The 144,179-nt window shown below is 32.1% G+C and overlaps 3 protein-coding genes and 2 non-coding genes across 5 annotated transcripts; 3 read left to right on the top strand and 2 right to left on the bottom strand.

The window, feature by feature from the left end:
- The first annotated feature begins 44,262 nt into the window (after positions 1–44,262).
- On the top strand, positions 44,263–66,491 carry LOC126769944 (nitric oxide synthase-like protein). The gene is made up of 22 exons (XM_050488975.1): positions 44,263–44,653; positions 50,390–50,526; positions 51,508–51,670; positions 55,614–55,705; positions 55,788–55,929; positions 56,033–56,172; positions 57,149–57,323; positions 57,609–57,790; positions 58,961–59,075; positions 59,470–59,709; positions 60,161–60,265; positions 61,165–61,226; positions 61,730–61,842; positions 62,166–62,395; positions 63,072–63,320; positions 63,401–63,554; positions 63,729–63,898; positions 63,980–64,190; positions 64,420–64,507; positions 64,632–64,902; positions 64,982–65,173; positions 65,350–66,491. Exons 1-22 carry the CDS (start codon positions 44,348–44,350, stop codon positions 65,458–65,460), a joined length of 3,648 nt encoding a protein of 1,215 aa, XP_050344932.1. The 5' UTR covers positions 44,263–44,347; the 3' UTR covers positions 65,461–66,491.
- A 9,441-nt stretch (positions 66,492–75,932) lies between these two features.
- LOC126769943 (nitric oxide synthase-like) lies at positions 75,933–117,183 on the top strand. The gene is made up of 22 exons (XM_050488974.1): positions 75,933–76,385; positions 104,973–105,109; positions 105,975–106,137; positions 106,290–106,381; positions 107,345–107,486; positions 108,465–108,604; positions 109,093–109,267; positions 109,684–109,865; positions 110,358–110,472; positions 110,917–111,147; positions 111,846–111,950; positions 113,010–113,080; positions 113,300–113,457; positions 114,098–114,324; positions 114,398–114,643; positions 114,770–114,923; positions 115,002–115,171; positions 115,442–115,652; positions 115,992–116,079; positions 116,282–116,552; positions 116,722–116,913; positions 116,995–117,183. The coding sequence occupies exons 1-22, from the start codon at positions 76,053–76,055 to the stop codon at positions 117,103–117,105; spliced, it is 3,714 nt and encodes a 1,237-aa protein (XP_050344931.1). The 5' UTR covers positions 75,933–76,052; the 3' UTR covers positions 117,106–117,183.
- Positions 117,184–117,581: 398 nt separating this feature from the next.
- LOC126770084 (cilia- and flagella-associated protein 299-like) lies at positions 117,582–126,867 on the bottom strand. The gene is made up of 4 exons (XM_050489241.1): positions 126,610–126,867; positions 125,376–125,553; positions 122,268–122,465; positions 117,582–117,857 (listed from the first exon to the last, which is right to left on the bottom strand). Exons 1-4 carry the CDS (start codon positions 126,777–126,779, stop codon positions 117,687–117,689), a joined length of 717 nt encoding a protein of 238 aa, XP_050345198.1. The 5' UTR covers positions 126,780–126,867; the 3' UTR covers positions 117,582–117,686.
- Positions 126,868–134,309: 7,442 nt separating this feature from the next.
- Positions 134,310–134,381, top strand: Trnad-guc (transfer RNA aspartic acid (anticodon GUC)). The gene has a single exon. It is a non-coding gene; the product is annotated as a tRNA-Asp (tRNA).
- Positions 134,382–134,863: 482 nt separating this feature from the next.
- On the bottom strand, positions 134,864–134,935 carry Trnad-guc (transfer RNA aspartic acid (anticodon GUC)). The gene has a single exon. It is a non-coding gene; the product is annotated as a tRNA-Asp (tRNA).
- Between the last annotated feature and the right edge of the window lie 9,244 nt (positions 134,936–144,179).

The raw sequence follows: 144,179 nt of genomic DNA, 5'->3' as shown, positions 1-144,179 counted from the left end.
ATTGTAAAAATATTCTAAATATATCATTATCATACATGCGGATAATTGAATCATGAACGGTGATATCAGGTACCTTATTGGTCGTTTGTCGACGAATATGTATCTTTATACGGAAAAATATACCTAGAGGTGTACAGCACGCATATCCGAGACTTTTACAAAGATAACTAAACTAAACTAAATTGTATTTAAATTAAACTGTATTTAAACACGATTTTCAAATATTTATATCATATCAGTGTACTCAGAAAAAATGTCGAAGATCTTTATTTGTTTTATTTATTGAAGAAAAGAATAAGTTTTGTGAAAGATATAATTAATACAAATTATTTATAAGATTTAATAAAACTTGAACACATAAACAAAATAAAACAATAGCCGTTAAGATGCATAGGCAGTCTACCTGAAGAAGAAACTTTGTTTATGATGTTAAAAAAATATTTATTAGTTTTGCATTCAACTTTGAAACAGCCCCTACTTTGTACTTGAAAAATTAGGGTTTCAACTATAAATCCGAGTATGACTACAATAAATTTATACAAGTAGTTCAAGATACAAAGCCGATAATATTAGACAAAGGATTTCTAGTTTTTGTAGATGAGTGCAAATTATTTAAAAATATTAAGTACGTACTTACTATCGTTTATTTATTTAAAATTATTTTTAAGACATATAATAATTTTCTAGTACATTGTTTCGATGTATCTCTTAAGGTTTAGCCATCATTTGCCATGTAAGCGTAGGAAAACTATTTTGGACAAAACAATATCATATTTCAGCTATTTTGTACAAAATATTTACAAATGATATACAAAAATCTTTTACATTTATCGCTCATTCTGTTAGTAAAACCTGTGTCAAAATCCGTTGCGTGGTTTAGAAAAAGTAGTCGGAGATACTAGAGTAACAGACAGAGGCAGGCAGCGACTTTGATATATACTATATAAAAATGCTATACATTCAACTTTTATCCTAAAAATTTCGCTTGTTATCGCTATTGAAGCGTCCCGTTATATTTAGGCCAGTTCAACGAGTTTTAGCCATTATCTTAACTGGCGAATTTGACGTATAATGTTTTAGATTAGGTCAACCACGATACATTGGATGTCCATAATCACGGGGACACACGTTCAACAATTTTCAAACCCGCAAAACATTTTGTGAACCGCAATTATTAAAGGTCGACAGACCGCGAAATAAGGTTCGTATTCATTAAGGGATTTGCGGATATACCATTGTTTGTACAAGTAATTGTTGTTTGGGATATGTGTTTGTTCTTGATTAAGTCACTACTTTAAAGACAATACAACAAAGATGAGCTTAGAAGTTATTTGTTTGTAATTGTTTTACAAAGGGCTTAAAAATATTCGTGATGTATCTTATTATGATTTCAGTGATTTTAAGTTTTGCTTATAGTAAATTATAAAATTACATGGTGTATTTACATCTAAGTGGTCCATCAACTCACATTCGAGCAGCGTGGTGGAATAACCTTTATTTAAAAAAAAAGAGGCTTAGCCCAACTGTGAGGACAATTAGAGGATTATTATTTCACTCTGAACCACCTAAAGAATTACAAAACATGCCAATTTGTAGCGGACCCATATGATTATATTTGGACAAATATAGCAACGATGCAAATAAATGTCTAACAGAGCACAAAAAATAATAACTTCTAACTACATATATATGGCGCTGTATGGGCACTCGACGTCGTTGACTGTTTGGCTATTTTCGTTTAACGCCTGAACTGAACACATTATCGTAGACAAAGGGACGGTCACGTAAGTTTTCTGAACTGCTGTTTAACGGACGTTGGTCGATAGCCATCACCCAACAGACAAAAGCTGAGGATAAATCTAGAAACGGTATTATTTTCGCTCATATTATTTCTTAGACCCAAAGTTCATCTACTAACTAAAAAGAATAAGGGAAGGATTAGAATTTTGAAATAATGGTATATACATAATAAACATATGTATAAATTAAAAATTACTATTAGTTATGTTCGTATGTAAAAATAAATAAGAAAGAAGTAATGCAATAAAAACCTTTTAACACGATCTCTCTCTTACAACGATGTTTCGCGGGTTCAAACCCGATTATGTAACAATAAAGGAAAATTTCGTCAAGTACCCTTTATATATCATATATTTGCCTATGTGTATTTCCTGACGTGTTAATAATAAATAACAATATAATAATAATAAATACAAAAAAAAACAACAGGTCCTAGGGTGGCGCCCAATGTGGGACCGAACCTTCTACTTTAAAGAATAAGAGGCCCTTACCCAGCAGCGAGACATTTAGAGACTTTTTACTTTAGCGAAATCAGACTATGCTTAGCAGTGAAAAATTTATGGTTTCTTATCTTCCTGGTATTCGATAACGTGCAGCGAGAAAAAAGACACCTTCAATATATATAAGGGATTAAATTGCCATTTGTGTATAAAACGTAAGAATTAAATTTCATAAGCCCAAAGCAACTAAAACAATGGATTATTACACATAGTCCCAAGATCATGCCAACGTTTGTCGAACGAATTTCAATTGGTTTTAAGCCGGATTTTAGCATCGGCTAATTGCTTGTCTAATATATCACTTCCTAATTAAGCTACAACATGAAAATGGTCAAATTAATTAGTATTAATTATCATAAATATTAGATGATATAATACTAGATTTGCAATGCCGCAAATATTAATAATAATAATAATAGGTAATAAGTTAAATTTTGTTGCATTCATAGAAGAAAGTTGTTAAAATTGCGTCGTTAATTGTCGATTATAATATAAAAAAATATTATTTTATAATAATAAGATAATATCCTCCGGACCGAATTCCACTTATGGCGAACAATTTCAAAAACTTGCCAACTGCAAAAGGTATATTATAGTTCACAAGTGTGCACAATCCGACAAGATAGGAGAGGGACAAGATAAACGGTTTCACATTCCTTTTAAGGCACGAGAGTGTAACACTGCAATCTTCCTGACTACGAGCTACTTAGATTTTTTTCGAATATTCCCAAAATTTTGAGACATCTGACCAAAGCCTCGCTATCTGCAGTTATAATTATTGCCGACGCATATTAAATCGACAAAAAAATTAATTAATTGCTTTATATATAATAATGTGCGTGTAAAAATGACAAGGTAGTAAGTACAGCCGTATATGAAATATGAAACATTGCTTTTTGGTAAACGGGACAGGTCGGCCACTGAGTCATACCTCCGACTTGCTACGAGACTTGTATTAATATATATTTTTATATGTAAAGACGTACCACTCCAGTTCGTATTTAATTATTTATTTGTTGTTGTATACTTTCACGCACCTTATTATTATTATTATATTTGTTCTACGGTCGTAATCTTTCACTTAACGCGTATTATTAATTAAAATTATAATAATTAATACTTCGTATTTTTTTACTTTTAATAAATCTAATATAATTTATAGTATACAATGCTAATTTAATAACCAAAACCAAAATGCAAACAAACAACAGATAAGTATTACATATGTCACGGCATCAAAAATTTACGATCGACAAGCGTTATAAATGGCTTCGAATCGAGTCGAATGTATTCGTTTAAGCTCGCTGATATTAACATCTTGTCTTGTTCTTGGCAGCACATAAAAATAGCGAATATTGAAGATGAATTTAATAATTTGAGAAAAGAAAATATTATAATTTATTTATTCAACTATTCACTATGAAGCAACAAATTATTTATGGTGTATAAACGATAATAAGAAATACTTTATTAAAAAATAACAGCGCTTTAGGTTAATTTAGTTTATTATTTAAAATATGCTGCTCACATAATACCTTCACTGGATTATTATTAGTTGGTGAAGCTAAGTACATGGTAATTGGTAACATGGGCCACCGCGCTCCTACCATGATGCGATTTAGGTCGTGTCCAGCTGACTGGACGAATCGATTACGCTCAAACTTGCTAATATTAAAATTTGTCTACGTGTAGTTAGTAAAATCTTCTTTAATGTGTTATTTTTTAATAAGGAAATACACCTTGAAATCTGTTTTTAAATTTAATACTACTGGTGTTAGCTTCGTATATAATGATGAATCATGAATCTCGTCAATTTTACTCTTTTTCATTACAATAGAACAAGCGTGGATTTTACTTTATTTATTTGTTTTAAGCAGGTAGGCAGACTGATAAATGTTCATTTGCCTATCTGATAATAATTAAACATCCTTTACATCGTCAATGCGCCAATAACCTTTCTAACTTAATATTACTAGCTCACTCACCTTTCAAACTGGGACATAACAATACTATTTTGCTATTTGGATGAGGAGTGGTACCGACCACTATGATGGTGGTGGTGGGTTGGCACAAGGCCTTACATCCAAGTAAAGCACTCCTACATTATTCTAATGCTGAACTGATATACGAAGGATTTCGTATGATGATAATGATGATGTCATGTAAGAGTCAAAATATCTGAACTATTGTTCTGTGGAATGAGCTGTTAATACAAAGACGCAAAATAATTATAATATAGTATTTGTGAAAGTTAATGTTAATATTAGATGGCATATGTTAATAGGTACATATATAATTTATTGGATATTCAATACAGAATCAATGGAGCGGACCGATACGAAAAGTGACACGTATACATAAGTCTGTCGAGAAATTAATAATGATAGGAAAAACATCATAGTTACCAAGGTTTATGGCAAACCAATGTTTGTGGGTGATAGTTGTATTATAATAAAATTAAATATAATAATTGTTAATTAATTACACATGGTGACCAATTAACACTAACGTTGTTTTTCCTGAACTAAAAAAAATCCCATTTTCCAATGCTATTTAAACGATTATTGTATGAGGATAAAATGATATAATAATGTCCTCCAAACCGATTTCAGCCACGGCGGTAAATCTCAAGAGAGATTAGCCCACTATGCAGGAGATATTATAGTGCACAAGTGTGTGCGTAAACACAAGTGCACTCTCATTTCCCTAGCTCTCATAATCCGATGGGACGGCAATCCGACACGACTGGAAAGAGTTCAAGCGCGGGACTAACGGCTTTACGTGCTTTCCGAGGCACGGGAGTGTACACACTTCCAACTTCCAGACTCCGGGCTGCTACTGAGAATTTTCTGACAGAAAAACCCAATAACTTTTTATTGGCCCGACCTGGGAATTGAACCCAGGACCTCCGGGTCTGTGGCCTTACGTCAAGTCAAAAGATCAACGAGGCAATCAAACTATTGACGATATAATCGTGGAAACCAAAACATCATTTCATTTAATACATATAGTTAATCCTTTGAATTACAGAGTCCCATTCGTCATTTTCGACATCACTAATATTAATTACAGAAACAAATAATAACTAAGGGTCAAGTCATTTTGTCGGAGTGTCCCCAAAAGATGTTATCGTAAGTTCGGAACAACATTCAATATTCGGTGACAGTTAAGGGTGATGAGTTACTTGGGCGGTAATCGATTAAATATAATAGTTCGGTTAATGAAATATTGATGGGTATGAAGTAATAAAAGCAAAATATACACGTGCTCCTTTAAGGGAAAATGACCAGATGGTAGGTTTGGTTGAACAGTTGCGACTTAAGTATATTTCTTACGCTGTCTATTTATGAAATCTGTTTAATTTTACTGTTTAAATATTTAAAATTGTTGTTACTAGCATATATTTTATAGTAAAAATCAAATTTCGAAAAACCACATTTTTTTCAATACTATTCAAATGGATTGCCATTTTAATGGCTGCCATTGTCCTTCAATACGTTGATTTTATTAAATCAGTCAGTGCGCACGTCCGGCGCTGGCGCTGTCCTAAGAGCAAGAGACCAAGGGGGTCGCTAGACAAACGATCACATGCGCTACTGACAGCTACACCATTATATTTTATATTTTCATAATTCGGCTGTACAATAAAATCGGTACACGTCTTATATTTTCACAACTTGAGGTCTGCCAACCGACCAGTAACCTATAAGATGTCAATGACCTTGTGTGGTGTCGCTATTCTAATAAAATAAGTGACGTCATTTACCCGCTTCAATTTATTATCTCTGACATATATATTTTTTAATTTGTTTGAATAAAATTTTATTATAATGTTATTATAACATGTTTGGTAAGCCTGTTTTGAACCGGAAACATAGCAGACATAATTAATATGTAACACGAAAAGGTCGTAAGATTAAAATATATAACATTTATATTTTTCCAAGCAAGACATTTTATAAGATTCAGGTTTTTTGTTTATAGAATAGGTAGGTGGACGAGCATATGGGCCAGTTGAAATGTTAACCATCGCTTACATCGCCAATGCGCAACCAACCTCGGGAACTAAGATGCTATGTCCCTTGTGCCTATAAAAGTACTGCTGTTTTGTTGTAGAATATCTGATGAGTGGGTGGTACCCAGACGAGCTTGTATAAACCCCTATCACCAGTAAATATTTAGCTATTTCAGTTAATGTATATTTTTTATATATTGTTGCACATTCGGAACTTGATTCTTAAGCTATATTATGTTAAGTGTCTAGCTTCAAATAAAGGCGGATTACAATTGCAAGCTATTAATTAATTCACAAAGCTATCTCTTCAATTGACTGAATCATTGCAACTGAAGTACCTTGTTATATGCATGTTAATTAATAGTATTTGCATTGTTCAACGATGCTATAGAAATGATTTATGTATATAGCATTTTATAATTTTATCGCATATATAGATATTGTAGCTTCAGCCCGCGACTTCGTCCGCTTGCGACGGTTGGTTGTTTGGTACGTCCTATGAGGTAACATAAGAAAAAAAAAGGTACTTAACCTTTTTTAATTGCTTCATTATCGACATGTCTATGCATACATTATCATTAATAGCCTGAACTGAATGCATCCGTTATGTTAAGTGTGTGTGTGAATCAAACGTCAAACGGAATATCCGTTGACATTTGAAAATCTGACAGCGGATTATTGCTACTGCGTTGTCAGTTCTATGTTGCGGTTTATCTTTGATGAATAAACGTAATTTGCTGTTCCGAAACTGTCAATTACTTTTAATAATTAACGTAATTATTGATATAAAGGGATACTTAGTATACGTTAGTGTAATAATGGTAAGTGATTATCAGGATTATGAATAATTGTTATATCAGGGGATTATTATGTGATTGGTATGGTATGATACCACATTGTCATCATAACGATGGATGATTCTCATTCTCGAGGGAGGTTAGGAAAGTGCGTCGTGAATATTGTCGTGCTTAAGTGTGTGCGCATGTGTGTGTCCCTCATTTTAATAATTCACTAAAGCGGCAACTCTGACACCGGGCGGAACGAGTACAGGCGTTGCACTAATTGCTTAACGTGGTTGCCGAGGCAAACACTGCCAACTTCCGGATTCTAGTCTTGAGAATCCTCGATGCAAAAACACAATAACCTTATATTTACAGCCATTTAAACTAGGCAGTTTTTTCGCTGTGGAATCCTTCAGAAAGGTACCCGCCCCCTAGTGGAAGCCGTGTCACGTGGAATTCTTACCATTTACACGCGTAAATTTTATTGAAAATTTTTATTGTGTGGTAAGGGTTATAGTAACTTCTTCGATCAATTTGCCCTCTAATATACTTCATATACTGTGTTTTAAAGATATTTCCGATTCTTGTGTGATAATACATTAAATATATACTCATTAAATAAAGCTGAGGAGTTCCTTTTTTTTCAAATAGAAAAAAAACCATTTGATAGCCCAATTCTTGAGTTTGGTTATAGGCTATCTACCATCGCTCTATGGCCCACGGGTACCGTTAGACGTGAGTGAAACCGCGCTAAACAGCAATGTAAATAAAATAATATAGCTTATGTAGAATACGATTGTATTTTTTGTATATAATGTTCTAAAAACATAATAAACTTTTATATTCTATACAAAATTAGTTGCTATTTAAAATTCCCTACCAGATGTTCTTTAGTTTTTGCGAGTCTGCAATGTTTAGGAATCGAAAACATAGTTAATGAATATTCAAAGTTTATTTGTTTGGGTAGTATCGGCTTTTGTTAATTCGTAGCAATTTACGATACGCTTTTAATTATTTTAACTATAAGCTGTTAAACGCCCACTTTGATACCAGCGTAAATTAAATTCTTAACCGACTTAAACAAAAATGTTTATGCAGATGTACGTTGGGCAGTTATGTTTTTCTTTACTCACTCATAAAGATTAAGGCAGAATGCCATCTAGTAGGATACGATTAACTTTTTTATTCTTAATTATTGCATTAATATATGTACCAATGTACTGCACATATAATGATGTTAAGCAACCGTTAATTGTTTTCACTCTACTAAGAGCATCATATAGTTGTTAAAAAAATGTGGCCGTCATAAGAAGCACGACAGATGTAAAACATTGAAATAGTTAATAAAAGAATTTATAATTAAATAAAACCAAGAAACAAATATGGAGTAAAGTAAATAAAATCATTGAATTTCGTAAATAAAATAATTATATTTTTGTGGCGTGATGGTATATATGGTACACGCACCATGCTCACACAAGTATATATAGAGCTGGCAGTCATGGCATGACGGCATAGAGAGCTCGTGTCGCCTAACATCACGGTATACAATTCCAAACCTCGAATAAGATCTAATATCTTATGTAATAAGATTATTATTTTAACAAGATATATATAAAATAATAAATAATCCCGCAAATGAACGAGCGATCGCTTAATATAATATCTCCGAATTGTAGTAAATTGTCGCAAAACCGTACCCAAATCGGATTATTTACCTTTCATGCCTTCTTAGAGCAAAGTAGTTGCTTTGTGTTGTTCTTCAAGATCAAATCGGTGATCACTTTGGTTTGTGAATGAAAAATAAATGTTATCCCACTATGCTTCTACGAAAATTTTAAATATGATAATATTGCATTATATTTAGATTAAATAAATTATATAATTATGTACTTTTTTTTCGCTACCCAGATGGCCCAGTGGGTAGAACGCGTGAATCTTAATCGATGATCGTGGGTTCAAACCCGGGCAAGCCCTACTGAATTTTCATGTGCTTAATTTGTGCTTATAATTCATATCGTGCTTGACGGTGAAGGAAAACATCGTGAGGAAACCTGCATTTGTCAAATTTCACTGTTATTCTGCCACATGGCTATTCCGTTAACCCGCGTTGGCTCATCGGAGCAGCGTGGTAGAATGAGCTCCAAAAATTCTCCTTAAAAGAAAAAAAAGGAGGCCTTAGCCCAGAAGTGGGACATTCAAAGGCTGTTACTGTGTCTGTACTTTTTTTAGATTTAATATCAGTTGGTCGAGAAAATGGCCGGTCCTGTCTTAGATGATACCTTACGTAAACACTGGTACTGTAAAAAATATTAAAGATCGATAATAGGTTATTAATTTAGTGACTCTTAAAAATATATAGTATATTTGGGGAAATATATCAAGTGTTATATGATGTGAAAACACGATTACTACAAATTGTACTCTATTGCGTCGCTTGCGCATACGCATATTTTATACGTACTCGTACTGATTTTGTAAGTAATAATGCAAGTTCTCTTAATGGGAAATGACCGCAATAAAAAAAACGTAATTGGAGAAAAGAAAGATATTGTATGTTGATACAATTTACTGTTATTAATTATCTTACCCGCCATTTGCATTTGTAATTCTTTTGGGGCAGCGGTACTACTTATGGGTATGGTAAATGGGTAAAGATTAACGACAATTTTTTGATTAATGGATTATTCTTAGTTCTCTGCTTAAATAATGCCCGACTCTGACCCACCGCATTCATTCATGTACATTAAATATAAATTGAAAAAAAACAAAATAAAATAAGAACAATTAATAATAAATGTTTGTACCATAAAAATATTGTTTATTATGTTTTGATTAAGAAATAGGTTTTATACTCTACTTCGACTGCCTCGTTGGTCTAGTGGCTTGATGTAAGGCCGCAAAACCCGGAGGTCTCGGGCTCAATTGCCAGGTCGGGCCAGTAAAAAGTTATTGGGTTTTTCTGTCAGAAAATTCTCAAAAGTAGCCCGGAGTCTGGAAGATGGAAGTCTGTACACTCCCGTGCCATGGAAAGCACGTAAAGCCTTGATCCTGCGCCTGAACTCTTACCGGACATGTTGGATGGCTATCCATCGAATTATGAGAGTTAGGAAATAGACTGCACCTCTGTTTGCTCACACACTTGTGCACTACAATATCTCTTGCGTACTGGGCTAATCTCCCTTGAGATTGGCTGCCGTGGCCGAAATCGGTCTGGAGGACATTATTATTATTACTATTAGGTTTTATAAAATATATATTTTCGATACAAAATAATTCACATTATAAATTGCATTATACGGTTTTAATAATTAATTCAAGTAGCAAAAATAATATGTGATTACCGGAATACATAATATATTTCCCTCATTAACAAAATAATCATCATTTACTTGACTTGTAAGCGTTACAATTAATTTGTGACTTTACATTCCGCGATATAATCTCGTTTACTGTAATTGTCATGTTCTCGTTAACATACAAGACAGACATTAAGATGATAATGATAGAAATAAAACAGATCCCTTGACAGAGTAATGAAGTTAAGAGCGTTATTTTATGTAAGTACGAGTAGATTACGTAGCTAAGATTTGGTACTTGCTCTAAAATATTCCTATAATATATAAAAAACAAACTGATTTGACTTTTATTTAGCGGCCATTTTGAACAAATTACGATATTTAGTACGATGAGATCGTCTTGACCGATTTCTACTATAATGGCAATTTTTTTTAAATGGTATTTCGTATACCCGATGTTAAGTGGTTATCACTTCTTAAATAGACACTATAAGAAATATTTACCATCCATTGCATCGCCAATGCGGTACCAACCGTGGGAACTAAAAGAATGTTTATATCTAAAGACATAATGTGTGTAATATTACCCCCGACAACGTGTTTGCGTTTTATGATGATTAGTTGAATAGTTAAGAAGTGAAAGCGTAACAAACGAACAAATAAAAAAAACTCATATTCGCCTTTATAATATTATTTAGAAATAGATGTGCATTTGTTTAATTGAACTATAAATTTTAAAATAATTTATCTAACATAATAATGAATTATCTAACATAGATAAAAATCACTTAATTAAATCTTATTCAAATACCAACATCCGCGAATCATTTGCGTTAGTAAAATGTTTATTCAAACATCTTAAATGCCGCATGTATGTTTATCATAAAATGCAAATATTGTTTAAGAACTTCAAACATATATACCAGTTTGTGTTGCTTCGTCGATCAATGACGTAATTGGTTTTAGGCTTTAATCCACTGCGTTGAAACCATTGTGCCAATCTTAAGTTGCAAGTTACTGGTTTAATTGTTTTGTGAAACATGTGGATTGAGCTACATTTAGGATTTCATTGTTTATAAATTTTTTTTAATTTTTATTAATTTTGTTGGATTTTTGTTATTTTCAATTAAAATATGATTTAACATTTTTGTAACTATATCCATCACCACCACTATATATTGGAACACCGTAGAGGAATAAGCTGAAAGCTTCTTCTCCTTGAAAGTAATATCATATTAATTTTTATATATATAAATATAGTATTTAACTGTCGTTGTATATTATTTATTTATTTGGCACACAAGAAATATGACGAATTGTTTGTTGAAAACGAAAAAACAATGAACTCCTTTATGAATTTTGAAAAATGCTTTCTTAATGCTCACCTACGTTCTATAAGGATTTTTTGTGCAAAGAAGCCGCCCAAGGGAGCCTGGTACCTTTTACGGGATCGCTTACGCAGGTTGCCGTACCACCCCGACGGTTGGCCCACCTATGCAGGCCTCAAATAGCTAAGGGCAACCAGGACTGCGAAAATCTCCACCATCAATTTTAATGTAGTTTCACTTTTAACTCTCGCCTCTTCACTTTTATCTCTAGTGGATGCGAAAGTATTACGTTTTAATTCTTTATTCCACATTGAATATGTGACGCATATGTTGTGTTAATAATTGTTTATGGAGATATTTTTGTCTGTGTTGTGTCTATCTAAAGGTTTTTGTGTTTGTATTTACATCAGCATTAAATATCATATTATTATTATGATAATTTTGGATGCAAATACTTGCGTTCTCATATTGTATAGCATCAATAGTTTATTTTCACGCTAAGGCTAATAACAACTTTATTTTTGGTTATAACGTTTATCGGCAGCCATTATCAATGATTTTTATTTGATTACATCTAGGTAGTGATCACCCAGATGGGTTTCATAACTTATTCTAATGCTAAACAGTATGTTAAATGCATATAAAATAGACACGGGATTAATTGCATTTGTGAAATAAATGGTTACATTTAGTAAAATATTACAACGGTTGCCGCGTCTTTGAACACGAAAACAACTTAGCCCGCGACCGAGCGCGTATCTACATTCGATGACGACTTTTCTCGGAATGGCCAACAGCGGGGTGAAGGGAGGTGCTTTCCCCTCGCGTCCTTTAGTTCTCTTTAGACGTTAATGCGTTATGATTGTTTTAAAATAATGACAACTAAATGATTGAATGTCCGGTTTGTAGATGAATTTTCTTTCATTTAAATCGTAGGTTAATTAAACAAAAAATGTGTCATTTAAAAAAAATAACTGAGAAAATCTTTTAGGTAGCGCTTTGTTCAGACTCGTCTAGGTTAATTTTATTACATGTTTAAGTATTTTACGAAACATTTATTAAAAATCATTATAGTTGGCCGGGAAAAGTTGGTCTAGTTTTGGTTGTTGCTTGTTTGGTTCACAGGTTACTTTAATTACACATTATCATTTATGAAATAAAATGATCTCCACCATGACTGGAAATCCACAACAGGACGGCATTTATGGGCATTTCCCATTACGGTTTTTCCGAACTGAATTTTCTTTGGCACCTTCAAGAAAAGAGCCTACTCATTCTTTAAATGCAGGCACCGCTTCTGCAAGTCCTCCGGTATTGCAGATGTCCATGGGAGGTGGTATTCCACGGTAGTATGCGCAAGCGATCCCGTGACGTCCCCCGAAAAGACGGAGTGGGTACCGCTGGTTTTTTAGTGGGTATTCCGGCGCCTTATGCGCCGGCGACTCCCACATACCCCCCCACCTCATGTGAGGGAAACACATAAATGTGTTTTTCCAGCGAGAAAAAAAAATGGGAGGTGGTAGTCACTTTCCGTCAGGTCTAGGCCTCCTGGCTATTTGTTCCCTATTGCATAAAAAAGGAAAAAATATAACGACAAGCACTTAATTTCTACGCCAATAAAAGAGGTTAATTTAAAAGTTGTGTGTCTGCGATTACGAACAACTTTCGCTCTATGTATTTTACCGATCTATTTATTAGTTAACTGAATTTATAAAGTGATATGAGAAAACAACAGAGATGCTCAGTTGAGTCAGATCTGTGTCTCAAAATATTTTTCCTTTTCCTTTTATGAAACAATAGCTTTTTTGCTAGATTACAATAATAATAGCACACGTATTCATTAGCGAGGCATATGTCGTAGGTACGAATGCGGTGCACAGCTTAAGGTAATTTCCGCACCGCAAAGTGGTTGCGGTGCAGTTACGCGCTGCAATCAGCTGGAACAAATGAGATATTCCGTTAGACCTCGAAGGTAAATTTGATTCAATACATATCTATTTGGGTTACATTTTAAATATATACTTAAATCAATATTGACAATCATAATTTGCAAATGTCTATGGGCGTTGGTGACCACTTACATCAGGTGGCCTGGCCTATATGCCCGTCCGTCTACCTATATCATAATAATATAAAAAAACAATCAACAGTATATTACCGATAGTGAAATACCAAAGAAAATTTGACAAAGTACATCATATATGCTATCTTAAAATAATGTGTGACAGATTCCAATTTTCCTCTATGATAAAGAATCTTTACAATTGAACAAAACCGCTATTTATAATTAACAAATTTAAAACGTTGCATAAACCAATATAATTGTACTTGTCGACTCGTATCGCGAATTCAATCTAATCAAATGTAGCATTTTTCTCTCGTAAGTCAGATGCGTGTCTTATCTACGATCCTGGCGGAGACCGAAATTGCTTATTAATCGAACAATGGCAGATGGCGATTACGAGGACCCTCGAGCGATAATGGATGTTGAATTTATTTACTAGCTTATAAATTATTTATTAACCGGCGCTTCGTCGATATTTGCATGCGACGTTTATTGGGCTTATGAATATTGCTTCATGTGATGTATCATTTATCGAAAATTTGCGGCACGCTTTCTTAATGTATGGCACGTGTGTATGTGTTTTTTTGTGACTAATTGCGCCCAATAGTTTCGCTAGTGTTAAATTTGGATTATACACGTATTATATGTCTATTATTACTTTATTTATTAAAATTATATCCTTGTCATTTACAGCCACATTGAAAGTCAGTGCTGAATGTCATCTAAGTAATACCGAGTCAGTCTATCTATTTGTCTATTTGGGTTTTTTTTCAACGCTGGAAAAACGTGTTACGCGTTTCCCCCACGGAAAAAGTGTGGGGGAAACGCGTAACGGGTATGTGGGGCTCGCCGGTGTCCAAGGCGTCGAGTGCGCCCCGAACATCGGAATACCTACTAAAAAACCATCGGTACCCGTTCCGTCTTAACGTGGAGCGCCACGGGATCGCTTTCGCATGCGCTCGTGACGATCTATTTGGGTCCTGCTTATGTTCCAGACACTATTAATTTTAAATATTAAATGAAATTTCGTTCTTAAGTAATTTTTGTTTTTAGCTTACCGTTATTTTTTTAATTTATCACATTATATCTTATCTGCAGTGTGGGCTGATGCAAATACGGTTTTTTTTCTCTTTTCTATGATGATTACAATACTCGATTGAATCTACACTCCAGAATAATGCTTAATATTCAATTTAATTCTGCATCCTAAAGATTTAAAGTGATTATAACAGCCTACTTGATAAAATAATATTTTGATTATTAATGTCATTTACCAATAATAAACGATTTATTTAACACTAATAAAATAATTCGAATCGAATTCCTGATAATACTACGTTCAGTTATACAAGCTCTCCGGTTCGAAATATAAATTTATTGTTAACTAAATTTTTGGAAGTAATGACAGAATCCGAATTATTGAAAGTGTATTATAATAGACGAATTATCGTGATACTTCGTTATCGTATCGTGGATTCGATACCGATTGTGCTACGACTGTCGATACGATTGCATTGCGACGTCATTCTCATATAAGTAGATACGGGCCCATGTGAATATAATTAAAGCCTTGTGAAATAAATGGTACAATCAATCGAATCGGATAATCCAACCAGTAAATTCTTTTTGTTATTACTTAAAAGATTTATTTTTTTGAAAATGGAAAAACTAAAAAGTTAGCGTTGCTAAAGCGATGTTCGTTTTGAAAAATAATGTGTTGTCTATGTGTGTTGTCTGTGCTGTCTGATATTATTCTCGGAGTCACTGTTACATTCAAAGGAATTAAAAAGAACTGGCTATTAACTGAAATAGTGTTGGAAATCTGACGAGATATAGCGCAAGTGATGTTATTTATTTATTAGTTATTTTGTTCACTTCAAATGTATTTATTTATTAAGATTGATATATTTTTTTAATTATTTCTATTTGTTGTTTGTCTACAAAAGCGTTTCAAAATGAATATGCCTGAAAATAATACTGGTGGCTGTCACCATTTTTCACCGCTTCATCTGTCACTCAACTGATTTTGATTACCAATTAATTACTTTCTAGTTACTGATTTAATAATTTTCGTTTCAAGATCTATAAATTCCTTTTTTTTAATTAGTAAAAGCGTTTTTTAAGAAATTACTGATATTGCTATTTATTCCTAAATTTATACATCGCTAGGCCACCCGTAATACATTGCGCTATTGACGCTTCAAACTTGTATTAAATATCGAATTTCTGTAGTTCCTCCTACTCCTATTCAAATATATGACATATATATCTCGATTTATTATATTTGCTTGAAATAATGTTTATTTTTATTCATTGTGTGTAAATGATTCAATAAGATTTATGTATTTCGTTCAAAATAAATAATTTTATCAAACGCCACATGCCATTGCAAAGTCTTTCGAGCTAGGGTCACTGTCCCCGGCTTACTCTGCTATTTTCTTAAACATTATTTCGAACACTTTAGATCTCATAACTATTGTATTTTCATGAATCATTCAATTTTATCTTAATGTTTTGTTTCTTTAAGAATGTATGCTGTTTTGATTATGATAAGGTAACGTAGACATGACGTCGCTAGAATATCTGAAAATATTTTAGGAAGTAAAAAATATCATACAAAGCTTAGTATTTTTTTGGTTTTTCCAGAACTCACCAGAAAGCGAATACAAAGAGAAAACATACTTTTTAAATCGTTTACTCTACTCCTTCTTAAGATGATGATGTCCTGACCGATTTCGGCCACGCCGTCCAAAATCTCAAGGGCGACCAGTCAATTGCGTAGGACAAATTATAGTGCACAAGTATGTACGAAAACACAGATGCACTCTCTATTCCCTCACTCTCATAATCCGATGGGACGGCAATTCGACATGTCCAGAAAGGTTTCAGGTTTTACGTGCTTTCTGAGGCACAGGAGATTCTTCGACAGAAAAACCCGATAACAATTTTACTGGCCCGACTCGGGGTTGGAACCTAGGACTTCGGGATCCGTGGCTTTATATCTAGTCACTTTTTTTTCACGCAGTGGAAACCTTCAGAAAGGTACCTAGCTCCCATGGGGGGGAAATGGGTTATGTGGGATTCTTATCCACTAAAACCACTGCGATGGCCATCCTCGGCACAGATCGGAGAAGCTGCGGGATCGTGTTGATACAACGATTTCGCGGCCTCTCCCGTGCTTTGCTCCGCTCGTGACTCTGCGGAGCTCTCTTCAGGGGGCGAAGGTAATCTTGCACTCCTCGCTAGTGCGTATGGCAACGCGAGACCATCCCGGCTGCCGTCCTCCTCAGGGCCGCCTGAAATAAGATACGCGAGGCCCCCACCTAATGCATCCACGGCCCCAGGGTTACGCAATATCTTTTAACCCCCGGGGGTTAAAAGATATTGCGTCGGGGCAGTGAGAGGGCTGAGACGATGCCGACGTCGTCTCCGCCGAGCAAGATCGGCCTTTTCCCGTTCCGCTCCGCCGTCTCCTTCTAAACCATGACGGTCTCACAGAAGGATCACGTCGATGTTCATGTTACAGGGGGTAATAACGACGTTGGGGGGAATAATTAACTAGCGCAAGTCTTTCTGGGCAAGTACCGCATACACTCAAGTTGTTCTATAACAGCCAAACATTATTTTTTATTGCTGTATTCTACTTTAAATTATTTATTTATTTATTTATTTTATACTCGTCGGGAGGGCAAATGACTCTACTCCACCTGATGGTAAGTGGTAGTAGAGTCCAAACGCGACGACGGCCAGTATAGACGGAAAAAACGTTCTGCACTAGCCGCCTTCGCCTTGCCGGCCCGCAAGATGCCTCTTCACGCTTCGTTTGAAGGAACCCGGGTTATGAGTAGCCTGTGGTTATACTAACTTACTGACCCTTATAAACACAATACTACTAAGTAAAACAGCAATGTTTGACGTTAAAATATGCGATGAGTGGGTGGTTCGTACCCAGACGGGCTTGCACAATTTTAAACTTCCTCGTAAACTGTCGACATTATACCGCACATACCCACAACACCGCCAAAGCTGCATTCGCAATACTTTTTAAATTAGCGGTAAAATATAAAGAAATAAATTTAGATACATATAAAGAGCCTAATATTTTCGTAATTTAATACAAAGCCTATTTCAAGTAAATTTACTAGAATGATTTATTATTATCTACCCTCATACGCCGAATACAAAAAAACGAAACGATAAACTAATTTCTGACGTCTACAATGTTACCAAGTTATCGACAGCGTTCGTTTTTTTGTAAGGAAACGTTTTATCCGATTTGGGTACTGGGATTGGAAGGATTTAACGACTTTGCGTGATTATTCGATATTTGTATTCGAATTTATTTATGGAGTATTGTATGAAGTTATTGAAATAAATCTAAATCGTTTAATCGACTGTTCGAATAAGGTTTTATTTATTTATTATTGATGTTTTATGAATGAATATTTAATATATAATATTTTTACGACATACGATTATGTTTACTGGCCGTAATGTTTTAGTGCAAGAGCGAACGAGGTAACACAAACTTTATAATTGAATGTAGTGCTAATTATGAATACATTGTATTGATAATTTCCGCTTTGTATTAAATTTTGCTCACACGAGTCCGTGTCTATTTACATAAGGATGGCGTCAGTGATATTATCGTATCGCGTTCCCACTAGTCGCCATAGTGTGCTGTTTGCTGCGTACTATATTTATAGAGCGTTATCGTATCGTGTATTAAATACGTTTACGACACGAATTCGTTAGTTTTTCGTACTCGTGCTAACAGACCAACCAATCTAGGGTTAGCCAATATAATAACAGGCACAATAATTTGGTGGTTATGCTTTGTGCAAGCCCGTCTGTGTGAATACAGGTACAAGGTTTACTGGTGGTAGGGCTTTGTGCAAGCTCGTCTGGGTAGGTACCACCCACTCATCGGATATTCTACCGCAAAACAGCAATACTTGATATTGTTGTGTTCCGGTTTGAAGGGTGAGTGAGCCAGTGTAATTACAGGCACAAGGGACATAAAATCTTAGTTCCCAAGGTTGGTGGCGCATTGGCTATAAGCGATGGTTGACATTTCTTACAATACCAATGTCTAAGGGCGTTTGGTGACCACTTACCATCAAGTGGCCCATATGCTCGTCCGCCTTCCTATTCAATAAAAAATGGGACATAATATCTTAGTTCTTAAGGTTACTGGCGCATTAGTGATGTACTAAATGGTTAATATATCCTACATCACCAATGGGGTGGTGTGGGCGGTGGTGATCACATACTCATAGCTCATTTGTCCGTCTGCCTATTTTAACATAAAAAGCACAATTTCAAGTGTGTTTACCAGCCTTTGAAAGACCTCTTATTAAAATTCTATCAATTGAGTCATCTTGGCGTTTACCTGTTCAAGATATCACTAAACCTTGTCATCTGTCATTTTATCAAATCGGTTGTGGGTGAATATTTCTCATATTCATAATATTTATGTGAATTTAGTGTCCAAAAATGTATTTATATTTTCATTTTGTGCTCCACGGCGGTAAAACGTAAAGAAACTTACATTATTTGAACGTATATTTTTGAAAAATATATACATATTTTACTTGTTCATATAATTATACAAATATAATTGCATATGATTGTTACATGTATATTTTTTGATCGTTAAAAAGAGAAATTACTGAGTTTCTTGTCGGTTTTTCTCGATAGAATCCACATTCCGAACCGGTGATAGCTTTATTAAAATTAAAATTGTAAGGTCGTCACCTTACAATTTTAATTTTATTTTATTGCGATAGTGTTAGTGGGAACCTATTCGACTAAAGTATATTTTGACTTTGATTATGACTTTGTCTCTATATAGAGTATAATATAAGAGTAAATATTAAATAACAATATTTACATACAACTTCCTTTGTTACTTGTAAATAGTTGTAAATCAAGTAGTCTATGATGCGCAACTTAGTTACTTGCCGACGTTTTAATTAAATTAATCGTCATTTGTCACGGACACGTGATACTTGAAAATTTATATAATATAAATACATATATATATATATATATTTATATAATGTTATATAATATTAATGGTCATATTAGCATGAACGTTATCAAAAGCAATTGTTAGACCATCGGGTCTCTTGCTATGGTTTTTAGGTATTGTAATATTTAAAAAAAACCAAACCTTGTTTTACTTAGGTAACTGATAGGACTTTGTGAAAGCCGTCTAGGAAGAATTCGTTATATTTTCTTATAACTGGGTAAAAATATTTTTTTTCTGGGTAGCAGGGCTTCCGGTAATTACGTCACTTACTCTCATCACATATTCTAACACCAAACAGCAATACTTCGTATTGTTGTGTTCCGCTTTGAAAGGTGAGTGAGTCAGTGTAACCACATGAACAAGTAACATAATATCTCAATTCCCTAAGTTGGTGGCTTATTGACAATGTAGGCAATGGTTAATATGTATTGCAGGGACAATGTCATTTACCATCACCATATACCATCAGGATGCCCATCTGCTAGTCTGCCTGCCTATAGTAAATTATATAAAAAATGGTGCAAAGCGAAGCAGGAGATAAAGGGAATCCACCGTAAAAGTGTAGTCACGACCAAAACGTTAACTAACTGATGGCATCGGCCACAAAATTTGATCGCTAAAGCTACAAACACACCTAAGAGATATATATATATATATATATATATATATATATATATATATATATATATATATATATATACACGGCCTGCTTCTTGTAGTATACACGTGGAGGAAAGATAATTTGATCCGAACCACTTTCGTCACTTACGACATGAAACTTCATTCTAGTTATCTTTTTTTTATAGAACAGGCGGACGAGAGTTTGGGTAAGTGATCATTAACGCCCACAGACATTGGCATTGTAAGAAATGTTAACCATCACAATGCGACACCAACCTTGAGAACTAAGATGTAATGTCCCTTGTGCCTATAATTACACTGGCTCACTCACCCTTCAAGCCGGAACACAACAATACCAAGAACTGCTGTTTTTTGGTAGAATATCTGACTCGTCTGGATAGGACGGTACCTATCCAGACGAGCTTGCACAAAGCCCTACCACCAGTGTCTCGCTTCCAGAGGTGAGACCGCAGCCTTAAAAATAATTCGATTCTAAAGCAATGGTTATGCAGCGACTAAGACGGTTGCCAAGTGCCTTTGGTTTTACTTTGCCAATTATGTTTGCCTTTTTTAAATTGTGTAGCCTTACCAATTAATTTCTATTATTTAGTTATATATGGTATGTAGATCATTTTATGTTACATATATATTACGTTGTTTATTTATCTACTTATTCCGATTTCACTTTTTAACCGATCATTATGAAATTTGCATACACGTTGTTAGTTTAAATTTCATTTAAAAATGAAGTATAAATAATATCGCATCCATGCACGTGCGCGTTCATGTATTTACACATTTGAAAAAGTATGCAAAAGAATTATATTTTATTTTTACTGGACAAATTTAGAACAGCGTGAAATAGCAATTTTATTTTTATGAACATATGTGTGACTTTTTCATCGTGATAACTTTAAAATAAGCTACCTTTTTTTTAAACTTCTTTTATTATTTTTAAGTCAGTGCACAGAGAATCAGAGACAATTATGGGAATTTAAAAAATGTCTGCTAAAAGACATTGAATAAAAAGCACCAGTTTTCGCCCGCGTTATTATGGAGGGAAGTTTTAGGTATAAATAGTAACCTATGTTCTTGGGGCTTCAATCTTGCTTCGTACCACTTTTTATCAAAATCGGTTCAGTGGTTTTGTCAAGAAAGTGTGGCTGACAGACTGAGTTACTTCCGCATTTATACTATTAGTAGAGATTAACAAAAATTATATGTAACGTGACATAAGGAAGTCAAAATGTTGATACAAAATCATGTTAATCGTAAAATGTCATTCAAAGTTTTAATTTTTCTGCTCAATTGTGAAATAGATTAAATATAAATATAAATAGAGTAGGCAATATAAAAGTCGTAAGACACTTCGACGAAGGGATGAAAATGTTGGACGTTTATTAAACAATTCTGGTTCACAGACTGGATATCTTACACCAAAAATGTTGTCCCGGAATGTTTAGGACAAGCATTATCGTTGTCAGTTTTAAATTAAAAACACGATATGCGTTGAATCCTTGAAGCGTCGACTTCGTTATACTGGATTTTGGCTATAATTGAAATATAAAGAGAGCTTATAACGCTCTAATGTAGACTGAAGATCTGTACGAGAGTCATTTTATTTACAGTAATATTATATCATGCTTAATTATACAAATAAAGTTTGCTTAAGCACATAGGTTTTAATAGCCTTTGAAGGAGTAGTTCATTCACCAATGAATATATTGCTTAGCGGCTGTTTAGTTAAATTGTTTTTTCTCTTTTTGTCATTATTGATTTGACATTCGAAAGAAGAAGTCACAGAATTTTATCAATCAACCGCTCAACAACCTTTATAAGGCCGATTTTTATATATAATTTTATATATAAAAATCGATTATTATGAAATTTGTGCATATATATATATATATATATATACATATCATATACATATATCATATCCACGAAATTATATATATATATATTTATAGTATTCACATTGCTGCAACTCGTCGCCAAATGGTGTTGCTGCATATCAACTTACATACCGACCGCGATGAAGATTTATATAAATCCAGACAGGGCAATCTCTGACTGATTTTCTTAGTTAATATGTACCGACTTAGAAATGACATGTTAAAAATTGTTCTATGTTAATTTTTTCGGATATGTTATTTTTGTCAAACATAATAGTTAAACTGGCGTACTCACACTGCAAACTGAAATATTACAATTCTAAATATTCCTGCTTGGCGGTATAATATGGCGGACTTGCAAAAAGCCCTGCAATTAATAACACTGTTTGCATATTTTGTTATTTTTTAAATTATTTCTATCAACCTCCAATTAAAAAAAGTTTTATCTTCATGGTATGTTTCAAGCAGACTTATGATATTATTTTTATTTCAAGCAAAATACATCACAGTATCTGCTTAAGGACAAACTTTACAAAAGGTTGGAAGCTTGATCACTGTGTTTGACATTTAATTCTATCCAAGGTGAAAGCTGCAGTTAATGACTTATTGAAGAAATATAATATGTAAGGAGATATTATAAGCAATATCTAGTTTACATTTGTATTGTTATTATAGCTAATAGAGTAGACATGGCCCAGTGGTTCAAACCCGGGTAAGCACCACTGAATTTTCATGTGCTTAATTTATGATTACAATTCATCTCGTGCTATACGGTAAAGGAAAACATCGTAAGGAAACCTACATGTGTCTAATTTCACTGAAATTCTGTCACATGTGTATTCCACCAACCCGCATTGGAGCAGCGTGGTGGAATAAGCTCCATACCTTCTCCTCAAAAAGGAAGAGGAGGCGTTAGCCCAGCAGTGGGACATTCACAGGCTGTTACTGTACTGTTATTGTATTATAGCTAATTATTATTGTAGTCGATAATGACGTTTTATACGCTTTATAGTTTGTGCTTTATAGTTTTTTTAATAGTTTGATAGAATCAGGGGTGTCAAAAAGTCAGCTCGACATGCCCTCGAGGATTTCCTTATGTACGCACATTAGAAGAAGAGCGCTCGCTAACATTCTATAAAAAATATTTAGTTTTATAAAATCATAACATTAAATACATTTTTAATCAAAATCAGTCACTATATAATCTGAAAGTAAAAGCTATTGTTCTAAATCCACTTTATTATATAAACCTTATTTAATTTCGAGAATTCCGCACCTGTGTTCTTTTACCATTTGTATTAATTGGCCCATCTTTCAATTGAGTTTTATACTCTCGTCTATGTGGGTTACGGCCTTACTTTATAAGCTTTATCAGCGGATGTTTATCTAAACACTGATTTCGGTCTTTCTTTCATTATTTATTTGACAATCGGAAGAAAAAGACGGCATTGCTTAAATATCACTCACGAACAACGTTTATTTGTAATTCAATTAATTTCCAATGTATTATTATTGTTATTATTTCAATTATCTTACAAAAAATAATTATGTAATTCTGAATTTTTTTAGGTAAATTGAGATTTTCAAGGTCAAATTTAAAATGAATATTTCTAGACATATCGTTTCAAATTAAACTTTTCTGACGCATAAAGATTTTACTTCTGTATCCTATGTACATATTTGACTAGTGTGCTATGTGTGTAAATTGTTTTTTTTAAATGTGTACTAAAAAACTCTTTCTTAAGGTTCAATAAAGGGACATGTCTAAAAGAATGCAGTTTCTGATTTTTTTTAATTCTAAGAGATTTATGTTATGTTAACTGTTTACATTGACAATTGGTGTAGGTTTAGGGCTATAGACCACCAAGTCCTGGGTAGAAATCCTGTTTGGGACAAATACAAAGTTATTGATATTTATTCCATAAATTTGGAATAGCGTTCTAGAGTTAGGAAGTTGTTTTTTTAATAATATTATGGTAAGTGGTCACCATCGCCAATGCGCCACCTGCTCCTAGACGGGCTTGTACGAGGACCAAAGGCGAGCAAAGTCTAGATAGACATAACACACATATTTGTTTTATAGACACCTATTCTCTCAAAATGTTTGCGATATGACTGAGTAACATCTTTATATATATATATATATATATATATATCTCTACGTCTGTATGCTAATGAACTCCTAAACGGCCCAGCAGATTTTTGATGAAATTTGTCAATTTTTAAGGTCCTTGCATAGTTTAGATTGAACCCGTTAGTTGGCGCAGTGATCGATATCCAGGATTATTAATAAAAAAACTTATTTACCAGTACGAAGTCTCCCGACTTACGGACGGCTAATAAATAAAGACACACTCAGCAAACATTGACATAAATAAATTTATATGATTGGACAGATTGTATGAGTGGAAAATATTTGTATGAGCGAAGATAAAATCTGCAACAGTTATGCCGAAATTAGTTACAAACAGCTGCGCTGCGCAGTCGTAAAAGGTCCAAAGCCCTCAAGACACTGCTGCTGAAACAACAAATATATATTATATAATAACGCTTATCTTTACATACGGCACATACGATTTTGGTAACGAGACAAAATACATCAAATTATATGTTAATGTTATTTTTGATATTATAAATGTTAACATGATTTTTTAAAGCGATGTAATTCGTTGTATAGAGCGATGTAAGCGTTATTCTAACGCAGTATTAATTTAATTGTATATGTGATTTGATGAATAAAAAAGAGCCTACTACTGAATTTCTTGCCAGTTCTTCTGAATATAATCTACATATTTGGGGCTAGTCAGAAGTCATTTGAATTTTGGTTTGGTCTTAGTAAAATCTCCTGGAAAAAAAAGTTAATCTTTATTTTCGAATTTATTAACTCAATTATTAGGTTTGATTAAGAGAGAGTTTTTATTATTAATATTATTTTATTTTTATTATTAATATTATTAAATATGTAGGTAGTCTGGAAAATGGACTATCTATAGTAAGTGGTCACCATCGCTAATAGATTGGCACCGTTAGAAATATTAATCATCCCTTACATCGTATTACCACAATAATAGTCGAGATGGCCCAGTGGTAAGAATGCGTGAATCTTAACCGATGAACGTGGGTTCAAACCCGGGCAAGCACCTCTGAATTTTCATGTGCTTAATTTCTGTTATAATTCATCTCGTGCTTTTCGGTGAAGGAAAACATCGTGAGGAAACCTGCATGTGTCTAATTTCATCGAAATTCTGCCACATGTGTATTCCGCCAACCCGCATTGGAGCAGCGTGGTGGAATAAGCTCCAAACCTTCTCCTCAAAAAGGGAGAGGAGGCCATAGCCCAGCAGTGGGACATTTACAGGCTGTTACTGTTACTGTTACTGAAATAAAATTATTGCATAATTCGATGGAACGATAAATATTTATCTTAAAATAAGTTTATGTTGGACGAACGATCTTATCACTTCCCCGTCCCTAGCGGCGTAGTCCATTATTTCTGGTAATTGAACCCTAGTTTATAATAAATCACGGAACCTAAATTATAACAACGTTAATCATCGAAAAATACTGCTAAATATAATAATAATTACTTCTTACCAAAGAACTTGAAACCTGAAATTGAAAATAATAATGAATAATAATGTCCTTCCAGACCGACTTCGGCCACGGCAGCCAATCTCAAGAGAGATTAGCAAACTGCGCAGGAGATATTATAGTGCACAAGTGTGTGAGGAAACACAGGTGCACTCTCAATTCCCTAACTCTCATAATCCGATGGGACGGCAATCCGACACGACCGGAGTTCAAGCGCAGGACCAACGGCTTTACGTGCTTTCCAAGGCAAGGGAGTGTACACACTTCCAACTTCCAGACTCCGGACTGCTACTGAGAATTTTCTGATAGTAAAATCCAATAACTTTTATTGGTCCGACCTGGGAATTGAACCCAGGACCTCCGGGTCTGTGGCCTTACATCAAGTCACTAGACCAACGAGGCATTGAAAATAATAAGATAGCATAGTAACAACTTTTTTTAATTAAAATTATGTACCAATTAATACGAAAAAAAAACATTACTCATAATATAACTTTATAATGGTAACATTTAGCAACAATATTCCATTAAATAATTAGCGTTAGTGTGGAACAATCGTTATAAAAAATTGAAGCAATAAAACATACCAGATGTCAGGATTACTACTAAAAGGCAAAGGTATTTTTCCATTTTCACGTACATTTACGTGTCCTTGCGAACTTTCTCTGAAATGGGTAAAGCATTACTTGGTCTTAAGTCGCCTAGTTCTTGCTAACGGCGATTTTGTCACTCTAATCTTTTTATATCGAACATTAAACATTTTTATCCCTTTAAATTGAAGGCCTCCATATAAAACTTTTTTGTAATACAAAAAATATCTATAAAAATTTACTTAGAAAGTGAATTTACTTAATTGAAAATATTTTTGGCCGTGTGTGAAAAATGTCCCAGGATTTTATTATTATTATAATGACTTTTAGGCGTTAAATTAATATTATTTTACTTCGGACTACACACTTAAAAAGTAGTTTTTAAAAATGTCTACACAAAAGTCAGCAGCGCAAAGCGCTTCTAAAAATATTGCTTGTCATGATTTAAAATAAGAATTGATAAACGAAGTCATTGGTTAATTTTGAAGTGATAATTAAAGATTTTTATTATTATCTTAATTTGTATGTTACTTACCTGTTCTCATACAAATGTTTTCTGTGAGAAATATCTATAAGCGATAAGACTGCTTTTGCGCACTATTTTTATTCTTTTTTAATGTCATCTGTTCTCAACACGCTGTGCAATGAACTTTAAATTAAAAAAAAATGTTTCAAAAAAGGCAACTCAACATAATTTTGACAAGCGGACGTCGAAAATGTCTCTGCTGATTTTTCAAGATATTGTAGTAATTATTCCGTATCGTACTATTTGCACATATCACATGGTTTTTATCTCACAACTAGAGATGCTGTTAAAACATTTTAACAGCTTGCTTGTTTGTTTAAACATTTTAAAAATCTTAACTCAATGCGATCATAAGCTAACCCTTTGTTTGATTTGTGAAGAAATTATTACGTTTAAAAGAAATAGTGATATTTCTTTGTTTTTAATGATATAATAATTCAGCTCAATTTATTTGTGTTTATAATTCATCTCGTGCTTGACAGTGAAGGAAAACATCGTGAGGAAACCTGCATGTGTCTAATTTCATTGAAATTCTGCCACGTGTATTCTACCAACCCGTGTCGGAGCAGCGAATAAGCACCAAACCTTTTCCTCAAAAGGGAGAGGAGGCCTTAGCCCAGCAGTGGGACATTAGCAGGCTGTTACTGTCATGTTACTGATTTACAAAAACGGAAACTTGGATAAAATTGTACGGCTCTCGTATAATTTCATCGAGGTAGATTTAAAAAATATGGATAAACGAAATAATTAAATGGTTTTTTAAACATATTTTTTTTCGAGATGGCCTAGTAGCTGACTGACTGGCATTCATTCAGAGTATTCTTCATAAGCATAAAAAAATAAGCGAAACGTATGTTTATAACTCTCTATGACGGCCTATAAGCGGGAAAAGAGACAGATTTTCACGAAATAATTTATAAATATAAAATATTAAATTATTTGAAAGTTTTCATGAGGTATTTATTTTGGTAAGACTCTTAAAATTTTACTTTCAGGGACAAACTAATTTGGTTATGCTATTTTTAGCAACTTTTTAAATATACGTAATGATTATTTCAAGCCTATTTTTTAAAATTGAATATAGAAGAACAGTTTTTAATTTAATATAAAAGGGTAATCGAACTAACTATTAATAATTTACTATCACAGTTCCAATAATGTTAACACTATCTTATTAGTCTAGTGACTATATATAAAGCCGCAGGCTTTCCCCGAAGGCTTAAGTAGAAGCTTAAGTACAAACCCCAGGTCGGACCATTAAAAAGTTATTGGGTTTTTCCGTCGAAAAATTACAGTAACGTTCCAGTGTCGGATTGCCGTGCTATTGGAATGGATTATGAGAGTAATGCAAAATAATATCCTGCGCAGTTGGTTAGTCACTCCTGAGATTGGCCGCCGTGGTCAAAATCAGTCATACAGTATATGTGTATGGAAATCAATGAGATTTCCATACATCATATACAAATTCCATTATATTCCAATTCAATAAAACAATAAATAAATTTGGTGGAATATGAATTTCAACTCATAAATGAATGAATGAATAAGATATGAGTTTCTTTCAATCTTAAATAAGGGAATTTGAGCGAAAAACTTACAAGCCGACTAAAACAATCTACGAGTTTTTATATCTTTTTGATTACAGTGCTATTATTAGTAAAAATATATTGTAGTCCAAGTCATATTCATTGTCTTAAGATAAAATATTAACGCGTAAATGTATCTGAACTTTATGTTAATAAAGTCTTCGTATATCTAATAATAAGAATAAGCTCCAAACCTTCTCCTCAAAAAGGGAGAGGAGGCCTTAGCCCAGCAGTGGGACATTTACAGGCTGTTACTGTTACTGTTACTGAAATAAAATTATTGCATAATTCGATGGAACGATAAATATTTATCTTAAAATAAGTTTATGTTGGACGAACGATCTTATCACTTCCCCGTCCCTAGCGGCGTAGTCCATTATTTCTGGTAATTGAACCCTAGTTTATAATAAATCACGGAACCTAAATTATAACAACGTTAATCATCGAAAAATACTGCTAAATATAATAATAATTACTTCTTACCAATGAACTTGAAACCTGAAATTGAAAATAATAATGAATAATAATGTCCTTCCAGACCGACTTCGGCCACGGCAGCCAATCTCAAGAGAGATTAGCAAACTGCGCAGGAGATATTATAGTGCACAAGTGTGTGAGGAAACTCACTTAGTTTGTTCACTTAGTTGTTAATCACTCAGGAGTTAGTCACTCCTGAGATTGGCCGCCGTGGTCAAAATCAGTCATACAGTATATGTGTATGGAAATCAATGAGATTTCCATACATCATATACAAATTCCATTATATTCCAATTCAATAAAACAATAAATAAATTTGGTGGAATATGAATTTCAACTCATAAATGAATGAATGAATAAGATATGAGTTTCTTTCAATCTTAAATAAGGGAATTTGAGCGAAAAACTTACAAGCCGACTAAAACAATCTACGAGTTTTTATATCTTTTTGATTACAGTGCTATTATTAGTAAAAATATATTGTAGTCCAAGTCATATTCATTGTCTTAAGATAAAATATTAACGCGTAAATGTATCTGAACTTTATGTTAATAAAGTCTTCGTATAACTGAACGATCACTTTGAGTAACTTCTAAATATTAAGCAGGGATGCTGAAAATTTATTCTGTCATAAATTAGTCAATACTATATTGTCCTTTTAGAAATATTTATGCTAGAATGTCATCATGAGAATAAAACACTTGGGTAATATTATTTAAGAATCGTTAAGTTTTGCTATTTTTTAAGTAAAATAAATGCCTGTCTGCAGTAAGTCAGTGATTATATGATTATATAGTAAACATATACAACTATAGCCTTTTTAATTTTTTGTTTATAGTGTAGATAGTAGAATTGGTCACCAAAGCCAATAGAAATTTGGAATTGTTAGAAATGTTAACCATCGCGTACATCGCCAATGCGCCACCAACCATGGGAACTAAGATGTTATGTCCCTTGTGACTGTAATTACACTGGCTCACTCACCTTTCAAACCGGAACACTACAATACCGAGTACTGCTATTTTGCGGTAGAATATCTGATAAGTGGTTCGTACCTACCCAGATGATCTTGCACAAAGTCCTACTACTAGTTAAGGAAAAATAAAGATAAACCAACCTAAGAATTCTATCCGATCCGATCCGAACAGCCTGTGAATGTCCCACTGCTGGGCTAAAGGCCTTCTCTCCTCATTTTAAAGAGAAGGTTTGGAGCTTATTCCACCACGCTGCTCCAATGCGGGTTGGTGGAATACACATGTGGCAGAATTTCAGTGAAATTAGACACATGCAGGTTTCCTCACGATGTTTTCCTTTACCGTAAAGCACGAGATGAATTATAATCACAAATTAAGCACATGAAAATTCAGTGGTGCTTACCCGGGTTTGAACCCACGATCATCGGTTAAGATTCACGCGTTCTTACCACTGGGCCATCTCGGCTTTTGAATTCTATATTCTATAAGAATTCTATATTCCATGCGATTATGATATTTATGAAACAATACTATTTAACTCCTTATAAATCACAACTTTGATAAAATTTCACTTAGAGGTCTTTTAGTACACAGAATCACATACTGTGCTTATTATAATAATTATGTTTTACGATTATATATAACACTGCAAGACATAAATAGACGATTTATTATAATAAAATGATTTCGCTTTGTTCATGAATGAACGTATCTACGAGTATAGGGGTATAGTAAATGGTACTTGGGTGGTACCCCCCAAGCGGGTCTCCTCAAAGCCATTCCCCTGGTAATATCATCTTTATAAAACAAAATAATAATAATGAACCAAAACCTTAATATTACTATACTTTACCTAGATTAATATGGTATATGTTTTTAATAATTTGTATTATTTATATATAAAAAAGTACACGATCATAATAAATTATATTGATATAACGCCAGTATTGAAAAAGTTGAAAAGATTAATTCTCGGAACTCATTGATGTTAAATGTAATAAAAGGAAATAATATTGTTTGTTAGTTAGTATATTGTTAGTTATTAAAAAAAATCGTCAAAACGATTGCCAGTAAATAAAAATATATTTAAAATATCCTCATATAAACTGTTTGTACGAATAAAGTAACGTCAGGTTATCGTACAACATTTCCTACGATTAAAAATTAATTTAAAATAATGTTTAGGTGGGACGATATTTGATTCTATACTCAAGAGAGTTACATAAATATTCACGTCGATAACCTTTGGAATATCTGTAATATTAATTATACGGCTGGTCTATGGAAGATCTATAAATATTTTAGAGGAGCAAAACGCATTAATACTTGAGAAGCTCGATCTTCCAACTTACGACGGAAGATGAGTTTCTCAACGATATTTTTCGATTATTCGATAATATGATATTTTGACGAGCCGGTTGGCGTGGTTGGTAGATAATTGCCTTTCAGGTCGAAGGTTGTAGGTTCGATTCCCACCCAGGACCTCCTGAGTCTGGGTGTACTTATCTATATATAAGTATGTATTTACAAAAGAAAAGTAGTATATGTAGTCTAGTATTAGTTGTCTGGTTTCCATAGTACAAGCTCAGCTTAATTTGGGATCACATGGCCGTGTGTGAATAATGTCCCAGGATATTATTATTATTATATTATTATGATGAAAATAATTTTGATACATTTAATTTGTACTAATATTATAAGATAAAACGATGAAAAGAGGCATAATGTCTTAGTTCCCATATGGCGCATTGGCGATTTAAGGAATGAATAATATTTTTTACAGCGCAAATTTATAGGCGGTGGTGACCACATCAAGCGGTCCACTTGTCAGTCCGCCCTACCTGATACAATACGAACAAAAAAAGTTCCAAGCTATAGCAAATAAAAAATAATTGTTGGCAGTTTTATTAAAAAGCATCGTCGATGGAACTTCATCGAGACAGTGCCCAAAAAACGATACGGCACGGAAAGGTTCTTAGACGTGAATATTACGCTATTTCAGGAATATTTATTGTCTTATTTAGCTTCTATATATCTGTGGTTTTCAGGCCTTGGTGCTTTCAGTTTGTACGCGCGATTAACTTTTTTATTAATACTCAATGGTCAGAAATAAATCTAAACAACAGGCTGCCTGCCTGTCTGATTATTATTAGCGATAAATATTTTTTCAATGTTTCAATATAAACTTGACACTTTTACTTATATCAAAGCATTTAATGTTGTACAAAATTAATAGAAAACTATTATATAATACAGAACACTTTATTATAGCCATATTTAAAGAGAAAGGTCAAAACGGTTAGATTGTATTTTTAATTAAATATCATTAAGGACTAGTATCGAATACTTTTTTCTTATTATATAATTATGGCTTCATCGTAATATTATATACATAAATTAATCACGCAATACAGAATAAAACTTATAGGTGAATACCATAATTAATTAACGAAAAGTCATTATCCGATAATTAAAAAATATTTTGAACGATTTCTCACGTAAATATTATGTCGCCTGCGAGTTCTGTTTACGTTATTAAGCTCACATCTATAATCGTGGTAATTAATTTTTCATAATTATGAAAACGTATTTACACATGTATATTTTGTCAATAATATTTTTAAAAACACATTAAAAAAGATTACGTTAGTAAATATGCAACATCTACTTTTTAATTTCAGTAAATAACTGTTCAAAAACTATATAGAAAGATATAAAATGATATTATAATTTTTAAAATTCAAGTATCCCCAAGGTATATTTTCTAGTATCTTGTTTACTTTTCACGGGACCATCTTTCTAATTACAACCCGCCCCGTGTCGTTCAGACGGATCGCTGTAATTACAGCTCTACCTACAAATTTTAAAATGATATTCTTAGATCTTTAAGAACCCAGGAACTTCGAATTTTGAATAAGTTAAAATATTGAAAGATAATTTCATTATTAATAATTATAAACACATTAAAATATCTGACCTTAATTGTAAAATAAAAGAAATGTAATTTTTTAAGCACCACCAGTGTCTTCGTGCGTTTGATAGCATTGATGGGCAGATGTTAGGTAAAGTTCATTTATATAATAATTATTTACACTTAAAGCATATTTGTGGTATAAGTGTCAAAACCTTATCATCAAAAAGAGAAGAAGCCGAGAAGAAGACCGGGGAGTAGACATCAGCGCTATGCGCATCTTCTCCTCCCGCCGTGAGTGTCGCCGGGGCTAGGGGGTCTTTGTACCTCGAGAACTCGAAAGCGATCCCATGACGTCCCCCGACAAGACGAAGTGGGTACCACTGGTTTTTAGTGGGTATTCCAGCGCCTTCAGCGTCGGTGAGTCCCACATACCCCCCACCCCCACCTCATGTGGGGGAAACACGTAAATATGTTTTTCCAAAAAAAAAAAATGGTGGTGCAATAAACTCCAAAATCTTTTCTAAGAGATAAGAAGAGTCCTTAGTCCAGGCGTGGGACGTTTAAAGACTGTTACCTTATTCTTACTTTTAATTTTTTCATATCTCAAAGAAAATCAATAAATTAAATTTCTTACTATACACATGAAAAGCTGCCCATTTTTTTTAAATATCAACTGTTGATACACAAAGGTTCTGTGTTAATGTGAAAGTGACAAAACTACAACTTTTATTGGGTAAGAATCCCACATAACACAGTTAACACACCCCCGCCCCATGGGTGCTAGGTACCTTTCTGAAGGTTTCCACTGGGTGAAAGAAAGGTGACTTGATGAAAGGCCACAAAATCGGAAGTCCTGGGTTCTTTCCCAGGTTGGGCCAAAAAAAGTTATTGTGTTTTTCTGTCAGAAAATTCTCAGTATCAGCCCGGAGTCTTGAAGTTGGAAGTGTGCACTTTCGTGCTTCGGAAAGCACGTAGAGCTGTTGGTCCTACGCCTGAACTCTTTCCGGTCGTATCGGATTGCCATTCCATCGGATTATGAGAGTTAGAGAATAGAGAGTGCACCTGTGTTTGCGCACACACTTGTGCACTATAATATCTCCCGCGTAGTTGGCTAATATCTCTTGAGATTGGCCGAAATCCGTCTGGAGGACATTATTATAAAAACTATACTATACTAAAAGACTATTTTCATTTCTTGCTCAATTTCCTTTATAACTAAATATAATGCATATTTAACACTATTCATAACATGACACTATACGTAGGTACGTTTGTGTTTTTGTTAAAAAAAGTACATCACACTATTTTGTCGTGCAATTATAATGTGTTTTGTTATTTATTAAAATAATATTATATAATATATTTAAAACGTTCGTTTATTCATACTGAATACCTATATTTGTTTGAAAATGATACACAAGCATCTGTCTACTTTTAATTATTATTATCTATATTTATACTAATATTATAAAGAAGTAAAGTTCGTGAGGTAGTAGGGGGTAATCTCTGGATCTACTTAACCGATTTTGAATATTCTTTTACTGAAAGAAAGCCCCATAGGCTATATATTAACTCAAAAGATTAAACGACTTTTTCGTGGTAGTGGGATTTGCAAAGTAAGTCGGAGAAAAAATGGGCGAACGAAACCGTTTCTCACGAACGCTGCCTTAACGACGAGAGATATATGATTGAATTGTGGAAAAAAGTTGTAGAGCTTGATAATGCATACAAAAAAATCAGCGACAGAATATGTCTAACTTTTATATTTTAGTCACAAAAAGTTGTTTTCTATATTAAAAAAATATTTTAAATCGTTGGTCATGTTTATTGGTCATATTACCAACAATTATGAATTATTAACAAAATAAGTAAACTTATCGTCTCAAGTGCTTAAACCAAAAGACCTTTCCCTTTTACTGCGTGTAATTTGGACGAATGGTTAAAGAGATAATACGACATAGGTATGGAACCGTGACCGTGTCGTCATCTATCGAGTGATATTTCTATTAGACGGTTTTTTCATATACGTCAATCTATTTAAAAATAAATTACTTTATTACCAAGGAATTTTTATTCAGATAAAATTAATTTTTTACAGTTTATTTTTTGGTGGCATAGTTTAAGAGATGATTTAAAATATCAAATACGCGAGACAACTTTATTAACGTTCGGCTAATCGATCACAAGTTAAAATGTTAGGCGAGTTAGTTTTTAATATAATAATATAAAACGCACTACCATATTTTTATATAGGCTTTATTCATATATATTAAATTATAATATATATATTTTTATTGTGACAACTTTCATTGTCTATTGTGTAAATATTAAACATCTGAAGCCAGTGTAATTCTAGATGAATGTACAAATATGGAATGTCGAAAACAAGACGGCGCTTACGTCAAAGGCATTGATTTTGCTACTGTTTATAACGCATGAGTCAGAAAAAGATAATTAAAAAAAGTACTTTTGAAATATCATATACGTTATATAATGTTATTAAAGACTATAATAACTTTTATAAATCATTTAGAATTAAAAAATTTTTAATCCAAAATTGCGTTTGTGGATAACACCCATTAATTAGTTGTTCTACCACAAAATGGATACTTTATACAACTGTATCAGAAATACAAACGCCGAGGCCCAGTGAATTGAAAGAACGCGTGAATAGAACCGATGATCGAGGGTCAAACCCGGGCAAGCACCACTGAGTTTTCATGTGCTTAATTTGTGATTATAATTCATCTTGTGCTTTACGCTGAAGCAAAACATCGTGAGGAAACCTGCATGTGTCATGTATATTTATATTCACATGTATATTCCACCAACCCGCATTGGAGCAGCGTGGTGAAATAAGTTACATATCTTCTCAAAAAGGGAGAGGAGGCTTTAGCCCAGCAGTGGGACATTCACAGGCTGTTACTAACTACTACTACTAAGAAATACAAATAAAAATTTAAAGGGAAATGTGATCACATTATGTATTAATACGACATTTTTGTTTCGGCTTTATTGAGCTATGAAATAAATAAATACCAGCCAACCATGTTTTTTTTGTTTGTTAGCTAATGGCAAGCTTAAATGCTGAAAATATACAAATTTATAAATGTTTTCTTCAAACTTTCAAAATTGATTGATTCACAGCAATTGAAATAACAAGAAAAATATGAGTTAATAGTTCGAGTTAGCACTTCGAATAACGGTGACAAATGCTTTTTTATTTATTTTTATTTTATGTTCATAGGTCTACAAAACAAAATGACAATCAAAAAATTGAAATGATTACATTTCTCTTAATGTAGACACGACATGCGTTTTTGATTAAGTGCGAAAAAAGCGTCTAGTCTGTGACAGCAACAAAGACCTAAGCTTATAAGTTTTTTTAATAGCTAAATAATTTATTTATTTATTGATTTATTTATTTATGGTCCACAAAACAGATTATAACTAAAGACACATTTAATATATAAGTAAACATTATAAGCAAGCTAAGTTATAACCCAACAACTATGTGAACACAGATTGTAGACGAAATATTTCACTTATAAAAATCAAATAACATTAGCACTTAAGAATACATTGTACACTTTACAAAAAACGTTTACAATAAATGAAAAGAAAAAATTATACAGAAAAATATGAACAAGTTATGACAATGAAAAATAAAATGAAATTATGAAATGTTGAAATGAGGAACTAAATAATGAATAAGAAAATAGATTTAATCACTATTATTAGTTGTTAATTGAAAATATTGAAACCAATTGTTTTCTAAATAGATTTAGGTTATTGTTGAAAATGTCAATACCATCATTCGCGTCTTTTTCGAGAAAAATTTTGTTATATGCGCGACACATACGACCGATAGGATTATGATATGATATGTTGTTGTATTGTATGCGTCCAGGGTAAATATTCTAGGGTGTCGGTATTTAAAGTTAGTGTTTATGTTGATGGATCTTAAAAGCAAGGGTGAATCAATAACACCGTGTATTATTTTATGCAAATATACTAAGTTATTGCAGTCACGACGCATTTCTAGTGTTTGCAATTTAAAATGACTAAGCCTGTCATTGTAGCATTCGAGTTTACGTCCGTACTGATAGCGAAAACTGAGCAATCGTAAAAACCTTTTCTGTACGGCTTCTACCTTTTCACAGTGAGTGGCATAGTTAGGTGACCATATAACCGAGTTATATTCTAAAATACTGCGAACTATGGAACAGTAAAGATGTATAGTAGTTTTAGGCCTTTTAAAACTTTTAGTGCACCTGCTTATGAATCCACACAATCTGTTACTCTTGTTAATTATGTACTCGTAATGATCCCTAAAAGAGAGTTTTTCGTCAAATATTACTCCCAGCTCTTTTGCGGTGGATTTGCGTGAAAGTATGTTTTCGTTTTGTAAGGACGGGACTAGGTAAATAAAGTAGATGTTTAAGGTTTGAAGATAAATTTATTACTGCCCTCAATACCATGTGTCAGCTGCTTATATACTACACTACATGCCCTACCAAACAAAAAAAAAAATGTTGGATACATTAACATTTTTTTTTTATCAAAATACAATATGAAAAAGTAAAATAAAATTGAATATAATAATAATTAAACAAAATAAAACAAATATGTAAACAAAGGTATAATAATGCAGTGCTGAAATTTAATATCAAATATCATAATAGGTACAGTCATAATCACAAGTCTTAATAAACAATATGTTTAATGATCATTCAACATAAAGTCTTGTCCTATTTTTATGAACAGTTTTTTCTTTACCATTGACTAAAATTACAACATTCGGTGATAAATCTTTAACAACTGTATATGGACCTAAATATAATGGATCAACTTTGCTAATATTTTCATTTTTAACCAATACTAAGTCTCCTTGTTTATACTCCACTGGGTTTATACTTCTATCATATTTTATTTTTCTTAAAGTTTTACAATTTATGAGGTTTGTTTTAGCATCATTTTGTGACTTTTGTAACCGGTATTTTAGTTCTATTGCATAATCATCAAAATTGTAAATTGGATCTATTGTCGACCTAAGATTACTTGGTAAGTTACATTGTTTGCCAAACACTAATTCGTATGGAGTAAATTTTGTACTCGAGTGTACAGAAGTGTTATACGAAAAACACCAGTAAGGAATCCATGAACTCCATTCCTGACTATGACTGTTAACTTGCATTCTTAAATAAAATGTTAAATGTTTATGACTATTTTCAAGTGATCCTAAGGTCTGATGGTGGAAGGCTGTAGACTGTAATTGACTTATATTTAAAATTTTACAAACCTCTTCCATTGTAGAATTTATAAATTCAGTTCCTCTATCGGTCACGATCTGCCGAGGGATGCCATATCTAAGTATAAAATTATTTACTAGAGTTGTAGCTACTGTGCGCGCATCCTTACCTGCTATCGGATATGCCTCGACATATTTGGTGAGGTCGCATTGGAGCGTTAAAATGTAATTATAATTATTATCTCTTGTCAATGGACCTACCAAATCTAAATAAATCTTATCAAAAGCTGAATTTCCACAGTCCGTTATGGTCATAGGTTCTTTTATGGTATTTAAATATTTATAACGTTGACATTTACTACATTTTTTTACAAAAAGCTTAACATCATGCTCTAATCCTGGCCAAAAATATTTTTTACGAATGTTATTTAACATACGTCTTATTCCTGCGTGTCCGCTAGTGGGCAGGATATGATAATCGTTTAATATAACTCTTTTCGTATCGTCGTCTATAATTTTTGTAACTCCTTTAATTACGCATAAACGGGGTCCGGACCACTTACGCATTTTATTAATAACCTGAGCTAGCTCTTTAATTATTTGAAAATTATTCTCATCTTTTATTACATATAACGTATTTATTTTTAAATCGATACAAAATGATTCCATTTCCCTCACAGAGACAGCTCGTGTACACTGGGATTGGGTAAACAGTTTCACAAAAATTGTACGATTTGACGACGAGTATGCATAATCACCACGCTCTAATGATACGCATTTTTTAAACTTTCTCCATTCTTCTTCATTCACAAATACCAACTCCGTGTAATACTTCGGTAGTTTTAACATCTCTACAACTCTTGGGTGATCAGTCCAATCGTCAGTAGAAATATTAGAAACCGAAGTAGAATTACAAGGTTTTTCATCAAGCTTCTTCTTTTGTGCCCTTGTAAGTACTGACAAAATATGATCATTCATCGCCTTTAATTCTTCACTACTAATTTCTATGCGTGACAATGCATCTGCAGCTACATTATCACACCCTTTCACATAAGTAACCTTAAAATGATACTCTTCAAGTATTAGCCGAAATTTTAACAATCTACTGGAAGGATCTGTCATATTGTATAAAAATATTAAGGGTCTATGATCCGTTTCTATAATGAACTTTCGTCCATAGAGATACGGTCTAAAATATTTAACAGACCAAACAATCGCTAAAAGCTCTTTCTCAATCGTTGGATACCTACGTTCAGCTTTATTTAAACTACGACTGGCGTAAGCTATTGGTCTACGATCAGCATTACATAAAATCGAACCTATTGCATACCCTGAGGCGTCTGTCTGTAGTATAAATGTGTTATTATAATCGAAAATAGGATATTGTAATATTGGAGGGCTCATTAACATTTCTTTTAAAGTACTAAATGATTTTTGACAGTTTTTATCCCAATTAAATATTACATTTTTACGACATAAATCATTTAATGGAATACAGATTTGGGCGAAATTCGGAATAAACTTTCGATAATAGTTCGCAAAGGCTACAAATCGTTTGAGCTCGTCTACGTTTTTAGGAACCGGATAATTAATTAACGCCTTAATTTTTTCTGGATCTGGTTTAATGCCGTCCGCTGATACCACGTGTCCGAGGTATAAAATTTCTTTTCGAAGAAAATCGCACTTATCAGGATTTAATTTTAAATTAATGTCGATGTTGAGTCGTGAAAATCGTTCCAGCTGATGTAAAAGAGCCTTGACGCGACAGTTCCTCGTCTTTGGCTGCTCTTATAACATCTTTCAGCTCTGAGTAGTTGCGGGCCGCTAAAATAGTGCTTAATCGACTGTTCTTTAAACCTTCGGTGAATCGCTGTATTGCTAATTTTTCGTTTACGGGTCTCAATATTTTAAACGCGTTATCGTCACCGTTAGCTTGGGAAATAGTCAATTCAACAAATAAATCCTCAAGTTTCTTACCAAATTCCTCAATACTCTGCGAACCTTGTCTAGATTTTAACATTTCTATTTGTAGTGCCGTGGCTGACTGCTTAGTCAACAGATTATTTTTCATGTCGGCAATAAGTTCTGTGGAAGATTCATAGTTAGATAATAAACGTAATTTGGCATTTTTAGTTAAACGAGTTTTAAGGACAAAAGAAATAAGTAACTGTTCATGTTCTTTCCTAATGGTTTGGCTATAGAATTCGATACAATCTATTAATTTTTTAGTAACTTCTTCATCTCCTGTCATAATAGGTAGAAGAGAAGTAGCAGTTTTCATGTCAAAGTCAGTCATGGTGCTAAAATCTTGGTCACTAACTAAACAAGTTGTTTGAATTTTTTGATAAAACGATTCAATTTCTTCGCAAGCAACTAATAAGTAATTTATCTCTTCCTTTTTTATATACCCTTTAGATGCATTAAAGTTTAACTCGTCACGATATTTTATATATTCGTCATTTTAGTTTTTTCACTTTTTAGTTCTTTTCCCTTTACTTAGTTTAATTAAATTTATTTTTATATTTTCAATTTGATGTTTTATATCTAATATATGATCCATTTAAATCTTAAGAAACGGCTTAAAAATATACACTTAAAAATAATGATAAAATATGAATATATCTATTGTCTATAATACCATAACACCTTTGCTGATGACACTATTTCACTTCTCCTTTTATATATTTTTCACACTTATACACTCCTATTTTTTTTATAAGCATCTATTGATGCGTCTCCAGGCTAAACGACACGTTCCTGATTTCTTTCTCCAGTCTCTGGTCCCCGCCTCGAACGTCTGAAAGCGCTCCTGGCCATCTCCTGACGCATCCAGTTTATGTGGCAGCGTTTATATAATTTATATATGGCAAACTTTGCCCCCAAAATTAAAAGTAAAAGAAAAATACCCAAAATTATATTTGTCACTTTCTGATTTTGGTGTATTAGTTCCACGTCGGCCGAATTCACGCCTCCTGCGGCATTTTGTGCAATCACAATTTGTTCTTTACTTTGTTCTTTGCCCATTTTGTATTATGACGCTACTAACGTTCGAACAATTAAATACACGAATGTCCAATATTACACAGAGCGACATTATATTGTTATACTGCACTTCGTTAGAACCCGAAACCGAACCTTAAATGGCAGGGTCGCCATGTAAGCACGGGACTAGGTAAATAAAGTAGATGTTTAAGGTTTGAAGATAAATTTATTACTGCCCTCAATACCATGTGTCAGCTGCTTATATACTACACTACATAGTGTAATCAAAAAGTACTTTTTTCGATCTTTTCAGTGTAAAACTTATTACAAAGCACTTTTCTATATTTAGCGTCATATGATTATTAGTGCACCATCTGGAAAGAGTATCTAAGTCCTTTTGAAGAGATTTAGCATCATTGACGTTATTAATCGAAGAATACATTTTAAGATCATCGGCGTATAGTAAAAATTGACACGACAACTCTTTAGCCAGGTCATTAATAAATATTATAAAAAATTTGATCTATAGAAACAGTTTTTTTAAACTTTTTTTCAATGAGGCTATAGAACTGTCGGTAAAAATATCATAACTAAAACGAATACTATTATAAGAGAAACACATGCGGTATAAAGGCAAGTGGCTAAGTACATTTGTTTTAGAGGTAGGAAGACAAAAGATCATACAATATCGCATGCGACTATTTGAGCGAGGAATGGAAAACTGTAAAAACTGCTTTAGCTACAAGACATTAAAAATGTAAAATAAAATACACCATTGTTATATTACTACCATAATAATTATTCCTACATCTCACCTCGGATGTTTTGATGATTTAATTAAAATCATATGTAAACAGCATGATTCGAAATCGAATACAGTATGCATGACTTTATACAAATATTATTAAAGTGGCACATGACTAGAGACCTGCATTAGCTGGTTTGCATAACCGATAAAAGTGATGTGAGTAATCTTACGATGACAGTAATATTTATTTGCTCAGACAATATTTGCTTTGTGATAGCCAAATATGTAGAAAGCTTAACGAAGCAGCACGTGTTCTCGGCCTAGTAACTGTTTATGAGTGTGATTTTTTTTCTATTGTACTAATACAATTGACTGTTTTCATGTTATATTGCTCTAAAAATAATGAGGAACATTAAATATTTAACTACCAAACTATGGTTTATTAAACAATAAATAGTCTATGCTAGTATATACGATTTTGTGTATTATTTTACTCACAAAAAATGGATAACCTAACAAGAATGTTGTAGGTAGGGCTTTGTGCAAGCCCGTCTGGGTATGTACCACACACTCATCAGATATTCTGCCACTAAACAGCAATACTTATATAGGTTCGTTCCGATTTGAAGGTGTGTAAGCCAATGTAACTACAGCCACAAGGGACATAACATTTTTGTTCCCAAGGTTGGTGGCGCATTGGCGATGTAAGGAATGGTTTTTTACATCGCCAATGTCTATGGGCGATGATGACTACTTAACATCAGGTGGCCCATTTGCCCGTCTGTCTACCTATAACATAAAAACATTACCAAGGTTTTGACTTAATTATACAGAATAAAACATATTTTACTTATTAACTGTTGAATGAAATCTTGTTTTAATTGCGAGAAAACGAAAGCCATTCAATTATATCAATATGACAAAACAAGAATATTATTCTTTTAAAATATTACACCAAAATATTGTCAATAGAAATAAAATTGAAACTGAAAGTTCAATAGGTACTGTAAAATACAAAGCAACCCTTATTCAATATATTTTAAGTTCATCAAGAATGATCAGATTATCTTTATATAAAGAAACCTTAGGTACATACAAGCCTCCATTCCGCAGAAATAGTTGATATTATTCCATCTTAAATAATTTAAGAAATGAAGATTAAATGTTTTTTAACCCTATGTTTTATTTAAAAGATCAAATAACTTACAAATATTAAATATTGATACATAAAACGGTATGTGGAACTCGCCGGCGCCTTGATCATACAGTGCACCGCAAAACCCACTAACAAAGCAGCAGTACCCTCACCGTCTCATCGGGGGGGTATCACGGGATCGCTTACGCATACTACCTTGATGCCTCGACGGTTGGCCCGCCTATGCGCTCCGCTGCCTCCTTCTGTAAGATGACACTTTCGCAAACTATCTCTATCCAGCACCTTTCACTGTTAAGCATGGAGTTAATCACGCTCGGCAGCGAGAGGTCTCCACCGACTATCGCCGCCAGGGAATGCCTCTGGGGCCCAATCATCTAAACATGACCCGACTTAGACTTGACATTGAGCTATTATATAACTAGTAACTATTAATGTGCGTAAATAGCCTAAGAAATTTAAAAACACAAAAAATTTTTAACTAAATTATTGTCAATTTATTCTAAATATGCATAAAATGGCAATAAAATAAATTTAATGACAATTGTCAAAATAACATTATCAAGAATTTTGGGCCGTTATCGCTATTCTGGCCTCAATTATTGTATCATAAAAAAAGATAATTAATTATTAGAACTTATTTTTATTGTAAGTATAATAGAATTTTCATGCGTTTATTTAATTTAGCAACCGGTATATATGACTACATTCTTAATCACTGTTTACTTTTTTTATTTATTAATTTAAAATGTAGATACTTAAAGATATTTTAGATTTAATAACGTAATAATTACAATATATATTTTTCAAGTCGTCAAAGAAATACGTACTATATTTTCAGATTTAAATTTACCCCAAAGCTCCAACTTATTATATTTTCTATGGGTTGGTCGTGAATGAACCGAAAGTTGAAAGTAAATAAAAACTAAATACAAAATAAAATTTCATAATATAATGATTTCTTTATAAATACAAAGATGCCGCATTTTTCGCTTGTAACGCAATTAATCAAGTCAACATACGAATCTTTGTTTGCAAATATTAAAAACAAACTAGTGTGGAGTTTGTCACAGACGATAAAACTGTTATAAATACAACGGTAACACCTATTTGTGATTAGTGCGCCGCGCATGCGCCTGCGCCTCATTACTAATTATTTCAAAATTCTTAACTTGCAACAAACTTTTATCGGACAGTGCTTGTCGAAACTGACAAAATGGCTCCCGGTGTTATACAAAATTCTGAAACGGTTATCAATAATACTTTGGAAGTGATTACGAATGATGAAGATCTTATTGCTGGTTTGACGAATGAGGTCAAGACGTGTCCCATCGACCATCTCGCTTTGGCCGAAGTCAATAATGTTAACGATCAAGAGTTGGAAGAGGATGAAGTTAAAGTTCAAATCCTGAAGCTTGATAAGAAGCAACCCCGTCAAGTTATTAGACCAAAAGTATTGAAAAATCATGAGTCCAGTGAATATTTATATGATAGACTCTATGGTACAACGTGTCCTAGAGTGGTGAGTGAAAATACCCTCATTTAAAAATGTTAAGAAACGAAAAAAAATATGCAAAAATGAAAGTAAAATTGAAAATTTTAAACATTAAAGGGTAAAACCATTTAATGAGACTGAGTTATGATAAATATACTATAAGACACTGTACGTCATTTAGTTTACTTAAGAACTGGTTTCTTTAATGTATTTAACAAATTTTAATAACCACGTTCAAGTATTTTGCTTAAGTCTAAGGTCTTAAGGGTCATATATTTTTTGGTCCAAATTATCTTTTAAAATCTGAAATGCTTGTAAATATAAAAGTACTTTAAAATTTTATTTTTAAGTATTATTTACAGTCATAGATAGATATTCATTCATATTCTGATATAATCTGAATAGTCAGATGTCAGTAGATCGTAGTTCGTAACAGCCTGTGAATGTCCCACTGCTGGACTAAAGGCCTCCTCTCCTCTTTTTGAAGAGAATGTTTGGAGCTTATTCTACCACGCTGCTCCAATGCGGGTTGGTAAAATACACATGTCGCGGAATTTCAGTGAAATTAGACACATGCAGGTTTCCTCACGGTGTTTTCCTGTCGATGTCTGTCTTTAATAGCAATTAAGACCGTCTAATTATTTACTAGATAACTTATATAGAGTAGCTGTAAAATTATAGTAAACAAACCATCATTTTCTCTGCACATGATTTTTCTAAAATATTGCACGAACGTGCCGATAAGTTTCAACAGTAATTATTTATTCAATATTTCGCAGTAATATTTAGGATGAAGACTAAACATAACTTCGTAATAAACGTAAATAAATTACCAGGTATATGGTTAATGATGTTTGTTTTGAAGCAAATTTTCAGTAGTCAGTATTTAGCTGTAATCATAAGGATATTTAAACTTTACCTAAGTTTAAACTTAGAACAGCCGATGGAGAATGCTGTTATTTTTAAATATATTAAAATTATGGCTTGGTTCTGGTTATTTCTATTTAAGATGACTTTCTATCTCTATTGGTGTGAATAGATGATTTAGGAAAAAAGTGTAGTAGAGTTGCAATATTTGCAGTAGTTTTTTTAGTCTTTAAGCTTTTCTAAATGGTCTGTTAAATCCTTGGGGGAGGCCTTTATCCAGCAGTGGACGTCTTTCGGCTGATATGAAATGGTCTGTTTTGTCTTGAGTAACTTCACATAAGTCGGATGTTAAATTATATTTATCTTCTCTTCTGTTTTAAGTTGATTTATCTATGAATGCTGAAATAATAAGGACGTTTATACATACAATATGTTTTTAGAAAAGTACGTGATTTAAACTTGGTGCAATTTAAAGATCAAAAATGGATTCAAACTTCGTTACACCTCAATATTTTTGAAACGCAATATTAATTTTTATCACTTTATAGTTTTCACGTACCGAACCAAATGCTGTCGTGTCAATAACCAGCTTAATTTTATTAATTATTAAAAACCAAATAATTGTACAAGATATATATATATATATATATATATATATATATATATATATATATATATATATAGCTAGAATATTTCAGAAAAATTGCAAAGGCTTTTCTGTACGCCTTACTCTTGTGTAGTTTGGGTATATTCTTTTTACGATGTATCTGAATGTGTAAAGGGTTTGCATATATATATTTTTCAAAATATCGTTGGCAATAACTCTTAACTACACAGTCAAAATGTTTTAAGAAATTAAAATGCTTATAATAAATTAGAACTGATAGGAAAATAATTTATTCTCAGACAATCGACGTCTTATCTATGTAATGAAGTAATAATTTTAATTAAATATATAAATAATGTTTTAACTAAGTAGTTTGCATAGTAATTATTTTACGTTTTTATTTTGATCGAATTAGTTCAAGACTTGTATACCAATAATCAACCTTAATACCAAACAGTAAAATATTTGACGGGCTGTTGTGGGTTCGATTCCCACCCTGGTCAGACATTTGTGTGCATGAACATGTCTGTTTGTCCTAAGTCTGGGTGCAACTGTCTATATAAGTATGTATTTACAAAAGAAAAGTAGTATATGTAAATCAGTTGTTCGGTTTTCATAGTACAAGCTCTGCATAGTATGGCTATGTGTAAATAATGTCCCAGGAAATTATTATTATTTCTCATAGCACAAACTCTTTGTCTGAATGCAAACAAAAGGCAACTTGTAAACCATATAGGCATTACTTTTTTTTTTTCTCGCAGTGGAAACCTTCAGAAAGGTACCCGGGTCCTATGGGGGTGAAACCGGCTTATGTGGGATTCTTACCCACTAAAATCACTGCGATGGCTGTCCTCAGCACGGATCGGAGAGGCTGCGGGATCGTGTTGATATAACGCATCCGCGGCCTCTCCCGTGCTTTGCTTCACTCGTGGCTCGGCGGAGCTCTCATCAGGGGGCGAATTTCACCCCCCCCCCCCGCACTCCTCGCGTGCGTACGGCAGCGCGAGGCCATCACGGCTGCCGTCCTCCACAGGGCCGTCTGAAATAGAACACGTGAGGCCCCCACCTCACGCATTCACGGCCCCAGGGTTACACCCTTTCTTTTAAGCCCCGGGCGTCTGGGCTATGGGAGGGCCGAGACGACGCCGTCGTCGTCTCCGCCGAGCAGGATCGGCCCTTTCCCGTTCCCGCTCCACCGTCTCCTTCTGAACTATGACGGTCTCACAGAAGGAGGCTACGGCCCTCCACGCCGATTCCCTGCGAAGCATCGCCGACACGATTGCTCACAGGGACAGGTCTTGTCCGACTTCACGGACCAGGATCTCCCTCTCCGCACTCCACGCGGGGCACACTTCCAACGTATGCTGAGCGGTGTCCCGGTCCACGCCACAGTGGTGACACATCGCCGTCGATTCGCGTCCGATCTTACACAGGTATTCTGCAAAACAACCGTGACCGGTCATTACCTGCGTAAGTCGGAAGGTGACTCGCCGCTTTCGCCTCATCCAGGCTTCACAGAGACGGTCGCGCCACGTCGCAAGAGCCCTCCGGTGTTCTTGCTGCTTCAACGCCTCGAGCGCACTCGAAGTGGGCGCGCTTTCACTGTTCTGGCGGAGGATGCGGGTCTGTTGGTAGACCCTCGCATCCATATCCGCCAGAATATCCAAGGGCGGAAAGCGCGCTAGGACGGTTGCCGCCTCGTAGGATATCGTGCGATATCCCCGCACTATGCGGATGGCCACTCTCCACTGCGAACTTTGGATCTTAGTCCTGCATCGGCGGACGCCCGATAGTCTGTGAGACCAAACGGCTGCCCTGTAGAGGGCCATCGATCGCACGACACCGGCATAGAGACGGCGAACTTCCTCCCTCGGTCCCTCGAGATTAGGCAGCACTTTGTGCATAGCACCCGCTACCTTCTCGATCCGGGGGGCTAGGCGCTCGAATATAGGCATTACTTATCCCAACTTTACGCTCTAAAAAAAATATTACTGCCTTAAAACAGTGTTTAAATTTGAATGTCAGTACACTCACTCGTGAATACCCCTCTGTAAGCTGCTGTAGACAGCGCCACAGAATAGTCCCGACTATGTGGTTAATATGCGAGTTTATTTCTTAAGCTATCGAGAAACGTAAATTAAAGAAAAACGAATAATACGAATTATATTCTTAAATTTCATATTTATAGATAGTTATAATATATAAAAGGGTTTATACAAGTCAGATAAAGATTGTGTTTTCTTAGGTATAAATATATTTTAATAATATAACTACGTGTAAACCCTTAATGGATTTATATAGATATTTAAATCGTTTTTTAATACATTATATTAGAAAGAGACGAAGATATAACCAATTATTGACAATTTTATAATATTTTTCAAATATATACGACATATCACACAGTTTATCTCCTTACCAAATTTCGGTCATGGCGGCTAACGTCAAAGTCTTGTTAAGTGGCAGGATATATTATAATGCACAAGTGTTCTTAAATGCAGGTGCACTTTAATCTCCCGTCCCGTAGTCAAATGGGACGGCAAAATTAAGCGAACGCAGACAGACCAGGGCTAGGCCTAACGAATTTATTTACTTCTGCTTTCCCCGTAGACCGTGGTTTCGCCCCTGTGTGAGGGGGTGATGTCCTTTTCTATACCTGTGACAACGTGTTTGCAAATTCATTGATTTCAGTAAGGATTTAATAGTGCCTTATAATAATGCTAACACTAATTTTCTGCTGTTATATATAATAATGTTTATTTTAAACTTTAGGCTACTTACAATGTGTTTATATTTAATTATTCTCGATGACTTTTATTAACCCAATTTAGGATGTGAACCCAAAATCTGTAGACAGCTACTAAACAACGAGACAACCATTTATCACAAACTTAGTATGAAATGGAAATTCGAAATATGTTTACTATAATTTTTTTTTAAATCTATATTAATATTATAAATGCGAAAATTACTATTTTTTACGCTTTCACGGCTAAACCACTGAACCGAATACGATAAAGTATAGTATTAAACAAGCTTGAACCCTATCAAAGGATATAGCCCCTTTTCCCCATACCATTCATAATGCAAGTAAGACCAATTCAATGACACCATGTTAGGTAGAGTAGGGTTCTGATAGTTCACCGATTTACTCGTAATCTATCTTAGTATTACAATATATTGTAATTCGAAGATGAAAATGATTATTTTTATTATTTTGTAACAATGACTGTTTTATATGTTTATAACTATATGTCTTACTGTTATAGAAATATTTTATTACCAAACACTATTGACCCCTTTTTCAACGTACCATACTCATAAAAACGTGTTTAAATAAAAGCAAGTGCTTTTTTATATCTTACTTCAAGTATTCATTAAGATAGGAATGTGATAAGGAATATTGTTACTGTTTATTTAAAAACTAAAAAAGAGTGTAATTAATTTATAAAATAGCTCAATAAATTCATATAAAATAACTCAATAAATTCAAATAAAATAAATTTTAACTTAGTAATTCATGTTATATATCAAGTCATGGTTTATTTTTTTTGAAGTTATGGTTTTTTTTAAATTATTATATTTGGTGGTAGGCCTTTGTGCAACTCCGTCTGGGTAGGTACCACTCGCACATCACACATTCAACCGCCAAACGTCAACGGGCAGTGGTCAACGTACAATCACGTGGCCCATTTGCCAGTTTGCATACCTATATCAATAATATATATATATATATATATATATATATATATATCATCTGACTGAAGACTAGAATAGATAAGCGTCATTGAGAAACCTATGATTTTAATATATATCTAACATACACTTGACCATAGTTGTATCGTGGGAGCAACAGTGGGAATTTCAAATAATTTAGTAACAACTGACTTGCTATTCGAAAGGTATAATTTAAAGGAGTTCCCAGGAGGGAGATAAATTTACTATTTGCCGCGCAAACGAGATTCAAATCTATCTTGAGTTGTCCGATTCAATCAGACACGTTACTTTAGTAAATAATGTTATTATTTTGTTATATACTTATAAGATGTGTTTTGTATATGGATGATTATTTAATTCAACCGTATAAAAACCTATTCTATATTATAAATTGAAATACAAAAGCTTATCATATTGGTTTATTTTAAAGCCATTTTAATAAATTTGGATAAACGAAAAATCGTCAAAGATTTTGTAAATGTATGTATGGCATCATGTCAAAGTCCCTTTGACATTTACTTTAAATTATCAGTAGTAAAAAATATATTTCATAAATTTAAATTTGTCAACAGCCAACGCTATGCAACGAGAAGGCATGTCTGGGCAGTTTGATGGCGATCCCTGGACGCGGGGACGTGCCGAGGAGTTCGGAGGAAGTTCTCAATGATGCCAAGGATTTTCTCGGTCAATACTTTGCGTCTATACGAAGGTATGTTTCATTATATACTTAAATGTATGTGATAAACCTATTGATGATGATCTTTTGGACCGAGTTTCGACAACGGTGTTCAATCTCATGGACGGTAAAGCATACGAGATATTATATACCAATGCAAGTGCATAAAAATATGCGTAAATAAACATTATTTCCTAAAATTCATGATCCGCCAAGCGTAATTTTTGTGGCATTAACAACTAATCAAAATACGAAAAATATTTTTTGAATTTAATCCATTTACAAAAAATTATACTGCAATCTCGATTTAAGATAAATGTAAATTCAGCTAACTAATTACAAATTTAAAAGCATATTATTTGATTGCAAGTATGAGTATTGCTTTACACTTGAAAAACATAGTCAACAGTATAATTTAAGCCATAAAACTGTATGGAACAGCTGCCGGAAACTCTAATAGTTATCATATGCAGTCCTTAGAAACGAATCTGCGCTGAAAAACATTGAAATTACAATATTTATGTGAAAAGATTTATTATATGACGTCATTCTAATTTATGGACTTTGTAAAACGCTCTATTTATAGTCAAAAATATGATGTTTTTATGTACGGGCGGCTATTTCATCCGCATAATATTTATATTATACATGTTCAATTCATGCAGTTTGTAAATACGCCACACCTTAGAATCATAGCATGAAGCTACATAACCTCCGTGCCTCCATCCCTCAATACATTGACTGTCAAATGCAAAAAGATGATTGACAGTTCTAGAGATCGCGCTAAGCATACAACCTACTCAGCTTCATAATATATGTAATATTTATTTAATATTATATTTTATATTATTTTGCTTTAAGTCTTTTAAATTGGCCGGGAAAATCGGTAAATATTATAAATCAATAAATATAGAGCCCGGTACAACATATTGTTCGGTGTTTTCGTCTTTTTCTGATCCAAATTATACATCGAAACAAATTTTTTTATTAACATAATACATTATGTTTCAATAGGGCTAACACTGTTGCCCATGAGGCTCGCTGGAAGACCGTTCAAGAGGAAGTAGCAAAGACAGGCACCTATCAGCTGACTACAACGGAATTAGTATTTGGAGCCAAATTAGCTTGGAGAAACGCTAGCCGGTGTATTGGCAGAATACAGTGGTCCAAATTACAAGTACGTATTACAATTCTTTAATCACACTCCAAATATTGGTTTCAATCCTGGTGTTTGATGTAAAAATATGTAATCAAGAAGTCACGTGAAGATTGGATATTACAATCAGAAACGTCTGATTCTAATGTTACTCTTATTTAATATACTTTTTGTGTATTAGGTTTTGTTACTCAAATATAGTTATACAGTTTAGTTGTTTGAATTACCGCTAAATAAACAATAATAATCTGTTTTTTGCTGTGATAATGTATAAGATTTGTTACGAAAGTTATCGTATTTATGAGGCTTAGGAAATTACTTTATTAATTATACTTCGTTGTGAGACTGCCCATCTCGCCACTCATCACTCATTCCCCTTCTTTCGGTTTCAAGGATGAGCGAGCCAGAGTAATTATAAGGTACATTATATCTTAGAACAAATATTTGACGGTGTATAGTTGGTGTTAGATGTGGTTTATACTTATCTAGAAAGCCTTTGTCTAAGGGTGAAAGTGATTTTAATCAAGTAGCTAATTCGATCGTAAAAAAGTAAAAATCATTTAAACTAACGAAACAAATGAACTTACTTTTACTAAGTTAAAAGCAAGGATAAAATCAATTACGTCGATTCTTGTTACGCTGTCTGAGTATAACTGTTAACACGGAGAAACTAAACGAATTTACCGAGTCTAATGAGAAAATTTCTCATTTCCAGCGCCTATACAAAAACATGGGCAATTACTTGTTTGTTTTCAGTGTTGAACTATCTTAGTTAACTAAAAAATTGTTACGCTTCCATGGTGTTAAAACACCGTTGATACAAAGTTTCGAAGTTCTAAACTCAATTTCGCTCAAAAGCGCTTTCGATTAACATACTTCGTGTGTTTCAGTTAAGAAATGCACCACAGACCCGTTTCATTAAATATATATACGAAAAATGTTAATACTTAATACTATATATAGATCGAAACGACTGAGCCTTATAATATTGTTTTTAAATCTTACTAACTGAGTTTCTCGATTTCACACGCGTTAAATTTGGATTAAAGATGTATGTTTTAAATACACAATGATTACCTGCCTTATGTTTGACAGATCGGTGACGTTAATGGATACTGTTCGGCAACTTAGAGAACGTGTAGATAAATACGTCATATCTATAACTATTCTAAACAAAATGTTTTTGAAATGAAATGTTTTGCAAATGACAAAAATTAAATCTCATGTTTTATGAACATTGATAAATAAGGCAATAAGGCAGGCTCATAAAAGATTATATAAATGAAAAAACAGCCTACTATTAACATTCTTTGATTTTTATGCAGAATAAAATATAATAGTTTACTTACTTGTTTTTAATTAATACATACCTATGTAATTTTATAGTCAGAAAAGGGTATCCGCAAAGTTTGTTAATGGTTTGTAATCGTAATCTTCGAAAAAGTCGATCGTTTTAAATATTACTTAAAAAAATAGATTAAAATTTAGATTTTAAGCTGATTAGTGCGTGAGTTATATTAAGACGTCAGAATAAAATGTTGCGTATTTGGACAATAGTTTAACAAACAATGATAGACTAGAGTTACATAGATAGCCAGACGACATCTTACAAAATGTAAGTAATTAGTCATGGTACTTGTCTGTTTATTCCAGCATGTTATAATATTATGTCACCACGTAGCAAATGACGTTACAGAACGATTACTTGTAACTTCGATGAGCTATTTAATTTTCTATCTTATTTTTTACACGATAGAGTCTAAGGTTCTAAAGTTAATATTAAGACGGATTAGTTATACCCGAAGAACATTAGGACAACGACATATTAGTAAAATCCTACACGTATTTCGTGATGTGTAATGTTTAATTTGTTTATAATATTTTACGTGATTCGAATATCGAATGCAGTCAAAAATGTTAATTTTGTTTCACATTACATCGTTTTGACATTTAATTATTATTATCTTACAAATCTTTGATTTATAATATGCTCCAAATACAAAACTCTAAACCACGGTTCTATAACTAATTTAAATGAAAACAGTTATAAAAATGATGTTATTAAAATAATATGATTTTAAACCAATCTTATAAAACTTTTTTTTGTAACATTATGCAACATATTAAAGAACATACTTTATGTACTTAAAGGTCGTAAACGAAGAACTTGTAGAATTACTTTTTTCGAGTGTAATTACGCACACAATAGGTTATCTGGTTTTTATTACAGTAATCATGATAATTCTATTTGGTCACATTTTATACTTTTTAAAGGCATCATTTCTAGAAAAAAAGTAGTAAAAGTTAAGTAACTGTAAGTACAAGTAACATATGCAAATTTGTTCACGTGTTATTTTCGTTAACCACGTGATGAAAAATATAAAAAATTAAGCGAATGAAAAATCTATGTATCTTGCTGGGATTTGAACCGGCAACTTTCGATTAAGAGTCACGTCTTCCAGCCACAACGCTATCTCGGCTCAGAATTTTAGGACGCCTAAATAATTTCCTATACATCAAATTTCAATACCGGTTAAATCAAAATTTCTTTGAGACTTGAAACTATACGTTGCAAAAAAAAGTGTAGTCATCAATTAGACGATAAATAAATTCGAATCCAATTTTAAAATCCATTTCAGCGGTAAAGGAAGATATCGTGAATAATCTGCACACCTTTAGAATAAATTTATATGTACACAATGTGATGTACACCATGAATTAGCTCCAAGTATTTTCTTAACAAGACTGGAAAATTATGTCCAGCATTAGGACACTTATAAGTTTATACTGTTATTTTTAAGAATACATTAATATCAAGTTAAGAAACGATTAAAAACCGTAGACTACAACCACTAAAAAGGTAGCTGAATCTCAATATTTTTCTAATTAGTTCGCTTGATTGAGTCGCAGCCGACGTAACGACATTACGAATAATTTATTCGTTTGCCTTCATTCAGCTCCCATCGGCTGAAGTGGAATGAGTGGGATTTAGATCGGAATTAGCGGGACCACTTTTAAGTCTCTCTGATGTTCGCGAGTACATTTCGTAATTACATTGCTTAAATAGATTGCTTGGGTTAATCTGCACGGAGACTCGGTTCGTACGCGGTTGCCGAAATTTTATAAAGTGAATGAGGACACCGTGTTGTTTTCTTTTCAACTGGATTCAATTTAAATTCTGAATTTTAGTTTTATTTGCTACGTATGTTAAACTCATCAACTTGATTGATACATACATCTTTTCTGATTTAAATAGACCCGAGTAACTCGTTTTGTTATAAATGTATTTGAGATTTCTAATTCGAAGCCTGTACGAACAAAGTAATATATATAAAATAACAGGCAGTTTTTCTCTGTGTAACACTACTCAATATTAGTGCAAGAAAACGGAATAGTAAAACGATCTTACTGACTTAATCACACGTTTACAATTTCAAATGCTTTATGACTTTGTGCCCCTTTTATGTTTCACCGCATTGTATTATTATAGAAATATCCTTTTTCTCTCTAGCGAAGACTTTGTGCTTTGTATAATTTTTCTTTGTGAGCTTTAGGTGTATTCTTAGTAACATTCTTTACAGAAAGATATATCGTGTACGACTGGACACGAATTCATATTTACTAAAAATATGAATTCGTGTCCAGTCTCAGATGAACTCACATTTTAAGCAGCTCACGTACCGAAATCTACCAATTATTATTTTGTTCTGGTAGTTACTATAAAAGTTACTATTTGGATTAAAATTATTGCAATAATTTTATTCACCAATAAAGATTTTAATAATATCGTTAGTAATATATATTTTGTCTTTAGTAATTATAATTATATTACTTTAGTTATATTTATCTTGACATTAAGTAACTTTCTCTTAAAATTACTATTTTGATTAAAAGAGAACTTTGTATATTTTGTAAGATATAAAGGCTAGCGTTCATTTTACCTATACGTATTTTTTCCGCTCAGGTTTTCGATTGCCGTCAAGTGACAACTACTAGTGGAATGTTTGAAGCTCTTTGCAATCATATAAAGTACAGCACCAATAAAGGAAATATCAGGTCAGGTTGACATATCTTAAATAGAGTCAGGATGTAATTCAGTATCATTTATTTAATTAAGCATTTGTGATTTCACCCTTAGGTCGGCAATTACCGTCTTTCCTCAGCGCACAGATGGAAAACACGACTATAGGATATGGAACAGTCAATTGATCAGCTATGCTGGATACAAACAGCCTGATGGAACTGTTTTGGGTGATCCAATGCATTGCGAGTTTACTGAGGTAAGCTGTAAATAAATTACAAGGCTAAAGTCACATCACTAATATTTTGAAATAATTGAGTCGTTTTTTATCACTTAAAATGCCTTATAATTAAATTAAACAGCTTTGCTTAAAACTGGGATGGAAACCTCCACATACTGCATGGGACATACTTCCTCTTGTCCTGTCTGCGAATGGAAAAGATCCTGACTACTTCGAGATTCCAAGAGAACTCGTCATGGAAATTCACATGACGCATCCTACGTATGTGTTTTTAGATCACTTATTTTGTATTTTTTTATTTATTTATAGCGAAAGTACATTACTCTTAATTGGTTTGAAGCTTCTATATTATGTTATACAACTTTAGTCTCACCAATAACCATACTCGAAATTATATTAATCAAAAAATGTGTCAGCTACTCACATTTCTTCATTCCGAATCGGTGACAGCTTTTCATTCAATGTAAAATTATTAAAAAGTGTTCGTATGACCGTAAAGTATCGTACGACGTAATAAAATAAAGTAAATTTTGATTTTGATTTCTAACAACCATAACCAGATTAAACTAGTATTTTTCGGTACAATAGTGCTTAGACGATACATGTCGTTATTATCGTTTTTCATCTCAGATTTATGCCGACATAAAAAACTCGGAGAATGCATATTGTGCTTTGTAAAGGCCCGCAAATAGGCGAATAGCGTCCATACAGAGCAGATTGCTTATCGTAAAAGTGTTGTCCAGTGATCTCCAATCTGTGTTTATGGCCAATAAATCCGAGCTCATTCAATAATGCTTCGGTATTGATAATGTTAACTGGCTGTAATGTCTTGTAAAGAAGGTGATAGACTTGTGATTAAGTGTTTGTTACACGTATAAATTAAAATAAATCCTTGTAATCAATCACAACAGTCTATTTTTTTTAAACAGCGATGAATTAGTAATTAAGCTATTGAATTTATAATATTTAATCCTGTTAGTAAAATATTTAGAAAGTGTATAATAGTATTAAATATTAATATAATTATATACGATTTTATCTTTAAATGTTTTTAGATGTTTATTAGTAAATGCTGTCTCCTTCTTTCAAAAGTGAAATTAATGGTGACAAAAAGAGAAATCAATGTTTAAATAAGCACCCGCTAAACAATATTATTAAGTATAAATAATTATTATATATTTAAAAAAAAATGTATATTTATTTGATTTACAATAATTACATAAAAATCCAAAAACAGGCAAGACTGGTTCGAAGAGCTCCAACTCCGCTGGTATGCCTTACCGGCTGTGTCTAGCATGCGCTTTGACTGTGGAGGCATCGAGTTTACTGCAAACGCATTCAACGGCTGGTACATGAGCACCGAAATTGGATGTAGAAATTTTTGTGACACTAACCGACTGAATATGTTGGAGGTAATTTTAAAAATAGAATGACAACTAGTGGCTTAGTTTTGCTATGTCCGTATTTTTCTTATTTGCTTACAAATGGTTCTTCTCAAAGTATGAAGTGTTCTTTTATCGACAAAAAAATCGCAATCGTATATAATATAGTCGTTATAATATGCAGTTCTTTTATTTTAGACTAATATAAGCAAAAAAATTGTACGAAATTAAATTGAATCAGTTAACTACATAATATGGATATATACATATTATCTTTATATTTTAAGTTACTGAATTATCTTTTACTTCGAACAGAAAGTTGCTCAGAAGATGGGCTTGGACACCAGAACTCCAGTTACCTTATGGAAGGACAAAGCGCTGGTGGAAGTAAACGTGGCTGTTCTTCATAGCTTCCAGCAGCATAATGCGACGATTGTCGACCATCACACCGCTTCTGAAAGTTTTATCAAGCACTTGGACAATGAAAACAGGCTTCGGTATGTATTTATATCAGATTGGAGTCAAATCATTCTTATCCAATGAGAAACCAAAATGGCAGATAATAGATATCCGTATATAAATTATGCTTATATGTTTTAATTTTTAATTATCGATTTCATTGTCACAGAAATAGTATGTTACGCCATTAAATTAAATTACGTTCAAATTTGTCTAAATAGCGGATCGACATAAATACAAAAATCAAAATATTTACACTCGAAACGGAGTAAACCTGTGGCATAGTTATTACTAGCCGATCTGCAGACGATGACTTGCGACCATTAAGCTGTCATCACACGAACCTTGTGATTGTTTGATTGTTTTGCCACATGTGCAATAACAAAACGTGTGACTGTTTGTGTCTGGTTCGCACGTATTATCTAGGTTGATGAATTAGACTTTTGGATGTTTATTGTTTCGATGTAGCTATGTAATGGATTAGATAATCGTTAATTTCGAATTTAGCAATATCGTTGTTATTTTGAATGAACTCATCTAATTCGTTTTTAAAAATGGAACAGTTGAGTACGAAAAGGCGGTAAATTAATTAAAAATCATCGGCACAAAAACATGTTGACGCATTATCGGCTTATTTATGGTCTACGTCCTACACGTAGTACTTCCAACTCTGATTGTTTTTATTACTAGCTTGTTTTTAAGCGTAACGTTGTCTTCAAAAATATTTCTGAGACGAGAAGCCGCTCCCCATGTAACCGGCATCACTCTACAACCTTAACTATCTCTTCTCTGACTTTGATTCAATTGACATTGTAATGATTTTTTATTATTTTTTTATATTATTCCTGTTTTACTACTGAATATTATCTACAAATCTGTTAGTAATTACGCATGGCGTTTTTACTCCTAGATGATCGTTGAATGCCCGAAATCACCTATTTACTATTTGGTCTATGTTTAAGAAAATCATATTTGGTAGAATAATAGGCCTTAATTAAAAACGTTTTTAGTGTATGATTAGTTAAACAATACTGTGTATTCTTCTTTTTAAAGACAAATGGATAATGACAGAAAGAGAGAAATAAGTGTTTAACAAAACATCCGCAAAGGAACGTTTATAAGTACGGCCTATAGTTTCTTAACACATACGTTACTTACTAAAATAAATCAATGTTTTCAGTATATTTTATTTTGAAAATATTTACTAGGTCCGGCTGTCCAGCGGACTGGATATGGATCGTGCCACCGATGTCCTCATCCATCACTCCGGTATTTCATCAAGAGATGGCGCTCTACTACTTACGACCTGCTTATGAATATCAGGTTATTTGAATTTACGTATAAACGCAATGCTTAATCTTTCCATCATAAATTAATAAAATAAAAATTAACAGTTCTTTTTACATACAAAATTATTTATAAAGTCATGATATAGTTTTTGAAATCGAAAAAAATAGCATAATTTGAAAGTCTTATCGATAAACTAATACCTTAATGCTATTTATATACCTAAATTTGATAATGTGTTCTTTCTTTGTATATAACAAATATTTTGGTGTAACGATAATGAATATATTCACATGATATATGCCTATTAATAATATACTATTGGTACTAAAATACTACTGGACTAAAATACTTATTACGAGTATCTACTTAGGAGTAAGAAAGCATTTCCATAGTATTAGATTCTTTCCTCACACACAAATAATTCCAGGAACCGGCGTGGAAGACTCATCAATGGCAGAAGTCAAAGCCGATCACAGGCAAGAGGCCCATAAATAGAAAGTTCCACTTCAAACAGATTGCGCGCGCAGTGAAATTCACATCCAAACTCTTTGGTCGAGCGCTCTCTAAGAGGATTAAAGCAACCGTTCTGTATGCTACCGAGACTGGAAAGTCTGAGCAGTATGCGAAGGAATTAGGAGTCATATTTGGACATGCTTTTAACGCCCAGGTATTTACGAACGCTTAGTTTGTTTTTTACAGTTATTCCGCGAGTGGCACAACCTATTTTGCAAAGTAAATTATGTGCTCATCAAGACGTTTAATTTTATTTTCAAAATTCACTTTAAAACGAATTAGATTCCTGATAAATGATCGATCAAATGATAAATTGCTGACGCTTTTCTGCTAAGGATGAACAAGCAATTTTAAAGATTGTTCACAGTGTGATTACTGAACTATTTATGATAACTAAATATAATATTGAACTATGTGTTCAAACAGATTAAAAGTATATCGTAAATAATAATTTCAAGAAAGTCTTAGATGTCATTATCCACAAAATTACAAATGTATTTATTGTTTTCATTTCAATCTATGACAGTAATCAGAAGAACAATTTTAGAAAACGAAACTGTGACGTCATCTGGTTTACTGGAATTTCACTAGAATATATTTTCCAGGTTCATTGCATGATTGATTACGACATCACCTCTATAGAGCATGAAGCGCTTTTACTGGTAGTGACGTCCACTTTCGGAAACGGCGATCCACCAGAAAATGGCGTTGTAAGTGTATTTATTATCATTCACTATCTCATTAACTATAATCTTTTAATATTTAGCATCATCATATTCAAGAGAGTAAATTTAATAACGATACGTGTCGTGGGTTGAAATCTTATAAATAGACGCAGATGGTTTGAAATTGAATTTTTATTTAACTATTTTTAAATACCTTTGAAAGCTTACAACAAAAACGGCATAAAACCTGATTCATAAATTTTCTACCCTATCCACGTCGAGTATTTATGGATCCTGAACTTAATTTGTGGTGAATCCCTGAATTTATGTGAGGTGTGCTAATTATTGCTTAAAGATAAAATACAACGATACGGAAATAAATCGTAAAAACGACGCATTTACGAAAACTAATACTAGTAGGAATAATTTGCAAACAATTGTATTTGTAATATACTATCTATATACGTGTTTTTTTATCCTCGAAACAGGCAAGACAGCATTGATATAACGTGGGAAAGTTAGATCGATATTTACTATTCCATTCTATTATCGTTCATTAGTAGCTAAACGCATTTAAGCTGGTGAATTTCACAAAATGTTATATTGTATGTTCTCTTTATAATGTTGAGCCCAATTATTTGAACAAAAGCGTAACAGCTTTAATGTAATAGCAAAAGTTATAGTAATCAAGATACTTTTCAATGTACACCAGAACAAATGAAACGATAAACAAAGCGTTTGTAATTTGCGTTGTTATCGTTAAAAGCAATCTGTTATTAATATGCATAGAATTTAATGTAATTTAACCAATCTATCGAGATATATTAATTCATAGTATCTAAAGCGGAATTTGCATTACGATTTATTGTTAGACAATTTGTTTACATATTTGAATACAATGAAGTATATTCAGTTTTTTTTTTTAAATAAAACACGTGTAACAGGCTTTTGGAGAACATCTTTGTGAGCTGATTTATGCGGATCAAGTTGGTGAAGAAAGTACAGGGTAAGTTTGGAATCAATGTCAGTTATTGGAAATAAATATAAACTTATAATTTAGCCTTCTCGATATATTTATTACAACCCGAAATAGTTCAGTGGATATCATAAATCGAACGTAACCTAAGAAATCTGATTTAAATTTGGGAAGTTGTTAAATAAAATTTTTGTATATTTACATAATATACTATCAAACATCTGTGGAGCAGCGTAGTAAAGGTATGGAGAAATTGGACGTCTTCTTAACATGGGAAAATGCCAAACATTGGGAAATTTAAAAGCTGTTACTCTGAGCCAACTTTTTATCTCAAAAAAATACGGATATTAAATTTTGCGACCTCAAGTTCAGACTAGATCAACTATTGTACCCAATTCTATGTAATATTTAATTGGCTATAAAAAAAAACGGTTACCTTTTTCCAAGTTGGTATATGCCAATTTAAAATAAACATAGATATGAAAATAACTTGATGACCGTACTTAAGTATTTATCATGGGACATATTTTTAGAGCCTCTCAAATGCTGACGCCGAAATCGTTCATCAAAGCAAATAGTCAAATCGAACTTCAAAGATATGCCGCTAGTAATCCAAAGCAGCTCAGTCGGCTCGAGTCTTTGAAAGGTATGATTAGATTGAAATACATACGTTTTACATATACATTTGCATATATTTACTTTTGTATTAATAAAATTCAATCGTTTAACATAATAACATTTATTAAAATAGTGTTTATTTACGTAATTGTTGAATTATAATAGACATGCATATGAATTTAACTTCGATATGACTTAAGAATCAAAAATTACTTTGAAATATATGTAAGTTAAAAGTTTTAAAAATCACGTGATCAAAATAAACTCAACAACTAAAAACTATATTTATTTTATATATAATATTTTTATAACTCTGATAAATAGGCAATAATAATAAAACAATAAATATAGGAAGCGCAACTGATGCGACATCAATAGATAACTTCGGTCCATTGAGCAACGTCCGTTTCGCTGTATTCGCTCTCGGCTCCAGTGCCTACCCAAACTTCTGCAACTTTGGGAAATATATCGACCGTCTGCTTGGTGACTTGGGCGGTGAAAGGATCCACGATGTCGCCACGGGAGATGAAATGTGTGGTCAAGATCAAGCGTTTAGAAAATGGGCATCCAGCGTCTTCAACGTGAGTTATTTGAAGTTTGAACATCGAATTTTATTAAGGTCAATAGGCACAAGATTTTATCACTCTGAGGTTCATTATAAAGTACGGGAATGGTTTTGTAATATTTGCATATGATAATGACTAAGTGGCATATATTTGTTTGTTAATATAATATTTGTTTTATTAGATGAGTCCTCTATCAAGTGGTTATCGTTAATACGTAGTTTATATGTAATAGTTTTAATCTTAACACAACGAATTTTGGTATGTGGTATGAAACCATCAAGACCAAGGCCAAGCTAACCATCGTTATAGCCATTGTTCTCGATGTAATATCCGGCGTCTATGTTTTAATACTCTAATTGCAAACGTTTTTTGCTTTTTAATTATAGTGGGTTTTTTGTGGTCCAGTATATTCTAGTTCATTTTTAAGAAAAGAACGTACGCTATTGATTCTACACAGTCCAAAAAGAATGTTAGTTTTATTAATCAGTCTCGTCATACGTGTCACTTTGTTGTGTTTATCATTTTTATTTCGTAATAGATCCGTAGCGAGATAGCTTTATCAGTGACTGCTTATAAATCTTATTTTTGAGTACCTCTATCCCTCGTCATAACCTTTTCAGAAATATGATAATCCTAATCTCTGTTATCATACAATATGACGTAAGCACTACAAAATATTTTTCTTGTTTAGGTTGCATGCGAAACTTTCTGTTTGGATGATGATGAAACCTTACAAGAAGCTAAACGAGCTCTAGGAACAGTCGCTCTGAGTGAGGAAACAGTACGATTTTCTCTTCCTACCTGTAAGCCACCAGTTCTTTTGAACGCTTTACAAACAGCGGTCAATAGACAGTTAGTGACATGCGTTGTCAAGGCTAACAAAGATTTGGGTGATTTGAGTGCTGAGCGATCCACCATATTCATTGATATGGAACCTAAGGTACCGCTTAAAATCTTATAAAATGCTCAAATAATAAAAATAGATACTAAATAAGTATTATTTATCATGATTTATTTCAGGGTGAAATTAATTACGATCCCGGTGACCATGTTGGTATAATGGCGTGTAATCGTAAAGAATTAGTTGATAGCTTGTTAGCTCGTTTGAAGGACATTGATAATTACGATGAGCCGTTGCAATTGCAACTTATGAAAGAGACCCATACATCAAGCGGTGAGCAAATATTAAATGAATTGTTGTTTGTAATAGTTTAAGTGCATTTGTAAATGTATTTGATTTGTCGATAAAGCTGAATATATCACATTCCATAAATTGTTATTTATAGTAAATATTTATTGTTTTATAATAATATAAGAATTAAATTATAAAATAAAAAAAAATGTTTAGGTCCGGTGAAATCTTGGGAGCCTCATGAAAAACTACCAGTTGTTAGTGTACGTGATTTGTTCACAAGATTTTTGGACATAACAACTCCACCAACAACTATTCTTTTGCAATATTTGGCCAAAACTTGCGACAATGAAGACGAAAAGAAACTTCTGAATACACTCGCCACGGTAAAAACGACGTTTCGTATATAAATGTTTGTTTTACTTAAAATACAATACGTGTTTTCAACAATTTGTAATAAACTCTAGGACCCGGCAGCATACGAAGATTGGCGCCATTACAATTTTCCAACTCTACCAGAAGTTTTGGATCAATTTAAATCCGCAAAACCTTGTGCATCTTTACTTGCCGCAATCCTCTCGCCCTTGCAGCCGAGATTTTATTCAATTTCATCATCACCAATTGCTCACCCGAAACGATTACACCTTACTGTCGCAGTCGTTACATACAGAACTCAAGGTGTGAAAATAAACATCATTACATTTTTTTATGATTATATAGTTCACAATAAATATATTTAAAGTAAACTGGGAAGAGTCCTTCGATATTAATATAAGACATTATAATATATTTATATGGAAATCAGTTAAACAATATTAGTTATGTTATAAACTTATCGTTTCCATCTTACATTTATTTTGTAAATTACTTAAAAGTGTCTCTACAGAATGATGTCATGTTTAAACAGATGGCGAAGGTCCTGTCCACTATGGTGTTTGCTCAAATTATCTTATGGATCGTAAGGCTGGGGATGAAGTTTATCTATTCATTCGAAGGTAAACGCTTCATTATTTTGTTTGATTTGTTTTTATCAGAGATGAATGAAATCAAGTGAAAAGTAGAAATTATACTTGATTTTATCATTCGAGGCTAATATTAACATTATTTTTTTCTTTCCAGTGCCCCAAATTTTCATCTACCGCATGACTTGTCCGTGCCTCTTATTTTGATAGGCCCAGGAACAGGTATTGCACCATTTAGAGGATTTTGGCATCATCGCAAGGCGTTACAAAACACTCGTTCTCGGTCTAACATTGGCCCCGTTTGGTTGTTCTTTGGTTGTCGAACACAAACAATGGACTTGTATCGAGAAGAAAAAGAACAGGCTCTTAAAGAAGGCGTACTCTCGAAAGTATTTCTAGCTCTATCGAGAGAGAAAAATATTCCGAAGGTTTGTTTGAAGGTGTAATTACGAACAACATAATATGTATTATAAAATGTGTATATTAACATGTTGTTTTGTTTAACAGATGTATGTTCAAGAGTTAGCTGAGCAAGAAGGGGCTGAAATTCATGATTTATTAATCAACAGAGGAGCACACTTTTATGTATGCGGTGATTGCAAAATGGCTGAAGACGTACACCAAAAATTAAAAGGTATCATAAAGAAGCATGGAAGTATGACTGATGAGCAAGTGCAAAACTTTATGTTCCTCTTGAAGGTCAGTATAGTATTACATAATTAGTTTAAATATATTCAATTCAATGCCTAATTATTTTTCTTTAATTATGCAAATCATTAAACGAATACACATTGTGTTTTTAATGGACAATAATTAATATAGTCTAATAATTTCCGGTTTATGATGTAATTTATATATTTTCAATACTTCGTTAGGAGGAAAATCGTTATCATGAGGACATTTTCGGTATCACACTTCGCACGGCTGAAGTCCACAACGCTTCCCGCGAATCTGCTCGCCGGAACAGAGTCGCGGCGCAGCCATGACGTCGGTCTTCACGTTTTCACACCACTAACCATATACCAAACAAGCTTAATCTTACCAATAAATAAATCATTTACACTATATAAAAATTTTTTATCAACAAATATAACATTATTATGATCGCTTCATATAGCGCCTTTAATATTTTCAATAAATATATCTCCATCTGACTTATTATTGGTCTTTGATGGTCCAGCTTTTGCTAGTTAGGCGATTAACATTAAAGTTATACAATTCTATGGATTAGTACATTAAAGAGCAGCTATTGAGTAATTTTCCATTCCTATTTCTATTAGTTATTTAATTAAGTCAATTAAAGCACCTCAAGTACTTATGACTGAGTGATTTGATTTTAGGCTGGCATTTACAGAGGTTGTGTATGTTAACTGTTTTATTGTACATACCTTGAAAATAAATATTTTAAATATTATTATATTCGACATTTAAAAACATAAATATAATTTATTAATTATTATTCAGTCCTAAGTTTAGAATATAAAAACGCAGGGTTGGAATGTTTTACGCACAAGAACCTCTTTATTTGGCACCTCTTTAAAGCTTCAAATTTATCATAATAAATTAACATTTAACTAATAAATTCGAAAAAAAGATCTTTTGAAATAATAATACATAATATGAATTTATTAATCCATACTCTTTAGGGTGTAATTTTAATATATTAGATATTAATAATTAATTAATAACCCTTTTTGAATCGTTTTCATTGTTCATTGTAATTTTCACATGTACATTAATATGCATTTAGTTAACTAACTTAAATAAATTTCTTCATATTTTTATATTATTTTATATTTTGTGTAGTTAGAACAAACGACGAGAATTTATTTTTAATATTTGCAATTGCCAAAATTTGTACAAAATATTTTATAGTTAGATTATTTTACGCTTTGTAAATAAATTGTTTTATTTAACAATAACCTCTAAAAATTCAAATAAATCATTATCATACAAAATTATAATTATTTTTCAAGGAAACGCAATACACTTAGCCAAATGTTTTAATGATATATCCAGATTATATTAGGTTAGAAAAATTAAATAAATGTTTTAGCTATATTTATAATTATAAATTACAGTCTAATTCTTATTGGTCTATCCTTTATGCTGTCAGTAATTGTGAACGTTGAATTTTGTGATTCTTTATGATAGTACTAAGAAATGTATTCATATTTTCTATTACTCATGTTTAAATACAAAATATACAAAAATATTTCTAATGACTAATATTTCTATATCAACTTAAATTGATTATAATTGTCTTTACCAAATATTTACAATTCATATCTTCTAAATTAAAGCACGTTTGGGACTAAATGTATTAACCGATTCATATCAAAATATTATTCGCACTGTTTCGACTAGTAATTAAATGTTTGACTGAAAAAAAAAACAATTATTGCTATTTGCGAATATTGAATAAAGAAAAATTGTCTGTTATTTATCAAATAAAGTTCCTTAATATTCGGTAATGACTAATTTTTGTTTTATTTCAATCATCCTGTAATATTGAAGCTTTTGAATTATAGCTAATGTCAAATCGTAATCGAAATATCGAAAGTTGTTATGCCATTATGAATACAAAGATTATAATATTTAAAGAATAGAAGTATCAGTTCAGCGTAATAATATATTGTTTCTTGATATTTATTTTAAAAAAAGTCAAATTAATTATTTCCAGAGATTCCTTGAAAACCTTAGGGACAATTCAAAAAAAGAATAAATTTTACAACAATTAAAGCATTCCTTATGTAGAATGACAATAATTATTTATTCATATAATGATTGGCATTCACGTCATGATTTCATAACGTTTATATTTCGAATTGGAAGTCGTACATAACTGGATTAAGCTGATTCGTAGAAATTTTGCTTACATATGTTGGTGTACTTGAATGAATTGTAGGAAATTACATGACGTCTTTATCTAATGTCATGTACCTTTTTTTATACGTTTTAAAAGACCTTTGTTAAGACTTTCCTCTTCCGCTTTCTAGCATTGCTGTACTGTTAGTCAAGTATGACGTGTGAAACCTGTCAATCAAATGCCCGATATTTCCTTAATCCAACCTCTATATCCTCCTAGATTGAAATGAATAATTTTTCATATAATCGTTATAAAAAATATATTAATTATATAAAGCCAGCCATTGTTATTTTAATAAGTCAATGATGTTATAATATTTTTTGCATTGACAAGGTTTGTTTAGTAGTAGCTTGTAATTATTTAAATGGATTTATATTATATATTTTGTGTTTATTTTTAAATTGTTACCTTCATTATAGGCGGACGAATAATGGTGGTGGTGTCACCGCCCATAGACGTAGTGGCTGAAAAAAATATTAACCATTCCGAACAAATCACTTGAGATAAGATGTTATGCCGCTTGTGTCTGCAATTACACTGGCTCACTCACCCTTGAAATTAAAACACAACAATACCAAGTGTTGTTGTTTAGCTATAGAATATATTAGTGGGTGGTACCTACCGAGACGGCCTTGCACTTAACCCTACCACGAAGAAGATTTTGTAAACCCAATAGTTCAATGGTAGAGGTATATCGATGCGAAAGTCACCAGCTCGATAGTGACCCATCTAGCGCAAGCCTTACGAATAATTGGAGTGAAAAATAGTAATTTTTATTAATTGTTAATTAGCGTGATTATTATTCTTTATAAAAATGTCTCAACGTTATGTAACTAGACATTATCTTATAGTTTATATTTTACAAGAACATGCAGTTACAACGAATGTCCTTGCGTAACTATATATTCATTACATCGAGCAAATAATGTTAATACCTAAGCGGAAAATCGTTTGATATCAATACAATTATTTTCTAAATCAATTAAAAACGGAGTCGAACCTTTATCCTGTACATAAAGTCTTCATAATAATTTGACGTTTATTTATGAACGATTTAAGATTTTATTAGTACGTTAATCTTAATACAGAAGTATTAAGTGGTTTATTGATAATGGAATCTGGTATTAAGTAATCTTTCCAAGGGTCCTTAATTGAATAACTTACAAAATAAACGATAGAATCGGTTTCTGAGAAACAGAAATAGATTTATTACTACTTGATTTAATCTCAAATATCTTACGTATTTGTTACAAATTAAATATGTTATCAAATAATTTATACATTTATTTATAGAGACAAATACATAATTGACTTAATTAATAAAGTGGTGTAATAACCAAGGTTTGTGGCGCATTGGTGATGTAAGCGATGGTTAACATTTCTTACAATGCCAATGTCTATGGGTGTTGGTTACCACTTACCATCAGGTGACCCATATGCTCGTCCGCCTTTCTATTCTATAAAAAAGGCTAATAAATTATTTCTAGTTAGTTTATTGTTTTAATACCAGCCAATACAAATTACATAATGATTTTCTATAATTTAAGTAAATGTAAATATGAATTATCTAAGTGTAGATGAACTTTCATATTTAAGGTTTCATTTCATAAATGAGAAGTCTTTGAATGTTAGGAAGTTAACTAAGTATGAAACATATATGTATATAATTATGAGAGGATTTGAGAGGAAGGGGATTATCATCAGTATCAGGTTCTCTTAACAACGAATATTAGTCTGGTTGTTAACTTCCTTGGCTAGGGATGCTAGGGTTCTGAGTTCAAATTCCGTGTCGAACATATACCAATTATGATGTGTCAAGTAAAACCGTTGGTCCTACGCCTGATATATATCTGATAATATCGGACTAAGAAAATATGGCAATTGAAAGTTTAACTGTGTTCATTTTTTCACAAGCATATATCTTGCCTGTCTGCGCTAGTCTACACCCCTCTCGTCTCATAGCCATCTTGTCCAATAACGTTACCGTTATGCTCAGGTTGTCTCAAAATGATATTATTATTTTTGAAAGAGACCGCTGTATTAACAAAAAATTTAAAAATGATATCGCCGTCCAATATATTGTAGTTACGTGACATAAGCAAAACGTGAGTGTCGAATATATATAGAAAGGTTTAAGGTTTTGTGTCTAAAAACACGTACAAAGAAAATTTAATATAAAATAATATCATCAAAATAATGTATGATTATGATCATAAAAAAATATTATAAAATCATAATGCACTAGGAAAACATTGTACTTATTTGAATAGCTTATTATTAGTTTTTAACTCACATTGACTGTGTGGCAGTAGTGTTTTTTCTTTGTAATTAATTATCTGATGAACTTAGCGCGAAGACTTCTGCTATTTACACTGTATCAAAACCCATTTAATCAAATGAACGATGCGAGTGCGCACTCGTAATACAAACATAAGCATTTATGTTTATGAATAAAATAAGGTTCATTGCTTGTTGGTAAAAGCCATATTACGCCAAATATTTGTCGACGTGATGTTCAAACAATATAACAAATAAGGATATTATTTAAACTTAAGAGTTTTTTGTTATTTTTTTTTAATTATTTTACATTCATGTGTCATATATGTGCTTTTTTTATAGAATAGGAAGGCGGACGAGCATATGGACCACCTGATGGTAAGTGGTCAACAACGCCCTTAGACATTGGCATTGTAGGAAATGTCAACCATCGCTTACATCACCAATGCGCCACCAACCTTGGGAACTAAGATTTTATGCCCCTTGTGCCTGTAATTACACTGGCTCACTCACCCTTCAAACCGGAACACAACAATACCAAGTACTGCTGTGTTGCGGTAGAATATCTGATGAGTGAGTGTTATTTACCCAGACGAGCTTGCTTTGTGCTACCTACCTGCCCCTACCACCAGTAAAATCTTAGATATTGGTGTTGTATAGTGTACTGCTTTAGACATTTGTCATTTAAGTGCTCTTTACCTTACGTTTGCTTTACTCTGCTATGTATCTTTACCTTTGCTCTGGTATTTATAAAATACAATGTCACAGCAAAAGTTATATTGCTATATCTCGTGGATTACTCTGGTTTACCTTTCATACATGAATCGACGGAGCATTTATATTTAGCTGTAGAAAAAGTAGTAAATGAGACGTATATAGATTAATTCGGAAGACCAGTAAATTTGGCCTAACAGATGTTTACTTTTGTGCGAAGACACTGGAACTTACTAAAATAAGCCATGCCATGTCAAAAATTTAATTTCCAAATGTCCCAGTTGCATGTAAATACCACGTGTATTAACAACAATGCAAATTGACAGGCCTACATAAAAGCCTAACACTAATAATTAATCAATTCTCATATGCCCTGGTAAAGCACTTTTGAGTCATTGCTTAAGAAGTCTGTCATGCACTAAAGGTACTGTGAAAATGTTAATTATAAAAACCGGTGATTTCAATATATCTGACTTACCTCACGTACACGTTACGTCATCGTTTACGGTTCTTAATTACGTTGAAGAGCTAATAGGTGATACAAGCGAATACAGAAATCCGGGAAGTACATTTGATTGTCACGTAAAAACAATCGATTGATCGTTGCGAATCGAACTAACATTTTTTAGGTGATATCTAATGTTTTAGAATGGCAAATCTGTATATTTGTATTAAGTATGAAACGTTATGAATCTTTACTTGGTAGGGCGTTGTGTAAACCCGCCTGAGTGGGTACCACCCTCTTATCAGATTTTATTTTATTTTATTTTATTTATTTATTTTAAGGACCACTAGTAGCTACTACATGTTTTAATGACAAATGTAAAACAATTTAGTGAAAATAGCTAACATGTGAAGCTTTTTAAAGTAGCCACAACAATTACAATATTTGTTTTAAAAATACATTAACACATAATTATAGCAACATGAGTAGAAAGATTAAAAAAAAAAAAAGTAAAAATTGGTACAAATTAAAGATCATAAAAAAATAAACATGCACTTAATAAAATTAAAATTAATAACACAAATAGTTTGAAATTGATATAGGTACAAATTAAAATTAAATAATTCATTAAATTCATGCAAAGTTTACGTTACAAAAAAATTACTAAAAATATCCTAATTAATACAAAATAAAATTAAGATAACATTATTTATTATTTATTTATTTATTTATTATTTATTTGCATCTCTCAACAATTCTAGCGCCCGTTTACGATAAATCATGGCAGAGTCATTAAAAATATCTAGATCTTGACAAAAACCATTGTACAACCGTGATGATCTAGGCATTGGTGCATTACATCCTAATTTCGTTTTTGATATTCTGACATCAAAAGTGCCCAGAAAACTACGAACATTGCGCCTTGGAATACGATAGTATATCTTTTCAAGTAAGTAAGTACAGTCGATCTCGTTACGAATTATCTTAAATAGGAAAGAAAGATCTAATAATTGTCTGCGTACAGAGAGACTATCCATATTAAAGATATCCAGATAATAGTATTCTACCAGTACAGTACAGTAACAGCCTGTTAATGTCCCACTGCTGGGCTAAGGCCTCCTCTCCCTTTTGAGGAGAAGGTTTGGAGCTTATTCCACCACGCTGCTCCAATGCGGGTTGGTAGAATACACATGTGGCAGAATTTCAATGAAATTAGACACATGCAGGTTTCCTCACGATGTTTTCCTTCACCGTTAAGCACGAGATGAATTATAAACACAAATTAAGCACATGAAAATTCAGTGGTGCTTGCCCGGGTTTGAACCCACGATCATCGGTTAAGATTCACGCGTTCTTACCACTAGGCCATCTCGGCTTCAGTATTCTACCGCTTCAGTATTCTACCGCTAAACAGAAATTTTTGTGTTCCGATTTGAAGGGTGGGTGAGTCGAATCAGCGTTTTCTTTTCATCTACGTTATTATTTTGTTTTGACTAATTACTCAAAATTACTTTAACCTACATTTGTGCGACATTTTTGAAAACGAAAAATAAATTTAAAATATAATATATAAAATTTTATTAATTTTCAAAGGTACGTTATTAACCCGAGGAATTTTATTATTTAAACGAATACTTTGTTCCAACACTCCGCAGTCAATATAGGATGTACCTAATTTCGGAAATTTGAACTGGGTTTTTTAAATGACTTTTATATTATATAAAAACCAGTTTTGCTATTGTCTAAAATATTCGGAATTTCGGGATGGCCTAGTGATCGGGATGGCCTAGTGGTCGGGATGGCTTATTGGTCGGGATGGCCTAGTGGTAAGAACGCGTGAATCTTAACCGATGATCGTGGGTTCAAACCTGGGCAAGCACCACTGAGTTTTCATGTGCTTAATTTGTGTTTATAATTCATCTCGTGCTTGACGGTGAAGGAAAACATCGTGAGGAAACCTGCATGTGTCTAATTTCATTGAAATTATACCACATGTGTATTCTAACAATGCGCATTGGAGCAGCGTGGTGGAATAAGCTCCAAGCCTTCTCCTCAAAAGGGAGAGGAGGCCTTAGCCCAGCAGCGGGACATTAACAGGCTGTTACTGTTACTGTAATACTATTTAGATATATCCATTTTTATTCATTCACTGGCGTGATTTTACCCGCATTAAGCTTTACTGCTTCGTCCTTGTGGATCGTAGTCTATCAATTAATAGACTATATCAAATAAAATCAAATAATATTTTATTCAACTGGACTTATGAGGGCACTTTGAATTTTCATACTGTAAAGTATTGAATTGAATGTAATCCAATCACCGGTATGTAGATTTTACAGAGAAGAACCGGCAAAAAACTCAGTTTTTATTTAGTTTATTGTATTCAAATAAACAAATTATCATTCATTCATTTCATTTATAGATAAATATTAATATTAATAATCAAAGCGTCCATTGATTTTAATTCCTGTATTACTTGATTATATCTATTATTTAGGTATACACATAAATGCGTTATTCCTCCGAAAAATCTCTCCTGGTTTCCTTATTAATGTTGAAAATGATAAGTAAAAAACATTTACCATGATAATTTCAAAATGTAATAACATTTTTGATGCGATATAATGTCTACTGTTGATTGCCCTAGTAATATAAATAAATAAATAAAATGTTATTTGTTTACTATAATTGTTCTGTAATAAAGCGTAGTATTATTATAATGTATTGTCAGTTATATAATTTTTATATCGAACTGTTTAAAATAAATATGATATATAACATAATTCTTACGGTAATTTAACATAAGAAAATTATGTGATAACCTTGTATGTAATGGCGCATTTTAATTTGACATTGATATCAAATATTTCGATTGAAAATAAATAAGCGTATAAATAATGGAAGCTCTATTATTTATAGAATAACGTTTATATTTTTTATAACAATAAACTGAGTTAACCGTGCGAAACCAGACCCCGTGATCGCAATCGAATTTAAAATAAATCAAACAAGTTCGTGTCTGGCCAAATAGAGTTCCGTAGTAATAATTTAAAAAGTTATTTTATATATTGGTTATTAAATCTGACAACAGAACTTCGAAAGCAACTTCAAAGTCTGTTATCGAAAAGTGGTTGAACCGTTAATATGTATTCGTATGTTGTAAGAGTTAAAATTTTAAAATAAGTAAAAAATAGCCTTTAAAATGACCGTTTATAAGGAATTAAAAGAACCTCTAATACTTGTGAATTATTGAGATATCTATGAACCTGCCTCTTTTCATCTAATGGATAGCTATAAGGCCGCAGGAACTAGGTTTAAGCCCCAGGTTGAGATAGGAAAAACCTTGCCAACTGAACTAGTCTCCCTTGAGGATGGAACCGTCGCAGAAATTGCTCAAGATGATGTATTCAACAAAGGCGAATGCTTAGAAACCGTTTTTTATTTTCATCGTAAAATAAGTTTCACTCAAAAACTATTTGTGATTTGATGATATTTGTTTGAGTGAATCCCTGAATTCTTTAGATTAAATCTGATAGGTGGCGCTGTGAACGGGATTTAGGATTGTAAAACCTTTTTGTAGCAAAAACAAAATAATTGAAATAGCGAAGATGGGACGGGCAGCTGGTAACAACACAAAGTGTGTACTTTGAGTAATAAGTTATAGGAATTACAGCTCAGAGTAATCACAGCAAGCGGTAAACGTCCGCGACCATGAATTGACTCACTCATGTTAAATCGTGTTCACGTACGCTTTGAAAAGGGATATCCCTGTGCTTAGACTTTATGTGATTTAGCCATTATGGAACGTACAGTTGTCTGGGGAGCAATTGGTTGAGCTACCACTAAAGTATTATCGATGTTCTATCTGTTCACTAAGGTTAAAGTTATAATCAGATGTCAGCAATATCTTCATAATAATAATTCATAAGTATTTTTTTTCCACTTTTTCTACAAAATTAAATCATATTTTGTGTTGCGTCAGATTATTATTTGAAAATAGATTTAAATAACGGTATTCTACTGAAGCGTTCTAATCAAAAACTATTAAATAATAAAGATTTTTTTTAAATACAAATTATTGTAAATATATCTCATACCATCTAAGTAGAAAGTAGTTAAAACGTATTACGCGTTTCCTCCTCGTGATATGTGGGACTCCAAGGCCATGTGACCAAGGCACCGAGTGCGTCTTGAACACCAGAATATCCATTAAGAAACCAGCGGTACCGTTTCCGTCTTCACGAGAAGCGTCACGGAATCGCTTGTGCATGCTACCGTGACGCGTGTAAAGTTACGTGCGTAAACTAGAAAGTAATAAATGAAATATATACTGTTCTTCATAAATTCCTTTAAAAGTCAATTAATGTCATACTGCTGGGCATTTTGCCTCCTCCTCTCCTCCTCTTAAGGAGAACTTTTTGTATCTTATTCTATTACGCTGCTTTAGTGCGACTTGTTGTTAGATTTTCAACTGACATTACTTAATGATATTTTCCTTCATTTCAAAGTATGAAATGTTTTATAAACAAATATTTAGGACATTAAAACAAAATGATGTTTGCTCGGTTTTGAACCCACGACCTTCGGTTAACATTCACGTGTTCTAACGCACATAGCTCACGCTGGCCCAGTGTTCCATCTCGGCATATAAAACTCTAACTCATTGCATCGTCAAGGTTAAATTGACGTATTTACGTTGATGAAAATATACATATACATTATATATCTTAAACGCAATATAATAAGTATCACATGGTAGTTAAGTTAATACTGTTTGATTTTATTAAATTGAAGTATTAAAAACTAACAACTAGTAACTACCCCACAGCTGGGATAAGGTTTTTCTCTTGAGTAGAATATTTTAATCTAATACACACTGCTCTAATACGGTTTGACAGATCTAAAGTTATAATTAACTAAAACAAAAAGAATATATAATTAAATTTTTTGTTAATAATATGACAATAACTTAAGCCGGATTTAGAATCAGTGGGAAGATGTTTTACGTTGGAAAGTCCAACGACAATTTAAATCTAAGTAGCTCTATTAAGCTGTTCTTAATTATTGTAGTAGCGACGCGTGACGCACGATTGTTGATATTTTTTTGCGGACACCGTATTGCTTAGAGCTGGCCGACCGGTTGCCGAGACAACCGCGTTCAGTCCGCTTTTTGGTCTACACCCGATTACATATATATTATGTTGCAGTAAAGTTGTCCGTCAGTACGCACGGGCTAGTGCAATTTTACAGTGTGTGTACGCGTTTTCAAATAAATGTCAAATATTTTCAAGTGTTGCGTGAAAGAAGAGAGCTCAGAGAAGGCTTTTGTGAAGACGGATTTTGGTAAAATTGAAACAGATTTCGGTAAAATGGAATCGGATTTTCAAAAAATTGATTCAAATTTTGGTAAAATGGTCTTCGCTGATCAAGTTAACGGTCACGCGTCTTGTCCGTTTAGTAGTGCTAAGATATTGACAGTGGAAAATGAGAAGCAAGTGAAACCGAACCTTCGGTTGAAAGTTCCTCAGCCGATAAGATTGAAGAACCATCTTGTCAGCGAAGAGAATTTCGATGTGCTTCACTCACAAATTGAAGAAGTCAGTTTTGTAGGTATCATATTTTTATTCTATTTCCTAAATAACAATTTATATTATGCGGTTAACTCAAATATAATTTAATTCGATGTATATGTGTATTTATAAAAAAAAACAACATAAAAATATATTTTTGATTGAAAATAATTTGAAATATAACCTAAGAAAAAAAAATAGTATAACTTTTTTAGGTGAATAATACGTATGAGGGTGCAATTAATTATGTATTTTTTAGGAATTTTTTTAAAGTTATGTAAAATAATAAAATAGAGAACAAAGTCCATTTTTTAAATATATAAACGATGTCTACAGATATGTAGAGAAAATTGTATAAAATCCTTAATTCATTATAATATAATCGCGAACATGTCTTGTAACGTATTACGTTCTCGATCAACGTGTTAAGTCACGTGGATAATTTTTTAATAGATCCTTGTTGACATAGCGAGATAAGCCACAAACTTCCTGGATTACCTTGCGTTCTATGAATTTTTAATGAATGTAAACTAACGTTTTAACGTTCTATTGTTTTTGTTTATCGTTTTAAATTTAATACATAATTTATATATTTTAAAACAATATTTCTTTACACAAATTTTACATAATGTGAAAAGTTAATGAATGTGAATGCCGTAGTATGTTGATATTATAGGTCGGTAAAAAAATAGTTATATCGAATTAATATTATATGTATCAAAGTTTCAAAAGACTACTAGTTTTTAATTGAATATAATTAAAATATCTAAATTTATTAATTGTATAAAAAATATAATATACTAATTGTCAATTAAAAATATATAATTTATTTTTAATTATCATTTAGTATATATTAATAGTAATTGTTAATTAAAAATATATAATTTATTTCTAATTATCAATTAGTATATTCAAATTGAATTGAAAAAAAAAGAAAAATAGCTTTTAGTGCATATTTTTAAAATAATCTTAGATAAATTTATTTCCAATTAGACGCTGTGTGCGACCTCATCAACATGTTAACATTATCGGTACGGCGATTTGTTAGCTTGAAAGTACTAAACGTATTTTGTAGGAAACATACTTAAAATTCATATAACATTGAACACTTAAGTAAATTTGTTAGGTAAACATTTCGAAATGTATTAGAGATTTGATTTTCTCAGAATTAAATACAATCATAGTTGTTAAAATATATAATCGATACTTTGTCCAATTAAACAAAAAGTAATAATATATAGGCTTTTATATTATACTGTAGTCGGATTTGCTCTATTTTAAGATGCACTTGTGAATACCGTACACATACAAACACACCTGTGTTTGTGTGTGTGAGTCATTTGCAATTGAATTTTAAGGCAGTTTTATTGCTGGCAACAATATGATCTTGTATAATTTAATGTATGTGTATTACAAGCATTAAAATAGCTTGCATAAAAAAATTTAGGCGTTTTTATCATATCTATTATAGCAAATGTTTTCTATTATCTTAATATATATCTTATTCTATAATAATAAAAGTATGCATAAACATTTTCGATGTTCACATATATATACATTTATTATATAATTAAAAAGTGGATATATGTATATAAGTAGCAATAATGAGATGAAAAAATGCATTCAATAGAAGACCTACAATTGCCAAGTATTTCTGACGCGCCAATGCTATAAAACCGTTTTAATCTAGCTTAATATGATAAAATATCATGACTTCGTCGAATTGATACTTTTATATTGACTTCCTATTGTACATACTTTTAGTTAATTGTCATTTATTTATGTCTAAAAATGGAGCGTAACTCAGTCAAGTACAAGTAGCTTACATATTAAACTATATATTAAGGCTATTTTTAACAAATATATTGATATTGAAGAATTTTTTTTTTATAGTATAGGTGGGCGGACTAGCATATGGGCCACCTGATGGTAAGTGGTCACCAACGCCCATAGACATGGGCATTGTAAAAAAAATTAACCATTGCTTTCATCGCCAATGCGCCACCAACCTTGGGAACTAAGATGTTGTATCCCTGTAATTATACTGGCTCATTTATCCTTCAAACCATAACATAACAACACCAAGTACTGCTGTTTTGCGGTAGAATATATGATGAGTGAGTGGTACCTACCCAGACGAGCTTACACAAAGGCCTACCACCAGTAAATATATGTACATGTGTGTATTAAATAAATATATATACATGTCAACATCGAAAATAGCGTGGAATGGCAGCAAGAATACTAGCAGCATTTCCCCTTGAAATCCTATTTCTAGTACGCATGGCGAAAATGGTTTTCGCTTCTAAAAAAATATAGCATAATTTTTATGAAATTTTTGTTTAAGATATATCAAACCGTACAAAATAATCATATCTAAATAAGGAAATAAATATATTATGAAAATTAAACATAGCAAACATGTTATTCCCAAAAGCCCATCTCTATTCAAAATGTATTCAAGATAAATTGGTATTACAAATAAAAATACTTATAATATTTACAACTGGATCAATAAATTATATCATCATATGTATCGTATGTTCACATCACGGTAATACCAAGTCGAAACTAACCGCAGTGTCACTTACATTGTGGTTAGTTTTAGAACATTGACTAAAACCGCTTAATAGAATATCACATATCGACTTATAATATTTTACGAGTGGGATCACAAGTGAGTCATGGCGGAATATCACTGAAGCACAGTAATAAACAGGACGCTTCCCTCTGTATGGTAAAAACCTTTTCATCTTCCTTCACCTATGACATGAGCTTGGAGCTTGCCACTTACCATTATTATTGAATGTTATGCTGGTATGAATGTGGATGGTTCTTGTTGCATCAATACTCTGTATTGCTCCAATCCAGTTTGAAGGGTGAAATGTTTGTAATTACTTGTACACTCATACTGTGATTAGGGATATAACATATTCTATCTCATGAATAATTAATGAACGACACTGGGTATCGATGATGGTGACTTCCTATTAGATCGTTCGTATGCTCGTCTATACATCGAATATAAACAAAAAAATTGAATACCGTTAGGGTTAAAATGTGGAAAAAGGAAGTAACTGAGGATGTGACCCAATGCGCTGAACCAAATTAGATGAGATAAAGTCAAGCGTATGATGAGAGTATCTTGTCAATTTCGCTACTATTTGCTTTTATCTGCGACCTTGCTCTCGTGCATCTTTCCTGGATAAAAATAGTCTCATATAAATTCACGTAGATATTATATAATAGCTCAGCCTGTGCACCTTATGCAGGGGTTATTTAAAACTGAACGTTCGTTAATATATATATTTGAAATGGGAGCTCAACATAAATTGGTTAGTACTCAAAATCCGATTTTATTGTTATTTATTTAGCTCCTGTCATCGTAGCGAGATAACTTACCAATTTTTAAGATTAACCATAAGATAAGTACAAAAATAAGTTTCAGTTATTAGTGTGATATTTGAATATACGATCAATTTAATGTTACATACTATACTTAGATGTTTACATTTAATATTTATTATGATGATTATTTGTTTTTTATTTTGCATATTATTACTCAAATTTGTAATAATATATAAAAAATATTAGTAAAGTAAAAAGCAACAGCCTGTCAATATCATTTTGAAAATAGATTTGGAACTTATTCAAGAGATGCATTTGCTTTTCTGTATTTGAACCCGTAATATTGGATAACTATTAACGTGTTCTAGACACTAGTGGTCCACTGAGCTCATGATTTTTTTTAAACTAGCAATAAAACCTACATATTTCCTTATTAAATTGCATTAAAAATGCTTATGCGTTAATTATACTTATGACTTAAGTCAGCAATATTTGGTTGCGATTGACGTATCTTACCTCCGGGCCATATCGGCTCTCAAATTATTAACTCGTCGATATTACAATCATTTTCTACCGAATGTTGAACATAATGTCGTAAGTGCGTTTATTCCCGTTAAATCTGGTTACCACTCGTTCTATCTTTAGATTAAAAGCCGGCACTAAATATCTTGATTCTGTTATTATTGATCTCAAAGTGCATTTTACGTGACCATTCAAAATCAATCACGTTTCGTATTATATGATTTAATATGATTGAACACAATTCTTATTAAAAATTTGAGAAATATATACCTTTAATAAAAAATTAAAAAGCTCCAAAATATTTTCGCGTATGAACGAAGAAAATAATACAGATTATTTATTATCGTAATTTATAGACTGCAAAACATTCTTTACGTACGTAAATATCATTTTGAATTTAGAATAATATTTTTTTGTGACGTAACCTATATACTTATTAGAATGACCGCAAGATTCTTAAACAGATAAATAAATTGTCATTTTATTTTGTAATACAAATAGGGCACACGAAAAAATAAAATATTATGTAATGAGAATTTACCTTGCGTTCATAATAAATAATTGAATATTTTTAACTATATATAATAACAATAACAATTAGTGTTATTGTCATAAAAATATACATTTATGCAAAATAGATTTAGGTAGCGAATCGTTTAATCAAAAAGCGATGTCAGGTGTGACGTCACACGATTGTTTAGAATCGGTCTTTGTCCCTTGTTCAATGGATCATAATTTTTTTTAGATATGACTAAACTTTATTGAGAATCTATAAAAAGTTCATGTGTCCGGTTATTAATTATAACAAAAAATAGGTTATATTATATTGTTACTGTGAATAAAGTGATAACTATTTGAGTTGACGTTAGCACATCTATTGTATAATATTATAGAGACCGTAAAAAATATAAGGTCGTGATTACACTATCCACAATCTAAGTTGGACGATCAGAAATTGGTCACGAGTTGCGTCGATAGTTTTTAGAATATCGGGCGGGAATACCGGTAAGACTTTATTCACATAGCGGTCCGTTTTATTGTATCCTTTTTTTTATTATAGATTATGCAGTTAATATAATAAAAATAATCAAAGTCAAAATATACATTATTCTAGATTCTACCATGAAGAACGGGTAAGAAACTCAGTAGTTACTCATTTCAATAATCAGAAAATTACATATTATAATCATATACAATTATATTTATATATCCTGTATGAACGAATACTAACTCCAAGTTCTTCTATCATTTATATAATACTGTACCGTATAAGGCTTATTATAAAATCAACATGAGTTTTAAATTTTGTTAAAACAATTTAATAATGAAAATGCGAACTAGTTCACAGACTACAGTTTTCAGATCCAAAAAAAAATATTGATCTGACAAAATATATCGTAATCCGTTTTACCGTCCGTCCGTCGAGCAGATTTAAAAATCGTTCCTGCTTAATACTTTGTGAACATTCCAGTTAAGACGGATCCTTCAAAAACTATTCCGTAAATACGAGTTTTTTTTGTAAATAAGCGCAACTCATTGCACGGTTAAGATTATGTCACTGTTATTGTTACTTTTTACTGTTGCGCATAAAGTCAAATTAAACAACAAGTCACTTTTCATAATTTTGAAAATGAGGGCTATTCTGTAAAAACAAACTTGAAACTCAACTCAACTCTGCGGTGAGCAGAGGACGGTCATGAAATGTCAGAAAGTGATATGCGACATTGACCTTAATAATTATGACATTTCAACCATACACGCATCAAAATATTATATCACCATAAGCCAGTTTTCAACTTTCAAGGTCGAGTAATGAAATGGGTTTTTAGAGAATAGCATTGCAGTACTTTTTTATGGAAGAAATAAATTATCCCGGTGGAGAAAAGTAAGCTAATGCGGATTACGTAAATATTAATTTCAATGACTTTAATTTGTAACGAATATTTCGCTACAAACAACAGTTTTCGAGATATAGCTGAACAACTATAAGCTCATTTCATTCTCCGGTACAAGCAGCTACTGCGTTCATTACGGAATTGTAACTAGATTTGTTTAATTTGATTAAGCTAATGAAGAAACATCTCCGAGAGAGAATCCAAAATTAGCTGTATTTTTATACACATACATACGGTCGCCTGTTTTTGAGGTGAGTAACGTAAGGCCCGTGTTATTGGAAACAGCCAGATATACTTATTTAAATTTATAAATACATAATACACCCAGACTCAGGGCAGGAATTGAACCCACAACCCGGGATAAATACAGGGTCTCTGCCAACTGTCCCAACGGGCCTTTTAAAATTATATAGTATGATGTTCTTACAGATAATATCCATTTATTTAATTTTATTGATTAGTCCTTTATTACACACAATTTATAAACATATAAAAAACAAGTAGTATATACTACACGCCTTTGCATACTATATGTATATTAGTATGCAAAGGCGACCTTATCATTTACAGTAATCTCTTCCAGGCAACCTCTGTAAAGAGAAATAATTATATTCATTTACTAAACTACTGTTAATGGAAAAAAATGTATCACGTCGTAATCGAATACACAAGTCATTGTGTGTTCTGTATTCGGTTCATACAGGTACATTCTACTAAAGCTAACTCTACAATATTAAAACGTGAAGATTTTTCAAAATTTTTATTCAATAGGATTTCATCAGCAAATATCCGGAACGGAACTTGGGTAATTTTTTACGAGGCATTACTGACTTATAATATTTACAGAAATTCACTAAGCTACGTGACTGTTGGTCACTAAAGCCAGGTATATTTAGTCATGTTTCTGCTGGCGTCTCGATTATCTATCATTCATATATGATGACAATATAGCTTAATATAATTAAATTATGAAGAGATGAATAAGAAACCTGTAGCAGGACACTGTGGATAAGAAACAATGCAATTATTTTGTACAGATAATATGTATAAAAGGATAGTTTGTGAAAGGAACTAATTATGACTGAATAAAAATAAAATATTTAGATTTTTTTAAAGAAAAAATTAGTATAATATTTATTTTTCTAATACCACACCGTATTAGTTGGTTCATCTTTCTGCCAATAATCGGCCTGACCTGCCTGAGATCATCAATTGATATAAAGAGGAGTAGGTTTTTATAAAATATTTAAGTCTTTACTTATAAAAGCTGAGCGGCTGATTAGTCAAACAATGCTGTGTCTTCTTTTAAATGATAAATAAAGAATGAATGAAAGAGCGTAATCAGTGTTTAACTACGCAAGAAGACATGTACATACACATACATATGTACAATTGTACATACATAGAAACATATATTTTAACCCACTTGCGTACACACTTACAAACAGCGAAAGCTAAAGAAACATATATTATAATTCTAAATATTCGTACACTGTTTTTTTTTTTCATTTTTCCAAAAAAATATTTTATTTTTGCTAGTTTTATCTTTTTAATATTTAAACTGTAGCTTAGGATCATATTGTAATCAATCATGAAGAGCGCGCAGTGGTCATTAAATTAATATTTATTTAAAATTAAGGGAGATAAATTAATATTGTATAAATAATTGTTTCTTTAATTTTTCGTTTAAATTATATTAAAACCATGATCATCAAAGTGAGCATTAAGCTTTTCTGAGTGCATTTGATAACAATTAACGAGCAGGTTCAATCATTCATTCGCGTTATTTCAACATATGTGTATTTGTAGTAGTGTTTATTCGTTTTGTTTATGCATGTGTTTGTCTATCTTGTTTTGTGTATTTCTATAGTAGGTAACTAATTATTATCGTGAAATAGATTTAAAATATATTTTATAAAAATTGCTATTGTGTTATTTCATCAATTCAACTGTATATCTCATGCTGGCGGTGAAAAAAACTATTTTGGGGAAACCTGTAATATAAATATTCAAATATTATGTACGTCAAAATGACAGATTCAAGCTGAATTTTAAGCTGGCGAAGTTGGTCATTTAGCTACTATTATATATAGTTATTGCTTTGTTAGCTAATATAATATTAATGTTATATTATTTACACGTATACAATCACAATGAACCAATATTATTATATACGGCCATGAACAAAGCAAACACACACAAACAAATGTACTTGTTTACATATTCGATGTTGAAAAGAATCATTTCAAATGAATTAGCTTTAACGATTAATTCACACAAACAGAGCGAATAATTTGTTTTTTTGTCTTACGTTCACTACATTAGTGCTAAATTTACTTTCTTTGATTTTCTTTATTTAATGCGTTTATGTGTCATAAGTTTCGTTTACGTTCAATTCAATTTTATCCTAATGGTCATATTCAAATTAAAAAAAAAAACATTCCTTTTTTTATTTATATATATGTAAAGAAATAATTGTAATATTTCTTTAATGTTTGATAAATTTTGCATTAATACTAACATGTGATTATTAAAAAATTTAGAAATGGCATTTAAAAAAAATTTGATGATTTAAAAAAAAATTATTTAGCAAAAAAAGTAATAAGGATATAGAGCAACCTTAAGTTTATTTATTTCTAATCCTTAAAACAATAAAATAATAATTAAAAATTATGCTTATATATATTTGATTAATAGTTAATCTCAAATCGCACTTGTCTATGGCCTATTCCAATCGAATAAGGAGATAAAGGCAATCCTTAGATTTACATATTTCATGTGATTTTATAATTGTTCCCAAGATTATTACGCATCAGCGATACAACGGAAAGTAAGCAAAATATTGCAGTTCAAATGTCTATGGGCGGTAGTGACCATTTACCATCTGGCAAATAAATAAGTAAAAAAAGTTCTGTATTAATATACCTTGATTTATAATATAAAAGTATCGGCTAGTAAATGTCCACTTGAAGAGAATGTTCCACCGCGCTGTTTCAATGTGGGTTTATTAATATACACGGCAAAATATTCAAAACGCTATTATTTAAGATCACTTTACAAACAATGATAGGAAATACGGATGACAAATTTTAAACGTATAGTTCTGGTAAGTAATAAGTATTAAGTCTATATATATATATATATAATCAGTATAATTATATATAGTCTTAGTATCATTCTCAAGGATAACATTTTGAAGTTGTTTATTTTTTAAAGTTTTTGAACTGGCTGTGGCTTGCCTGCTTGCTTGCTTATGGCGGTTTTCACGAAAAGTTAGTTCTACTCCGGTCTAACCATAATAGTGCCAGTTAAAATTGGTTATATTATAGTGTTCACAACGACTCAAAAGTTATTTTATTATTAAAGTCTACTTGAATAAAGTATTTTTTCTTATTCTTTTGTTTTGTTTTGTTTTAAATAAGATTTTTTTCATTTAACTAACACATGCTTACGACAGTTATCAGAAGGTACGATTTCTGTTTTTAATTTTATCATTAGCACAAGGGACATCAAATCTTAGTTTCCAAGGTTGGTGGCGCATTGGCTGTGTAAGCGATGGTTGACATTTCTTACAATGCCAATGTCTAAGGGCGTTGGTGACCACTATACATCAGGTGGCCCATATGCTCGTCCGCCTACATATTCTATAAAGAAATATGTTTCAAATTCGCGTGACAAATAACCATTGCTTTAAATTAATGCTAATGCGTGGTCATTATGAACATCACTTCCCAATCAACAAGAGTAAACAGTTGAGTTTGTCACATAAATATTAATAGATTTTGATGAGCTGATTATGAACAGGGTTTTGTAATTTGGACATATCGCCTGTTATGACTGCTAAATATTTTCAGACAAAATTAAACTCATCGCTATGGTAATAAAGTTTGAAATTAAATAGCAATGTTAACACATTCTACCTTTGATAATAAGGGTAGTAGTAGTAGCACATTAGTCGATTACACGTCTAACCAGCCAGAACAATCATATTGTAATGCAAGGTACAAAGGATTTCATTCGCACACTATAATTTCCACGCTTAACAAATTGATAAGAGTTGCTTATACGAATTACTAGCAGCACCGCTCGATTTTATCCGCCCTATGCATTAAGGGGGTATAAAGCAAAATTGCTAATGTTTTATTTTAATTGTAAACTAAATTCTATTTTCAAGTTTTTCATATTTTTTTAAAATAAGTGTTATAATTGTAGTAGAGATTAAAAAGTAGTATAAATTAGTAATATTTTATGGCTACTTCCATTATTTACGGTGTTAGTAATGACGATGATGTCCTCCTGACCGATATCGACTAAGGCGGCCAAACCAAGAGATATTAGCCACAGGACACATTAAACAAGTCTGTCTGTAAACGCAGGTGCACTCTCTATTCCCTTACTCTCAATATCCGATGGGACGACAATCCTACACGAGACCGGAGAGAGGTCAGGTGCAGGACCAACGGCTTAACGTGCTTTTCTAGGCATGACAAAGTACGCATTTGCAACTTCAAGACTCCGAGCTGCCTCGAGTATTCGACGGAAAACCCAATGATTTTTTTATTTGCCCGACCTCGGGTTTTAGCCCAAAAACAGGAAAAATCTTTATTCTAGCTATAACATCTCATATATATATACATATGCACAGCTCACTCATTGCTGATTTCATACACATAAAGTCTCAATTCAATCAATACAATTCGATTCCAATCCACCAGTAATATCGACGATCTCTCGATTTCAATATAAATTTCTTATTTTAAAGTAGTTTTATTTTTGTCCCTATGTTTGGGAAAGACTAAGGTCTATAACTATTCAGCCATCACATAATATGTTATTTAACACTAACGACTTATTATATAAAACGTATTTTTTCAAAAAATTTATTTGTTTTAACTTGCAATGTTTGTTATTTAGGTCAAATCTTGCAAGCTGAATTAGAATAATTTCTTCTTATCCTACGAAACTTTACGATATGTTGGTTCAGTTCCGATCACAATCAATTTTGCTGTTAAGCTTGACTGATTCTACATTCAGGATACGCTCCAGACGAAAAACTCCTTAACGGCCAACAGCATTTTGTATATTAAAAAAGGAAATTTGGCATATTAAATCTAATTTTTTTAATGTGAATTTATTGAAATTTTTAAACTTTATGTCTAATTAATTGGCTATTAAATTCTCGATGATGAAAATTGCCACGAATCCGGATATATTTTAAAATATGTTTGCACATATAATTATTTGCACACATAATTTCATTTTATTTCCGTTAAGTACTTAAAGGTCATTATGGGAGAATGGCTAAGGGTCCGTAAAAGTTAGTTGGTTTAGTTTCACGTGCGAAAACAGACCCACATTTGTGTAAGGTCGAATGGATTATGTGTTTTTGTTTTCTTTACTTCTATATTACTATGAGTAACTGTAAAATATATACTGCTAAGAAAAAATAATAATAACATGATGATTAAGGAACCGAAAAATAAAACTATTATATATAACAGTTTTGTTTTTAATCTTAAGATAAAGTAAAAAAGAAATATATCAAAAAAATAACAATTTCTATTTAAATAACGTTATCATAATTCGTTTGTTCTTATCCCATTTATTAAGAACAGCAGATTATGACTTACAAATACAAGAAAAAGTATTAAGAATATTTTAAGGCAGTCTGCTTGAGTCTAACTTTCCATGAAATGCTTTTGGGTGAAATAATTACCTTAGTTTTGACCTGTTTCGATTCCTATAGCTTCAGACAGGAGGCGTTCTTATAAACAACTAGAACTAAAATATAAATAAATACGTACATTACTATAAAAGATATTTTGTTGAAAAGTATCTTATCTAATTATGTAAATGTTTTGTTAATTACTATTGAACTGTGGCGATATATAGTGTATATATAATATTGAAACAGTCTGTCAGTCTGTATATATAATATAATAAACACTCAATAGTCATTTTCAGGTGATAATTTGTACCCTATACATAAGATTTTATATAGATTACTCTAGAAAATAATCTAATATTCAATAATTTTATACTAAACGTAGTCGTTGGACGACAAAAAAAAACTATGACCATAGACTTTTTGTGAGCGTGAAATTAAAATTAGCGTAAAATGACTAAATCATTTAAAGTAACGGTGATTTTACAAATTATGACGTAGTATTTTTAACCGCGTGAAAAACACTTAAAAAACATAATGAATAAGGATTTTACTTGTTCGAGTTAATTCATGTGGCAAGTGGTTGGATTAATGAAGATTACCAAAATGCTTTTTTATCAATTTTATTAGATAGGCAGACTGACAAGTAGGTAGCCTGATAGTACGTCGCAACCACCTATAGACTAGATTAGAGCTGTAAGAAATACTAACCATTCCTTTCATCACCAATGTGCCATCAATATTGGGAACTAAGATGTTACATCCCTTGTGTCTGTAGTTACACTGGCTCACCACCCATGAAACTGGAATAAAACAATAACTGCTTGGCGATAGAATATTAATAAATACACCAGTAGAAGTAATAAATTTGATTATTTGTTAATTTTAATATCTTTAATATAAGTAGTAAACTTATGAAATATTTTAAATTTAATTAAAACAAAATCTCATTTATTGTTAATTCGATGACAGTTGAGTTCTCTTTTTATATATATGCGCGGGAAAACTATTTTTTCATCTTTATTACCAAATAATACCAATAACGTTCTGAAACCGATTATATTTTTATTAAATCAAATACAATATATAAATATAATATGAATGAAATAAAATTAATTATTAATTACATATTTATATATTGTATTTGATTTAATAAAAATATAATCGATTTCAGAATGTTATTGGTATTGTTATATATATAATACTTATTTATGTACTTCACTTAATATATTTATATTAAGTGAAGTAATAACATCATCTAACATTATGTAATGAGTACACTTTCATCGAATCAATTAAACCATAATGTTAGTTCAATGAGTGGGTGATACCTACCCTAATATGTGTCTTAAAAATTGAGAATAGAACCGATTGATCTTTGTACTTAGAGATTCCTTTATTTGTATATATGTTCATAGAAAGATACAAAGAATATATTAGATATTGTTTTAGAATTATAATTTAAAACATGAATTTAGTCAAGTTTTTTTTTTATTTATTTATTGAAACTTTTAATTGTATTTCCTGTGCGCATGAAGTAGAATGGTGTAACCTCCAGGCTAATAAACCTGCGTGGTAAGAGCCTAAAGGCATTATTAGCAGTATTTTCGATATTTATTTGTTTCAATATCCAAATAAAATAATATAAATACAGATACGGGTATAACGTAGTGCTAAAAACAAAAATATTTTACTCCTGTCAATGTTTAAAAAAAGATATTGGTGTCATTCCGCCATGTTATTTTTTCAATGTAAATTAATTTTAGCTGAACATACTTTTTCTTTTACTAATTTAGTGATTACATTTATAAGAATACTATCTCTATTTGTACTTGGTTGTAAGGCTTTGTGCAAACCCGTTTGGGTAGGTATCACCCACTCATTGAACTAACATTATGGTTTAATTGATTCGGTGAAAGTGTACTCGTTACATAATGTTAGAAATAAGTATTATATATATAACAATACCAATAACGTTCTGAAACCGATTATATTTTTATTAAATCACCTATTTTTTGTAATCATGACGAAAGATTTTATTTACGTTTTATCAAATCGATTCGCATCTGTATTCCCCGACCGTGTCTCTCCAAAACGGACTCGCATTTAGTTAATACGTATTATTCATCATTTCAATGCACTGTATTAGTATTTTAGTTGCTAAGCTTTTGCCTCCGTTTTCTGTAACTTTTAACGATAAGACGATATTGAACTTCAAACTCTTCACTATACCTAAATTCGGTGATGATTTGGTCATTGAATGAAAAATATCAAAGCACTACAGTATTATGACTTTTTTTGTAATTTTGATTATTTTAATATTTGATTTAGTCATTTATAAAATATTAAGTTGCGCATGCCTAGTAACTTTACGAGATATGTTCACACAGAAGAAAATATTCCCTATGTATCAATGATTTTGTAAGTCATTGTTAGTGTGCCTCATTAAATAAATAAATATTTTAATTAATCAATCATATAAATACTCTTTCATGATAATTTTTTTATTGTCTATTTAGTTGGCCTTACCTAAAGGTTTCTTGGCAGCTGTTTAATTAAACATTCATAAGACGAGGGCACTATTTACTCGTAACTTATCACTACGTTAAACAAATTTGGTAAGAATGGATATCTGTCAATAAATGTATTGTCAATTGAATTAATTTAAATTTGGAATGATAGTTTAATACATATGTCCGCCTAGAACGGACCTTGAAATTTGCAACATACATTGTGCAACAAACACTTACGTTTCTTTATTGATTGATATGATATTAATTTTCCTGTGTATTTCTAATTAATTACTCTTACTAGTTTTAAAATAAATAAATAGTTTTTATACGTTGGTAAATTAGTGATCTGTTATTAATATAGGCTTAATTTCTTCATAATAATGCGTATATACTTCGTGATGTCTAATGTGAGACATATTACCGGTTATTTTGTATAATAACCTGTCAGGCGGATCTCGTTGAGATAATAATGACTATATCTCGATAAGAAACCACGAATCGAATTTTGTATGTCACTAAGAATCAGATTTCTATTTTGCGATAAAGAAAATGTAACAAAAAACATTGTCAGAGATATATTTTTATAGAAAAGACGTTTTAAAAAGTTACGTAATGTCATATAATATGTTCCGAATGCAGTAACATTTGTATTTGTCGGTTAGTTTCGTTCATTTGTTTTATTTTTTATGTAAGTACCTACTTTTTGTTTATCTTTCTGTTCACCACTATAATTAGATACCTGTAAATTATATATATTTTAAGAACCAAAGTGAGTCTTGACTATATAATTGATAGTAATAAAGTGACTTTCATTAATTCATAAAAGTTATAAATGAGCTATCGTTCTAAGAATTTAATATAATTATTATTCTTAGTGACGAGCACATCATAAATCTTCATGATTGTTATAGAATTATTTATTTGTAGCAAAATTTTAAAAACAAATTACTTATATTGTTACTAAATTTACTTAAATTAAATTCCAAAATATAATTACGTACTTAACAGCTCACAAGACAATAAAGCTAAAGTTAGAATTCGAATATTGAAATAATATTTTCTATTCTTAAGACTAAAAAAGTATAAAACTGAATCGGACAAATATAATACAAATAACGTAGACAGTACCAAAAATTTATTCAGACATTAAGTCGACAAAAGTGTGTGATTGTGAAGAATTCATTGCCAAACTCTAATATGTACCTTAATAACTATATACAAAATAACCTCATTATGTCGTAAATAATAATTCGAATAACGAAACTATACAGTTTACAATACAGTACAATAGTTACGTTAACTAAAACACAATATCAGTAGTATCATTATAGCATGTTTGTGTCCGTTACAGTTACGAAAGAGGTTCTTATTACTTATGATCGTGAGAACTTTTATAGTTAGGTAATCATGCTAATGACCAATATGAAGTTGTTGAGTATCATCTAAATTAGCTAATAAATATTTTAATGAGAAACTATAAAAAATCAAATGTGTTTTATTTTGTGATTTTTTCAACGCTCATCTTACCTTTCATAAATATTTATAATAAAAGAGTTAATAGCCTGTAAATGTCTTAAAAGGTCTCTTCTTGACTTGCACCTCTACATTGTTCTTATGCGGATTGGTGAAAACACATTTGATAGAATTTAATCTGTCATATTATATATTATATTATATATTATGTAATATATCACGTTATATACTTTTGAATTACAATTAAAATATATTATACCTAATTGAGTAATTTTTAAATTTTTAGTACACTGTTAAAGTTGTCAATTATTTTTTTAGACGATTTAATGTGATTTTAAAAGCTATAAATGTATATATAAGTTAATTTAATTCAATACTTTGCTTAATTATATAAAAGGACTTGAAATTTTATGAATTAAGGTAAGATGTTTACGGTATACTAACTACTACCATACTTTGTAGGTATACTATACCTTATCTCGAGTTATATATTTTCGTTAACATAACGATCGATAGTTCGACGTAACCCGACAAAGAAATTGCGCAACGATGAGCAAGCTCTTCCCAAAAGACCCCTCAAGTCGTGAGAACGTTATCACGTACAAAAGTGCTAATTAAATAACAAAGACTCGTCTGTAGACACGAATTTGTATAAAAATAATGAACGAGTTTCTCGAACTCCTGTTAGTGCTCCATTATTAATTTATTGCACACCACTTGAAGTAAATCACGAGGTCGTATAAATTGACCCAGTCGCTGAATTATGTTACTTGTCCTTTTGGAATCTTTAAGTAATCATTTTCAATAAACGCAACTTTCATGTTTTAATTAGTTCCAATTATAACCACTGTGATAAAAATGAAATAATTAAAAGCAATCTGACAAAAATCCATGAATATTTTGACAAATATGCATTAACTGAATGACGCCGAAAGTCGATCTATAAATTAACTAACTTTATGTTATTTAATCAATTTTGTATTTTTTTAAGAAAGATTAATTACTGATTTTCCTGACTGTTCTTTTTAGTGGAATCCACAGTCCGAACAATTAAAACGCTTGCCAATTCAAATGTAGGTACTCATGAAAATCTGTTTGAATAAAAATATTTTAATTTGATTTATTTTAATGTTAGATGTTATGCTGTTAGCTATAGTAAAGAGCTAATTTCTAAGAACAAATTCTTAAGGATATCACTTTATATGAATTTTACCTTACGAAGTCGGGTCGGGCTGCGAGATTACTTTACAAAGCAAGAAGCTAAATTCTGTTCAATTAGTGAAATAAACATTACACGAACCAACCCACGTTTAATCGACATAATAGACTTAAATTAATATGACTTAAAAATGCGTGTCGTTCGTGCCAGTATCTCAAGGGGTCAAATTTTAGTTAGTGATTTAGATTTGACTAGATCAAATATATGCTTTACAACTTGTAATTCGTTAGTGATAACATTTTTTAAAATCAAGTACGACATTACTTTTCAGATATGTTATTAAAATACCCTAATAGCAATATAATTTTTTTATTATAATTGTTTTTTAAAAAAGCAGCAATCTTTAGAATTCTATTTTAAATACATATATTTATTAAACTTGTAACAAAAAAAAAACTATTTAAAAATTCTTAATTAAGATTCCTTTACAGATGGCCGAGCTTGTGACCGAAATAAACAAAAAATCAAAGTATACTATATTGTATTCGCATAAAAGCGTTTTTGCGTCATAATTCCTGTTTCTCTGAACCATAAAATAAAGACGAGGCCTGAGTCCTACAACTTGTGTTATAATGCTTGGTTTTTTTACCTTTGCTTAGGTTTTAACCAAAAATGATATCCATTTGTCTCTGTTCTGGAATTATTTAGTGGCAAAATTATGAAAATTCCTGTCATCACGTCCAATATAAAATACACTACGATTTTCATCAACTAGTTTTTTTATACGTATTACTTTATTATAAATTAGCTAATTGTTGCGGCTTAGCAGGCGTAGATAAGAAGAAAAATTGTTTTTGGATAGGAGTTGTTTTAAATAGTCTAAGGATTAACTGTTACAAATTTCAAGCCAATCGGGCGTAGTAGGAGGTCTCGGTAGTTTAGGAGATCTCGTTATGAGTGGTATTTTGCTTATATATAAAATTTACTCATCAGATATTCTACCGCAAAACAGCAGTACTTGGTATTGGTATGTTCCGGTTTGAAGGGTGAGTGAACCAGTGTAATTACAGGCACAAGGGTCATAAAATCTTAGTTCCCAAGGTTGGTGGCGCATTGGTGATGCAAGCGATGGTTAACATTTCTTACAATGCCAATGTCTATGGGCGTTGGTGAACACTTACCATCAGGTGGCCCATATGCTCGTCTGCCTTCCTATTCTATAAAAGAAAAAAAAAGAGTTATCGTTTTAAATATGGATAGTCACTTTTCGCTATATATTTTTCCGGTATCAGATATATAAGGTTTTATTACATCGTCATTGTGTCATTAACGTAATTAGCGGTAGAATAACTTACGAGTGTGATACTAAGACTAAGGCTTATCAGAACATATTTTTGTTTATTATTTATAGACGAAACAAATGTAGAAGCATTATTACAATTAATATTTTTGCCTTTTATTTTTGATATGATATCCCAATATATATATTTTTTTATAAAAACATCTGCATATACATGCAATAACTAGGTTTATTTAAACAGTAGGAGTTTTAATTTTAAAAATACGTTATATTATAAAGATAAACATCTCAGACGATCCTTAGACGAGAACGAACGTGACTACACGGATGCGGAGAAACCCAAGAGAAGCCGCCGCGGGCGCAGCTCTTACAGGGTTCAATGTATTTTATAGATTGAATTTCATTGTTATAGAATAGATTGATCCGTCAGGTTTTAAATTGATATCATTTTCTTCATTATACTGTTTTTTTTTTTACAAATCTTAAAAATTTCAAATATCAGCCAGAATTTTTTTTAAAAATTAGTAGTCATTTATAATAAAAAACCTAAATTTTATAGTTTTATTTAGTTTTAAAAATAAACCACAATAAATAGATTATAAAATATTAACCTTACTTATAAACGTTGTTATCGGCTATTTACTCAAACACTGAGGGTCCGTTCACACAGACCGGCTCGGAGAGGAGAGCAGATTTTTATCACGTTGGAAACAGTGTTTTGAGTGATTGTAGTAAAGTTTATTTTTGCATTTGCACCTTTTTTGTCATTAAAAATGCCTGAACGCGCTTCGTGTGAAGTAATAAAAGGAGCCGACCGGCTCCGCTTGCGTGCTCTTTCTCGCTCGCACCCGCTTTCAGATCTCTTCCAGCCGGTCGATGTGAAATAGTTGGCGGCTCCGCTCCGGCCAATTCCAAGCGTATACGACCCGGTCTGTGTGAAAAGAAAAAAGCAGGCCGATGCTCTCCGAGCCGGTCTGTGTGAACGGACCCTGATTTTGCTCTTTCTGTCATTATCGATTTGACATTCGAAAAAAGAAGACACAGCATTGATTAACTAATCAACCGCTAAACAATGTTCATAAATTCGTGAGGTCATAAATTTATATTGTATAATAAGTAATGTATTTTTTATTTAATTTTAATTATAATTTATCACTGCTTTAGAGCTATTGAGTCGTATTGAATAAAATTATATAAAATAGTCTTAATTCGAATAAAATTATGTAGTCGCATTGTTTTAACATTTAAAAATGGAACGATATTTATGAAGTAAAGTGCAACTAAATGAAAGAGAGGCACTTAACTTATCTTGCTTAAGACAGACTTACACTATTTGTTCGTATTGTTTGTTTATGCAGAACATGTTTCATTAGGGTTCTTTATACTTGGCGTTTCAATGACATTAATATTCGTGTAGGATCAAATGTACAGGAGCTAACCGTAAAGGCAATACATTTTACAAAACTAATGTAAAAATATTCATTGTTATAACAAATTACCGTAAACTTTTTTCATTTGGCTTATATCAAATAAAAAAAAAACTTATTTAATAATAATATATACAATGTATACTGTTTACAATTTTACGTAGGTAAATGTTAATTAAGTATATAAAGAGTATTTATAATATAAAGAGTAAAAATATATCGTTATATAACGTTGACATGGATGGAAAAGGCAGTGATTTCAGATGTCACGTGACCAACGTTTGGCTGATAAAAAAATAGCACAGACAGTTCATTTTAAAACAATCAATCTCTTTGACATCAAATTTTTCAACAGCCAGTGTCGGGAGGTTTTCCTACATAAAATTGAGTTACGAATTTAAAAACCGACCTAGAAAATAAAAGCTTAAAAATTAAAATTAAAAGGATTTAACTCTCACTTTTTCTTGATATTTTATTTATTTAATTTTTGTTTATCAATTTTAAATTATTATATACTGTAATCGCAACAAAAAATCGCACATAATAGCTGATTTTCTTTCATGGATTTATTCTAAAATATTAATCGTTTTACTGGTGGTAGAGCTTTGTGCAAGCTCGTCTGGATAGGTGCCACCCACTCATCAGGTATTCTACCGCAAAACAGCAATACTTGATATTGTTGTGTTCCGATTTGAAGGGTGAGTGAGTCAGTGTAATTACAGGCACAAGGGACATAAAATCTTAGTTCCCAAGGTTGGTGGCGCATTGGCTATGTAAGCGATGGTTGACATTTCTTACAATGCCAATGTCTAAGGGCGTTTGGTGACCACTAACCATCAGGTCGCCCATATGTTCGTCCGCCTTCCTATTCTATAAAAAAATAAACTTATGACGCATTTACGTCGTAACGAGGAAATCTGGACATAATACCGGGTTAACAGAGTTCAACTTTAGTTAACCAACAATTGTTGCTTAAGAATAAATTAAATCGATTGAAAGAAAAAAATTGAAACAACAACGGTTGAAAGATGCCATCATTTTATTGAATTTGTTGAATCAATTTCAAATTAACTCGTATGAAAGCTGTCATAAATAATTTTATTTCGAAATAGGTCGAAATGGATAAGTGGTTAGAATATGTGAAACTCATTCGAAGATAGCGAGTTCAAATTTGTACATCGAAATAGAAAACATCGTGAATTAACTATCAATCGGACGGAAACACGCGTCGTGTTTATCTACTAATACGAATTGAAGCAGTTACATGGAATTAACTCCAAAGCGTCCTTAGCCCAGTAATGGGAATTGGTTGTAACTAAATTTAGAAATCGCTCTTACAACTATGATAATCAAACACATTATGAATACCCCGCTGGATCGTGTTTTGTTAATCACATTCTAGTTAAACGACCTTTTATCAAACGCCGCGCTGATTGATCGTAGCAAGTACGTTTGAAATCATTAAGCAATATAATAACAACTGTAATATAAAAAAGCTTTCACTATACATTACGTAACAGATAAAAAAACTAATTAATGTGTATGTTAAAAATTGGGAACAAGTTGACATTGTAGTACAGATACGATATAGGTACATGACATTGCAATTAGCTTGGGTAAGAGCCTCTGAATGATAAATATATAAAACAATAAAAAATAACAAAGTAAAATAAATAAAAACATAGACTTTCGTTCATAAAATAAATATGTTTTAAATGATATCTAGCAATGATTTATATTGTAGGGGAAGGTGGCTCAAAGCGGGTATGCGTTTATACCGTCGTATGAAATGTGAGTGTCAGTGTGTGCATATGCCGACAATACTAGAACAACTCCCGAGTTTCGATCAGTTTCGATGGAGCGTCTGAGTTGTGATTTAACGTAATTGCGTGCAATATGAAAAAAAAATGTGCATTTGTTGAAAAATCTCTTAATTAGTCGATAACTTGTACGTCTATCATATTGTAAATAATTATTTTTGACAATAATTAACTAAAACAATATAACACCAATGGGTTGTTTTATTTTTAAGTACGTTAACTGCCGTACTGTATGTACGTTATCAAATGAATTAAAATTTGTTAATACAATCAAATAAAATTATTATTTTTGTGCTTTCAATTTTATCATATCCGCTTTAAGCCACCCTAAACGCTCCAAGCACACACAGGCAGACAGGCGGTTGAGTATGGGTAAGACAGCTTAAGGCGTCATGCTGTTTGCCGTCAGGGCTTGCGTGTCAGTCTTATCCCCAAAGCGCGCTAATAGATGTTTTACATAAATAACTATTTTCGAGACGGCTCACTGGATAGAACACGTTGATCTCAACCTAAGATCGCATCTTAAAATCCAGTGAAGCATCACTGACGTACCACGTCCATTAGGTGTCAATTTGCAAAGCCTTACAATATTTATTGAAAAAAAAAATAGGTTTTTTAGAAAACATTTAATTGCGGAGGTACACCAAGTCGTATTTAATTTTCATGCCTGACATTTTTAATAACAATTATGTTAACTAATATTTTTTACATAAAACCTGACATTATTTAAAGAAACGGCAATGAGTGATCATCTTAAATTACATCTATTAAAGTAGATACCACCTATTTCTATGAATCACTTGCGTTGAATGCTGCCAAGATAGCTTCCTAGCTATTATCTCAATTACATAGTCAGTTCCAGTGAACAACGGTTTAAGTACAGTGAACCCGTTTGAGTGACAAATAGTATTGTTCAGATTGGTTAGATCCGTATCACATTTTTAAAATAAAACTACGAAATAAAATTTCAAGAATTATCTGTAAATTATTATTCACAATATATTTTTGTGTAAGCTTAAATTTTATTCAAATAGATTTTTATTTGTAACACAAAAATTTTCAGTTAAAAATATAAAACGCTTTCGCAATAGGTATTTTTTATAAAAGCATTAATATGATTGACGATAAATTTGGTAAAATGAACGAAACGCTAAATTATTTTCCTTAGGATTTCGTCTAAGATAATGAACGAGTTTTTGTTGCTAGATATAGGGAATATAAATCACTTTTATGACAGCAATTACTTAGGCTTGTTAAAATTCTAAATTATTGATAACTAGGTACATTTATTTATACTAAATTTATTCGTTGTTTGTGTAATCTGTTTTATGTTACTATCGCGTCTAAAAGGTAAATTATTGTATACTCTATACAGCCTAAGCTTCGCAGCTTTCTTCGCTCTCATTGTTCATTAAAATTAATTTTAATAATTAGCTTACAAGAAGATGAATTTCATATAAATAAACCACGTATACGAGTTCTGCCATTACCGTGTTGCACATTATGTTGCACAGTTGATTAGTATGTTTGTTATTCCTTTGATAATGGCTGTAGCGCCGATCAGTAAGGACGATCATTTAATCTTACTAAGGAGAAGCTTTGTGTAATCGATAAAATTAAAGGCGTTTTATTTATACGTCACATGAAGGTATACAAATACATTAGGAACAAATTTCTCAGGATTTTAATAATATAAATTTATAATAATAATAATATTTCAATTTAAAGCTTATCCCTTCGATGAAATATGCGTAACGTTTTAATTTTCCTTTTTCATATTTCATATCAAGCTCAGATCTGTCCATTTTAATTGTTGAGTACGATATCCAATATATTATATCAATTAAAATACAATAAATTTATAGGACCATTTGTAAAATCGAATTTCATTATTTTATACGAATAATCAAAACAATTAATGGGAGTAATCGTATTCATTTATGTTAATTTAAATTCTGACCAACTTGTCTTAATAAGGGTACGTCATTACATGTCAATCTAGAATGTTTGGATTGAGACAAGCGGTTGATTAGCTTGGATCGAGTCCGATTGTATAGACAATGATACAATGTCATGAAACGACGTGGACTATTAGACGATAATAAGGTTACGTACACATACGAAACGTGATATGCGGACGCAAATTGATTTATTTGCATATCATTGTAAGTGTATTTGATAATAGTGTTAGGAAAATTAATTAGTGTGAACACATACACACTTACCTACATATAATACTTATATGTATTATGTATACAAAAAAATATGGATAGTAGAAAATTAAATATTCAGTGGAACCGTCGTTGGATCTAGGACGATGAGATTATTTATCTACCTGCTCATGAAAATCCTTCGTTTTTGAAAAAAGAGCTATGGAAATTTTTATTTAGTCATTCGGAATCATGACGCGAGCGAAGCCGCGGATAAAGCGCTAGTATATACAATTTCAGTTACCAAATATTCTTTTACAAATGTTGTATGTTGGATTTTATCACACATTAAATCCCTATTAAAATGAGGCCCTCTTTTTTACTGCATTCTATTATATTTTTATTCATGTACTGTATAAAATAATGAGCTTTGTGCCTCCGATAGGGAACGGAGTTAGGAGGAAGGTTCGAAGTTACTTAAATAAGTATATTGGTATTTGGTGGCAGAATATATGATGCGTGCGGTGGGCGGAAACTTCTAGTGAGCATTTGGTAATGGCTAACAGTATTGCTATTATAAAATGTTCTTCAAACGATTATGATGTCAGCTCATGGTATTTAACACGATGATAAAACATGTTCGTTAATCAAACACTTAACGATGGATTCTAAACCGGATTAGAAACGCATTAGACTTAATAAAAAATAAATATTCATAAAGTAGTTCTAACACACATTATTGAACAAAATGTAGACTTGATTGTTAGTTTTTATAAGTATATTATTATTTATCAGGTTAGGTGACCAAGTGGCTAGCACATATTAGTAATAATCGAAGATTGAGGATTCAAAATCGGGCACCACTCAAATAACATGTGCTTAAATGTTGTATAATAATTCAACTCGTGCTTAGTTGTAAAGGAAATCATCGTGAAGTAACCTAGAATTACTCTTATTATTATAATTTTATATAGCAACGAAGTATATATAGTATAGTATACGCGCCATGCACACACAATGGAGTAGAAAGTGACGGCGGAGGAGGGCATGACAGCGCATGATCGTCATGCCGTCCCAGCAAACGATCCGGTCTCACCCCCAAAGCACGTTAATAGATATTTCACATAAAGATTCATTAATACTAGTAGTAATTGTTTATAGTTCCAATACCTTTCGTTGGTTTTTTTTTTAATATTTATAAAAATCGTTTCTATTTGAATAATTGTAAACAAAACAGAATAAAAAAGTACCCAACTTTATACAATACGAAAGAGAGCCCGTCATTCGGTGCAATGTTTTTTTTTTTTTAAATTTGTGTTTAGAAACGATTTTAACATGATACTTGTGCTTAAATATTTCGTGATCAAATGTTTACCAATTGTCATGGCGTTCGGTTAACCGCCGTTAATATATTATATATTAATCTCACACATATCACAATATTTTTTTATGAAATTGTTAGGCGAACACTCAGATGGGCCACCTGATGGTAAGTAGTCACCACCTCCCATAGATATTGGCGACGTAAGAAATATTCACCATTCTAAGATGTTATTTCCCTTGTGTCTGAAGTAACACTGGTTCGCTCTCCCTACAAACGGAAACACAACAGAACTAATTACGAGTATTACTTTTTGGCGGTAGAATATCTTTAAAATGGTTGGCACCTAGACGGGCTTGCACACAGCCCTACCACCAAGTAAACACTTGTCATTGTCATCCTATTTATAAGCAGAATTAAAAAATATATATGAACGAATCATTTAAAATCTTTCCGCGTATCATTCAAGCGTCATTTCCGCGGATAATTCTTAATGCACCATGATATTTGTAACAATGTAATGAATGCTGTCTGTTAATTATTTATGTCATTTTCTATGAATTACCTTTGATATTATATACTCTCATAATATAAACCTGGAGAGTTTGTACGTTAAAGAGTGCTCGTTAGCTCATACATTAATAATCAATAAGATGTATTTATTTAGGTATTGTTTTGTTTTTGGAAAAAAAAACAATATATATATGTGTAGCAAAGCCGAGATGACCCAGTGGTAAGAGCGCGTGAATCTTAACCGATGATTGTGGGTTCTAATACGGGCAAGCACAACTGAACTTTCATGTGCTTAATTCACATTCACAGGCTGTTACTGTTACTGTGTATGTGCAGAACAAAATCGATTTAGTCGATTTGGTTATGTATGTAAATATATATTTTTTATTTAAAGCGCGTAAAACCACGACACATGGGTTGTATGTATATTTTTAGTATGTTTGTCATTTCTGTAAAATGCAGCATTCGAGTGTTATTGAGATAAAAATCACTTGAAACGTTTAAAAATAATTTATGTTGCACGTCTAACACCCAAACTTGACTACATTTATATTCGTTTGTATTTTACATTTTTATACCTAAATAAAAACATTTTTTAAATTATAAACTTATGAACTTTAAATGTTAATAGCCTTATTTACTTCCTAAATTGAATTTTATACTAAGAATGATCGGTTGAAATATTTAATTGTTGACATTATCGAGCGATTTATTTTTTATTTTCAATAAGAATAAATATATAATTATTATTTACAATTTTAATTATATGCAGCATAATCTATTTGTCTTCAATATAAAAAATGAACCTTGAACCCCACAGGTCTCTGGGGAACTGCCCACAACAGCGCAGACCAGATTAGAAGATGTTGATGTCATGTTTCTTAAGTAACTTAGTTTAATTAGTATGGAAGGTGTGTCATCTGAATTATATAATTCTATTATACAGATAAAATAAAAAAGAAGCCAATGAAAGAGTAATATAAAGTATTTATGTAATCAAAATTATGCTAATAATAAATATATTTTTAATAGCGGTTTTTGCGGGTTCAAAATAATTTCGTATAAAACATATTATATTATGTACTCTACATAAGCTTCAATAAAACTTGGTACAGAAAATTATTAGAACTATTAAATGTGTTACAAGGATGAATGAAAGACTTATGGCGTATGAAAGAATGAAGGACTTATGGCGATTTCTTACCGTCAACCTAACCGAAAAGGAGAAAAAAATAGAAACCGAATTGGTGGTGCCATAATAGATATACATACAAACATGTACTAATATATATATAGTAGCCCATTTAGCAAAATAACATGAACATCACAATAAAAATTCGGCATTTTTAGAAACTGTATAATGATTCCAATTCAAAATTTTCCTTTTACATATATACCTATTTATTAAAGACCAGCAGCAGACACTACACTTACATATGGAACACATGTTTCGTATTAAATAAAACAGATTATAATATAGACAATAGTACTAAAAATTGTTAACATTTATATGAAAATCATCGTATAAAGTAGTATAATAAATACAATACATGGTGAATCCAGATAAAAGCAAACGTTCGCAACAAACGTATTCCTTATCTTTCCTGATTCGATCCCTCCTGGGTATTGGCCGCAATAGCTGAAACGGTTTATCGCTGACTGTCGTCATGTTTGTTAAGCAACTTGAGCCAAATTACAAACGAATCCAAGTCAATTTATACATATAAATCAAAACAATTAATTTTGTTACCAACTTCCCTTTAAAATAATAGATTGTTGTTAATCTAAAACATATTTTATAGGTTTTTAGATACAGACAAATTTTCCTATATGAATTAAAACTTTGGTTATAATTTCTTCGTTTGGAGATTTATTGATTATTAAGGGTATTAGCAACCAAAAGTATTGAGTTCGAATTCAAAGCATCAATGAGTATTGTTCTCGTTCCTTGTTTCGAGAGAAGGTCTTATATAAAGTTTTAGGTATTTAATAAGGCTGCGCTACCTTGTTCAAAGCTTGCTACAGTTTGGTCAATTTTGTTTTTTTTTTTAATTCTACAGCCAAATAGCAGTACTCGGTATTGTTGTGTTCCAGTCGGAATGATCCAGTACAACTTCAAGCGCAAGGGACATAACATCCAAGGTTAGTGTGGCATTAGCGGTGTATGGAATGGTTAGTTTTTCTTACTGCGCCAATGTCTATGGACTGTGGTGACCACTTTCCACCAAAAAAAATAGAACTACACACACTAAAAAGTATAGTTAGTGAAGCCGGCAACTTATTTAGATCTATTATAAAGCTTATAATGTAATTGATACACTTCACACGGTATATGTATAGGCTTTTGATTAATTATGTTCCTTTTGTTAATTGCATTCTGGTCCCTTCGACGGTTTCCTTCAGGAAAAATATTTTTTAAATCCCAAAATATCTGTTCTATGTAAAACTAAGTTAGCTGTTGATATACCCGAGTCTAAGCTAAATTTCTTCGTCCATCTTATTACATCATCACTTATAATGCTTAACGTATACTTGTCATTTAAATGAATACGAATATTAAAAAAAATAATAATATATATATATATATATATATATATATATATAATAGAATAATATAATAATAATAATATATATATAATAGAATAATAATAAAAAAAAAAAAAGGATACCTTTGATATATATAACCTAGCTATAAAACCTTTATCGCAACTATAGTAGAACAAGAGAATGTAAGATTGATAAATATTTCCAGTATTTTTATATTTATTTTCATTTTGCGTCTCGTTAAAGAAATTTAATAGATAAAAATTGCACATTAGCGTTAAAGCGTGCGGTAGCTTTGTGCAATAACACGGGAAAACGGATACCTCGTAGCGTTTCAAAGCATTCCTCGGGTTTCGTCTAATAGTTTAAACTCTGAAAGTGTTTCGTTCCTTTTTGGAGCGGTCTTAGGTTTGCTGAAAGAGAATAATGTTAAATAAGCATTATTCGAATGTTTGAATAAAATCATATAATTTATTTATATATTGTGTTTTGTACATAATTTATTAAAAATATATATGTTGTCGATCAAATTCAAAAGATACTTCAAGTGGGCTCTTATATTTAATTATTTAACAAGATTATTTTGTATGTATTCCATCAATGAAATTACAAATTTATTTTTAATAAATACAATAAATTATACACTCGTATGTATATCGTGTTTAATAATTAACATAAATTTCAGGATCTTATCATATTATTCATATTCAATTATCATCAATTATATATCATATATAATTTTTTATCTTTTCTTTTTCGACAATAATTAAAGATGAAATTGCTTTTTGATTTGAAGGGTTTGTAAGTCAGCCTAGTTAGAGGCACAAAGACTTAACGTTCTATCGATGCGATCGAATAGGTTGAAAAATAACAATACCATAATTTGAACTTGTAATTTAATGCTATTTCAAAAAAATCATAAAAATAATTACTGTATGACATAACTTGCTTAAAATGATTTTCTTTGCCACAGAATACGAAATGCTCAGCGTCAGTTTGTCAGAATAGCATAATGGACATTCCAAACAGAGGTGATACTCCGAGAAATGTCGAAGAAGTTTATAAGGAGGCTCAAGCTTTCCTCAAACAATATTTTTCTTCAATACGCAGGTCAGTACTTATTACAAATAGATTAGAACGTTTTTCTTTTCGGTTCAATTTTTGAGTCTTAATATTATCACATACCAATATTTTTAAGTCACAGTTACAGAGTTTAATCATGAATAAAAAAAGACTTACATACACACATATAAATATATTTACTGGTGGTAGGGCTTTGTGCAAGTTCGTCTGGGTAGGTACCACTCACTCATTAGATATTCTCCCGCAAAACAGCAATACTTGGTATTGTTGTGTTCCGGTTTAAAGGTGAGTGAGCCAGTGTAATTACAGGCACAAGGGAGATGTCATCTTAGTTCCCAAGGTCGGTGGCGCATTGGCGATGTAAGCGATGGTTAACATTAATTACAATGCCAATGTCTATGGGCGTTGGTGTACCACTACCACCACCATCAAGTGGCCCATATGCTCGTCCACCTACCTATACCATAAAAAATACTTACACACTCACACACAGATGTATTTAACATATGTTATTTGTTTCTGTAGGTGTACGTACCTATTTCCGTTGAGTTTATGTTCGTGAGCGTTTAATAATTTATCGAATATGTAAGTGTAGATTACGTAGGCATTTTGATATTTGACGTCCAGCACTAAATTCGGTGCTATATAATACACACAAAAAAGAATAGAGCCGTTTGCCGTCACGGCATACGAATTGATCTTATTGTGCAATTAAATGCGTTTCTATAACTACTTTTATAATTATATATTATAAGAACTAAATTTATAGCGAAAAAATAACGACGAAGTTTTGCAGTTTTAAGTTAGAATTTAACATAAACTTTGAATTTGCGGTAGCGGTTTGCATCATATGTAAATATTTTTCGAACTTTTATAAATATAATATTTTTAGAGAAAACACTGACTCCCATATAAGAAGACTTCAAGAAGTCGAGGAGGAATTAAAGAGAGGAGACACTTATCAGCTCAAAACAGCTGAATTGGTGTTTGGAGCGAAGCTAGCGTGGAGAAATGCATCGCGATGTATTGGAAGAATACAGTGGAAAAAGTTACAGGTAATAATAAATATTATTCGATTTTTTATTTGTAGTATTAATTATTAATAGCAATAACTCTTTAATGTAAAATTTTGACAAAATTTTGGAGGACGGTTTTATGTTAATTGTGAAATACATATATTATGTATCAACGTATTTTATTTTTGCAGATATTTGATTGCAGAGCAGTGACCACTGCCAGTGGAATGTTCGAAGCGCTCTGCAATCACATCAAGTATGCAACCAACAAAGGGAATATAAGGTGAGGCGTGCGTGCGTGCGTATAATAGTTAACTCATTCATAGGCAGTTTGGACAAATGACAATAGCAGTAGATGTAAAAAGTAACATTCTGTAAATGCACGTTCCAGATATTTTCCTTTACTACTGTAATCTGTTAATCAGATCCTTATGTTTAATCTACTGGGCACTTTCAGATCTCAGTAAAAGTATATTATTTAAATTACAATATAAAAATTCCAAATATTATCAGCTTTTCAAATATTATTTCAATTCAAATAATAAAGCGACAATAGAAGGAGAAAAATGAACCAATTTTTATATTAATAACAGCATGATGCCAAAGTGTCGAAATTCTGTTAAAACATAAATGGACCGGCTTTGACGAGGCTTTCATTCTTTTATCTCATAATGAAACAAAACGCGTAATGAAAGTTATAACAAAGCAAATTAAAAGGGTAAAGTTGGCATCACCACAATTGTCTTAATGAATGGACGGAATACTTTCACGAAAATCTTTTTATATGACAAAATTTTGTCTGACGTTTTCAATTTCCTACGAAAAAGCGAGAATATCGTTTAGAATTTAGTACACGATATTTGTAAGGATGTTGCAATTTTATAAATTGCTATTGCAATGCGTTGAAGTAACGTTTTTTATATTTTATAAAATATAACAAAATAAGAAAAGTTCCGAAAAAAGTTCCGAAAGTTCACCACATAAAAATACAATAAGTATATTATAAACATATGTATAATATGTATATATTTTGCCATAAAGTATAATCTTGTATATATAAGTACTTATACTTGTACAAAAATAATCATTTCATGTAAAAATCTAGGTAAAAAAAATAATATAAACATTACATTTGTCTTTAATGCTACCGTATTAAAATTTGTTGAGTAAATTACTAATATTTGTAGCGTGAACAAACGTCACCCAGCTTTTTAACCGTGTTGCTAACTATGTACTCAATTTACAGGTCAGCGATAACCATATTTCCCCAACGTACGGATGGCAAACACGATTACAGGATATGGAATCCACAGCTCATCAGCTACGCCGGGTATATGGAACCAGATGGAACTGTGTTAGGTGATCCGGCCAGAGTTGAGTTTACAGAGGTATGTGTTCTGCATGAGGTATGTTTCACATTAATTTCACAGTGGGTAATATAAAGCTAACACTAGCTTGAGTATAGCTAGAAGAAGCTAGAAGAAGATATAACTAACTATTATTTACACATGTACACATAATTCAGGTATAAAACATTTCAAAAAATAATATTGAGAACTACATCGTTTTACCAAGGGAATATTTACAGGATAAAAACCGACAGTTATCGTTTTAAAACCTAAATTTGATTGAAGTGAAAGTGTACGTTTGCCAACAAATTGGTAGGTGTAGCCCTCTTACTATGCATGAATACATTCTATCAAATTTGTTACACTTGTTATAAAACCTATGTTGGCGAAAATGCGAGAATTATGTTTATTGAGGCGTTGGTTTTATTATTTCATTACTTGAACGACATCATCAAGAGAATAAGGTAATTTGTCGCGGATATATAAAGAATTTTAAGCCAGATATATCAATATTTTGAAGATACTAATAAGGCTTAAGTTGGAAGAGAAAGTGCTATGTTTTACAGCCGAATAATCCTCAAACAAAATTATGGGTTACAATTTGTGATATCATAATGTTCAAAAATAAATTTAATCACATACAAGAGTTCGCAGAATCAAATTTTAGATAACATTTCTAAGAATCCTTTTTTGTAATGGAAAGTTTTAAATATAATTTGAATTTACCTTATCTAAGGAGACCGTCCTTTTTAATATGTTGAGTTGAATGTTTACTAACCATATTGGAACACTGCCAAATAACAAAACTTGGCAAACTATAATTGACCGTTTTGTTTCTTTAATTAATTATTTAAATACGAGGTTTAATTTATGTCAGTCTTTTAAAAATATTTTTCTTTTTCTTCGTAAATTAGTATAATGTTTTCCATAATCTAACTAAACGCGTTTTACTGGTTTATAATTAATAAAAGCTTAGTGATTTTTTTCTACGTCATAAAATATCACAATATTTTGTAGGTTTGCGTAAAACTCGGATGGAAGCCGCCTCATACGGCATGGGACATCTTACCAATTGTCGTATCAGCTGATGGTAAAGATCCTGAATATTTTGATATTCCTCGAGAAATAATAATGGAAGTTAAAATGGAACACCCAAAGTAAGTATATAAAATGTTCACAAAAAAACTACCAAAGTGACTTGCTAATGTATCCAACTTATTAATTGAGCGTTAAATATTAACTCGCTAATTTGTATACCTTGAAACTTAAAGAATTGTGAATTTGCTGAAGTTGTAATTAATGATGGTAATGTTTATTTAACTTTTGCTGAAAATTCTTAACAACATTACTTTGTACTTTTGTAACTTGTTACGTGTTTAATTATAAAACGTCTTAGTCATGACGTCAATACCTAGAAAGTATATATAATACAGCAGAGAATAAATTAAAACTTAATAGGCAATTGTACACAGAATCATGTAGATGATAAAAATATAAAGTTAGAATTTGTTGATTTCCATACAGGTTATATTTTTATGAACATTTGTAATTTGTTGAATTTAAAATACATAGAAATGCTACATAACAACTCTCTTTGAAAATAATTTATATCAATTCTCAATAATGTATAAATATGTTTTTTTAGATATGAATGGTTTAAAGATTTAGGTTTGCAATGGTATGCTCTACCAGCTGTTTCCAATATGAGACTAGATTGTGGAGGACTCGAATTTACCGGAACTGCTTTCAATGGCTGGTATATGGGTACGGAGATTGGATGTCGTAATTTCAGTGACTCTAACAGACTTAATGTTATCAAGGTATTTTTTTTAATTATATAAAATAGCTAAGTCAACTCTTATATAGGCCATCTGATGATAAGTGGTCGCCACCACACCTTAAATTACCAATGCGTTACCAACTTTGCGAACTAAGATATTATATCCGTTGTACCTATACAAACAGAAAAATATTAAAAAAATGTTATTATGTATTAATTTATCGCATACATTATTATTCTGTAACGCCACATGCATTTGATAATTTTAATGGATACAATCAATATTTAATACTTATAGTACTAACGCAATTAAGGGAAGTTGATTTATATGGTTTATCCGCACTGTTAAATTTAAATATATATTTAATATATAAAAGAGAAATAAAATATTTTTCTATTAAAAAACAAATAAAGGAAATAAACTAGAATTCTAAAACAATAATTTTCACTCCCCAGAGCGTTGCAGTTAAAATGGGTCTAGACACAGAATCCTACGTTTCATTATGGAAAGACAAAGCGCTAGTAGAAGTGAACATAGCGGTGCTTCACAGCTTTCACAGAGACAATGTGTCTATTGTAGATCATCACTCGGCTTCCGAGCAATTCATAAAACACATGGATAATGAAAACAAAAGCAGGTGATTTATTTTTAAGTATATTATCTTCGTTGGACACAGGTATAGTAATATAATACTTTCAAGGACGAATTTGAGTGCGTTACATTGCGTAACGTCCCAAAATTTCAATTTTGATATAAAATATATCAAAATTATTTGTTATAATATTTTAACATGATCAATAAAATTTCAAGGTCAAACTAAATCGAAACGTTACTATGTATAACGTTTAATTGATTTATTTCTGAGCCAATAAGGCCTTTGTCACATGTATTGCACGCTCTTTCCTATCAATTAGCTTTATATATCTATTATATAAGAAGGGTAATAAATAAACAAATACCTATATATTTGTAAATTGAATTTCAAGATTTCATTATCATATTGTATTGTGAACTTCTTGATAGTTATCTTTTACATATATTGATGCTACTAGCTTTTTGTTATGCAAAGCAATTCAATTACTTTATTGCATACAAAAGTGAATTTGAAATAAATAGATTCCTCTTCCAGGGGTGGATGTCCCTCAGATTGGATCTGGATTGTTCCTCCGATGTCTTCGTCTCTTACGTCAGTGTTTCATCAAGAAATGGCTTTGTACTACATGAGACCGTCATATGATTATCAAGTAAGTTACGAATAATAAAGTACGATTGTAATTTTCTTAAGAGATATTCTGTTGTTTTAATCCGGGCTACGCTCTAAGGATACACTTAATATTATAATAAATAAGACATGGTTTTTTTAAAATAATTTATCACTGGAATAAAAAAAACATTATGTAATATTATTATAGCGTAAAACATCGGATTGGGTCCGACATCCAAATTTTATATATATATTTTTGAAAATGCGTGCATTAAGCAAAAGTATTAGGTTACCAATGGTAGTATTTTTTGTGAATTCTGGTATACTGATATTTCTTATTAAAAAGTAATCCTTTTAAAAGCGTTTTAAATCTTATATGAAAAAATTGGACGAATGTGAGTCGGACTCGTGCACCAAGGGATAAGACCATTATCATGATTATGATAAACATTGACGAGCATAAATAGTAATAATTCTTACCCAGGACCCTGCATGGAAAACTCACCAATGGACCAAGAAAGAAGGTGTCAAAACCAGGCATAGAAAGTTTCATTTTAAACAAATCGCTCGAGCCGTCAAGTTTACATCCAAACTCTTCGGTCAAGCGCTTTCGAAGAGAATCAAAGCCACCATCCTTTACGCAACCGAGACGGGGAAATCTGAACAGTATGCGAAGGAGTTAGGGACCATTTTTGGTCACGCATTCAACGCCCAGGTGAGTTTTTAATTTACACGTGTTATACGTCTCCATCAGATTGAATCGTATTGAATTGGCTTGACAGTTCAATTTAAGCAAATATCGGTACAAGTTTTTTAATAAAATCTTGTGGTCATATTTTCAATTTGTATTCGTAGATTAATCAAGTTAAACAAAGTTTATATTGCCTTGATGTTTGTAAATAGCTGACGAGACAATTCAGTGGTTCTTAACTGAAGACCGCAGGTTCAATACTGAATAATCACCACTATTTTAAATGGAATTTTTATTATTTTCTTTATTTGTTCATTTTTACATTACCAACAGTTGTAAAAAATGTATATCCAATACATTCCTTACATCTATTTAAACTAAATATGTACTATCAATTATAGAATAACACACGATTCCCAAACACAATGACAGTGTTTAATTTAATTAAAACTAATTTAACAATAAGTGTAGTTTACATTTTTAATTATATGAAAAGAGGCTACATATTTATAAACCTATTTTACGATGCGCTAACAAACATGATTTCTATGATGTTTTGTCTATGTCTCTTAACAAACTGCTCGCTCACCGTTTAAACCAGATAACAGATCATTTAGTTCTACATATCGATCAATAATCGAATCGAACTCACACAAATTTGTAAATTGCTATGAAAAAAATCCAACTCTATATGATTTATATGGTAAATTAACTCTCCAAAGGTACACGCTATGTCAGAATACGACGTGTTTTCGATTGAGCACGAGACTCTCCTGTTGATCGTAACCTCAACATTTGGCAACGGCGAACCGCCTGCAAACGGCGAGGTATGAACTTTATCATTTCTTATTTATATAATGGTAATACGCCTTGCCAAGCGTAGCGTAGGACGTCCTCCAGCTAGATGGAGTGACGGTATACGCAAACTGGCTGACAGCGGAAGGAGATTGAGAGCTGAAGATCTAGCTCATTGGAGAGGTCTATATCAAACAGTGGACAAGAAAGGGATGATGGTGATGATAATGACAATAGCAATGTGAAAATATAAGTATATCATATATTAGCGTTTGTTATTATTAAGCAATATCTGAAAATATACCTTCTTATATATGGAGTCATACTTTGGTTGATTTATATTTTGTAGCCAGAAACCTACTCAAATATATATTTTTGAAATATACAACGATTGTATAGTTTTTAATTTATTATGTTTTAATAATAATGAGACACTTTAATAGCCTTATTTAAAATATATAACTCAATTGTTTTTCATATACTTTATATTTAATTAGTCTCTATGTCTCATTGACTGCATATAAATAGTCTTATGTACATTACAACTAATGTTTTGTTTGATTATTACAACTAATATATTACAAGCAAATATTATATACGAGGTAATTAAAATATTATTGGATTGTGTGATCTATTACCAATTATACTTACGACGAAATAACACATAATTACGTAATATAAATAAAATTTGAATTAAATTTTGTTACTTCACATTTTTTATCTCAATTTTAGTTGGTTTTAATAAAGTAGCAGTCTGCGAATGTCCCATTGCTGGGCTAAAGTCTCTCCTACTTTTTCGGTTTTGATAATCCTATCTTAATTTGTCAATAATATAAAACGTGTCCCACGCTTTTTAAAATTCGGTCTTTACGAAACTAATATATTCGATATGGATTTATTAATGAACAAACAAATGCCATACTAAACATGGTTATACGACACCAAAAACGAGTCTTAAAACATCTTTATATTCAAAGACAATAAAATTATCAGACATTCCTACAAATTAAGTGGTACTTTTCACAGTTGTATGTCAGTTTCTTAGGTTCCTCGTCTTTAATGAGCAATAAAATGTGTAATAATTATTACAGGGATTTGCTAAACATTTGTTTCAAATGCTGTGTAATGAAAAGAAGGGTTTAGACCAAGTTGACAGTGCTGGGTAAGTAAACAATTTTAAATTTAGAACTTTTTTTATTTTTTTTAATCGAATAAAATATTATTATTTTAGATGAATTATTTTAATACTTAAAAAAATTAATATTAGTTATTCTCCTTAGACTATTGTAAATATGTAATCCAATTTCCAAAGGAAATTAGGCTAATTGTTACAAATACTTTTACCTACATATATTATGTAATATCTAAAATTATATTTTAGAACCAATAATAAAGTGCCAACGCCAAAATCATTAATGCGTACAAACAGCGTTATGACACCAAGCATGGAATACAAGAAGCAACTTTCACGAATGGAGTCTAGAAATACAAATGTAAACGACTACAAAAGACAATTATCGCGCTTGGAATCTAATAAGAGTATGTAATTTCCTGACATTTTATTTCACAGTTTTTTTTAAAACATATACCTGAAATTGCTGACGTTAAAAGTTATCTATACCTAAATTATACGTATTAAGCATAAGAAACCGTGTCTATCAGTACAGTACAGTAACAGCCTGTAAATGTCCCACTGCTGGGCTAAGGCCTCTTCTCCCTTTTTTGAGGAGAAGGTTTGGAGCTTATTCCACCACGCTGCTCCAGTGCGGGTTGGTAGAATACACATGTGACAGAATTTCGATGAAATTAGACACATGCAGGTTTCCTCACGATGTTTTCCTTCACCGAAAAGCACGAGATGAATTATAAACAGAAATTAAGCACATGTAAATTCAGAGGTGCTCGCCCGGGTTTGAACCCACGTTCATCGGTTAAGATTCACGCGTTCTTACCACTGGGCCATCTCGACTTGTGTCTATCGCTTCTCGGCCTTTTGGCTAAGATCAAAGTGTCTATCAAACATTGAATTAAATTAACAAAAAACGTACGATACGATAAAAAAAGAAACAGAATACGTTTTTTTTATATCGTAAAAAAATGGATAATACGAACGAAGTCGCAAGCATAAGTATAATAAACTGATTTAATTACTCAAAATATATTAATGGTATTTCATTAGGTAATATGACTGGGACATCAGCAGAAAACATAGGCCCATTAAGTAACGTTTGTTACGCCGTTTTCGCTCTGGGCTCGAGTGTTTATCCAAAATTTTGCCAGTTTGGTAAAACAGTAGACAAAATTCTAGAAGATTTGGGAGGTGAAAGACTCTTGGATCTTACATGTGGAGATGAAATGTGTGGTCAAGAACAGCAATTTCGTGTTTGGTCTTCCAATATATTTCATGTAAGTCAAATGGTTATAAATGGCATTATATATATTTCGAATGGAAATTATGTATAAACTGATATAATTATAGGTAGCTTGCGAAACGTTCTGCATTGAAGAGAATGATATGGTAAAGGATGCCAAGAAAGCATTTGGAAGGATGCCCCTCACGGAAGAAACTGTTAGGTTTGGTCGAACTGACAAGAAAAGTGACATGAAATCTGCTCTTGAACATAGTTACAAAAAAAAAATTATATCATGTAAAATAAAAGAAACAAAACATCTGGGTGAACATACTACTGACCGTGCAACAATTTTTGTTGATATGGAATCTGAAGTAAGTATAAATAATCATGTGACCACTTTTGTTGAATTTAATAGAATTAACAGCAGTCTTACTATAAATATACACCTGTAATATTTATGTTGAATTAATGTTGAATAAACAATTGTTCAATTAAAGGATGAACTTAAGTACGAACCGGGTGATCACGTTGGTATCATGGCTTGTAATCGAACAGAAATAGTAGATGCAGTATTAGCAAGACTAAAAGGTGTCGATAATTTTGATAAAGCAGTACAACTACAAGTAATGAAAGAGACGCTTACACCTACAGGTTCGTTTTATTTTCCTTATATACTTACGAAATTATCACTAGGCTCAATATTTATATGTTTTATAATTTGGTAATCAGGTGCTGTAAAGACTTGGGAATGTCACGAGCGTATGCCAGCTTTGAGTGTCCGTGAAATTTTCACGCGATTCCTTGATATAACAACACCTCCTTCCACAAAAATTTTAAAGTATCTGGCTACAGTTTGTAGCGATCAGAACGAGGCTGATTATTTGAAGGAATTAATCGAGGTGAGTTTAAAAACTCTGTTTAATAACAATATTTTTATTTATTCAAGTATTAGAGATTCAATTACAAAAATAAAACGGTTTTAAGTTAACAAAAATATTAAAGAAAATAAACAGTACCTATATTATTATCTATTATCCACTACTAATACAGTATACTGCTCCAGCCGAAACTCTACAGCAGCGGTTTATATATGTACAGTCTAGTCTGTTAGCATTAATCCTTTAGTATTATTAATATTTGTTTTGTTTAATATTTGTAAATAATTTTAGGATTCAAACAAGTATGATGATTGGAGACATCATTATTTCCCTCATTTATCAGAGGTATTTGCTCAAGTGCCTTCATGTAGACCTCAAGCCTCGTTACTTGCGTCATTATTACCGCAACTACAACCTCGTTTCTATTCAATATCATCTACACCGTTACAGAATCCTAAAAGAATTCATGTAACAGTTTCAGTCGTTATTTATAAGACTCAAAGTAAGTATAATTATTGAATAGGTCGTAATATTTGACATACTTTTATATATTTTATTTTATTTTATGTTGACGCGATACTTTCTGAATGTCGTGTACACTTGTAATCGATATACATATCAGAAGTTGATTTTTTCTCTTTGGATGTTATGTATGCCACCATTTAATGTGTATATTGTTAGTGTTCCTATTAAATAAATAAATGATTGGCATTGACGGTTTATATTATATGACAAAATAAAAACTAAAATTTAAACAAATTCCATACGACTCACAAAAAACAATCTAGTAAAAATTTTAATTACTTAGGATATAGATTAAAAAAAAGGTTTTTTTTTTCAGATGGTGAAGGAAATACTCATTACGGTGTATGCTCAACTTACTTACAAAGCTTAAAACCTGATGATGAAGTTTTTGCATTTATACGAAGGTAAAAACTGTAAAGCCTAAAGGAATGGCTTTCAAAAAGTCATATGCGTTACATCGTATTCGTATAATTATTATTTTTAACTTACATTAATATTTGGGTTAAAACAATTTAATGTAATAAAAAGAAAACCCGTTTTCGTTGTTATTATAATTATATTAAGTCCTTTTTATATATATTTTTAAGATAGCCATGTTCTTTACAGAGCCCCTACTTTCCGGATGCCACAAGATTTATCCGTTCCTCTAATATTAGTGGGACCTGGATCTGGTATAGCTCCATTCAGAGGCTTCTGGCATCACAGAAGATGTCAAATAAAAGATTCAAATTCGAAGAAAGCGGGTCCCATTTACCTATTATTCGGTTGTAGATACAAGGGTATGGATTTATACAAAGATGAAAAAGAACAGGCAATAGCTGAAGGAGTTTTAACAAAGGCTTTGGTAGCACTTTCCAGGGAAGAAGGAGTCAATAAGGTCAATAAAATACATTATTTAAAATTTAATGAATACGTCTATGAAAATTAATCTGTATCTATTATTATTGATACATTAAATTAAAGAATATTGATTGAATAATAAAAATAAAGTTACCAGTATACAAGATGATATAATTGATTTATTATTAAAAAATGACAAATTACAGAAACACGTCCAGGCCCTCCTTCACGATGAGGGAGCGCATGTAACACGCATGTTAGTAGAAGAAGGAGGACACTTCTATGTTTGTGGTGATTGTAAAATGGCTGAAGAAGTCCAACAAAAACTGAAAGAAGTCATTAAAACGCATGCAAATTTATCGGAAGAGGAAGTTGAAGATTTTATACTCTATCTAATGGTAAAATTAAATAATATTTAAAAGTAAAAAAATATTAATTATAAATCGAATAAATATAATCTTAATGTAATTTGTTTTTAGGATGAAAATAGATATCATGAAGATATCTTCGGCATAACACTCCGTACTTCAATAGTTCACAAAGCTTCGAGAGAAACAGCGAAAAGGACTCGTCTTGAGTCTGGATCATAATTAATTAAAAAATCGAGTTAAAATAATTTCGTTTTAATATTTAGATATATCTTAAAATTATTAAAGCTAGTTCTTAAATTATGACTTTTTATATTTTTATTAAGTAAAATTATTTTTATTACTAAATGAGCCGTGAGTGTTCATAATTATCAATTAATCAATGTTCCGGATTTACTTACGTTATTTATCGAGGAGTTCTCGATATATTTCGATATCGAAAGACTCTCATCACAATCCTATAATGGGAATCTTCAGCGGACGCATCAAAATCATTTTCCGATTGACTTTTGGCTTCACTGGGTATTACTCAATAAATAACATATGTAAAACCGAAACATTAAATAATTATTTTATTTTCAACAAACTGTATTCAATGTTTATGTTTTTAATGTTAATCAAAATTTAAAATAAGAATGGCTATCAGCTAGCTACATTTATTGAATGTTAACTAAAGAGAAAATAAGAAACGAATTCAATAAAACCTATTATGTCGCAGTGTATATATTTTTAATTATAAAATACAAATGATAAATATTCCTAAAAGTATTTGTGGCAAGTGAATTTTGTTCAGTGCAGTTCTGTCAACTTTTTCTTCTAACCACGTGATCGTAAATTTCTATTTGGGTGTAGCGTGGTGAATATATACGTTGCTTCGTGGTGTTCTGACCAGGGTCCTGGTGTGGATCAGGGTATATAATTTTGTGGTCGTGGCGATTCTGGAACAGGAGACCTCGATCTGGGTCCATAATCGGCTGCAAATTTAATTTAATTATTTTAAAAATACATATCTCAATAAAACAAACAATTGGTGATTTGGCTTTGGTAATGGTATGTTTCATACTGCTAGATCCAAGTTCCTTTCATTTTTTTTTCAGCCTTTTGCCTTCCACTGCTGGACGAAAGCCTCCCCCATAGAACGCCAACCATCCCGATCTTGGGCAGTCCTCATCCATCCCGAACCTGCCACCTTTTTTAAATCGTCGGCCCATCTTGTCACAGGGCGTCCTACACTACGTTTGCCTAAGCGTGGTCTCCACTCCAACACGTGTCGGCTCCATCGGCCATCAATGCGCCTGGAGACATGACCAGCCCACTTCCACTTCAGCGAGCTAATTCTAAGCGCGATGTCGGTGACTTTAGTTCTGTGGCGAATGTCCTCATTTCGGATTCTATCTGCCAGAGAAACCCCAAGCATCGCGCGTTCCATTGCTCGCTGAGCGACCCTAAATTGGTGGACCAGTCCTACGGTAAGTGTCCACGTTTCGGCACCGTAAGTCATTACAGGTAGGACGCACTGATTGAAGACCCTGGTCTTAAGCGACTGTAGGATCGACGATTCAAAAATATGACGTAACCTCCCGAATGCCGCCCAGCCCAAACGTATTCTTCTTTTAGCCTCCTTCTCAAAGTTGTGCCGGCCAAGTTGTATAGTTTGGCCCAGGTAGATATATTCCTGCACAACTTCAAGTGGAGAGCCATTTACGACCACAGATCTCGGGGATACATGTCGGTTTGCCATAATTTTGGTCTTTTCTATGTTCATCCCGAGACCTACTTGTCTTAAAGAATCGCTCAGGCTGTTTAGCATCTCTTCCAAATCCTGCAGAGTCTCCGCCATGATGACAATGTTGTCGGCAAATCGCAGATGTTTAATGTGTTGGCCATTTATATTAATGCCGCGTCCGTTCCAATCGAGCGTCTTGAAGACGTCCTCCAATGCATTGGTAAAGAGTTTCGGTGATATTACATCTCCCTGTCTTACCCCGCGATGCAATTGGATTGGTCTTGTGCTCTGATCTTGTACTTGGACGGTCATGGTTGCGGCTTCGTACAAACACTTCACCACCTGGACATACCGACAGTCAATTGGGCATCTCTGCATGAATTCCAGAACAGCCCAGGTCTCGATGGTATCGAAGGCTTTTTCGTAGTCCACAAACGCTAGGCATAGAGGCTGATTATATTCCTCGGTCTTCTGTATTATTTGCCTTAGTGTGTGTATGTGGTCTACGGTACTGAAGCCTTTTCGAAACCCAGCCTGTTCCACGGGTTGGAAGTCATCGAATTTTCGGGCAAGACGATTCGTGATTACCCTCGAAAACAATTTGTAAACATGGCTTAAAAGTGAAATGGGGCGGTAGCTTTTCAGAAGAGCTTTATCGCCCTTCTTGAAAAACAGCACCACCACACTTCTGCTCCATGTCTTCGGTGTTATACCATTGCGGAGGACGGAATTTAAGATGTTAGCCAGCTCTCTCAGAACTGGTGTGCCTCCTGCTTTGAGAAGCTCTGAGGTAATTCCGTCATCTCCTGGAGCCTTGTTGTTTCCAAGATGCCCGAGAGCAATCCTAATCTCGCTCAAATCGATGTCGGGAAGATCGTCTGATAGATGGCGTGTTAGTCTGGCTCGTGGGTCATCCGCACTGTGGGACTCAGGTGGAGGTACTCGTGATGAGTATAAATCGCCATAGTACTTTTCGACTTCAGCTAAAATCTCTGGTTTTGAGGTGACGGTTGTGCTTTGTATGGTTCTGAGTTTTGTCAGGTGACAACAGGAGGTATGTGACTTTGCAAAAACCTTTGAGCCCCTATTGAGTGCTATAGCCCCTTCAATATTCGCTCGTCTTGTGTCACGCCTTATTAGTTTTTTAACCTTCCTGTTAAGTGCCTGACACTCAGATGGCGTCATGTTCTGCTGTTCTCGTCTCCTCGTCATCTCGTTCAGAGTTTCGCCTGAGAGCTTCGACTTACGTCCATTGCTCTTTTGTCGAAAGTAATTTTGGCCTACCTCGCGGATGACACGCACCAGACCATTGGTGGCGTCGTCAATGCCCTGCCTGGTTTCCAACATGGTAAATCGGTTCTGTAGTTCCAGCTGGAAGCTTTCGCAACCAGCTTCGACCTGAGGCAGAGTTGGTCGAAAAGTCGACTTCATTAGCCGCGATCGTTCTATTTTAGTGTTAATATTCAGGGTGCCTCTTACCAGGCGGTGATCACTTCCAGTGTTTACCCTGTTGATCACGGAGACATCCCTAAATATTTGGCGCTTATTGGATAAAATGAAGTCGATCTCATTCATCGCTATGTTATCGGGGCTTCGCCAGGTCCACTTCCTTTGGGGCTTTTTCTGGAAAAATGAATTCATTAGAAATAATCCCTGAGCCTCGAGAAAGTTTACCAGCATTTGCCCCCGATGATTTCTGCGCCCATAGCCGAATTTTCCTACCCTCGATTCACCATCTTCTTGTACTCCCACTTTGGCATTGAAGTCACCCATAACAATTGTGTAGAAGGTATTGGTACGAGACATAGCTTTCACTATGTCTTCGTACATGGCTTCGACCTCTTCGTCAGTGTATGTAGACGTTGGGGCATACACTTGTATAACCTTCAAGGCATACCTCTCGGTTATCTTTAAGACAAGGTACGCCACCCTCGCCGACACACTGCCAACCTCCACGACATTGCATCTGAGTGACTTGTGGATCAAAAAGCCGACGCCACCTTGGGATGGTTGGTGTCCTTCTCGGAAGTAGAGTAAGTGACCGGCATCTAGTGTCATCGTGTCCTCGCCCTGTCTTCGGACTTCTGATAGACCTACTATATCCCAGTTAATACGACTTAACTCTACTTCCAATTCTGTCAGGTGTTCGTCCAGCCGCAGAGAGCGTCCATTATACGTGGCCAGAAACAGTCGCCGTTTGTGGTACCCTGCCGTAGCCCGGGGATTCTTAGCACCCCCCATCGCACCGTTACCATGGCCGGTACCGTGACCAGGAATAGTGTGATTACCGGGAATTGGGGGCCGTGAATTTTTGTCGTCGCTCATAGGGGGGTTTTTGCCTTAGTCACCACGCTTGGCAGGCGGATTGGTGACCGCAGTGGCTGGAAATCTTTCACTAATAGCGCTGCTGCCCGCTATCAGGATTTGCATTTTCAGATTCCAGCATTTGTGTGGTTATACCGCCACGATTTCGGTCGCCAGAGCCTCGTTCGTTGATTAGCAGGATGTACCACGAGCAGGTGAGGTTGACGGTAGAGAGCCTACGTTGTTATCGGCTCCCCTTAAATCCCTTTCATATTCATATTCTATAAATATTCTTTCCCTACCATTTTTAGTAAATAGGTTATCTAACGCATTTTTTTTTCAAAACTGTCTTGTTGTCCCCCCTTATATAGAATAGATAGGCGGATATACTCATATGGCTCATATGCTCATATGGGCCATCTAAGGGTTAGTAGTCACCAACTCCCATAGACATTAGCATTGTAAGAAATGTTAACCATCGCTTACATCGCCAATGCGCCACCAACCTTAAGAACTAAGATGTTATGACCCTGGTACCTGTAATTAAACTGGCCCTTTCACCTTTCAAACCGGAACACAACAATACCAATTACTGCTGTTTTGCTGTGAATTATTTGATGAGTGGGTGGATTTACCGAACCAGATATTAATTAATCGTGTTGCAAGCTGGCGTGATGCTTAAACTATGTATTAGCTAATACAATTTGTAGTTCATTGGCACTTCACTTAACAATTATGGTCAACTATTCAAAGTTCACTTAAACTTTAAACATGAATTCAAACTAACCAGAATTATTATCATGTTTTTGAAATTCGAATACTTTTAAAGGCATCTAAAGTTTATCAAGGCCATATAATAAAGTTTCATTTTAGTAAGCTCAATATTATAAATATATTTAATGTTATAATTATTTTTTATCATTGCGAACTACGACTTATTTTACGAATAAATCAAAAAACAAATAACAGTTGATGTCACTAGGAAAAATTATTCCAATTTATTTCAAGGTATATTTTCAATTGCCAACATACAATAAAACAAACGAAGCGAAAGAAAAATTGATGTAATAAAATTTCTCTGTTTTATCTATTTCTTTCGTCGCAGCCGGAAATGGAACATTTGCTGGGAACATTTTTATGAGGACAACCATCAACTGCAGATTTCATATATCGTCCAGAGTTCAATTGAGAATTTTCAATTATTCTTAGCGTACAAATCACAAGTTGACCAATGACCTAATCTTCCTACATTTTACCAAGCCCGTCTCTAAAATTATTATATTCTCGCTTTCACAAATTATTTATTGTGTTCTCTAGCCAACAAATTTAAATCAGAATTAATATCAACTCATACCTTGTAATTCCTGCTAATATTGCTTCTCACTGTACCATGCCTCCAATGATAGTAACCCAAATCGTTGTCCCTCGGCCAGAGCATTTTATTCGCTCGGAAAAACGGTCTCCAATCTTCTGATATGAGTCGATGCGCGTAATCTATGTAGCCGGATATTTCAAAACCACCTTTGGTGAAGTGACGAATGAAAATCACTGACTGCAATACGAATTTAATGAATGATAGATGAAAGTGAGAATGTTACATGTGTATTGACCGTATAAGTACCCTTCGTATTAGAAATTCGATTTCCCAGAGAATGTATCAAATAGGTACAAACTTTCTTGTATTTTTTTAAAACGAAAATAAAATAAAATCTAATCGTATTGCTAACCATTATTGTATATTATAATTATTACTAGATGTTACTAACGAGCTTCGCTTAGCGTAAATTTTATATGCTTTATTAAGAAAAAATGCATTGTCGTATTTTGTGGTTTTCTAAGTTACATTCATTAAAATCAATCAAGCTGTTCTGATGAAATGATGTGATGGATGGATGAACAACATTTGAATAAACAAACTTTAACACTTATTTTAATTATAAAAGAAAAGTAATGAAAAATAAATATATAATATCAAAGTACGTTATCTTATCTATCTATTTTATCTGCTTCATATGAAGTAAAGACGGATTTATTTAGCCAGTTATCGACTTTGACTTAAATATCTTATCTAAATCTACTCAACTGCTTCCAAAGTTTTTAACTTATTTTGCATATTAACGTATATGTCCAGCTTGTATACAGAATACTCTAGCGATGCAGTTGCGAGGAATGCTACAACTTTTAATCTTCAAGAAGCATAGAACTTGCTTAAGCTACATACATTTCCATTTTATATCCCCAATAAGATTTCTAGAATATATTTTAAGTGTAATTTACATTACATATAAAAAACGAACGAGAGAAATAACTATGATTTAATACTAAGTAAGATATAGTATATTTTAAAAAAAGTCCTCGTTAGTCTAGTGATATAAGGGTGAAGACTCTGAGGTTATGGGCAAGGCGGATCGTAGTCACCGAAATTTGCCCACGAAGTCCTTTACAATATTTTCTTTTTTCTTTCGTGTCTTTCTAATCGTTCTTACACAATTAATCACAACTATTGTGTTCGTAGTAACAAGTATGGTAGTAACTGTCTCGAGCACGCAAGTGGGGTGTCGGTTCAGAGTGATAGTGATATAAAACCACTTGACGGTTCCGAGGCGACACACTTGCATATTTGTGTGATACAGAGCCAAACAGAAACTCCAATAACTTTGAAAATATCATAACAAAATATACTTTATTCGATAGGCTCTCGTAAGTAAAAGTCAAGTATTCGTTTGAACGATATGATAATGATAGCTTGAGCTATCACTGATTTGAAATGTATTGAATTCGACTAAAGATAACCATACATTTTTTTTTTTTATAGAATAGGAAGGCGGACGAGCATATGGGCCACCTGATGGTAAGTGGTCACCAACGCTCTTAGACATTGGCATTGTAAGAAATGTCAACCATCGCTTACATATCCAATGCGCCACCAACCTTGGGAACTAAGATTTTATGTCCCTTGTGCCTGTAATTACACTGGCTCACTCACCCTTCAAACCGGAACACAACAATATCAAGTATTGCTGTTTTGCGGTAGAATATCTGATGAGTGAGTGGTACCTACCCAGACGAGCTTGCACAAAGCTCTACCACCAGTATTTATTAAGTATACTAAATTTACAAAAAAAATATTCTTTATGAACGAATACGACATCTTCGCATTTTTATAATCGATTATTTACTTTGTGGCGTCCACCACATGTGCATCCCACTAACATACATACACACATATTATAAACATACATCCAAACAGACATACTACACAACACATTCCAACTCAACATGGAATATTGGATTGACGACACAACGGACGATCGAACGTACACAGTGGACAACCGCATTGTTTATCTCCGTTGTGACGTCGTCCTTTGTTCTATGTAGATGCCCCGCCTACCGGTGCAAGCGCATTGGAGCGACGGATTTTTTATATTGGCTACGAATGATCCTACCAACGTTTACGACTTACGCATTATTCATTATTCTACCACCGTCATAACCGTTACTTGCGCTTCAAAAATAATTCGCTTTGTGTTTAAGTATTGTGCTCGTGTTTATGTGTACATATGTGATCTTCTATGCCTGTATAACGTTATTTCTTCTGTGTGCATATATTGTGTGTATAACGTGTATATAATATACACGTTTATGGACCATCCGCGTGAGTTTCATTTCTTATTATAATATTCTCACAGACCCTAACACACGCATCACTTACCCATAACTTAAAGAAATTGATCTCTATAAAGATATATAAGAGATTTATAGTTCATTTGAAGTTGATTTAAAATATAAGCCACATTGTTTTACCAAACGACAAATATAATAAAGTGTCTGCTACATAATAGAAGTGAATACCTTGCCTTGGACGTATTTTTCGACTTTGAGGACACGAAATCTTGGTTTTTAATTAAAATTTAACTAAAATATACCATACCGAGAAATATCAATGTCAGTTAGTTGTCTAATTTTGTAGCGGTAATGAAGACTATAATGGCAATATTTTTTTAAAACTAAACACTTAAAATACGCTCATAAAATAATTTTTGAATCGTTATGTTACGATGTTGAATTAAATGTAAAGTAGTGGTAACACAAGTAGTAGGAAGTCAGAAGAGCAAATGATCCTCGTGGTAAGTTACTTTGAACCATACAAAACGAGTCTCTTGCTAATAATATTGGGCTTGGTAGATACAGTATTGAAGTATTTCATTCGAAACGTGCAATTCCTCACGATTTCTTCCTTCACCGCTAAGCATTACGTGAATTATACACACAAATTAACCACATGGACATGAACAAGCTCCATGTTGCTTGCCTGGCTTTGAATGCGTCAGTAATGAGTAATATTTGAAAATTTAAAAACCACCCAATGTAAAACTTTACGTTCCACGTCCCTGTAATTGCATTGCTCTCTTCGCGTTAGTCAAAAAAACTAAAGCTAGTAATGGTCGTTTTAAATAATTACCTGTAAAATTCCAACTCTATTCGCTCTTTCCCGTATAGACAGTTCTCGATTAAAAGGGTCGTCAATTTTGGCTCCCTCGCTAACCAACACGTATGGACGGACCACAGGGTAGACTATGCTGTGTATGACAGCGCGACGTGTGTAGAATTCTTTTTCTGTCAATGTATCGCCGTTGGCTCTGCAGCAAAATTGAAAATTTATAAGTGCGCAAGATAAGGAGAATTAATTTTTAATTTGATTTGTTAATTGTTGAAGCTACTCGGAGTTCCGTACGGAAAAAGACCGAGTACAAATTACTAAGCCTATGCTATCCGTCTATCGGTCTGTATTTTTATACCTATGCATAGCTAGTTAACAGGAATTAATGACTTTTTTTTTTAATTTTTAATAGGCATTATTAAATAATACTTGTAACGGTGATCATTATCATGACAAATATTACTAAATATGATAATGCCAAACCTAAGGATAGTACGGAACTCATAGTACTCGAACAAACATATGTCATTTTATATATTTGTATTTAATAAAATGCATTTGTTGATCTCCAATATTATAAAAATAATAACAAAAAAATAACAACACCCACTGCAATATTATAGAGATGGAATGGAATACCAATAAGAATACTGGATACAATGTTCCTATGACGTCTGACGCCTGAGACAATGCAAGACTAATGAGTTCGTGTATTTTATTTGTATGAATAAAAGTATAATGTGTTGATTCCGAATCCACACACACACATATACATATATCACAATGTAAATATTATTTTATTTATTTATTGACACTTTATTGCACCCAAACTTAAAACTAAAAATTACAATTTTTAAACAAAAAAGTTGCATGAGGTGCAACAGGCGGCCTTATCGCTAAGCAGCGATCTCTTCCAGGCAACCTTTGGGCAGAGGATCATAATATTTATAAATGGGAAGGGTACAAGCCAGTTTATCTATATACTACATACACTACTACATACATAATACATACATATATATACTACACTACTATTATATATAATGTAAATATATATAATAAAAATATAATAAAAATACATAATATATATATAATAAAAATAGGAGATATAACAAAACAAAAAATTAACAACGACAACGACTGCTTAATACTAATTAATAATGCGACAGGTAAAAGTCCTTAACCATACATATTATATTACTATATTTGTAATAAATGGCTTATAATTTATTATAATATTATGGCGTTTCCAAACCTGTAACCAAGAGCAGCTATCGTCCTTGCAGACTCGATACTTCTGAGATTACGCAGATCGCCAATTTCTATAAGTGAGTCTAAATAATCTTCCCAGGTATCGAATGGCAGGAGGCGTCTATCAGCCTCCACTCCGGGTGGATATTCATTTTTCTTCTCCGCCATTGCCATTATTATGAAATATCAAAATAAATTTAAAAAGATCCTTAATTGTAAATAATAAATCATATTCCAAAGTTGGGAAACACGTTGTTCGAAAATTATTGCTATCCTGTAATTTGTCAAAAAAGCTTCGATAGCTTATAGTTTTACAATTAATAAAAGTCATTATCAAAAGGAGATTTTATGCAAACTTAGAAATAAAATTAAAAAAAAAACCATCTGTACATATACACACAGCAATAGTCTTGGCGATCAGTTTAACGGAATAAACGGAATAGAAGTTGATGTGATGTGATGTGATGTGCTCAACCGGCAAGATAATTCAAAATATATATGCCAACTTTCGTGGTGATCGGCAAATAGTGTCAAGTCTAATTGTAACAATACAATAAGTACTTCTTTTTGTAAGCCTTAATTAAAAAATGTGTCATCAGAATGCCCAGCATTTGTGTGGAGCAGCAAATTATTGTATGGCAAATAAATGGCAGAAGTTTTGTACTATTCATGCCCGTATCCTGTGAGAGAAAGCAATATGTGCTTCCGATCCCCAGCAGTGAGGAAACGATAAAGAAGAAGTGCACTTAAACTACCCCTAGAAATAGAAATTCAATTCGGAATAAAAATTCAAATTTCATAACTTTAATCCTACTTTCATTTTACCTACATTAATAACAAACTATCTATTTATAAAAAGCACCATAGAATTATATATTTATAAAGAGTAAATTTCTTTTTCCGAATTCTTATAAAGCCTACCTATTCATTAAATTTATACATAATATAATTATATTATAATAGTAATATTTTATGTGGTGTAGCTAATTTTGACATTATTATTAGAGAAAATATTCTATATCAAGCCGTTGTTTTGGTAACGATGTTTATCTAATATAATATAACTATATAACATAATGTAACTTTCGGAGAATTTGCAGCTGCTGTTTACACTCGTGTGCCTCAAAATACACGTAAAGTCGTTCGTCATAATAGTCGAACAAGTGCACGATTTCGCACTATTATAAAACGAGTATGTTCTATGCAGTTAGCGAGTCTCCTTTAAGAATGGCCACCGTGACCAAATCGATATGGAAACCATAATCATCGTACATCTCAGGGTACAAACTCAATTTATTTATCCAAATAGATACTAGTATATTTAATACTTGAAAAGCATAAAAAATCTGGTGAAATAGACACTAAAGACTAGGAGATCATAAATTCGAGTATTAAAGATTATTTAAGTAACGTGACTCTTATTATTATATGATTTGTATTATCGTCGATCATTATAAAAATATTGATAAAAGTGAAGTAAGTCCCATACAGTGTGCCACTGGGACTTACTTCACTTTTCTTCAAAGGTATTTGTCCTTTTAGGGAGAAGGCTCGAAGGAGAAACAAATTCCATCACGCTACACCAATACGAGTTAGTATTTTATTGACAAATGTAACCTGCATGTAATCCTCGACGGTGTCTTCTGGATGTGAACTTGAGATTTTATCGATAATCTATTGTTCTTTTGTTTTAATATATTTATCATGTGATTAACACATAGTCCTTACATACAATGCTACCAAATTAATTATTTGTTTAGTGATCATTTGTATTCTCAAACAACGTGTTTTTTTTATAACCTGTGTTTGTCTTAGTCGCAAAATATTCTGCCAATGTCACGTAATATGAAGAAGACACGTAGAATGCTAATTGCTTGCATTTTTTCATATACACAAAGGCAAGAGCTTAATAAATAATCAAAGTAAATTTATTGTTCGCCAAAATATTTTTATTTTTTGACGGATAAAACGCTCTTTCAAAAATGTATAAAGTGATAAAAAATATAAATCACAATGTATATAAAATCAACAAAAAATATATATTTAAATGTGCGTAACATTATAGAGACACTCCACTTGTAACAGAAGCTGCACTGCTGCCACGGTGCTTTTAATTGCAACGGCGTTTAAAAACAGACTACGTTTGTTGGCTGAATTTAACGGTTGATTTTTTTTTAAATATTGAGTTCTTACCGACCCAAATACATGCATCACTTTTACCGTTTTCAACCCCAAGGAAAAATATAATTTAAATTTTTAATCGAAAACTTTTTTGCAGTCAGCGTTCATTTAACGGCCAATGTTTTTTATGTCACACGTGTTTAGTTTTCTTTTATTCTGTGGCATTAAAAAACATCAAACTAGTCAATTAATTAATATAATACAAAATATTAAGAATAAGTATATCCGCTATCAATCTTTGCATAATCTGTAGGTATAGTTCGAATTTTATAAATAATCTGTGTACGAACATTTTCCATGCAATGTTTCACCAACCCGCATTGGAGCAGCGTGGTGGAATAAGCTCCAAACCTTCTCCTCAAAAAAGGGAGAGGAGGTCTTTAGCCCAGCAGTGGGACATTCACAGGCTGTTACTGTTCAAGGTCAATTAAAATGACATTCCTTTTGACATTTCTCTTTCTATTCATTTAATATTAAAATAAATATCTTTTCACATTCATTCACCATTTATTAAATATTAAATTAAATTAAATTTATAATTATTATTATGTTTTTATATTATTTATGTTTTGTTCAATTAATTTTATGTTCTAGATATCTACTATAAATTTACATAGTTTCCACTCATCATCATTAAACAATTCAAAATTTGAAAGCGAATAATGTCATATGATGTGTCATCTATTTTATACGTGACATTGTCAGAATATTTTGCGCTTAATAATAGTTTATATATTACTTAATATTATATTTTATTACTGGCGTAAAGGAAAAAAAATTAACTTAAATTATTGGTAGAAATAAATTAGAATTATTATTTATTATAATATATTACATTTCAAGAATTACTTTACTACGAATTACATAACTGTAATACAATATTGTATTTATTATTATTGGCGGAAGAGCTTTATGTAGGCTGGTCTGGGTAGGAACCACCCCACTCATTTGAAATTCTACCGCCAAATAGCAACATTTGGTGTTGATGTGTTTCGGTTTGAAGGGTGAGTGAGCCAGTGTAACTACAGGCACATAACAATTTAGTTATGTCCCTTGTATCTATACATAAATCCTACGTATAACTTAAACTATTGATTTAGATCAATATATCCTAAAAATATGTACATGTATAGTTCTTAAAAAAATATATGTTTCTTATAAAGCTAAAGTAGCCAACCATACTACGTCATCTCAAATTTCCATCTCGTATGAAAATAGAAAAATTTAATTTACATACGAAAGTTCTTAACAACATTGACATCATTGTTGCCTTCCTATTAAATCGTAACAAATATTTTTCAAGAAGATTTAAAGTATTCTCAACAGGAGACCGAACGTGATTCGATTTAGTACTTGAATGCAGTTTAACATTTAAATAACAAGAAAGATTGAAAGTACAGACAGGTAGATGAAAAAATAGACTATGTTCTTCATTTTAAAATATAACATTTTAATATATAAAAATACAGTATTAAATTAATCTTGTGATTACGAAGACTGGCTAGTCGATAGAGAATTGAAGTAAGATAAAGAAAATGTAAATTTGTAGGCAATTTGTTTGATATTCTCGTGTACAATATATGAAAATAATAATAATAATAAAGTGTGTTATTTAAAGTTTTTTTATACTAGCATGTTATGTGCCGGTCTTTTATACTGAAACATGACAAAATAAATCATAATTAAAATGTCAATAAAGTTTAAAAGCTCGTTCAAAGATGGAAAACAAAATGAGGATTAATTATTTTTCTCATAACCATTCGCTGTCTCTCATGCCATTAATTTAAGGTTAGTTTATCTGTCCTATTCTTCCATCTTGCCATGTTCTTGTCATCTCTTCGAGATGACTCCGATAAGTAGATAGCAGGCGGACAGGTAAAGCAGGACGAATATAACTAAAGATCACAATTTCAAATTTGGGCAAGCATTTTTGTTTGTATATCTCGATGATGAAGTAAAATTATGAGTCAATCTATGTGTCTATACCACAATATATTGATAAACAAATCGACAATATTGGATAAAAAAAATGTTATAACATAAATATATTTGAAATAAAATTATATTAATATTTTAAAAACTGGAGTAGTTTCCATCGTTGCACACGTTATTCATTTCTTTATTTTGTGAGCGAATGTTTGCGGTCTTTGTTAGGTGGAATCGATTTACTTTCAGATGCAAATGTGTTCGACTAGACGCCCAATTATTCCGAATTTCAATTATAATGTACAAAACGAAGCCAGCTAACCTTTCACATTTACATATGAGGGATATGGAATTAAAGCTTTTTTCCACATTAAAGTATTTCCTGTACTAGTATCTTGTGTTGCTTTGGTATGAAACTTTCATTAAGTATGCTAATTAATTAAATAATGCAGTAAAATTGCATATTTAAAAAAATTAACAATCATTAAAAACATTTCAATGATTGGTTTTTCAATATACAAGGTTCAAATATGGCATCAAAAATCGCTTCTCACTATGTACACATATATTTTGTTTTGTTTTGTTATATTCAAATGTAAAAGACAAAACACACACAAAATTAAATAATTCTATATTAGTATTTCAGAACAATATCTGTACTATAAATGAAGATAACAGCGAGTAATAAGTCCACAGCTGAGCAAGGGCTTGGAGGCTATTCCATAGCGCTACGCCTCAAGCCACAACCGAGTGGTACATAATTATGGAATTATCTTATAATATTGAACAATTCTTGTACGAGTATATATATGTAATTATATATAAATTTATTTCGTGTATCTCAGAAACGGCTCTAAAGTTTTGGCTCACATTCTGCATTTAGATAAAATTTGCTTTTTAAGTTTATCTACGAATTACTTGAAAATTAAAAAAAAATTAACTACTTGTTAGAGCCGACCGAAGCTCGCTCGCACAGATACTAAATTTAAACAGAGCACACGAGAATTCAATGTTCTTGCTTGGTTTTGAACTCGTAATCTTCGACTAAGATTCATGTTTCTAAGCAATTTTAATTCGAATTTTAAAATTATTTGTATGTTGTATTTTATAATTATGAATTTAAATAATGCGTAAATTAAAAAAAAATACTTTTTATTTTATTTACACAATGAAATAATTATGTGGGTACATAAAACTAATTATATAAAGAGGTTATAAATTATTTTGTACAATATATTCGCTTAGGTATTCCTGTATGTGATTGCACAAAGTGTGTATTACAATATTCATCCCGCTTTTTCCAGTTGTGTTTCTTTTTAAGGGGTTGTGTTTCAGAGTGTTTTGCATTTTTAGTACAGCTACAAGATAATAACTATACAGGAATATTCATATATTTCAGCAAAAAACATGTATCGTAGAGAGATTTTTGTAATTGCTGAATTATTTCGACTCGTAGAATACTTCTAAACTTATTTACTCGTAAATTTACGGCAATTTCATGTTTCTGCAGCGCTATTCATAAAGAACTCACTTTGTATCTCAATCTTTAAATGTCGAAAGCCGTTTTACATTCATACGTTATTTTGTTACGTGTATCCTTTAAATGTTAAAGTTACAAGAGTCGATGTCGCGTGTCGATGTGACGTACGTAACATCTTAGTTCCCAAGATTGGTGGTGCATTGACGATATAAGTAATGGTTAATATTGCTTACAGTCAATATTTATGGGCGATTGTGACCATTTTCTATCAGGTGGAGCATCTGCTCGTATATGCAGAGTGATTTTGCAGTTCAAAGCTACCTCCCTATAAAAATATTGTAAACATTTTCTTTTAATATATAAAACTTGCAAAACCAGGCAGACGTGATCCTGTTCGAATAATATATATAAATTGTTTTTAAATATATCTGTTAGTCATAATATTTTCTCAATTTGTAAATCAGCGTGACGTATAAATACGTCGTCACAGACTTTTTATAGGTCTTCTTAAGTTCTACAACTTCTAAATAAAAAGCATCCAGGTATTTTTATACATTTAAAGAGTCTACTACCACAGCTCGAATTGAAGTTTTGAACTCGCCTTACCCGTACGATAGCAGCTATGTCGCTTGCACCAGGCAACTATCTTGGATAAAGATGTTAGATATATTATTCATAAAAGTGTATTATCAATAAATAATCGCTTATTTATTTCTCTTCTCCAATTTCGTCTTTTATTCTTTGTTATTGCAGTTATATCCGAAAAAAATCGCGTATCACGTATTGTACTTAGTACGTTTAAAATATGGATTTCGCGCAAATGACACAAGCGCCCCGTCTGAAGTTCGGGGCGAAAATGAATTGCTTAGGCGGCTCGAGTCGGGCGATAGGAAGAATTGAGCGTACACGAATTTAATCAGTTTAATTTCTAAAAACGAATTAAAAGTCTAAAAATGTAAACCCATATTCTATTAAATTGTATATAAAGGTATTTATTGAATATGAGTGGTGTTTTTTTTCGAGGTTATTTTGTAGTTTTTTTTTCTATCGAGAATATATTTAGACATCATTTTCAACATATAGCAATAGTATACAGACCCAAATTGATTAAATGAAGAATTTTATTGTCATGCTGAATGAAACGAAGCCATTTGGAGTTATATAGACAGCTAGACAGGTTTTTTCGTCAATTTACATTATAACATTTTTAACGGATTATTTACCTATGACGTAATATATATAAGGGATTATGTATAGCCTCTGTTCAACCTAATGGTTCATTCTCAGTATTGGTGAAAGAATATTTGAAATCGGATAAGCAGCTTCGGAAATTACCTCCTACGTCCAAACTTACAGTCTTTACCTCTTTGTTATACAGAAGATAACATTTTAATTAAAAATACTTGAGGTCATATTTTGATAGGCAACCCCGGTGGGATATATAGTTTTATACAAAATGTTTAAAGCTCTTGCATTTTCTACTAAGCTAAGGAAGTGCAGTATAAAATGAAATTATGTGTAATAAGAGTTTTCTTTAAACAGCTAAAAATGATTTCTTTAAAATAATTATATAATAATATAAATCTGACTTTATACTTGTTCACTATATTGATATAATATTTATTTACACTGAGGACTTAAATATGTATAAACAAATCATTATTAAATATACGGTATTAATAAGAATATTAGCATTTCTCCGTTGAATTGTAATTCGGATACACTAGGCCAAAAATGAAACATTACTTTCGTGATTAATGGTAAACATAAAATTTATACAATATGATTTTGCTTTGTCGAGACAAATATTCATTAAGTATATACAGCTTTAGACTCCGGCTGTAAGGGATTGATTATTTCATTTCATTATAATATATTTATCAATAGATTTTAATGCGTGATATTGTATCATTAGGTCTTATGATATATTAAGAGAATTATAGTACTTATTATTTATTTTAAGGTATTTGCTGAATGTTTCTTATAAAAATGTGAATATAATTTGACATTTTTCAAGTATTCGAAATGTCTATAACCTTAAGATACGAATGTAGAAAGTAATACTTAAAATGCACAAAAAAAAATATTAACGCCTAAGTTTGCTCTTGATAACCACGTCCTCGGTAGTATAGTGGTAAGTATCCCCGCCTGTCACGCGGGAGACCGGGGTTCGATTCCCCGCCGGGGAGAATTTTATTTTAATTAACAGTAATAAACGTACATGAAATTAGTTTTATTTTTCTCACCAATAATTTGTCGTTATTTTCCGAAGTCATTATACAGGATTTGACATTTGGATTTTTTTTTAAATTATTTATATGAAAGTTACAATTATTATTTATTGAAAATTACAAACAACGTTTTACATTTTCTCTATTATCACCTGTTTCATATCTAAAGCAAGATTACATATGTAGCTTGTAATAATATCAGTACCTGGGCGATCTGGCTGGACTCCAATAATAATTATCTGTAAATGTTTTTTTTTATAAATAATTGCATTTTTAAGTTAGATACATATAAAGATAAATTCGAAAAGCAAAACCTTATCTAAATACAAAATCTATAAGGCAGATTCTATATTATAACTTCGGGAAATATATGGAAGTTTTGGGTAAGAAAAATGAAACGTATTTTATGTACGTTTATTACTATTAATTAAAATAAAATTCTCCCCGGCGGGGAATCGAACCCCGGTCTCCCGCGTGACAGGCGGGGATACTTACCACTATACTACCGAGGATGCGATTAATGTAAGTAAATATAAGCGTTAATTATTTAGTTGTTTTTAAGATTGATTTTATGATTATATAATATAATTATGATATAATTTATAAATATAAATTTGTATTAAAACTAATATATAGAATACTAGAAAGATTTTAGGTAAACAAAATTATAACATTTGCATTTTTAAAAACATAAATGTATTTTGTTTTTTTTTTTTTAAATAAATAAATGCGATGAAGGGACATGCAAGAAGATTGACTTGTCGACGAGTGTTGTCTTGACGAGAAAATGTTACACTATTCCTTTACTCTCATAAACTAAAAAGATGGTAAGCCCGACACGAATGGAAAGAGTTCAGGCGCATGTTCAACAACGGTTACCTCCTTTCCGAGGCACATGAATTGAATGCCAGAGAAGCCCAATAATTGAATTGGTTGGACCCTGGGACTGAACCTAAGACCTCTGAATGTGCAGCTTTATAAGTCAACAACAACAACAAGATAGTTTTTTTATTATTGTATTGTTGTAATTTACGTTATAATTATGTATTTATTGACAATTGCTTTGAGTTGAAAGTTTCGGGACTAAATCAGCTTATCTTGCTTCATATGTCGGTCGAGTCGGTTGGGATCAATTCTACTATTTTATAACAGTTACAATACGTTCCCGATTCTATTACTCACGAAAATAAGCCGGAGTTGAATCGTAAATGGTAGTCAATTCCACTAAATTATAACGATTACCAAATATTTCCGATTCAACTTCAATCAAACCGCAATTTGATCGCTGTGTTACTAGAATAGTAAAACGGTTAAATTGCAATAATTACATTTCGATGGATTTCAATAAAGTGACAATCTGCTAGTAGAATTAATCCCAGGTTCGATACGCTGGCGCAGCATTCATTGTATTTACATATTATTCGTGCACACCGACTTTCAATTCCAGGGATGTCGCGTAAATCATTCCTATATCAGACGTGTCCCTTACCTAGCGCTATTTAATACAGATATTGTAATATTTGCAAAGATAACTACGAGTATTGCATTCAAAGCCAATAATTTAGAATGAGTAAATAAATCTTTTTGGTTTTGTAAAATATACTCTACTCGTATGTTTCTTTCGTATTATCGTACTTAAGAAAATAAAACATATTTTCGTTAATTTATATAGCTCATATAAAGACTATCGTGTCCAGTAAGCACCCACGTCAGTATCCATCTGGACCTGACTGGTCAGACACTGATTGTCTGAGTCATATTACACCTGGGCGGGTAAGTTGATCAAGACCTCCAGCCTCCACGGCCACATATCACAAGCCACTGCCACCATTCCCAGGAATTTTATGACATCAGGACGTTTAAGTTTCGGTGAACGATCCTGAATCAGAACTTAGGATAATTATCGAAAAATCTTCTGCAACCAAACGACATTCTTACTTTATCTAAATAAATAAGTCTAAAATATTTTCCTTATAACGGATTATTTAACATATAATATTTGAATGTAACTACAAAATGTATTCATTATAAAGGTAATTCAAGATACTCGTACAAAGCCGCAAAATATTTCTTCCCGAACTGCAGGTGCAATTTTGTAGACGGTTTTCTCTGTTTCAAGTTTTATCTTAAATACATATTTTAAACATATTCACTTATTATCCAAACTTTAATGGTTTAATATTTTACAAGGATATCCTAATAAATCTAACTTCTAATACATAATAGCAACTCTTAATCGTTATTTAACTTATTTTTTTCATACTAAAGTTAAATACGTATTATATAACTTAAGAGCCGAATACTATCGTGTCATTCATCATAGAGTACTATTTGTATACGTGTGTTTGTCTTACCGTCCTTCCTTATTAAATTGCTTGAAACTACGCTTTTAAAATGTTTTCTATAATAACGTAACATAACATAACATTATTTATACGTATATACGTATGACCATGAGTTTATTTTTAAGCGAATGTCATCTTAGCATCTCGTAAACATTCAATCACTCGCAGATTTCACTTGAAACCCAATTTCTAGTAATCTAATTACAGCATGACACTCCTTTCCAGACACGTTCATATACGCATTTTAATTATAATAAACGGTAAAGTATATATGCATAAATGTGACGTACCTCTATAAAAAAAACATTTAACTAAGATAACATATAAGGTATACCACTCATCGCATATTCTAGCACCAATCTGCAATGCTTATTATTTTTGTGTTCTGTTTTGAATTGTGAAACAGCTCAGTTCTCAAGGTTAGTGGAGCCTTGGTTATGTAAGTGATGGTTAATATTTGTTGGTGACCACTTATCATCAGGTGTTCCATTTACCAACTTGTCCAGCTTTTTTTAAATAAAAAATAATATAAAATAAAGGTTAACAAAAAACGGCTTTGCAAATAAATGTTGCTCAGGGAATATAATCAGTAAGGCAATGCTGTGTCTTCTTCTTTCGAATGTCAAATCAGTGATGTCAGAAAGAAAGAAATCGGTATTACACTAAACAAAGTTTATATGTAAGGCTGTAATTTTTTAAGCTGAGCTTATCCCACAACCGGTAGACTACGTCATCAATGAACCAGAAAGCTTCAATAACACAACGGCGTATGAACCGCCTAGCGACATAAAAGTCGCAGGTTCGATCCTCATGAGGGCATAGTTATCCTCACTGGTACAAGCTTTACATTTAGTTGTTAATTATATTTTTAAAGTTAATTATATTTCTCAAAAATATTGCTTTAAAATAACATATGTAATGTCATTGTTTTGCGAATTAAAATAAAACGCTATTGGGTTATAGGTGGGAATACCTTACAAGTAGCAGTAATATAAATTATATGTTTTTTTTTATATATTTATAAACATACTTACTTTCGCATTTATAATATTGGTAAGAATCAATAAAAACCATTTTTACTTTAAATAATGTATGTAACGTTGAGATAAAACTATTAATAACAAAAAAATAAATGAACATTCCTCAGGGAGATGTTTTGACGTCTATGTTTAGACAGGTGTCGAATCGTTGGCAGACGTTGCATATTTTTTGATAACCTTTTCTTAATATTAAATCTTAAATTAAAATTGTATTTGTTCAGTCTTGTATGTAAACTACCACTTTTCGTCCATGGCTTTGCCCGCGTGTTGTTAGTTGTGCTGGTGTTAAGTATATAACAAGCCTATGTCCTTCTTTGGGGTTCAAACTAGCTTTATAGCCAAATTTCATCAAAATCGGTTCAGTGGTTTAGTCGTGTAAGCTTAACATACAGACAGCGTTACTTTTGCATTTATTATATAAGTATAAATTATATACATATGAAACTACAACCTAGTTACATTTTTATAAAACGCTAATATCATTTTACAACAAAAAATAAAATTTAACACCAATTATAATAAGAGATAGGCCGCCGTGGCTAAAATTGTTTAAGTCAAAGAAATCCAAGTAAAGTCAGATGGATGAAAAATTCGAAATAAGCGAGAAAGTTACTAAATATTTAAACGGTTATTTAAACGTCTTTCTAATAAATAAACATCGAGAAGAACGTGATCGCAATATCAAGGAATTGAAGGAATCGTCGTTTTCCTCTCTTATTTTTTTTTAGTAGAGTTTCACAAGCGTAGTAATTTCAAACTAAATTATTATTAAACGCAAAGACGTGTAGCTTTCTAATTTTATCACAGTTTTTAAGCGTAGATGTACGAACGAGCACTTTTTCACAATGTACTCTATAAACGATTAAAGTTATATCCGGTGTATAACTTTTTTATGTAAATTGTTTGAGCGATGAAAGGGAATAAGCCCTTTCATCGCTCAAAAAAATATACATAAAAAACTGAGTTTCTTACCGGTTATTATCGGTAGAATCAACATTCCGAACCGTTGGTAGCTTTACATTAAATTTAATCTTGTAAAATGACAATTCAAAATTACATTTAAAGCCTTCTTAAATAAAGTGTATTTCGATTTTGATATCAAGGAATTCTAACCATTTTATAATTTTGTAGTGAGTAATGTGCCTTTATTCCACGACTGCCCAGAAATGTGAGTTTATTTAGTCAACAATACCTTTTAAATTCCTGAACTGATTTGGATGCATGAATCGTTAGAATACTTACATCATCTCGAGTGACACTGTCTATAAATTCGTTCATGCATTCATTCAGGGTAGTCGTTATTTTAATTTTTTTGAAAATATAGTTTATTATACGCAAGTTATAAATATTAATATTGTTACAAACAATACACATAGTTTCTGTTAAAGCGTCGCCTTTCGTTTGACTTCGAAATTATCACAACGGTTTATTATTTTTACTTTGAACAACAACAAAGTCAGCATAGAACTACTCGCTTCGTTAGAAGCAAACATTTGATTGTGCTTACTTCATGCCTTTCGCTGTTTCGCATATGCAAACATGACCCTTTACTGAAATATTTATTTGCTTAACATTTTGTACCGAATTATGTACATTGGGTAGTATTGTTTTTGCTAGACTATTCTGTTTTTAAGACGTAGCAATACATCAAGATATATATATATACTTGCTAATGACCGCGGATTCGCTCGCATGTGGGGGAGGCAGGATTTAGGTATAATAAAGTAACCCTATGTCCTTGCTTCATGCCAAATTTCATCAAGATCAGTGCTTTTGGGCATGAAAACGTAAGCCAGACAGTTACTTTGGCATTTATAATATTTATATAGATATATATTGGTGCTAACGCTCGATAATTCAAATACATTCATTACTGACCTACCACATACTATTCAATAATTAATTGAATCCTAACTTAGACGAAATTTTAAAGTGGAGTCTTTCTTTTGGTCTCAAAGTAAATCCTATTAAAAGTCAGGCTATTATAGTTGGTAGTTATAAATTATTACCCCGTGTAGACTATTCTCGATTGTCACCTGTTGTCTTTAACAATACTATTATCAAATTAAGCAGCAAAGTTAAAAATTTAGGAATATATATTGATCAAAATTTCTCGTGGATGTCACAAATAAGCGAAGTGAGCAGGAAAATGTTTCACTCGATTGGGTCCATTCGTAAATTACGTAATTTTCTACCAATTCCTACCAAAGTTACGTTAGCTCAAGCCATCCTCCTGCCCTCCTTGATTACGCTGACAGCTGCTATCTTGACCTAAGAGAGGAGCAATTAAATAAACTCGAGCGTATTCATAATCTCTGTATTCGGTTTATATTCGGACTCCGCAAATATGACCATATTTCTGAATTTCGCAAAAAACTCGAGCGGTTCCCAAGCCGTCTTCGCAGAAATACCCATATTCTTTCTCTTCTCTACTGTATACTTTTTCATCCAAATTCTCCTCACTATAACACCATCACACGCACGGCCTCACTCTACGATCTGACGATAATCTCATTCTTAAAATTCCTTCTCACTCTTCTTCTTTTTAAAGCAATTCCTTCTCTGGCTAAGCAGTTCGCCTATGGAATTCCTTACCACTCTACTTAAGACGATCTCAAACTATTAACACATTTAAAATCCGACTCAAGGCGTATTATTTATCTTTGTAATTATCAGTAGAGTGTTGCTGCACTTTATTGCTAATTATTATTATAATTATCATAATTACATATAAATTTTTTATATAATATATATACGTATGTTTATGTATATATTATTTATTTATATGTATATGTAGATATAGTATTATATATATATATATATTTATAAAAGTAAGTAAAGTTGAGATGATCAATACACCTCCTTACCGATTTATTTATTTATTTCACGTCCTTCACCCAAAGGTTGTCTGGAAGAGATCGCTCTTTTAGTGATAAGACCGCCTTTTGTACAAAATAGTTTTAATTTTTTTATGTTTGTGTTTAAAATGGTTCTGTAACTCTTTTGTTGTACAATAAAGCATATTCTATTCTATTTTACATTTATAATTGTGAAAGATTTTCAAATAAAACTAAAAAAAAACTACTTCTACGCTACAAGGTTGATAAAAAAGACCTGATAAATAAATGGTCTTAAGGGGTGGTTGGTTAAACAATACTGTGTGTTTTTCTTTCAAATGTCAATCAACGTTGACAGAAAGAGAGAATGTTTATAAGTAAAGCCGTAAATATTTTTCTCATTATTCAGTGCTAATATGTCGAGAAAGTAGTAAAGTATGATTTGAATTAGTTTTTGTTAAGCCTTCGCAGGTTAGTTCAACTTCTTGTATCTTACCCTACAGGATATTTGATAGGACACGTTAAATATCAAATTTATTCGAAATTCAAAATTCAACTCTAAAATTGATTATCCATATGTAATTAATAAATCGTGTTGTTTTAATTTATAATAAATTCATTAGTTCGTTCCATAGTTTCAAACTGTTCGTTGATTAAAATGAAAGTTGTTCGGATTATGTATTTACTTTGTTTTGTAAATGTTTAGTCAAATGTTAGTTTCAGTTATGTAGTGAATTTGGCTATACGTGATTATATTATTATATTAAAATATTTGAAAACACAATCTTAAAAGTCTGAGATGGCACGTTCGATAAAAGATTTTTTATTTAATTATTATAATTTAAATAAAAAAGTTGAAAGATATTTTGAAACCATAATAATAATAATAATGTCCTCCAAACCAATCTCGGCCACGGCGGCCAATCTCAAGAGAGATTAGCCAACTACGCAGGAGATATTATACTGCACAAGTGTGTGCGCAAGGCAATCCGACACGACCGGAAGGAGTTCAGGCGCAGGACCAACGGCTTTACGTGCTTTCCGAGACTCCGGGCTGCTACTGAGAATTTTCTGACAGAAAAACCCAATAACTTTTTATTGGCCCGACGTGGGAATTGAAATCCTTACTTAAAATTATAGGTTATTTGACTACCCATCCTGTTGGTTTATTTTCTTTAGAAAAAAATAAATCCAAACCATATTTATTTACTTTTCTTAAAATAACATAGCTTACACAATCTTTTTTTGAAAATCAAATACTTTATTCAAGTAGTCTTTTACTTACCTACTCTTAATTACTTTCGAACCGAGAATCACAGTAATCATATGTTTATGTAAGTGGGTACACATTTATATAGAAATATGTACGAATACTAACGAATACTAACTTCAAACTTTTTCATTATTTATAGAATTATGTTCTTTAATTATTAATGTTTTTATTAACATAATACATAAATCAATTTATTGTTAAGTGTAAAAACATCAGCAGGTACACTTTTTAAGTCAAACGTATTACGATTTTAACAGCTATTTTTTACATTGTCAACCATGACTGACGAGTTTTAAATGATATCCCTTGCATCATTAATTACATACACTTACTGGCAACTGAACACAATTTATCGTTTTCTTATGTAAAGGTCATCTTATGTATAGTCAAACAAAGAGTTTGCTTATGTATTTATATATATAAACATAGATAAGATATTAGTGTTGTGAAAAATGCACGTATATCATTATCATATATATAAACCAATAATTTTATTATACCTTTAATAAAGTTTAACGAATCGTGAAAAATTAAGTGACTACTAACCAATACGAGCCCAGGATGAAGGGTCTGCCCTTTGAACTTTTTCGATTGAAATACTAACCTAATATCATTCAAATCCCAGAGATCCCGTTGAAATCCGCGGAAACGATATCTCTTATTGCGATGACCTCATGTGATTTGGGTAAAACAGAAAACCAATTTCAAATGAATAAAATAAAAGTTATTCATGCGTTTTATATTGAAAAGTGAATCTTATGGCACCTTATAACTTGATACCTATACGTAAGCAATAAGGAATTTAGCAAGTATTCTGAGAATCAATGAAAATATGGCTAAACTAATAAACGAGTAGGCATTTTTTTGTTATACTCATCTGAAAAAACTATGAACCAATATACATAAAAACTTATACCAAAATTCACATTTAAATCAATCCAGGAAAAACAAATATAATGCGCAATTAAAGGTTAGAAAAGAGATATCTCTTGTTATCATAACTTTGCAGTAAGTGATTATAATCAATTTTTTTATTGAAACAACCGCATTAACGAAGATATCAACATCGAACCTAATATTATTAAAAGAATAACACAATATTTTATTTCTGGATAAATAAACTAAATGTATATAAAAATTTAACAATTAAGTATAAAAATCACGAACGCATAGCCCGTTTAAAATTTAATAATAAATATAAATATTTGGCTGACTTCAACAAGAACTGGAACTGGTTATATAAAAGTTCATAGACCACTGGCAATGGCAAGTACCTGCTTACAAAATGCCCTGTCAAATGCTGCTGCTATATAACCTACATACATACATAACCTTTGGTATAACTGTACTGTTTTACTTAAAAATATTCTAAAAACCTAATAATAAAAATATAACAGTCTGTATATGTCCCACTGCTTGGCTAATGACTCATCCTTTTAAGAAGGCATGAGCTTATTCCACCACGCTGTTCCAAGGCGCGTTGTATACACATGCGATAGATTTTCAATTTACGAGATATGCGTGTTTCCCGACGATGATTTACTTCACTGCTGAGCAAAAGATAAATACTTATAAACACAAATTATCTACATTAAAAAAGAGGTGGCTAAGTAGGCATTTCGCCTCTAATATATTTAAATCACACTATCTCTTAACCGAATAACAAGTCCCTAATTATTTACATGTTGAAATTAATAATCTGCTTTAAACTTTCAAAACTTTATAGAGCTTAAAAGGTTTTTCAATAATCCTTTAATGTACTAGCTTTAAAACGAACTAAATTTCACTAATATAATAAAACAATATGTTTCAAATTGTTTTTGTTTTTGAATTAAACAATCTGTACATAAAACTTAAGAATGTGTTTGTTTAAACGCGCTTAAATAGCAGGATCTAATGGTCTTATTTGAAATATATTAGTCTGCGTTAGATCATCGAATCGATCGAGATTAAATTCCAGGCGCCGGGCTGTTAGTGAGTTTTTTTTTAACTGGAGAACCTCATAACTTTTTACTGGCCCAACCTGGGGTTTGGACTCAAGATCACGAGGCAGTTAAATGAGGAGTATACAAATGACGAAATTTTGATTTATGTGGGAGTGTTTCTCACCTCCTTAACTTAATCCCATCAACCTGTTCAATGTCCTTGTATCATCTTAACATCCCAATAAATATAATTATATCATATAATTTGTATTTAAGTTTATATCAAGCTCCGCATTGAAAACATACTAATATATTTTTGATGAAATTTCTGTGGCT

Source organism: Nymphalis io, chromosome 8 (genome assembly GCF_905147045.1).
Source record: "Nymphalis io chromosome 8, ilAglIoxx1.1, whole genome shotgun sequence".
Taxonomy (NCBI): Eukaryota; Metazoa; Arthropoda; class Insecta; order Lepidoptera; family Nymphalidae; genus Nymphalis; species Nymphalis io.
This window is presented reverse-complemented; position numbering and strand designations above follow the sequence as displayed.

Coding starts and splice junctions, on each gene's coding strand:
- LOC126770084 (XM_050489241.1), bottom strand. CDS start 126,779: ATGGCAATGGCGGAGAAGAAAAATGAATATCCACCCGGAGTGGAGGCT. Junction 125,554..126,609: donor ATAGCTGCTCTTGGTTACAG/GTTTGGAAACGC, acceptor ATTTTGCTGCAG/AGCCAACGGCGATACATTGA. Junction 117,858..122,267: donor ATATTAGCAGGAATTACAAG/GTATGAGTTGAT, acceptor TTAAATTTGCAG/CCGATTATGGACCCAGATCG.
- LOC126769943 (XM_050488974.1), top strand. CDS start 76,053: ATGTCAAATATTTTCAAGTGTTGCGTGAAAGAAGAGAGCTCAGAGAAG. Junction 108,605..109,092: donor GTTAAAATGGAACACCCAAA/GTAAGTATATAA, acceptor ATGTTTTTTTAG/ATATGAATGGTTTAAAGATT. Junction 113,081..113,299: donor GACCAAGTTGACAGTGCTGG/GTAAGTAAACAA, acceptor ATTATATTTTAG/AACCAATAATAAAGTGCCAA.
- LOC126769944 (XM_050488975.1), top strand. CDS start 44,348: ATGGCTCCCGGTGTTATACAAAATTCTGAAACGGTTATCAATAATACT. Junction 57,324..57,608: donor ACCGACTGAATATGTTGGAG/GTAATTTTAAAA, acceptor TACTTCGAACAG/AAAGTTGCTCAGAAGATGGG. Junction 61,843..62,165: donor TCGGCTCGAGTCTTTGAAAG/GTATGATTAGAT, acceptor CAATAAATATAG/GAAGCGCAACTGATGCGACA.